Source organism: Apis laboriosa, unplaced genomic scaffold (assembly GCF_014066325.1).
Source record: "Apis laboriosa isolate Shangri-la unplaced genomic scaffold, ASM1406632v1 scaffold40_cov151, whole genome shotgun sequence".
NCBI lineage: Eukaryota > Metazoa > Arthropoda > Insecta > Hymenoptera > Apidae > Apis > Apis laboriosa.
The window spans coordinates 5049348-5193526 of record NW_025223180.1 but is presented as its reverse complement, the minus strand read 5'-3'; the positions used below and the strand labels follow the sequence as shown (position 1 = coordinate 5193526).

Genomic DNA, 144179 nt, shown 5'->3' with positions numbered 1-144179 from the left:
ATCGCGAGCGGATGCGGGGGCAAATGACGGCCCTGCCTGCATTTGAAACTCTGTTAACTCTCCGAATATTAGCTCGTCGAGCGAGATTAACCCCATTGTACCCCGTTGAAAATGATGACATCACCATTAAACTCCCGTCGGCTTACGGAAATTGATTAAACTATCAAATTAGCTCTACTAATATCAACACATCAACACGGAATACCGTGTGTCTGGCTACAGGAGGTTTAAATCCGTCGTCGCCGGCGACGATGACGTGAATTTACGTGTCCAACGATCGGTTCGACGTTCGCATTCATCGAATCTGATTATATTTCCTAAGAGGTCCCCAATCACGAGTCTGTTGCATGCACGTTGGATTTCGAAGGAGCGAGCTTAATACCAATAACCAAAATCGAGGGGTGTGTAACGATCTGACGAGTTGAACGAACGAATAAAACAAAAGGGGAATAATAATTTAAGAGGGTCCAGGATCCTTCGAGAATGATTTATAACTCTTTTAATTCTCATCTATTCGTACAATTTTTATTATAGACGTCCCTTCCATCCCCTTTCCATAAAATTCTTACATGCTCGGCCTCGAGTAATCCTCCGTTTCTTCCATTCGAAAAATCATCAAACGATAATTGTGCATCAAAGACTTCCCGGCTAAGTCCAGTGATTTATTATCCCGTTTCAACACACCGACCCACCCTGACAAGCGTTTCCAGAAACAATTGTACCGAAGGGTTTGTATTAGACAAATGCGGTTTCTAATCCATTTACCTCATTTTGTAATTCTCTAACCTCGTAAACCGGTTTACAAGCATGACTCGTATACAACGTTTCCAGGAACGGTTGCGCTTTCATGTTTCCTTCCTATTAAATTTTCAGATTAGAAATCCGATTATAACAAACGCTGCGCGGCCATCCAATATATAGTATAAAGTGTAATCCTCCGAATTTGAATTTATATCACTATTATTCCCTTTGTTTTGCTTATTATATTCTTGTTCCTTCTTTGACAGTGACAAACTGTCTGTCACTCCCTTTATCGCGTTTTTAACAACCGATAATTATCCCTGTTCTTCCCTATTGTTCCACCCGTATTTCGATATTTCATTATTTCAAATCTTCTTCCTCGGATCAGAGAGATCCGTTCGAAATGAAATCTCGCAACGAGACGGAGTAACTTAACTCTCTCGTCTCTTTTTCTTTCTCTCGAATAAACGGTTACACGGTTACATTACGCGATTTATAACGAGCAACAATTCGATCGTGCAACAGCATAGGGAAACGCGTCGGTGTGTCGAAGCAAGGCATCCCTTTGCATCTGGTATCCAGGAACTACGGAGCGTTAGATGTACTGTCAAGGGAAGTGTGAACAATTTCGTGCATTGTCGAGACTATAATATGGATGGCTGGCAGGATAATTATTGGAGGCCGTTTGAATCTAACTGTTTCCTTCATTAGCAGTCTCAGTTCGCTCGGCTGTCTCCTTCACCCCTACCCCTCCTCGCCCCCTTCCCTCGCCCCACCCCAACCCTATCTCTATCACTTCTTCTCGCGTTCCCTCCCTCTATCTGAATTTTGTGCAGAATTACCCACCATTATCATAATTGCGCTATTACCGATAATATCTGCGACTCAGCTTCGAAACTGTACCTCGATGCTCTTAATCCATTTTCTATTTGGACAGCGGGCTTTCGGTGGACGAGAAGTCGCAAATTCCGTTGCGTAATTTCCGCCCCATTGAGCGTCTCTCTTAGGTATGGAATTATGTGTTTCGCCTATGGACGGTGTAACACCGATTGCCAACGCGGAGAACGAACCTTTGACGGCGTTTCGTGACAGCGCGTCGATTAAATAAGAGAGAGATGGGATAAAGAAAATACTCGCCTAGCCTGCGACCGTTGTCACTTTTCAAACGCGATAAATGACCAATGGGATTATGTCTCGATAGGAAAGTTAAAGTTAAAGACCTTTTAGACGATTGAAAGGTGAAAAATAACGAACGCGTTAGGATCATCAGGATCATCTTCGACGTATCGATCGATTTTGTATGCCTCGTTGGCAATTAGAAGGGACAGCGGGCGGTAAGCTGAACGTGACAGTTTTTAGTAGGGTTGGAAGAACGGAGGGCTACCTCAATACCGCAAATAAATCCCGACTCCATTATTGTTTAGTAACGAGGTCGGTCAGGGAACACACCGAGTGAAACCGGTGCGCCTCCGTAACATTTGCCTAATGTTCCTTGGTTTGCGCCCGTGTTCCTGCTAATCGTGTATTCCATCACGGACACGACCAGTTTATCAGCTCGTTCAAATATATTTAAATATATACATACACGATAAGATCGAGATGATTATATAAAACGTAACAACAAAATTTAATCTTAACGATATCATCAAAAAATTCGTTTAACCGAAAATTTGTGTACGTAAAGGATAATGGAACGAAGCATGCATTTTTTTTCCACCGGGAAATCTTTTCGAAAAATCGAAATCACGTGAATTTTCTTTCTTCTGCAAAAAACTGCAGAAAAACTTTTTTCATCCTCCGCTAGTAGACAAGTATCGTGTCGTATTGTATTCGTCGTAAAAAATAAAAATAAGTCTCGAAAGGATGAAAATCTTTTTTCCAACGGTTAATCGAATCGAAGAAATTTACGTACACCTCCGCGTAATCTTTCTTCCTTGTCTATCCACCTCTCACCCGCTCGTTATGAAGGAGGAAAGAGACGAAATGAAAGAGGAAGAGGAAGAGGAAGAAGAAGAAGAAAAAAAAGAAATTAATACCTTGCCGATGTCGTGATTGCAACTTATCTCGTTAAATTCCCGTTTCTTCGACGGGACTGGGAAAGTAAGCCGTGGAATACGTAGACGAAGCATTGGATAGAAAGCAACGAACGGGCTGAGAGGAGGTCTAGAAGTGGAGCGTAGGTGGGGATGTGGCATAATTACGAATATTAATTGCGTTTCCAACGAGCTGCTGGAACCGGGGGCTGCTGAGTGCAGATGTCAACCTATTATCATCCCTTACGTTACAATGGAATATCTCGCTTTCTGTGTGTTGCTTTATCCATCCCTCCCTTTCCCTCTGCTCGTCTTCCGGAACCTCCTTCCCCTTCCTTCCCTCCCTCCCTCTCTCTCTCGTCTTGCTTATCCTCCTATCCTTCCTCTCCCTCTCCCTCATCTTCCTCTTTCACCCCTCGGCTGACGGTATCACCCCGGCTTTATTGCAAAGTTAACAATGTTACTCGTTCTTGAATAGCTGCGGAGTATCATTATCAACGTGTCATCGGCAGGACGAGGATCGTCCGCTTTTATAAAGTAAGAAGATGGTATGGAAACAGGAAGGAAGGAAGGAAGGAAGGAAGGAAGGAAGGTGGATAGACACGCGGGTTAACGTACGATGATCACGCGAAGGTGTGTCCCGTTTCATTTCTTGCGGATTATTCCGAAATCGAAATCGTCCCCTATTAACCGGGGGCATAAGCGATAGGAGCGAAGAAACCTGTTGGATACCGACGAATCGGTCGATGAGCTCGCTTTGACGAGGGAGAGGGGAAGAGACGATAATACGTATAGAGTATTTTTCTCGTTCGAGCACCCACTCGGATTCGTCATCGATGTGACAACGAAAAGTATCCGTTGTTCTTCTTCGTTAACCGTTGAATCGACTTTCGAGTCCCGAATTCCGATTCTCATCGGCCGAACAACTCTCCGGCGAACAACAGAGAGAGGCTGGCTCAGGAACGGGCAGCCCCTATACAAGGGTATAATGAAATTTCCTGTCACTGATATTCCCGGTGACGATTACTAAAAAGCCTGATTAATCGTCGGAACTAATTATTTAAGCGATTACACCGGCAGACATATCGTTGTTATTCGCATCACGACAAACGAGGAGAGCCGGGTAATTACATTCTCGGCGATTGGCCACAGAATCGCGGCCTCCTCCTCGACCGGAAGGACAATGGAATAAAATAGTAGCAGAGGGCTTAATTTGCCGTGAGTGCCGGCTATACATCTCCGATCGACGCTGAAGTAAAAAAAGAAAGAAAGAAAAAAAAAAAAGAAAAAAAGAAAAAAAAAGAAGAAGAAGAAAAAAGAAGAAAGGAAAGGGAAGAGAGGGGTGCCAGTCGAGGAGGGGCGACGGAAAAGGGATGGAACGCGGAGGAGGGAAAAAGGTGGAAGGAGAAAGAGAGAGAGAGAGCCGTTTAATAAAAGTATGAATATCGCCAATAACTCGTCGCTCGTTCCCGAATAATTTCCACTCTATCGGAAAATAATTATACTTTATCGCGGCGGCCCTGTCTCCTCTTCTTTTCTTCTCCGCACCCCCGAACTCTCCTTCGCTCCTCTTCTTCGCCCTCCCTCGACGACGTCTCAAATCGCTCAATTATATTTCCTCTTCGTTCCTTCTGCCTATTGTCTCCTGAATCCTGCCACCGACCAATCCACCGTCGCCGTTACCCACCGCCGGAGAAATCCTTTCGGCGACGATCATTTCCTCGTTCTTCGTACGCCCGTCGATTTTCAGCCTCCTCCTCGAGCTCGGCTATCCCTCTATCCGGCCGCCTCTTCAACGGCTAATCGGCGTCTCGTTCTCCTCCACTCTATCCGACCGATGCTACCCGTTAATTCGATCATTCTTCTTCGTTCTGACGGTGTACCGAGTAAGTATCAAGTGCTCGTAAACGAGTCGCGTGTATTGGATGGCGAAGATTCAGATGATCACAGCGACCTCGACACGCTCCAATCGTCGCCAATATACACCTTACCATTTGGAGGCGCGTGGATGTGTTTAAAACATTTACTCGCTCGATTTCTTTTTTTCCCTATTTCCGGACACGAATACGGATCGTATCCTTGGAACGATGTTTCGACGCGAAAATAAAGAAAAAAAGAAGAAGAAAAGTAAGAGAAACAGAGAGGATAGAGAGAATCGATGCGAACCAATCGTTCTTCTTCAACTAATCGTTCATTCCCTCCTCCCCATTCGTTTCAACGACTACGTCCAACGCGTAGGCAACGCGCACACGTCGCGAACAAAGTGCCGCTCCTCTTTCAGCTCCTTTCAACGAGCGATTAACGCGCGATAATCGGGAGAGCGCGCGGTGCGCGTCCAAGTTAATTGACTAAGATAATTCCCGATCGGCCCTCGAGGCCGACGTTAAAAGCTGCTAGGTCTGAAAATAAAAAAAAAAAAAAAAAGGGGAAGAGGAAGGGGGATCGGTCACCCTGGACCGGTCGTATGGCGCTACGACGATGACGACGTCCCCGTGATGGTCGCGTCGAGGGCTTGATCGTTTGCCGGGTTACCAGTGGGGTGCGGAAAGAGATCGGCCGTGAGGGGGACGGGGAAGAAGAAGGAAGCGGGCCGATGAAGAAGGACGCCGCGAGGAGGGGTGGAAGGGGAGGGCGAGATGGGGCGAGATATAGAGTCCTTAACGTGCGTAGGGGGATGGATCGTTCGTGGATGGCACGCGTGAATGCGCCTTTATAAAGAGCAGTCGGTGAATTGATATAAGTGAGCGGTTATTTCGCGATCATTTGGAATTCCCCGTGAATACAGGGTGGAGGACGAGGACTTTGGTGGTGGTGAGGGTGTCTTCTGGGATCGGTGGTGGGACTCGTGGGGAGTATTCAGCCACGTGTAGCCACGGTTACGCTACGTAACGGATCAAAGCCAATGGCCCTGATCGGACTTCCGAATGTTCCGCCGCTGTTCCTCGAACATCCACGAATCCCTTCTATCCAATCCCGCTCACCCACGTACCACGTGCACACAGATGCGACACAGGGATGCGCCTTTGCGCGCGCGATTCGCCTCGTTTATACCCAGCTCGTCGATTCTCACCTCTTAATATCATACCTTCGTTACAGGCTTTCGATCGCGTCTGCCTGCGTTAACCGTAATTGGCATCCCTGATACCGAAATTTTCTCTAATTTATTCGATCGATGAGAGACCCGCCCTTTGAGCTTTGATTAAATGTTTGAAAAAAAAAAAGAAAAAAAAAAAAGAGAAAAAAGAAAAGAGGAGGAGGAATTTTAAGTGATCCGAATTGGGAACGTATCGAAGTGAATAATTCAGTTCGTTGAAAGATCGCGTCGAAGTAATTAGGGAACGGGAATTAATTGTGATTGTTGGATCGTTTAAAAAAGAATACGCGGAAGACGCGTAATTTTTTGAAAAGTACAATTTTCACGGAGTTAATTAAGATACGGATACTTTCCCGAGCGATGGTTTTTAAAGAAGAGGCAATAGAGATATAAAGACGGACGATAGAGAGGGTGGGATAGAGGTTAAAGTTTATGGCGCGGCAAGGAGAGATTGAGGGGGTGACGAGGGCACGGGCCAACGAAGAAATAAACCGGGCACAAACACAATAATTACTGTCTCTTTATTTGGCTGTTTGTCGGAGACGAGGTCTCGGCCTTCTCTGTCCCTGTCTGGTTTGGACGGAACGTGGTGCGCGTCGTCGTTGTGCAGAAGTTAATAAAATCCCGACAGCCGCGTCGGGGTGCGCAGTAACCACCCTCTCTGCCTCCACCGATCCTTCCCTCCGCCCCCTCGGGGGTTAGTTTATTTAGCAGAGGCGTAGTCAGCATCTCCTTGCCTCTATCCTTCCTTTTTGTCGATCTATCCATCTATGCGGTTAGTAAGTACATTTTAATCTCGCCCACTGTCTCGTCAACACTTTTCGTTTCTTTCCAATCGCGCAACTTATGAGTTACGCTCGCAGCATTGTTGCGTCGTAATTTTTTGCCGCGCCTCAATTTGACTATCATTTAATTAAACGCATAATAATTCATTATTGTCACGTTAAATATATTCATAAAGTAATCTACTCGTGATATTTCTTTTTCGTGTAATAAGGTTAATTGGGTATGTAAATAAGACATTCGTATACCGTAAAAAAAAAAAAAAAAAAAAAAAAAAAAAAAAAAGAAAAAAAGGAAGGAATATGTGCAGAGAAAACTGTGACACGATAAGGTCGGTAGCTGGGTAATCCACCCTTTACCTCTTTCTTCGCCACTCTTTCATTTGTAGACAGCGTGTACAAATCTACTTCGTTGTGTATACGTACGTAAAGGATCGTTGGTGGTGGTACACGTCCACAGAAACGTAAAGGGGTAGTCTTTACCCCGTTTATCCCATAAAAGTCAGCGGTTCTTCGGTCTCGGTTTATCCGGTGTGCGGCGTGCCACCCGACAAAGCCTGGTGGCGCCTCAGGGGCCAATAACGCGACGCCCCTGATATACAACCACGAAAGAGCGTCCACCCCCGACCACCTACCTCTTCGTGGCTGCTCGACCGCGTTGTTATCGCTTGAAAAGGATCCGAGCGTTAAACAAAAAAAAAAAAAAAAAAAAAAAGAAAAATGAGGAAAGAAAAAAAAATAAAGGAAAGGAGAAAAGGGCGGGGTAATTTTGGGAAAGGATACAGGTTGTTTCGCTTTTCAATTTTTTCTTATCCTCGTTCGAGTCTTCTTAATGTTTAATAAAACGATTGATAAAGTAAACGCGCGAGTATCTTATTTTAATATCTACTTATTTATCGAAGATGAAACGTTAAAAAATGATTTCTCCTATCTTTTTCTATCCGATAAAAATAAAATGTTCGTCTGAAAGAAGAGAAAAAAGGATTTTGAGTAGTTTACTTTAAAAAAAAAAAAAAAAAAAAAAAGAAAGTTTTGTAATCTATAAGCATCGAAGAGAGTTTATCAGCGAACGGATGAAGCAGATAGGAATGGGAAGAGTGGCACGATAATTGTAAGATTAAACGTTCGAAACCGCCGATTATTTCCTGCTCTCTCTCTCTCTCTCTCTCTCTCTCTCTCTCTCTCTCTCTCTCTCTCTCTCGTCTGGCTTCAATTCGATTCGAGCCACGTCGATTGCTTAAACATGCAGTCTTCGCCTCGTTTGTCTCGTAAAATTCAATGGTTCTCTCCGGTTCATTCGATGGTAACAATACGCGCGTGCCCCCGGGGGATAATAACTACGTCCTTGATACCGTGACTTCCCTTACAGAATCCACGTTAAACTCGTTCTCTCTCCCTCCCTCCCTCCCTCCCTCCACCCTCCCATCCCCTTCCCCCTCTTTCCTTAAAAAGAAAGGACGCGGGCCAATTTGAGGCTCGTATTATCTCGTTGTTTTTACACGCTCCAATAAGCCGGACTACGACACGATGCATAGATAAACGATTTTATACCCCTTGGCTACCATCGTTTTTTTTTTTTTTTTTTCACGATGAAAGGAAGCAGATATTCATTCATTCGTCGTAATTCCCCGATGCCTTTTAACATTGATTTAATATATACCCCTCTCCGCCTCCCTCGTTCGTTATCTTCTTTGTCATTAGCATCGATATCATTTCCCTGTTACGCGATATTAACGCGTTTAACTACCGCCTCCGTCGTCGTCCACCCGCTATCGTTACGATTCCGGTGCTTAATGAATTACATCGAGATTAATTTAGATTATCGACGATATAATAATTTCTATCTTGATATTATTCGATATTTCCCAAAGGAAACTATTTTCCACTCCAGAAGTGTCAAATTCCTTCTTCCCTTCTCGTACACGTACATCTTTTGATTCGATCGTTCGATCGCGTGATTTTCTTTTCGATTATCGATTCGATATGGTATACAAAAGCGTATAAAGGCGTATAAAGAGCGTATAAAGAGAGAGAGAGAGAGAGAGAGAGAGAGAAACGAGATGTAAAATGCGAAAATAGAAAACAGGACGAGGAAAAAAAAAAAAAGAAATGAAGGTAGGCAGGAAAACAAGGAAATGAACGAACGAATCTCTTTTATATTCGTTCGAATTAAACTAGNCCCCCCCCCCCCTTCTCCCCGCTCCCCCATTATTCGTCACAACGCTAATGAAATACAATGCTACCGCAGCGTGAAGCTGATAGACAGGGAAGATTCGGCGATAAAAATTTTTTCTTTTTCCACCCTGTTTCTTTTTCCTCTTTTTCCTTTCTTTTTCCCCCGTCCTCCGCGTTCGTTTCGCTCGCGATCGAGTTATCCTCGCGTATCCTCGCCGTCGTCCGGCAAATACGCGAAGGGGGGAGAGGGAGGGGGAGGCGATGCCACGACCGAACTTTCGACACCCGAAGACGCGCGCCGGTTATATAGGCGCGTCGGTAGTTCTTGGCAAGGGGCTTGCGTTTGATCTTCGAGCCGGTTCGTCGGCTCTATTGTGAATTGTATCTGCTTCCTTTACGCCCGATTCCATCCCACCCCTTCCCCCCTCCCCGCGTCCCCCAACCCCCGTCACGCGTTACCGTCGCGCGCGCGGCACTGAATCTCCTCTCTTTTGCAGATTTAATGTTGCCTATTGTAGAATCTCGCCTCGCATGCCTTCCTTTCCTGTCCCTTTCCCTCCTCCTCCTCCTCCTCCTCCTCGCTCCTTCTTTATTCATCCAACCTCTCCCCTCCCCCCTTTCGATCCGTGATATAACAATTACACCCACGAGTTATCAGCTCCTATCCTCTCCAATCCCCTCCATCTCGATCGGATCAAAGGAACACCTTCTCCTCTCCGCTCCGCTTTCTTCTTCTTTTTTTTTTTTTTATTCGATCGTTTCGCGAGAAACGAAAACTATCGACGAGAGAACAAGAGAATTGGTGGAAACTGTCCGTTTCACGGTTTCGTTTCGTTTTTTCTTCATCGATTTTTGTTCGTATATCGATGATGACGAAGTCGGTTAATCGGCGTGGCCGGATTCCTTTTGATTTTGCGAGAAATTTTAATTCGTTTCTACTTCAAGCTCGGAATATGTCGAAGCTTCTTCATTCTTTAAGGTATGTCTGTTAATGTAATCTAAAGAAACGATATAAGTTGTGAATAATTTCTGCTTGTTAGATATATGTATAAGTGAATGCGATTTATTCATTAAAGGCAAAGATTATCTATATGTTAGATAGGAGGAGAGTTTTCAAAGATAGTTCTAGGTTGAAAATAGATTCAAGGGTAAAGGATAATTAGTTTCGTGGAAATTTATCTGATTGTCAATCTCTTGTTAATTAGATGACAGTGTTCGCATAACGTCATTTCATCGGGGCATTCATCGGTTATTATGTTACCGATCGTGGATCTGCTTGTTGAAAATTTATTGAAAAATTGTTCGCTCATCACTTTTTCGATATCTCATTCGATATCGTGGCCCTCTCTATTTAATTTTTTACAATTCCATATATGAGCATTGCAAACAAATAAAAAACAAAAGCGGTGTCGGTCGAAATGAATTCGGAAAAAAATTCTGCTTGTTTTTACCTATAGTTTTTACCCGGACCCTTTTGTACGATAATTTATTAACTAATAATATCAATAAATTGACAATTCAACATGTCATACATGTTTTTAAATTTTATAATTTAACGTCAATATGGAATAATTAAATGATTTGCAGTTTCTAATATTTACTCAGAAAATTTTATTTGTTCCGTTAACAAATTTGTTATTGCGAATAATTTGCAAAATATCTCGTTATTTGTAAATTTATTTGCAAATTGTCATTATATAAATGTACAATAGTATCGCTTTAATAAATAATTAAAATAATTAAAAACTTGGCACAAAGTTAGTAAGTTAACAAGCGAATTCGTAAAATAATTTGCGAAATAATTAATAATTTATTAAATCAGAAAATGAATAACTCGATAATCTTGCTAAATGTTAAGATTATCGAATTATGTTCGAAATCGGAATCTCTAATTACCTTCCTAATTTCTTTCTACACATCTGGAATCATCAACGATTACGGTAAGAAGAGTTAAACATCTGTATGGAATTAACCGTTCAAGTATCTACTTGCGGAGGATCATCCTTTCACATCGTTTCTTGGATACGAGCGAGGACACTTTGACACATTGTCGTTCTATTATATCCTTCCTCCTCAACTTTGAACAAATACTTCACTCGATTAAAATATATACGATATCTATTCGTCTGTCCATTACATCGAGTATAATAATCATTTCGCAAAATATCGTTTCATAAAAAAATCATCGTTCTCTGATCGATTTTTAACCCGCGCGATACATTTTACGCGCGCAAGATCAATTTTCTATTTTTTTTTTTTTTTTTTTTTTTTTTTTTTTTTTTTTTTTAATATAGCGTTCATATGCATCGTCCATCCCCTCCCTCCCTGCACCGAATAATCTGCTTTCGTATGTATGTAAAACCATGACGTCGTTTCTCGTCGACAAAGCGTTCTGTTTCCAAAATCATTCGTGTAAGAGATATTTTTTTTTTTCCCCGGCGATACGGTACCGCGATATTCCCAAAAATCTGGTTTGTAGCGTGACGAAACGCGGAGCCAGTGACCCAGGCCCAACCCCCTTTTCCTGTCCCCTCTGCCACGGTTTATTTGCATTATAAAGTCCACTATACAAAAGGGGAGGGATGGGACACGACACACTGTACACCCACACCTTTACGTGATTGACGGAAGATACTCCGTTTGGTTAAATAAATCCCGGAAATTTAATATTCGATCGACGAACAGGCTTGTAACGATCAAATTTTTCCCGATTATACGTATGAAATTTAACCGTTTAATTGCGCGACTTTGTTAAACGTACAAGCCTGTTAAATTCGTTTAAACGGTTGCGTCGTTCACGTTGGCGTATTTTGTAAAATTACACGCAAACGCGCCGGAGACAAACATTAAATTAAGAGGAACGAACTATTTCGCTCTTGGGCGTGAAAGATATCCGAATAATCGATGTTTAAACTCGTTTATTGGCCGATAACGATTTACGACCGCCATCTTTATCGCGTTACCTTCTAACGCGATCTAACGTTACGTTTTCGAACAATGTACAAAATTATTAAAATTCCTTAAAATCAAATAATTATTGTCGAATATAGAATTATTATTAAAATGGTCAAATTGATTTCGAATTTTTTGTTTTTTTAAGAATTATTAAAAACGCGTGGATATCTAATTATTTAAAAAAAAAATATCCACATTGTGAATTGTAAAAAATATTATTCCATGTAATTTACGTTTAATCGGGAAACAATAGGCCGTCGCAATGGCCGAAATGACACGAAGCAGCGATTTTCGAAGGAACGGTTTGAAATTTTTGACAAAGATGCTTTGGATTAACAATGAGGGTCAGATTATTTCCGAAGGAGAAGAAGGAATGAAGTGTTGCAGAATGACACAGGAGCGTTTAAGATTTTGGGACCACAATTTTGTCTTTGTCCTTAACCGCATCTTAGAGATTAGACTACTGATTTCAAAACCAGGCCTCGCGTTGAGAAAGGCGTTGTCTTAGAATAAGTAAGGATAATCGTAAGTAAATTTTCGAAAAGTTTTTGAATGGACCGATCGACGACCTCGTTTCTCACAAATATATTCCGTGCCGCAGGATTTCAGTATTTGCCAGGTTTTACCTGAGGCTTCCGTTAGGTTCCGTTTAATTAGTCATAGGCAACCAGGTGTACGTTTTAAAAGATAAGCGAGTTGCCATGTGATAAAGATTTATGATAAAAATTTCAATTTCGAAAAATCGAATGACTAATATGAATAATTACGATGGAATAATAGTATAATGATATATCGTGCGAATTTTTTTTTTTTTTTTAGAAAGAAGGAGGAAGAAAAAGAGAGAAAGAGAGAGAGAGAGAAAGGAAAAAAGAAAAATCTCGAACGGTATGTTCTTGGTCAGATAAAATTATGAGAAGAAGAAAAAGAAGAAGAAGAAGAAGAAGAAGAAGAAAAGAAGAAGAGAAAAAAGAAGAGAAAGAAGAAGAAGAAGAAGAAAAGAAGAAGAGAAAGAAGAAGAGAAAGAAGAAGAAGAAGAAGAGGGAGGAAATTAATCGCGATCCAGAAGAATTGGCGTACATCTGAAGACGCGGTAAATAATCTCACATTTCGACGAGAGAAGAAGAAGAAACATCGCGTCGATGGATCGAATACGAATTGGTGGGAGCGAGAAAGATAGGGTAGGAAAGAGAGACAAAGGGACGGAAATACGGGACGAGGGCAGAAGGAACGAAGATGGGGATAGAGAGAAAGAGGATCGGATAGAAGAAGGAAGAACTCTGAGAAGTAGGAGGGGGTAGGAGAGGAGGTGGAAAAAAATCCGGGGATTTACGCGGAAAGGGCAAAATATTCCCCGCCCAGGTCTCATTCAACCCCCGAGTACGGGGTGGCTTTGGGTGAGAAGCGTGCGCCCTCATTGGCGGGGAGGCTAATATGGCGGTGTTAGGGGTTGCGAGGTGGGGCGGCTGTATGCGATATTAAGGGCTGCTTTCATGTCCGACGAGCCAGTTCGTGGTGCGCCGTCGATTGACGCATTTTCTTTTCGAAGTGAGAGAGTCACGCGTGGAACATCGACGCTCCGTCGTTCTCCTTCTCTTTTTTCCCTTTCTCCGTCTCATTATCCTTCGATTCGCGCTTCCGTTCATTCAGTTTTTCCTCACGCGTGTAATCAAATTATTTCGATATTCTACATACGTGTACATAACGTGTACGTTTATTTTCTTTTGCTCGCGCCAAAAGGACGTTCTTCCACGAAGCTCCATCTGTCCGCGGAAGGGACAGCGGGAAATACGATTTTCTCCATTCTCCGGGATATCCTAGACGGGAGAGTACCTCTCTTTTCAGTGAATTCTCGTGAATAAAACACCGTTTCCGATTATCTTTCGACGAAAGTTGCACACAAGTGATCTCACCTTCGTTAAATATGGCACAAACGTATAATCAAAAGAGGAACGTGTACAGCATCGACCAGATATTGGGACACGGGAAGGATGAAGGTAAGGCTGTTCTGTATTTCTCGCGTTCGTGTTATTTATATTTTTTATTTTTATTTTCATTTTTATTTCTATTTTTTATTTTTCTTCAATAATCGCGTGAAAGATCGCGTCGAATATCGTTTTCATTAAGTAATTAGAATTCGATTAATCGGATACGAGTAAGCGTCGCTATTTTTCCCGACTCGTTTAACGTAATTTTAATATACTTAAGAGGTAATTACCATTTTTAAAATGTCTGTGACATTCAGAAGCGTTCGTGGCTTGCTAGTTTCTATTTACTCGCCGCAAAATAGCCGCGCGCCGTGCCGCCAATAAACTCGGCGAGCAATATTGCATTATTATCTAATATCTAATATCGTTAAGTAAACTAAGGTCTCATTTACCAACATTTTATTGCTGTCGCATCGATCGGGCCGCGATTGCGATAAAAAATATAATTTTCCTTCTAACTAAAACAAAGTGGGTTATCTATCTTAACCCATCGAGACCACCGCATCAGATAGACCTTCGTAATTGTGTGGCAATTTAGCAAATGGAGTTCTACCGATTTTTAAAATCGTTAACATCGATCGGCCATCGATCGATCTGTTCCTTCCCATCCCTTCCCCTTACCCCGCTCACGCTTCATCGCTTCGCGCGTATGAAAACGCGAAAACAACGGCCACGTTAAAAATCACATTTTTTTCTAAGCTCCCGATTCGTTACGCGCGCATTACGTTAATTATCGTGAGCGTAAAAAAGGCTAATTAGGTCGAGGTTCGAATCTGTACCGACGATCAACGGTACGATGTAAATTTACGACGTGGCTTACGGCACGCGAGCTACTCACTCCGTGCGCCGCATGCGAACACTTGTTTGCGAGCTTATTTTCCACGCGAGTCGTACAAACGCACGAACACGCAATTATTTCATTAAAATATATGCAACAATGGATTTCTCAAGAAAACCATGATTACGCGTAATATCGCTAATTCCGCGCCACGTGCCGCTGTTTCGCGATAAATTATGGCGTTTCTATATACGAGATCCCCTTCCCCCTTCCCCCTTCTCCCCCTCCCTCCCTCCCACTTACTCACGCTTTTGCAATTGCACGACATCAAAAGACGGTTTAAAGTGCGACGTTAACGATTAACACGTTACAAAGAAGAAACGGCATTTTCCTTCCTTCAATTACAAGAATACGAAACGATTACGATACGAATATCTTTCTGTTTCTGTTTCTTTCTTTCTTTCTTTCTTTCTTTTTTTTTTTTTGATCAGTAGCCACGTGAATCGTGGTAAAAAAAGAAAAAAAAAATAGCCGCTGTTTCAGATACCTCGATATTCAGATACTTCATACTTTGATACGCCATAAAAGATTAATCAACCCGCGTAAAGCTACACTTATTAAATTTCCACCAAGATACGCCAGTTTTTTGCTCCGTAAAGGATTATCCGGACCAGTTTAGCGGTGAACGTATTACCCGTAAACCCTCTTAAGGATTTTATTAGATTTTCAACGTAAAGCCGGACCTTGTGTAATCCGTTCCACCGATATATATCTTGTCCAGGAAGAACTCGTTGTACCGTGTAGCGAATACAGCGGAAACAAAGGAAACTTTACCAAGGCATTTATAAATACGATTCTTCGTTTCGTTTCCTCACCTATCTCACCTTGTTAATTAACACCGTTACCACTACTTCGATCGAATTTTCATACGTAGCTCGACGAATTTGGTTTCTTGCTTATGCGAGTTCCGTGGTACACGGAATGGATACACAAGTAGGCATACACACATACACACACATATAGTCGGATGATCACTGTATACAGGTGGACCGATTATTGGCCCGTCCCGATTGTGGCGTGCAGAAATCAGGATGTGTTTGCGGATTTCGATCGTACAATCGTCTAACATAATTAATGCGTCTGACGATAGCCGTGCATCGAGTGTCCATTGATACGGTTTCCCGGGTTTCGCTTACAGATAGACACATTCGATTCGTCGTCGATCGCCAGTGTCTAGAGAAATCATCGAACGAATGGATATCAATCGAGATATTTTTGTTTCTTCAAATTGTGCTCGTTCGTATGAACTTTTCTTTTCTTCGCGATCCGCGCCATCTTCTTCTTTCTTCCCTTCTCTAAGTTAAGCCTGTTAAATCATTTTTTCGTCGAGAAGATTCGCCAAGAATTTATACGTGTTAAGACATTCTTTAATCGTACAAAATATCCACCGTCTGTTAATTAACGTCTGTTAACGATCGATTCGATCTCCTTCGATTTTCAAACGCAAGGCAATAAATAATATGGATGATAAATGTTCCAAGATTTTTCACGATTAATCGCTGTAATCATCATCGATAGGGTCAACACTCTTACATCACACAAAGAGAAAGGAAAAATTTCCAAATAAAAAATCAAAAATGCGCCATACCGCCAGGAGAGTTTAAAAAAATAATTTCAATCAAAGAAGAGAAATTAGCGTCTCGTGTCGTTCGGGCAAGCAAGCTTCGAGACATGTGGTCATCGGGCACGGTAAATAAATCTTTAATTTCGCGCCGCGAATTGCCTTTCCGGGCCACCCTCCCCGGCGCAACCCCTATCGGTGGGTCGTAGATTTAATAAAAAGCAGCGGAGAGTTAGGCATCAAGTGGGTGCCCCATTGTGCCCTAGCATGAAAACATAAAAATCTCTCTATTCATCGCGGATTATCCGTACGTTGTTTGCGTAAATGTTAGTGCGATTACGTGCACACACGTACACGCACGTATCCCGTCTTTCTCTTACTCCGTCTATGAACGCAGCCGGCATGCGTGCCAATTCTAATGATTCGCTTCATTCGCAATTTATCACAACTGCCGGTTAAAGCGGCACCGAAAAGTAGGATTAACGTTATTACGCACGAGTAGTGGATGCGTGTCTAATTAGTTCAAGCAAACGTGTGTAAGAGGATGATGGGGAATCGTGCGCGGGATACGAGAGAACCGATATTGAAACTTCCGTCGAAGTCGGCATCGTGGCCGATATAGATCCCTGTTGGCGAGATCAAAAGCGTCCCCAAAACTAATTAGACGATAATGTGAGATTAATCAAATTAGACGAGTAGTTCCTATCGAATGAACGATACGACATATCAAAATATTACTCACAGCGGAGCGGAAGATAGATTTTAGATTCGACGATGTACGAGCGAATTTGTGAAATTTTCACTCGATAAATTCCTTCTTCCCCTTCGTCGAAAAGATCTCACGATTTTAGACGAGCGATGAGAGTCCACGTGTAAAGAGTCGATTACGAGATACGTAATTTCCTTCGATCGCATTCCTTCGCATCTTATCGGTAATCCCTCCTTTCTCGCGAGTCGACCAATAGTATTATCAACACGTGCTTCTAAACCGTATTTATAAGAATCGTTTCGAAGTTGCAGATTAAAAAAAAAAAAAAAGAAAAAAGAACACTGCACTGTATTTTGCACGCGCAGTTTACTCTAATGAGCCGTTTAAACTCGGCCCGATGTCGATATTCATATAGGAAATACGAGACGAAGCGGATACAAAGAAAAATAGAAAGAGGGAGCGTTAAAAAAAAAGGGGGGGGAAGGAGGGGAGGGGGGTTCAATAAAAGAGGCAATAAAAGTTGGCGGGAGAAAGAAGGAAGGGTTGGAGAAACGAGAGCGTGTGCAAGGTTGGCTAGGTGCAAGGGTAGGTTGCATCGTGACATACACACACACACATACACACACAAGGGGAAGGGAGAGGTGGAGGCACACGGTGTACGTACATGCACTCGTGATATTTGCTAATCACTGACTGGCAACGGTTTTTAAGTACTATTGACCGTATGTACGTATAATGTATAGACTCGCATCGATGCGTTATATTTCGTATATAGGCGGATGTACAAAAAAATGAAGCGCCGGGTGAGGCTTAAAATTGGCAAATCCGCCGATCGGACATGATCGCCGTATATCGGGCGTATATCGGCGCCAGTCGTTGCACGGCTTAAAAATGAAATTGCACCCACACCGACCCCGCAGCATCTCCAACCCTTCCGCCCCGCACGCCCCCCCCCCTCCCGCCCCGGCTTTCCTCGCTGCTCCTCGCCCTCCCTCTGCCCCCTCTGCCTCCCCTGTATATATCAGCGGGACGTCAATTTCGTTTTGGCAGCGCGGACGATTTAGCTTAATCGCCCCGATCCTCTCTTTCGTTCAAGTATCGAAGGTCCACGCGATCGTTTGATACGCGTATTCTATTCGAGCTTCGATACGCGTCCCCAGCCTTTTAACACCATCCGTTCCGTTCCTGTTTTCCGCCGTCCTACGCGTTCTACGTGCGTCGGCGATACATCGAGGACGGTACATAGATATCGGTAACGGTACATCGTTAACAATCGTCGTTTCGTATGCCGTCTCGATCGACGCCTTCTTTACTCTTCCTATTCGATTTTCGAACTCGATCTCTCGAAGGGGAAAATGGTTGGTAAACGATTTTTGATAATGGTAAACGGATGGTGACGAATGGAAATGGTTGATGGAAGAGGGAAGGGGGAAGAAAAACACTCGAATCGATTCGAATTCGAGATCGAGGTGAATTACACTTCTTTGTTGTTCTCAGATCACGCGACGTCGTCCGATGCGATCGGTGATGCCGGGGACACGGAACTCGGCCACCTGAGCGACCATCAAATGAACGATTCCCTTCACGATCCTTTGAACCTGGGCGAGTCGGATCGATTGAATCTGGGAGAATCGGATCGGCCGCGCAAGGTTCGAAGATCCCGTACCACGTTCACCACGTACCAGCTGCACGAGCTCGAGAAGGCGTTCGGGAACACTCAGTATCCAGATGTGTTCACCAGGGAAGAGCTCGCGATGCGATTGGATTTGTCCGAGGCTAGGGTGCAGGTGAGTTCAATTAACCGATTGAAACGCATCGATACTTTTTCTTTCTTCGTTTAACGCTTAAGGATTTTTCTGAGATTATTATCGTTGATACGATGAATTTTATCGAGCATACGGGCAAAGAAAAATGTAAAAATGTTCAAGAAAATGAGACATCGTTACGTTTGATATACGTATTCGTGTGATCTAAAGAAATTGAAACGAAATATTCGAAATACGTATATAATTGTAAGATTATATTTATAACATTCGTCGTTGTAATTAAATACTTACGACGTTCCTTTCGAATAAATACCGCAATAAATTCGATATTTCCGTGCTGAGAATCTAGAACGAGATACGCGTATCGTTATCGTATCTTTTTAAATGTATTAACTAAAATACGATCGATTGTGAACACGATTGAAATCGTTTTCGTAAAGATGAACGAGATGCGGCGCGAGATTTTCAAGCGATGATATTCAAAGCGTAGAAAACCGTTGCCGAACGAGGCGCAACCTCAGCGTGGGCCTCTCAACTAATTACACACTATTGTACTGAAAATCTACCGCTCCTCTTCGACGTCTGTAATTTCGCGAAAGACGCGCCAGACCATACTCGTGCTACGGGGATTAATTTCATACGAGCCAGTCGAACGGTAAAGAGCGTACGGGGTCGTAATCTGCTTTGAAATTATTTTCCAGCCTCGCCTTTTAATGGTCGTGAGAGAGCATCAGCTGTATATATATTTTGACGTCAGTGAAGAGAGACAAAAAAAAAAAACCAAAAAAGAAAAATCACGAAGAGACGAAAAAAAAAGAAAAGTATTATAATTATAATCAGTTAATAGGGGAAATAGAAAAGGAAAGGGATGCATAATTTGCGAAATTGTAATTTTCGAACCGATAAACCGTTTGATCAGCTCTAAAGTTCAAAGGAAAACGCATCTCGACACGATATTTTAACGCGTTTCTTTATGGCTCGAACATTTCCCGTTAGGTCGATTAAACTTCGATTTAAAAAACGGTACGGGAAACGAAGTAGTCGATGTCGACGCATATTCGTTCATTTTTTTTTTTTCATCCCTTACGAATGCACTTTATCTTCCAAAAAAAAGAAAATTCTCCCGGTGGAAATGTTCTCACTCCTTTGATTCTATTATCGACCATCGATGAATATCAGCCTCGGGCTCCACCCCTCCATCCGAATTATCGCGTTGTTAATCATCCACGAAACGTAATACGGATTACGTGACGTGGAATCGGCACAACGACGACGACGACGACGACGACGACGACGGCGACGATGTCGAGGGTGTGAACCGCGGGGGTATTGGCCGCGCGCTCCCATAAATTATGACTTTTCCATGGATGGAAATCGGTTACTCGATTAGCGTAGGTAACCATCGTGTGACACCCTCGTGTGTGCGCGTGACGAGGAAACGAAGAACGGAACCGGCTGGATAGGGTAAATCGGAGCGAGACGGAAGAAGGGTTGATCGCGAAAGAGGGAGGAAGAGCAAGAAAGAGATGTATGTATATATATATATATGTATCTATATGTATCGATATATATATATATATATATAGATATACGAACATGTGTGCGAGTGTGTATGTAGAGTATAGAGAGAAGGGTCGCATGGATGGAGCCGGCGTCGAAGGGTGGCGTGGAGTTGAAAAGAGACAGAGAGCATTCCGATTGGCCCATTGTGGTACAGCCAAGCGACAATGCCGGCAATTGGCCGTCGCTCGACAAAACCGCTAAATGATCCGCCGCGGCGCAGTGGTGCCACGGCCACTTTATTTCAATCTAGGAAATCCTCCGCTACTCCTCCTCCCACGCCGCCCTCAATTCCAGATGCGAAATTACCCATTTTTCGGTATTAATGGCCGGCCGATGTATCGCGTTCGATCGTCGATCGGACCCGATGGTAATGGAATCGCGAATCGTTTCTGCCCCGTTTCCCATTTCCAGCGTAACAGACTTGTCGCGTCTGGCTTATATCTCGCTTTCGCTTTTTCGTCACGACGTTTGTTGTACATCGATTCTTATTCTCGCTTTTTATATCGCGTCGATCGAGAAAGAAAAGACGTTTCCATCGTTCGAAAATGATATTTTTTTTTTTTTTTTTACGTACATACGCTCGTACATACGTATTATTTTATCGGGGTAGATGGAAATCGTGGAATTCAAGATGGAAAAATGTTATGTGCTCGGTGCTTTCAACAAGTAAGAGAGAGCGTCGACAGGAAATTTGCGGTGGAGACGGTGGTGGAAACGTTACACCGAGATTGCACGGACCGAGACAGGGGGATTCAAACTTTCGGGTTCACGTTGGGTCGGTTAAACGACGCGCTGCAAGGTTTGCGAGCACTTAGGCGTTAGCGGGGTATTCAGGAGCGATTAAATAATTAACAGCAATTAGGCAATTGAATTTCCTGCCCCGGTCTCGCGACGTCCTCCTCTTTCCATTCCTCCTCCGTGCTCCTCCTCCGTTCAACCGAACGTTCCAAGTCATTTTCCCAACTTTTACAATCTCGACCAAGATATTCCTAATTTCTCTTTAAAAATATTTCGACCAAACCTCGTTACACTCGTCAATTACGATCTCTCTATTCTTTCTCCTCCGCCCTTCGCTTCGATAATAATTATTTATTACACAATATATAATACTGGTTCGTTCATTCTCGTTGACTGAGCTCGATCATTCCGAAATCAAACGAAAAAACGGGTGAAAATTTCGAGAGCGAGAAGGACGGAAAAGCATCGTGGAACGATCAACGCGTTATCGGATCGATCCGCAAACGGACGTTGTCTATTGGCTGAAAAGAGGGCTGGATTTTCCGCACAATAGAGGCAGGATGTAAAACGCAATCTCCCTCGTCCTCCGTCTGTTTCTCGCGGGGTCTGGCGGTGGCCACGAAAAATCAGAGCAGCCCAGGCGGAAAGCGAAAGCATTTATACCGGCAACGGGGCCAGCGGTGACGGTGCGCCAGGGGTTTTCGAAGGGGCGGCGAGGTGCGAGGGCAGGGGTTGCTTCCACTCGGGGGTACGGAGGAAATCAGGATAATTGTTAACAATTAGCTTAATCAACCTCGAGAGCAAGCTTTTGTTGGCTGGTTCTGATACGGCCGCTTGGGGTTCTCATGCGTCGCTCGCGCGTATTTTCTTCCAAGAAATAATTCGATCGTTTTGCGCGACGATTGTCATCCCCTCTCCCTCCCTTCCCTTCAGGGATAAAAGGGGATGGTGAAAATTGCGTCGGGACAGTTTTTCGAATGAAAATCACCCATTATCCGCTACCTCATTTCATTTCCTAATCTTTTTAACCAGTTTTATTTTTTTATTTGAGATCTAAATCCAAGGTTTCAACCGATTTACCGATTCTTTTTGTTTTATTCCGGTTTCAGGTCTGGTTTCAAAATCGACGCGCGAAATGGCGTAAGAAGGAAAAAGTGCTCGGAAGGGATACGAATTTCATGCACGTGGAGCAGAGTGGTAAGCTACTAACTAATATTCGTTTTTAGAATCTTCGATTTTCCGATTCAACTGCGAATCACGTGGCCTGTTTGATTAATACGCGAGAAGACGGGGAACTGCAAGGGAAGATGAAATCGACGCCAATTACATTTAATTTCAGTGTCGGGTATCGCGAACTTTGATCGTTTAATTTTTCATCGGATATTCGATCGTCGAGTTCCGTGAAACTCGTTCCATAATTAAATGAACAAGAGGTTTCGAATTTCCTTTCTAAAACCACTTTTTTAAATCGTCCTTTGACGAAACAATAAGATCTTACGTACGCCACGTAACACCACGAAAGATCGAAACCGAAGTATTTATCCAAAAAAGAAAAGAAAAGAAAAAAGTTTTTTTTTCTCTCTCCAAGTTCCATCGAATCGCTGTAAAACAAGGGACGCGGATCTCGATAAAACCGAGACGAGGGAGAGAACATGTCCATGATAGAACAAACACCACGGATCAGAGCCACTCCTCCTTTGATTCCCAACAGCCAATTGATTCTGGACAAACGATGGAAAAGACAAAGACGCAGTTGGATCGCGAAATGCTAATTCTCCCTTCGAAGCAGCAACCCCGTGGCGGGGTTCGAAAAAAAAAAAAGAAAAAAGAAAAAACTTCGAAACAACGAACTAAAAATCGGTGCAAAAACGGTGTGATTGCAGGTGTCAACGAGCTGTCCCTTCACGCCCGCCTGCTCCAAACCGCCGGCGGTGTGCCAGGTGCGGATCCATCGGGAGGACCAGCGGGTGCCTTTCCCTGGTTCATCCCGCCGGTGTTCCCACCGCCGTGGCCGGCCAGCGCGCCAAAGTTGCCCCCGTTGCACGCCATACTCTCGCAGTACATCGGCCTACCCCTTCCGCAGAACCTGGCCTCGCTGAGCACGGTCCTCCCGGTCGGACTCAACCCAGCCTCGACCCTCAACCACAACAACGTGAACGGGCACACGCTAGGGACGCACATACCTGGACACCCGTTGAACCTCGGTGTGCAGAACCTCCCGCAAAATTTGAGCTCGAAGCACGACAAGGAGGAAGACTCGGCCTCGTCCGACGACGAGATCAGGCGGCAGAGCGCGGAGGTGTTGAGAGTGAAGGCGGAGGAGGTTTTACGCAAGGTGGATAACTAACTGTGAAATATATGGAGAATTTATGGATAGCCTGATGTAAATAAACTTGCGGGTATGGTGGTATGGTAGATGAATGTTTTTTTTTCTCTTTTTTTTTTTTCCGAAGATGTCGGTGATTCACGGGATTTAGACGCCGATGCCTTGACTTCGTAGCGAAACAATAGGGAGGTGAAATCATGGATGATGGATAATAAGTGAGTGGAGAGTGGGGGGATACGAAGAACAGGAGAGAATTTGAATTCCCAAGAATTTCGTTCGTGCATTATTTGGATTGTTGTACGAAACGCAACAAACACTAGTCTGTCTGAGATTACTCTACGGATACTTTGAGTTTGGGTTACGAGAAGCGTGTTGTTGAAAACCGCTGGCGGTTTTTCGACGATTTTTAGGTTATCTTTTTCTTTTATTCTAAAATTACACCTTTTATCCTTACATTTTATTATTATTATCATCATTATTATTATTATTAATTTTTTTTTCCTTTCTTGGGTTGAGAATTCATATACACGAATATGTGCGTGAAAAAATGCAATATCGGAGGATTTAACGAATAATGTCGCGGACAATTACGTGGTTTCGAAAATTAAATTAGATTTTTGGTACCTTTCGCCACTCTTAAAGTGATAATCTTAAAGTAATAACGTGGTAATTTCGATTGAAAAACACAAGATTGTTCGCGATATTTTCTCGACTCGTGTCGACGAATGTGGTAATCGTAACGAATGTCTCAACACTGGACACTGGAAAATTTTTTTTAGAGAATCCGATTTTATAGAAACCAGCAACAACAAGAAGGAAAACGAACTATTATCGGACGAAGAAGAATTTTTGTAACATACATGTATCATACGCAAACGTGCATATATATATATATATTATATATAGATCACGTATAGTTTCTTTCATGTAAATATGTAGGTAATTAATTATCTCGAGAGAAATATATGACGCTACTAAGATTTATCACACTTGTCATTTATCCGATGAATTCCGTCGTCGAACCGTTCTTCGTCGAACCAACATTCCAAAAATCGATACGTCATCAACCGTAATCAAATAAATCCAGTTTCAATACAAAACGTGATACCAAATTTCTCTTCCATTCCGCCCGATTAGATGCCTCTCCCTTCCCTTCCCTTGCACAACGCAAGGAGCACGGGAATCGCGCGAATAATCGCGCTAATGAACGTGTTTTCGCCAAACCCTATTTCTAACCCTAATTTTCCTCTTGCGAGAGCGCGATTAACCACGGTTAACGCGGTTAACACGCGACGAAATCGCTTCCGCGTCATTAATCACGAAAAGAATTGGTATTCGGGGCAACGTGGCGGCGTCACGACGCCGATTTCCTGAATTCTAGATCGGCAGCTGGGCCTGCTGCGGTCTCCGCCCTCGTATGCGCAAACGGGGCGCTTCGATTCCCACGGACTCTTTTCCCGTAAACATCGGTGCGCCGTTTAATCGCGCCTACCGCGATTATTCCGCTCTCCTCGTCCGCTCGACTCGTCCCTTCCCACGTGCCCCTGGCCCGGCCACACCACCTCGTCCCGTCCTGGCGCATGACACGCACAACGGCAATTACAATCCAACCAATTTATACGGCTTATCAGAAATTTATCTTCGGTAAGGACGAAGCGCGTAGCGACGACACCACCGCGCGACAATTATCGTTATCGTTATTGAACGGAGCTGCGGCGACGCGGAGGGGTGGGACCCGAGGGAAGTAATTATTGCGCCACCTGCCCCGGGACGATCGTCATCGTTGCGACTCGATAAGATCGGGCAGATAATGCCACGAGTTTGCGGGAAATGTTGTGCTTTGTTTCCTGCCCGAGTTTTTCTGTTCTCTGATATTCCAACCTTCTTCCTCCTCCTCTCTTCCCTTTCTCTTCGTGAGAGTTTTTTTTTTTTTTATATTCGTGTTTCCTCCTTTTGCTTTTCAACTTTTCGACGAGTTAGGATCGAGTTTTCCACGCCGATTGATCGAAATCTTGATCGATACGAATTTTATTTATCTTTTGCGGGAGAATCTTTACGACGAGATATTTTTATAGATCTCGTGGAACGACAAACGGTGGATTTTGGAAGGAAATACTTAAGAATAATGGTAGTGAGCCTACACTTGAGATATTTCGCAGACATTTTATATTCGAAACATTAGAAAGAGAGCGTGCTTTGCGTGCTTTCGAAATTCCTCTCCCCTTGCATTTTAGCTCAATGACCGTGTCGCATAATGCTGTAAAGTTCCGCTAAATGGAACCTCTAGAAGGAGAAAGAAACGCTCTGGGTCCACTCTCGCCCCGCTTTCATTCACCGATGTCGATTCGTAAGCGTTTACACCTATACCTATTTCCATGCGATGCACTCAACTATCGATAATCGTCAAGGGTTAAGCTCGGCTACGAGAGATGAAAAATTGCATCGTACAATCGTGGAAAACAATTGTTCGTTTGAAAAATTTTCAAACTACAATATTTTCTTCGGCCACGTTCGAATCGCGGGATATAAAAATGGATGTAAAACGTGGAAACAAAGGGTGGTCGAAAAACTTCATTTTCGAGTGCAATGCACGATGGTCCGCGGTGCTTCGCGATACATTGACGGCGTGAAAAATTGCGAATTGCTCTCAGTCTCAGTACGGACTTGGAATATTCCGAATGTAATGAATTTTTAATAAAACGGTCCATTACAGGAATTTAATAAACGCGTTTATTATTCGTTGGAATTTAATTACCTCATTACAAGTTCACGCGGCGTTTTTCGAAAACTCCGTTCGCACGGAAGGAATCGGTCCGAAAACGAATGGAAAACGTTTGCTCATCTTCTCTTTCCTTTCTTTTTTCTTCTTTCTTCTTCTTCTCTTTTTCCCTCCCTTTTTTTTTTTTTCCCTCCTCGTATAATCATATGTTTTAAGGGGCTGGACTGGAGGGATCAGAGTTGAATACCACTGATCGCGATCGCGACGGCTACGAAGGACAATTAGATTAAAAGCAGCGCCTCTCGCGGCGGCTTGAGATCCATTAGTGCCCATTGTACCACCCCATTTGTACCCCTAACGTACCACCCCCGTGTGCCGTTACTTCAGCCCCTTCCACCTTCTCCCCCTGAGCACAGCCACCATCTCGAAGCCAGGTACTTATTCTCAATAGTAATATGCTCACTTCATACTTCCATCCCCTCCTACCCCCTCTTTTCCCGCCTTCGACACCCACGAACACGTCTACGTTGTCCTTCTCTTCCTCTCTTTCCCTCCGTCCGCACATACGTTTGGTTCCGTTATACCTTCTTTCCCTCCTCTCTCTCTCTCTCTCTCTCTCTCTCACCCTTTCTCTCACTTTCACCATTTCTCCGCTCTTCTTTTTTCGCGTTTTCCATCCCGTTTCCACCGTCTGTTCTTGAGAAGCGGAAAGTGGCACGGTCTGAAAAGATTTCTCCGCTTGTGAAAATCACTAGCTGCGCTGATACCAAGAACATTAATGATACCCTAAATGACATCAATTAGTCCATCTGCCGTGATAAACATCCATCGTCGAGATTACTATCCTCGACTTTCCCCTCTCCCTTCTTTTTTTCTTTCCCGGCAAGACACAATTCGAGAAAACGTTAAGTAACTGATTTTCAAATAATCGCGCTCCTGCTTTCTTTCTTCACGCAAAATCGTGGCGCATGAATGTTAACGGCGATAAACTTTATTCCATCGAGTCGGTTGTTCCCCATCCTCGTCTATTCTATCTCGTTTCGTTATTATCTAATGCTTTTCCCAGAGAATACCGCTTGCATTCAATACTCTCGTCCTAAATTCTCGAAACGACTCGAGTTTTTTCTACTTTGAAAATATCCATTTCTATATACGTTTATATACTTTTTTCTCTCCTTCTTTCATATCCCAAGATTCCCAGAAGGCAACAAAGGAAAGGATATATATATGATCTTGGAACCTCGGTCAAACCATTGAAACCAATCTTTTGGACAAAAAGCAAGAACAAGTGAATGCTTCGTCTCGATGATTTATTTTTAATCGCAATATATATATTCACGTTTTCTTCAACAACTTATAATTCACGAAAAATATATTGTCGTTTGTTCTCTCCTCGAAAGGTGCAACGATTTTTCCTCTCTTTCGTGACGCTTAAATCGTATCCACATTTGCAAGTCATTAGTCGAGTTTCATGCCACTCGAAAACAGGACTATAATATAATGGTGCGCTCACGCTGTACGAAAACGGTGTGCTTACGATGTGCAACGTGAAACCATCGTGATACGATTGCGCAGCTATTGTTTACCGCTTTATCTAGTGGGAAATCATTTTGAAAGATATTACGCTTCATCTCCGCGTATCCCGCCCGCGCCATTTTGTTCCAGAAATTTCTCCAACGGAGTTATTCCTTCGAAACAATTTCTAACGAATATTATCGACGCTATCCGCCATTACCATATATTCATACCATTTCTTATTCCTGTTAAATATTCCGAATTCCCAATGATCGAAATTCGTAGCGACAGATGGAGCACAATCGTACAAAATAACAAAAGCAAACGAGCAAGCGACAAATAATAAAAAAAAAAAAAGGAAAAAAGAAAAGAAGAAAGAGGAAGGAGGAAAAGAAGAGAGAGAGAGAGAGAGAGAGAGAGAGAAAGAGAAAAAAGCAGCCAATTACAGAGAAGTTTCTGGGCAAAGTATTCCTTAAACTTCAATGGAACGTTGGTGGACACCCGCGGCGTAAAAAATTCCGCGCGAAGACGCAGAAACGGGATCCGGCGACGCGGACGGTTTGAGAACCGCTCTCGTTCACACGTTGTGAAGCTGAGTGTACGATTATGCTTAAAAATTAGTGTCGTTGCGTTCTAACTCCATACACACGGTGCGTACACACTTCATTAAGGCCATTAGAAGGCATCTGGGCACAGCAAGGCGACGACCTGCAACCCCCGACGCAGATCTCTTTCGCCTTTTCAACCCCTCCAAGGGTGACCGACAATAATGGCTTTTACGCCGATAGGCTTAAGGCCAGATATCGTGAGCACCCTGAACCCTTCGAAATTGAGATACCTGCGCGATGCGTGATTATTTTCTTCCTCCCTCTCTTCCCTAATAAAAACTATTCCTCGCCGTTCTCCTTATTATTATTATTATTATTATCGCCGTTTCGAAGATAAGATAAAAACCTTGATCCTTTCGAGGGATTAGAGAGATCGATCGATATTGTAGGACGATTTGAAATATTCCGCGCGTTGCTTAATAAAATTGAAGGAGCTTGCTCTGTTTGCTCGACGTAACGTGGATTTCCTCTATGGATACGTAATAACTTTCGAAATCTCTACGATCGTGCGAGGTAATACTTTCAAGGACGATTCTCGCCGTAACAATCGCAATCATTCAACTTAGGTAATTATTGTGATTAAAGTTAACAGTACTCTACCCTTCGTTTCCACCATTTCGTTTCCAAAAATCTATTCTATTCCCTAATAAAACAAATGTCATTCCCAAAATGAGGTCAAATTAATGTCAAATGTTTCAACTAGGCATTATATATAACCGATTCAATTCTACATATACGTTCCTCTATAAAAATCGAGATCGATTAATTCGACTCGATTAACAGCGCGAAAAGTTATTACGATAAATTAAGACGCGTTAAAAGGTTGTACCTTGATCCAGTTTAAAAAAGATCGAGGTTGATTCTATCAGAGATACCTTTCATGGCAAGAAACGAGAGAGAGAGGGAGAGAGAGAAAAAGGAAGAAAAAAGAAGGGGGAGGGAGGGTCCGACCGATCGGATGCTCCAGCTCGTTGAAAAGATCAAAGCTCACGGCATTCTAATGGATCGTGGAACGAGGTCTTTCACACTCGATCAATTTTCTCGAATAAGGCGGTTTTCGCGGGATAAAAGGTGCATCAAACCATGCGCGTATACAGGACGCGCATCGGGGGTCCTCCATACGGGTCGAGAGGTGTCTAAAAAACGCTACGAGCTTCAGAGATCCGGACGACGAATTCGTATTGCCGTGTATCACGCGAGGGATCTCTCTCCTCGATCGGTTTATTAAACTTATTTCATCTCGTTACCGCAATATAGATATAACCTCTCTCCGCGTACACTCCCCCTTCAACATCAAAGTGAGTACACCGTAACGAAGGAGAAATCCAGAAAAAAATATCGCATCAATTTATAACGAGCATGTTGCACAATGCATAAGACTCTTTATCGTTCCGTCTCTGGCGAAAAGCATTGCGGGGAAAGCGCGACTTTTCGACGTATTTTACAATCATAAATTAATCGTACTATTAATTTCCCAGCCGGCGGCGTGCAATCTAATAAAGCGTGAGACACGAAAGGCTGCGGGTACACTTTGATAAACCATCCGTTTCCATCCGTCTCTCTCTCTCTCTCTCTCTCGCGGCTCTCCGCCTGTAATATTATATTACATTAAACTGATTATCTGCGCCGCGCGGTTGTACATACTTTTTTATCAGGTTGCCTTAGATCGCCCCGCAATTCGCTCCGTTTTTTTCAATGCTCGCTACCAACGCGGAAAAATCGGGTTACGCCCGGGCAAAAAGTCGCCAGTTTCACGGCTTGTTTGCGCCGCGCCGCGCCGCTCGATTTAACGAAGACCCATTCTGCACGTGGAAATATACGAAATTATACCGAAATGAAAAATTCCACGTATTTTGCCACGGTCTCTTAGCGTTGTTTATTACATGGTATTTAATCGAAGGCTTAACTCTCAATATCGGTAGTTTTACTATTTTATAAATGTTTTAAAATATTTTGCGAGAAGGAATCAAAATCACGAGTATTTACCATCGATTCGTGTATCCCAAGTTTTGGTAATTTTTAATTATCAATCGAAATCAGAAGTTGAAGGAAGATTTTTCGGCACTGACTTGGCGAGGGTTAAGCAACCCCATTCTTGACGGAAATGTTCAGGAGAGGGGGAGAAGGAGGGAATATCGCACACAGCCTCAACACAGATCCCTCCTTTCTTTCGCCGAATTATCGACCATCTCCTCCTCCTCCTCCTCGATGAAACTTATCTGGCTATTAAAAAATCGAAACGACGGTCCTAAGGCGACGTTTACGTCGTCGAAGAAACACAGCGGCCATCGATCTCTCGAGAGAAGAAATCAGCGTTTTTCATCTCTGAAGAAGGATCCTCGGCAAGAAGGCGAGTCGTCATTATCAAACTCGGTGTAGTCCTAGTCCGAAAAGCGGAGGTAAGGGAAGGGAGGGAAAGAAGAGATATCCGAGCAGAGAACCCGCTACGCTGTATCCGTTTAGCCCTAAAGTGCTTTTACGACCGTTTAAGGGGCGGGTTTAATGGCCGTTTAAGGGGATTTCGGTGGATAATTAGCGGTGCCGGATAAAAAAAGAAGCGTCGCCCGGGTATGTACGCGGCTCTCGGTGTGAAAAGCCGCGACAAAGGGGGTCGGTTACACGATTACACGGAGACAGGGGAGTACGGGTGGCGAGCGCTTGTAGGCGATTGGTGGACGCAGCGCGAGTTGGTCGCTCCTATTGGCGGTACAAAGGTGTTGCCGATCGTCCGGACTCGAAAGTACAACGGGCTCGTCCGCACGGAAGCGTGGAAGGAGATTTTTCGAGGGCCTTTCTCCTCAATAGGGTCCTATGACCGACCTCCTGCGGCGCCACGGCAGATGTGGACACCCGGTATATATGGATATACACCGTCTCCGGTGCGTACACCGCGCACCAAGGGCCGTATAATAATCTGGTAGCGGTGTGTTTGGCCACAGAAGTATCTTTTATTGTAATTTCAGTCGTCCCGAAAACGAGATCCGAAAAAGGGACCCCTTCGAGAGGTGTAAGCTTACAAGCTTCTCTACTACTATTTAGCTCATGCTAAATGTCTTCGAGAGAGAGAGAGAGAGACCAGTTTCGAGGAGCTGTCCTCTGATTGGGTTACCGTGGAAAATAGATACCGTTCCTATCTTTAAATCTCGTCTTTATGTTTCGCGTGTTTTAACGTTCGTTCCGATATAGATGCCGTTGCATCCAGTTTGACGATTTTCGCGATACGAACGTTAAAGTTACATGTAGATCTACGGATAAATAAATATTTCTTCCGCTTACACGATAACGCGACAAGGCTTTATTTAACCGGAGCATAAATTTTTATCGAAGATCTGATTATCTTCATGTAAACAGTTCGATAAACTTCTTGCAACGTAAATATCATTGGCGTTCGTTAATTTTTTTTCCTCCCTTTTTGTTTTTCTCCTTTTTTTTTTTCTTTCACACACACACACACACACACACACAGGTATCATCGTCAACCCGCTTTCACGTAAGAATCGACGTCGTTGAAAATCTTACTTAATACACTCGACCGGCCAGCCCTTAAACCCTTTTGTACTCGAGCGTGGCGCTTTGAACTTCGTCGAATTCATCGAAAGAGAAATCGAAAGTATTCCCGAGCTATCTACCTTCCTACCACCACCGTCACAACCGCCCCCTCTCCCCTCCGCCCGCCGTACCCCAACCCCCTGGCTCGCGGATCGGAGATCGTTTCAAGATTCGTGAACAGACAGAATGTAGGACGAGGCAAAATGCGGCAACCGGTCCGTGTTATTGATTTCATCTTAATCAGATCTCAATATCTCAATTACGTTTTGAGCCGGGCTTTCCCATTTGTTTGCCGGAGAGATTTTAAAGCCAGGGCCCATTGTCTGCACGCCACCCCTGAGCCTTCTGCACGGGCTTAACTTTTCATTCTCCTGTAAATTGCAGGTTCTGTATTATGGGTATGGAGCACGGGTGTAAATCGAATGAAACAATGGAGGCTGCCGTCTACTGCGATCCTCGAATCCTGATTATCCGCCTAACGTGTCGTCGAGAGAGGGAATTTAATTTTAGCTCGAATCAGCTGTCTGTCGTCAATTATTACTCCCACCTTCCGGTTTTTTTCGGTAAGGATGGGCTACTTATCTATCCTCATTCCGATCTCCACGAGTCTCCGCTCCGTGTTCCGGGATTCTGTTATTTTCATCCATTTCGTGGCGGGAGTACGGCCGATCGATGGAGATATAACCGGCATCGATAACGCGATTAGAGAATCATCGAACGATCAATGAAGATTAATTTCTTCGTCAAATCTCATTCGTGTATTTATAATTTCACCAACTTGTCTCATCTTTCACGATGGATTTCACTAAAAATTTACCTCTCAGACAGGAAGCGGGGAACGAATGTAAGATAATTCGGGAAAATCTCGTATTTAAAAAAAAAAGAAAAGAAAGAAAGAACCTCTCTTAAATGTTTCAAGACAATGAATATATCACACGAACTATCTATTATTGCACGTAATTGCGCGAATACATATAAAATCACCTTCGAGTGGAATATTATAGCAGTTAAAAATGTTACAAATCACGCTAAATGTTTCACTCAACCGTACATATCGTTTATTTAACAAAATTCTATAACTTATATATCCTCGTATAACTTATCGATATCGATCGATACCACGCGAGTTAATAAATTATAATATCAATCTTATCCTTGAACGCTTCGGCTTCGCATAAATCAACTCGGTATCGAATCTTTCGTTTCGAATCTTCATTTTCTCTTATTCCATGAATATAATATATTCCATATTCGAAAACATAGGGAAGACCGTAACGACCACCGACCACGATGAAACGGAGAACGCCGGAAGCGCGAACCACCGACGAAAGTAGGGAGTAATTAATGATCGCGGGATGGTTCAGGACGGATGGTCGCGTCTGCGGTCTCGACGCGGGATTAACGAGCGGCTATTGTTATTTAATTGATTCCCGAATCTGTCCACCGATCCCAAACTAATATATATCGCATTCCATGGACTAATAATACATTATAGGAACGGTTGGGACAGTCCTTTGGGGAAAGGCGTGCACACGTGCCGCCACGTGCCCCTGCGTTCCGCTCTGCAACATTCACCATCTCCTCTCCTTTTATTTAATTAGCGCAACTTCATGAAACGCGACGCGTTTCACGTTATCCACCGCTCCATTTCCTGCCAATTTAACGGATCAACGGCCGACCAACTATCTCCCCGTTAACCGTCCGCTAATAATAACAAAATTGATCGCCCTAGCGCGAACGCTTGTTAATATCTCTTTCATCCAACGTTTCCAAGCATTCGTAACATCTAAAATTCTTCCTTCGTATCGAAACTCGATTTAACGATAATAAATTTAATTCGTGTCTAGCCGAATGCCTCCTCTATTTACATTATCCATCACGACTCACCCGATATATCGTGAATAATCGATGCCCGCGAATTTCATCAAAACTGGCTCTAAAACTTCTCTAAAATTGGAATTACGAATTACAATCACGCGTTGAAACGGGATGGATAAGGGGAAAAACTTTCCACTTTCCTCCCTCCTCCCTCCCCTTGCACGGACCGCAATAACATTCCCCAGTAATCAGAGAATTTATACTTGACTCGATCTGGAACCACCACTACTACTACCACTACTACTACTACCTCGCTACGTTGATCTACCAAAACATCATCAGAAACCAATCCTTCGCTTCGAAAATCTCCTCTCGAAATAGCGGGGAAACCTCCCAAAGAACCGTGTTATTAAACTTTCCGTACCACCGATAGAGAGAGCACGAGGCAGCGATCGCCAAATGTAATAACTCGGTTCCGTGGATCCTCGCGGTGGCAATTCCTCGCGGTTCGTCTTCCGTCGACCGAGACCGAGGCTTTCGAGCAACCGACGCTTTCCGACCCAACCATTGAAAAATCGAAGGTGAAATCGATTCGAGTGGGGAGGGAGGGATACGAGGATACGACGCAAGGCCGCGTTCGTACCCGTTCGAATTTCCTTAAAATGCTGTATCAACGACACGCGGCCAAGTACCGCTCGGTTGACTTAGTGGGTGCGGCAGTTTCTCGCGGTAGGCAGGCAGGCAGTCAGGCAGTCAGGCACCTACCACTACCAGTTTCATCGACGAAGAACACAGGGGTAGCGCGAAGATAGAGACGGAGAACCGCACATAGGCGGACGCTGCTGCGACCGCGGCAAGTTCCATTCACGCATACACTCGCTCGCAAACAGATTCCCGGCTTGAGTCGAATATATTGAAATAATCTGGGCAAATACGACAAGTTCGGTTATGAAATTTGCCGAAGGGCTTGTGAGCTCTCTGCTTCTGTCTCTGCCTCCGTCCCGCCTGCCCGTCCCCCCGTCCCCCCGCCCCCTCTGTCCCGCTCGCACCCTTACCTCCTGGTCCCTTTACCACCCCCTCCAAGTCCCTTTTCAGCCTCCTCCTTCCCTCCCCCTCCCCCCTGCTCTTCCAGCAACCACCAACTACCCCGTCACTACGGAATCGCGAATCTCCCCGACCTGCTTCAAGTGATATTTGCTCAAAATCGGTTCAATAGCAACTTGGGTATTCGCCTGTTCCTCTTATACGTTTCGGGTACCCCTCCTCCCCTCCTCCCCTCCCCTCACATATAATGTCTACGTACGAATGTGTATACGTGTGCGTCTGTACGTACGTGTCTGGCGTGTGCGCCAGAACGTGGCGAAGCTCGTCAATGGATGGTGCACGAGGACGTTTCGTCATCGAAATTTCGTTGTCGAATCTAGTAACGAATTATCGATAATCATCTGAAGTGAAAACTATTACATCCACGGATTCGGATCTTCTCTTTTTAGGGTAAAGAAGATTGACGGTAGAAAGCGTTTCTTCTTTCCTTCTTTTTATATGTATATATATATATAGATATAAATATAATCGGAAGGAAATCCGAATGCTCGAAATCTGAACGTTACTTAATATTCATCGAGGGAATCTCATGGAATTTTTCATCGAAAGTACGAAAGGGAAATAAGGTCAGATCCGAAATAAAGAATTCCATTATACGATTTGGATCGGTTCAATGACACACGCGTGTGTTATTTTTGAACCGGAAATGGAAGATTAACAAGACCGATCTTACGTGTAACGATAATTAAGCACGGATCGCGCACAAACGTGCGAAACGACGAGCGTACGTGGATTTATAACGCGCGTAGTCAAGCAGAAATCGAAACCTTTGATACACGGGGTGGGACAATTAAACGCTAAACTACCCCTCGAGGGCACGGGCGCACCCCTAATGCGCTCTTTATGGCGACTTAATGCCCCTAATATTGCATGCGACCCTTGTTTATACCAGTTCAGCGCTTCCCATTTTCGTCCTGTTTTCACTTACGTACGTACATCCACACTCTCACGACGACTCACGCCCACACACGCATACACGTGTATCCGCGTATAAATCCGGGTTCTTCTTCCATAAATTCCGTGGCGAATGACCGGGCCCGCGGTACACGACGGTATCGTGCGGTTCGTTCCGCTCCGTCGAAAAGACTTTGCGTTTAATATCCGCTAATGAGCTTCAATGATAACAGTGTAAGCACGAGTAATTACAAGCAACGTGAAATTTGTATCGGGTAACTGGAGCCACGCTCGCGAATCGTATATCCATCTGCGCGAATTCAGCTTCAAGTAGGTTTAAAACGTTGCTCCAAGGAATATTCATTGAATATATTTGCACTGCGTGGCCCGACATCTTCCTATATATTTTGTCTAAATACGAAATTTTCCCATCCCGTAGGAGAATGGCAAGAAGAGGCAACCTCCATCGAACGGATTACAATTCGTTCAAAAGTTACATTTTAATTATTTGTTGTTTGTTCTTCTAAAAAAAAGAAATATCCATTTCACGAGGATTCGTGGATTTCACGGAAGAGAATCATCTTAATCGAGAATACAAAATCTCGTCGAATTATATATTTAATAGACGAAAAACCTCGACGAACCCCGTTCACGGATATAGAATAGAGCGGTCACGGGTCAGGCGAAATTCGATAAACATCCACGAGGAATCAATGATTTCTCGTATGCGTCACGTTTGTCCAGAGGGAAGATTCTCGCAAACACAGGGTTGACATCGAGAGACACCGACGGTGGGAAGGGTCCGCAATGAGAATTACCCCCGTGGCCGTCTCTCTGAGAACCCCTGCCGCGTGGAGGGAGGCTGCATGGGAAAAATTGATGTTGTGTTTGCCGTGGAGATCTACCAGCCGAATAATCTGTAACGTTTCCATTGAGTCGTAGCCTAATATATCTGTCATCGTGGATGTCGCGCGCCATTTCACGTGGCCTGCCTCTTCCTTAATTATACGATTAAATTTGTTGTAGCCGGCAAATCTGGTGGCAGCACGGGCTTACCGATTACAAGGTAAAAGAGGCGGAGGTATCCATCTCTTTCCGGTTGATCGATACCTCCCGAAGATGCATCCCATTCAACCCGTGGATTCTAGGTGGATCTTTCCGTGAAAATTAAACACGCCGCGCCGCTTAATTGGAAAGCGAGCAAGACCTTCCTCGGGCTAAGATGAAGCCGGCTAGAGAAGTATTTAAGGACTTTTCTTGGTTAGCGCTGATTAACTCGGACGCGCGTCTATATACGCCGTTGTTTCCCTGGCTCGAGGTCAGAGAGAAGAATGGGCTTTCTTTATTATCTCGAAACGGGGGAATTTTCCGGGGGATTCTTCGAGATCTTTCGTTGAATCGAATTGTGAAAAAAAGAAAAAAGAAAAAACTGACGAATTATTTGATAAGTTAAGAATCTACCATCGTCTTTTCGAGAGATTCTTTTATACTTCTTTTAATCAAGGAGCTTAATTATTTATCATATTTCATAATTTCATTCGTAAATATAGAAAATTGAAAATTTGATACATCGCCTATGCGATTATCATAGAAAGCATGTCTCGATAATATGTACGATCGTACATTCGTTTGAAATGGTTTCCTCGTCCTGTATTAAGTAGATTTGTTCTTCACCGTCGTTAATAATTAAATTAAAAGTGAATCAGACGGAGTGTTATAATTTTATATCTCTAAATTCTCCAAAGTCAAGAAATTGTTCAAAAACAATTTTTTTGTACACATGTATGTACATATATAATTGGCAGGAGGGGATTTAGGCTTTCCCTCGTTTTACAAAAAAAGTCAAGAGCGATATATCTTGATCGTAACATTCGTATAAATAAAGATTTATTAATTGTATGGTTGAAGGGAAAAATCGAGGTCTATATTAAATAGATAGAGATGAAATCGAGATCGTTTCGCGGAGAGGGAGTTTTCAAGGGGAGGGGTGGAAATGTTTGAGGATTTTTTGGTCGACCAGGGCGCGGCATCACTTTTACGTAACTCGCACTCGTTAAAACCGTCATACGAGGAAGCTTACAAAGCCGTCCGACCGGGTGCATTGATTTCCGGCTTAAAACTTAAGCTCCCCGGCTGGCAAAACTAATAACTGCTCGGCAAGGTCCTCTCTCCTTCTTTTTTCTTTTTTTTTTTTTCCCCTCTCCGGTGCTAGAAGATTTTTTAGATCGTAATTTTTTTTATCCTAGATCGGACCTCGCGAACCTCGGTGTCGTTTCCCTTCCCTTTCCCTCCGCTTCGTTTCGATCGATCGATCGATCGATCGATCGATGGAAATTGAGCGTATTGAATTATTCCGTCGGTTAATTGCGATCATCAGATCCCGCGTTTCCAATCTATTATTATTTTGATCATTTGAACGAACAACGCGAAATTTTATCTTTCTATTTCGTTTCATTTTATCCACGTACAGTTGGTCCCAAAAATATCCGGCCATGGATGGATGATAGATATAATTTGTGAAAAATTGCACATCAAATCAACGATTAGCGAACAATTTTTATAATTGGTTATATTTATTTATTGTTTCGTTCGAAGGAATGGCATCTAATTGTTTAAGAAGAGAATGGAAAGCGTGGCAGGAAAGTATAAACTTCCAATTTGCTAATTTGAAGTAACGTTTCTTGTGTATTTTTTATGAAGATTGAACCTATTCTAAGTCGTTTTTTCTTCTAAAAAAACCTGTAATTATATATTATATTATCGTAACAAATGCGCGATTTAATTAGAAACTAAATGTGAAACACACGGGAGAATACTCGTTGAAATCAGTTGTATATCACATTATTCATTTTTATGAATCTGAATCTGACAATACTGATCGCAAATTTTAATTTAAAATTTCACCTAGACTCGATGGAAATCTTTTCAAAATAAAGAATACATTAATTAAGAATTCTCGAGAATTATTCGAGAATGATGATCAGTAATATATATATATAAAAAAAAAAAAAAAAAAGATCGTAAGACGTTAATGGAGGGAACGTTAATTGCTGGCATACAGATGCCGGATGATCGATTTATTCAAATATTTTTGGGACCGACGCGAGATTACAATCGTCGGCCGGGTATCGCGTTTTCGATTGCATGCGCGTCATCGAATTTGCATCACAATTAATATTCCATGATTCCATCAACTTTTCGTTGAAACGCGTGGATGATTAATATATCGTTCGTTCACGCACCCGTACACAACGAAGAAGTCTGCTCATCATGCATTTTATGATTCGATACATTATAAATCACACGCGATGTTTTTCCGTTTCACTGACCCCCACGCGCTCGCGCTCTCTCCCGCGCGCACGTGATAAGGATCGTAATTACTCGTGCACGACGCTTCATCTAAAAAATATATATTTTCCTATATTTATTTTTTTTTTCGACGCATTCGAAATTGTTTGATCATCGTTATTACCATTTCCTGCTCGTGATAAGTGACGGGCTTGCATTTTCGATCACACACTTGCTTGGTAATTTGCGTTCACCGAACAAGGAACGTATTAAAACGGGAAAAAGAACAAAAAAAAAAAAAAAAAAAAAAGAAAAAGAAAATGAATTCTCTTCGAGAGATTTGATCTCTCGTGAAGAAGAAAAAAAATGTACGATAGCGAAAATGTTAATAAACGCGAAGCAATCTCGTTGAAACGGTCAGGCACGGTCTAAGTAACGATAAATTAATCGCTTTGCCATATGTCATACGTAGCAACCAATTAACAAAGTTCTAATCTCACGGCCAGTTTAATCGCATTACCCGTTAATTTACCCGAACTTCGGCACAACTATAACCGTGTCACCTGCTAGCAACTCGTTTCCGAAATTCGTATCGTCTGATCGATAATCATTCTAATCTACGCCGCGATCCATTTTCCCATCATTATACTTATCCATCCATATGTATTTGTTTCGCCAGTTGAAAAGAAGATAGAGGGAGGAGAGAAGGACACGGGTGTTAAGTAATGTCAAGATCCATCGAATGGATCTTTCCCTTTTTTTTTTTTCTTTTGCCGATTCTCCATTCTCGCATTTCTCACGATGGCAAACCGACAAACGAGCACGTTCGCAGACACACAAGTGCATCACGAGGAAGAAGGTGCGTGTCAAGTGGTGGCTGGTCCACCCCTGGCTGGCTGGCTGGCTGGCTGGCTTGCTGGCTCCCGAGGCACTCGTCGGTAAACTTCAACGTTCTTTGCCACGATTTATCTCGCGTCTCCGCGCGTCTATCTCCATGCTTCGGTCGATCTTCTCTCCCGCTCTTCACCCCCTCCCCCTCCCTTCTTCACCCGCCGTCGTTTCACTCGTTCACTCGCTCGCTCACTCTATTTCGAGAGGGTCTCATTTCTCTTTTAAGCCGCATACAATGCGGCAAATGAACCGAATTTGCGAAACTCGGGGATCCGGATTCGGCGGATAGCCCTCCACAACGGTCTTAGTGGCCTGGCCGGGCCCTGATCTACAGGCGTTAGAACTAACACCATTCAAGGTGTCAAAGAAAAAAAAAAAAAAGAAAGAAAGAAAGAAAGAAAGAAAGAAAGAAAGAATGAATGAATGAGAAAAAAAAAGAGGTTGCGGGCCGCAGGTACTTACGAAAAATCCCTCGAGATCCTGAAGAGTTCATTACCGGTACCTGGCTGTGCGCGGGTGTTTCTCCGTGTCGAGGGGATATCCTTCCAGAGATGCCTCTGAATCGGACGCCACCGCGGACCCTTTTCTCACGGTAATTCCTCCTTAAACGCGTTTCAACCATCTCCTTCCCATTATCGTTTCGCGTTGACTTCGATATTCCTGGAGGACCAACGTTTCTTTTTTTTTTTCGAAACGGATACTTTTAAAAGGTTCGATGAAATCGTGCGAATAATTAATCTGCCGCCAATTCTCTTATTATTATTAGCGAGAGGAAGAGAAGAATGAAGAAAAATGGGGATCGCGCGTAAAATTTCGGGCATGATGAGTGGAAATGCGAGTGTACTTTTGCAAGAGGTGGAAGGTATCGACGATTGATGAGAAATCGGCGGGGAAAGAAAGAGAGGCGCCGCGGTATTTTCGCCATTAGAGAGCGGCCGGGAACCAATTCAATGGTGCGTTTACGCGGCACGAAATTGTTGGGCCAGTATTTGCGAGATTAATGAGTTTCATAACGTGCTAACGACATTCACGGTCAAAACGAAAAGTAGATTACGCGGCTGAATTGGAGGAGGGAAGGATGTGACGCGGGCTGAAAATGGTGCGGGGTGGAGCGGGAGGAGCAGGAGGAGGAGGGGAGGGAGGGTAGAGGCAGCGGCGGTGGTGATCCCCCCTCCCCTGCCGGCGAGGGAAGGAGGGTTGGACGCGTTACGTTTAGCCATCTGCGAGTTTTGGTGACGATGATTTTACTTGATGAGGCCGCTGCTACTATTGTCAAACCGTTCCCCTGGGTGGTACTCGAAATTTTCGAATCGTTCCGTCACGATTTAAACCACCGCCCACCGCCAGTTTGCACGCGATCGTTATAACGTGAACGATGGATCGAGCGTAAGCCGATCTTCGAGACCGATCCGAATTCTCTCTCCCTTTCTCTCTCTTTCGCCTCGACAGACGGATCGATCAATTTTTCGGGATTAAATTGTTACAAAAATTTCCAAGATATTTGAATATTGATGCGTTTTAAATTTAAAAAGGAAAGAAAAAAAAAGAGAGAGAGAGAGAAAAAGAAAGATTCTTTCGTTCGAAAGGCGAAAGAAGGAAACACAAGGGCGACGCGGGATAAAAGGATAATTTCGATAAAATGGAACGAGGCGAGTCGAGAAGAAGGACGAAACGGTTTCCTGCGAAAAAAGATGCCTGGGATTTTTTTCCACGTTGCAGCGAGACGCGTCGAAACAAAAATCGCTCGGCGTGCCCATCGCCCCTCGATCTCCCTCCTCCCGAAAAAAATCAGAGTGCAGAGAATATAGAGAAAAAGCACGGAACCGGTCGGAAAAACGTGTCGCGTACAGGTCAGAACCGCCTATGAACGGCGACGTCAGCGTTATTCGCGTTCTCCTTCTTCCCCCTGCACCGGTCCCCGATCCTCCCGTCTCTGTCATCGGGCGGCGCACAGAGAGGACACACAGAGGCGCGCAACACGCGCGCATTTTTTTCTCTAATCTAATCTATCGACAATTTGACGGGCGAAAAACTCGCCGCCATTTTTGCAGCACCCACCGCCTCCCTCTTTCCTCCTCTTCTACTACCCTCCACCCTACTACCAGCTCGCGCCCACGAGCCTGCACCCTCCAGCCACCCCCGTGGCCTCTCCTACCACCCCCACGTGGCGCGGCGTAAAGCTATTAAAATTCATAACCCCGGACATACGCCGAGGGGTTAAAACGCGTAGCGTTCTACGCGAACGGGGGGAGGGGGTGAAGGAGGAGGAGGAGGAGGAGGAGGAGGGGGAGGAGGTGGTTGCGGAGGAGGAACGGCGACGGCAGAGGAGGTGAAAGGTAAAAGGAGGTGGGGTCGGGCGGTGGGCCAAAAGGGGTGGTGGTCGGGTGGTCAGGGCTCAAAATGAAGTAACCGAATTTGCGGACTCGTGCTCCATGCCTGTAGCAAAACAAGAGACTCCGTTGCCCTGGCAAGCCGCCCGCGGCTGGATTTTGAATATGCATTGCTTCCCAGTGCAGTGTCGCATCCATATACATGGGAACACGTCTTTGTGCCCGTGTTCCTATGGATATGGTGGTGTGGTGGCGGAGAACCGAGCGGGAAGAGAGCGTGGAAGGGAAGGAGATAGAGGCAAGCAGCAACGAAGGGGGTTGGTTATGTCCGTAGAACGGGCAGACAATGGGGCCCTATTGGATTATACCGACCTCTTTGGCCCGGCCGGCCGGTGCAAATCTCTATTAAAAACTTCGAATTGCAGGTTCTGCCCCGGTTCGTCGTCGTGTCGTCACGCGCGATGCCGATTTGAGGCCAACGCGTATGATGACCCTTATACGTTCGATGACTCCGTATACGTTCGTTTCGTTCGGACGAAGGGAACGATTTCGTCGAGATCGTTTGATAGGAAGTGAGCAATAGTGGTTAACGTGGGATCTCAGGATTATAGTATATGTATTCGTTTCGTGTATTGCCTTGATATTGATCCTTCATCGGTTACGGAAAGGGTTTAAAGATACGTGAAAGGAACGATTGATTTTTTTTTAGATCACTCTATCCTCCAATTACCATCTATTTTTCATCCGTTGGAAAAATGGAGATGTTGATTTTGTTTTTCGATTCGCGCAAACTCGAAATATTTTTTGTTGAGAAATAATTAAAAAAAATTATGCGATGGAAGAAGCATTGAATCGGAGGATTTTTTTTTTTTTAAGTTTCATGCATGCAGGAGGTGGAGATTGATTGAATTTATTCGAGATAGAAATATCTGTGAATATGCAAGGTATTCGGAATGTTGGAGGTGTCCAATGGAGAGCCGTCAAATATTTGCCAAACGGAACGTGGATCGCGCAAAGCCGCTTGTATATACATTTTCTAATAATTGGTACAAATCCGACCACCGGTTACGTTCTATGGTTCGATGAGTGGCTAACCGTTGGCTTAATGAAATTCTATACAAATTCGCGAGCCTCTCTCACGTATACGGGACTGGAAATCATGGCGAATTAATGTTACTAATTGTAAACAGCGCGATTATGGTGGATGTAGAGAGGGAGAACGGGAGGCGTTTCATTAGAACCGTTTTAACGAGTGGGATCGGAACTACCCGCGTGTCAATAGGATTAATTTCTATACGGATAATTTCGAATAATTGGAGGCATGGACATTTGATGTAATAACGAATATACGGCGACACGAAATTTTCACAAACAATGCGTTTTAATGTCCTTATAACGCACTTACGTATTCGTTCGTCATATTCTTCTTATTCTAATTTCAATCAGTTTGATTCTATTTTTTGAGATACGTGTTAAAGTTTTGTGATGAATTGCGCGACGCGCGAATAGAAATCATCGAAAACGAAGGAAATTTTGAGCAAATTCTGTTTAAAATTTTGAAGAACGTATTCCGATCGTTATCGACGACTTTTTTATCGACGAAACTTTTATCGGTAAAGTATGCACTCTATATTATCCGATGTCAATACAAAGTTATCATCGGTGGTAAAATTTTGCCGACGTTTTATCGATCCTTCACCGAATGGAACAGTTTGTTCGAGTTCTTGCTGTTGCGCGTCACCACCTGTCTTGACGATCTTTTAAAAAGAAGGGGATGAAATTTGAGTCCTCTTGATTCATCTCGCGTATCATTTTTCGTCTTTTCTTTCTCGTTCCTCTTTTTTATTTTTATTTTCATTTTTATATTTAGAAAAAAGTAATTACTTTCTATAAAATAAAAAATGAATTTTAACAATTTAGAAAAAAAAAAATATATGATTTTTATGATTTATTTTTGCGTTAGAAATACATGTTTTTCCATTCATTTGATGGAACAAAGGTTTCACAGAAATGCAATGCTTTGTTCCAATAACCAGTTTCATTGCACATAATTCCAAGTAACCGCTTCTCAATGCTTGGAGGTTTCGATACCGGTGTCTGCCAGTGCACCGTTATAATTACGGAGTAGCAATCAATTAGTACACCAATCATGCGTTGATTAAGGGGTCGATTGGAATGTAATGGGACTGTAGGTGGTCAGTGATAATTAACGTTCGTGGAAACCACCCGACGCGTACTGCGTAAAATCAAATACTGTACGGCCACCCTGCGACGTAGGAAACGAAATATTCGTTCTGCGGGGATTGTGATTTCAAATCTCACCCCCGTGCTCGTCCTTCTCATCTATCCTTTCGAGTCCTCGCGCGTTAAATTTGATCACCAGTTAACAAACGTAACACCGTTTGCGAAACGTAATGATCGATCATTTAAAAATATTTTATCCTCGAAATAAAATAAAAATAAAAAAAATATATTTTCCACTTATCAATATATCTGTTCATCATAAATAAAATAAATCTCTTCGCTCCATCCATTCCTGATTATTATCCAATATCTTTCAATTTAACTTATAATAGACTTCAATTTCCTCAAAATCCTCCCCCGAGCGAAATCGAACGTAACGCCGATCGTTCGAAGGCACCACCTAAAACCACGAATCCTCGAGTCGACGAAACGGTCGGGAAACTCGGGGCGGGAGGGAGGGGAGGAGGAGGAGGGAGGGGGGGGAGGGAGAGGGAGATGGCAGGGGAGGGGGCATCATATTCGCGAATATAATCGCGGCGTTCGACCGAATCGGGCGATAGGTGGGCGGAAAAAGCGCGAATCGACGTTGTTCCATCGACGGCTTTAATCCGGCACGAGTTTTATGCAATTTGTCGTTCGCAAGCGGCCCCGGCCACGAGTGTGCGTGAATGTACGTAGGATCGGGAAGATACACGTATCGGTCACGCACACAACTCCGCACGCCGCCGCCAGTCAACTTTTAACGGGGCGCATTTTATTTTTATGCCGGACTACCTTTGAAATGCAAATCGATTGTTGGCCGAGCCCCTGCAAAAAACCGAGCAATTAGCGGCAGAAACAATCCTGGCGTATTTGCACGGGTACTCATTTCGGAACTTCTCCACCGATCCAACCCCTCCCCCCTCCCGCACACACGTACACCACCCACACCCACCCTATCCACCCTATCCACCACCACCCTGTACCACCGCCAATCGGAACCCCCCTCCCCCCTTGTCCCCGCGCTTGGTGCACATCCTCCGTCACCCAACCTCTCATGTGCCCGTGACCAAACCCCTGCCCAATAGCCGTGATCCGTGGCCGGAAGTCGCCCTTCGATACCGATACCCGGTTCCGCGGACTTTTTTCCAATTACCAACGGCCATCCACCTGGCGAAATTGTTTAATTAAAGCGCCGATGCGACGCTACCTCCGCGGACTTTATTATCCTTTTATTATGCTACGTCGCAATTTATGACGTTCGACGAGCAGCGAAATTGAAGAGGCAACGCTGCTGGCTGTTGCCGCAATAGCGGCTGAGCGGTGTGTGTGTGCGTGTGTGCGTGTGTGCGCGCGCCCCGCTGATGGGTGTGTGGCCCGTGCCACGGGGAAAAATTACACCGATGCGAGACACACAACCGTGCTACGACAACGGTTTTAACGGATTTATCATTCGGTAGTATTATAATAATAAATTCGTTGCAAATGTAGATTTTGATTTTGATCGAATGGCTGGCAAGCGAGATTATATTTACGCCGATATATATTTCTCGTTCCAAGAATTTGTTGCGGCTGGTCGCGAAAAAAGCGCGTGCGACATTTTCAAAGTTGGATCGAAACGAACGCCAAGATGATTTTTGCATTCCTCGCGTATATCGTCGTGTTACGAGATCAGAATTCCGTTCGCAATCGTTCGTGCAAATCGGACGTTCGCATCGGTATTTATTTATTTCGTTCTGATTTCGAAAACGTAGATCGGATCGAATCGATCTATTTTCATCGTCCGGATGGAACAATTAGAACAACGATATTATCAATTAATTAAAAACGTGATATCTCCGGGCAGAAGGAAGGAAAAACGCAAAGCGAACAAGAAGGAAAAGATGGATACTGGATGGTAGCCGGGAAATAAATCATCCTCGTTTAAATTGAAACCTGATAAAGGGTTCCCCTCTTCTCTGCCGCGCTGTGGCAAAACTCGTTTTAACTTCTCGCTTAGAGAGTTCTGCGTGGAAAATTTGCTGCGAGAACTCGAGCCTCAATACGGTTCCTTCAGACGCAGATTCGCGCGCGGCTACCTTTTTAATCCGCCATGCGGGGAAAATTTATTTTCAGTCGCCCGCGATGGAAGGGCACGAGGTCGTCGACGACGGTGCTCGCGTTGTTCCAACGGTGGAGGACGCGGTGTGGTGGTGCAGGTGGTGGTGAAGCTGGAGAATCAAAGGCGAGCGGAGAATGACCAATTAGCGTGGCCAGCAGCGGCAGCAACAACGTCGGGTATTACATTAATCAGGGTGAAAAAACGAAATTTTCCCTGAGCGTATTTTCGCGTTAAGGGGGTAACCGCGACTTTCATTTAAGTTACCTAGTGGTAGCCAAACTACCCCCGTAACTCGTTCCCCCCACTCTCAGCCACTCGCTTCGCCCCTTCCAACCACCCTTCTTCTCCTTCTGCTGTTGTCTTCGTTTCGCTAAATAACGACGGGGAGAGAAAACGGAGGAAAAGTGGAGACGCGCGTAGGGAAAAGAGAGTGAGAGGGAGAAGAAAGGGCAGAGAGGATGGGGTGACTGGCTGGGTGGTTCACTTTGTTCATCCCCTCCTTTTGTCATTTTATTCTTTTCGCCTGTTCCTCTTTTCGTTCATTTATCTATCTCTGTCGCTCCTTTTTTGGTCGCTGCCACGACCTAGGTAGGTAGGTGGGTAGGCTGCGCGAGGGTGGAGGAAGGGCGAAAAGGAAAGGAAAGGTTATTTTAATGAGAATCCAACCCGTTTGCGGCGCCATCTCGTGCCCTCTGCCACGTCTAATGAACGCCCGTGCAAATATTATTTCGGCTTATGTACTTGCCAACTTAGAATGACTTTGGCTCTAATTAATAACGCTAAATGGTTGGGATTCCGAAACTGAAGAGCTGAAATAATCTCTTCGCCCGTGTTCCTTAATCAATACTTCTCTTCTTGATCTAATTAAACGTATGAGAGGGTTGTTTTGTCTCAATGATTATTGAGAATAATTCAATCGATAGAGCTTATTCGTTATGATATTTCAATATTTTTGTGTCATCATTATTATATATATATATATCTCAGAAAAATATTTAAATACTTTAAACGTCATTTTAACTCTTATTATTCATTTACCTCGATATATTATCTCATAATTGTAATTTTCACTTCGCAGGGAAATAAAATCAAAAAAAAAAAAAAAAGAAAAAGAAAAAAAGAATGAAAATCAAAACGAAATACTATTATTATCTTAGAGAATTGTTGGCAAATTGACGTATAGCAATCTCAAAATTAGATTTGCAATCTTCGATCTCGTCTCACGAATTGAGCCATCATTCCCGATACGGTATGGTATCCATTTCCATCGTAGCCACCGAATTGTCTTCGGGGATTGTTTGAGCATTCCGCTCCGTTGGTTTGGTGTTTCATTGATCTGCTTGGCCCTAAACTGGTCTTATTCGGTTCCCTTGTCGGTTCTTTACTTTGTCGAGGCAATAAGGTTAGGCAGGCCAGGCATCGAGCGATATTAGACAGACGAGGATGGAATCTTCTGGCTCGGCCAGAATCTAGGTCCTCCTCACCAGCCCACTCTTTCAACCGCTATCTCCTTCCCTCCCCCCACCCCCTTACCTGTCCCTAAACAAATTTAATAAAGCCACGATTTCCGTGCCAATTTCAGCCCTTAAGAGATTGCCGTGGAGACCAGTCGCCTTCAATCTCGATGATGTCTCTTAACGCGATATATATATACGCGTTATTGCTGACCGATGAATTCGGCGTGAAACAATTACGACAACCAAGATTTCCAACCTAATCATCGTGCAAACAGATGGCAAATTAATTAGAAAGTAATCGTTTTAGAAAGTAACCCTTTTAGAAAGTAATCGTTTTACGAAATTTAGAATATCTAAATTAGAATAACTATCCAAATTAAACTCTGTTTCTCGTGGTCGTATCCTATTATCCCGAATCACCGCCAATTGTTGATAGCTAATCGAGAAAAGTTTCCTGTTTTTTTATTTTTTTTTTTTTTTTTTCAACATGATCGAGCTCCCCCCACTCGATCCATCCACGCACGATACGAAAACGCATAAACGGCCATCCATAAAAGATGGATGGACTTCCAAGAGTCGCGAAGATTATCGGCGTAACACAAGCGTTTTCACGATCTTCGTCCTTTCGTACAACTATATCACTGTCGGTAGCTCACTTCTCGGCCCCGAGAGTATTATTAGTCTTTGGAGTTAGGGAGTACGCATGGACTCGAATCTCCAGGCTCGCTCGCATGGTTAACTTCTGCAAACAGGAATTACCATTTTATTGGGCGAGTTCTGCCACCCTCTTACCGCCGGCCCCTTCCCAGCCCCTTTCTCTCTCTCTGCCGCACTTCACAGCGACCCCTAACGCGACGATTGGAATACCTAATCGTTTCAGGGACCATTCAGCACCATTGTTCCAGCGAGCCGGCGTTGTTGGCGCTGTTAACGTCGAATCCTTTCACGCCCCGTCACCGCGCCCGCCCCCGCTTTTTTTTCCCGCCACCCCCGAAAAAGATAACCAGCCGGAGCGCGTCTCCTCCCCTCCCTCTCCCTTTCCCTCCTTTTCCCTTGATTTATGCAGTTTTGCAGATTTTCGCTTTCACTTTTTTTTCGTTCTTCCCTATTTTTCCTTTCCCCTCCCCCTCTCTCCTCGTTTTCAAGGGCTGGCGAGAGACCCTTTGTACGGCACGGTGGATGAATTACGGGGGTGGTAGACGAGTTTTTCGATTATGATTCTATCTCGACCTCGGTGGTTCGAGGCTATTGTCGAGATCGTGGTTTTTTTTGATTTTTTTTTTTTGAAAGGGGCGACGACGAGTGCCGTTTGTCAATTTATCAATCGGAAACGTTAAAAAGATTGAAATTTTGTTTTTTATATAAATAAAAAAAAAAATGTTTCTTTTTTAGTCCCGATATTTTTACCTTCGTTTCACACCATTTTTTAATCGGCAAATTGCACACGAACGAGTGTACGATCAAAAGTTTTGAAATTAGTCGAACACTTTGGAACACATCAAAACAAAAAAAAAAAAAAAAAGAAATAGAAAAATGGAAAAACATTTAACTGTCAACCTCCATTAAATATAACAACCACGCAAATCGAAACATTCGTCCCGGTGATCTTTAATAATTCTCTCGTTTTTCACCCCCCTTAACCCTCCCCTTCCCATCTCCTCCCCACTCCCTCCTCTTCCACCGACTCTTTCGACTGGCAGAATTCATTCTTCGATTTCAATTAAGTCGAAAGTAAGGCGAACAACGAGCGAGGCGCGCCTCAACTTGGCTCCTACGTTCTCCGCGAAATTAATTAAGCCTTAATTGAAATCGTTCTTTGAAATGCTAATTCTTTAACAAATACGCCGCGGCCTCGCGCGGAAACAATTAAAAATCCGTGGGACCTTTGGGTCCTCCTCCTCCTCCCTTTTCTCCTTTTTCTCCACTCGATTCTCTCTCTCTCTCTCTCTTCCCCCCTCTCCTCCTCATCCTTTTTTTTTTATCGTGCTTTATTAACGCGTCGCCATCGAACGAAACGATCGATCGGAACAGAGAGAGAGAGAGAGAGAGAGAGAGAGAGAGAGAGAGAGAGAGCGGTCCCTTCGGAGGAAGAAAATGGGGAAAAGCGGAAAAAACGGGGGAACGAAACGATCGATCGGCTTGCTCAAGGTGAAAAAAAAAGGAAAAGTGGCGAGATACAGATAGCGGGGAGACAGATAGGGAGATATTTCATTAGAGGATCTTCGCAAAAAAACAAGTTGCAATTTCATCGTGTTTCGAAAGCTCGAGTTTCCTCGATTCTTCCGAAACCACCGATTCTTTTTTTTTTTTCTTTTTCTCTCTTTTTTTTTTTCTTTTTTTCCCACGCGAGGATGGAACGATCCTGTTCAAAACGAACGTGTGGTATGATTAAATATGTACATCAAATTTTATTTCATCACGAGCAGGTATATATACAAATAGACATCCGGGGGTGGGTAACTGTCTACGTTCTTTCTTTCACCCTCTACTTAGAGCTCCTTGCCGCCGCTTTCTCTGGAAACTGGAAACTGCCAGAGGAATCGAACAGTTTGATGGACTTGAAGAAACTTAAGAAGGTACTTAATCCTTGAAGAATATTTACGAAATTGCGCAAGGCGATCAAGAAATCGTGCAAGTGATAAAGAGACGCAACATTGTATAGAACATGATACGGATGATCGTAACTTGTCACATCCAAGGATGGTTGATCATAATTTGACAGGGTTTATATTATAAAATTTGTACTATTCGAAGAACGTAAAATTCATGGTTACATTAAGACACGTTTTCATTCTTCGATCAAACTCTTGGATTCCAAAGAACATCTAGCCAGTCCCCCTTCCTTCTCAAGCGGCGGTATCCGCATATCGTGATCGTTTATTACGTAACTTTATGCACAATTCTTTGTCTTAACGTATTAATACTGCAGAATATTGTTTATGTCAAAATGTGTCTCATCATTCTCTCTCTCTCTCTCTCTCTCTCTCTCTCTCTCTCTCTCTCTCTCTCTTTCTCTCTCACTTCGAACCTCTATGCTACAAGAAATATTGATCTAGTCTCTGAGAGTTCATCGCACAGCTCGATCTTTTCCTGATCGAGCGACTCGCTAAACAAATTCTGGAAGAATTTCGCCTCGTTAAAATTTGTGGATTCACGCTCGACGCTCGACGTTCATTCGATGATTAATCGAATAATCGTTCGCTGGTCAATTATTCTTCGTTAATCCATTTTCGTGCCTCGTCCGCGTCTACGTTTGAAAAAAAAAAAAAAAAAGAAGAAAAAAAAGAAAAAGAAAAAAAAAGTAAGTGACAAATGTCGGCCGCAAAATAGCAAATATTCCGCTCGTTTCGTTCGTTCTATCCGAGGTACATGATTATCAAACAATTATGCTAATCGTATTTCGGATACAAGACCGTTAGTTTACACGGAGGTGGAAAACGATCGCCTCGGCCGGGCCACTGACCCCTTCGCGGTTTGTACCAATTCATTTCGTCGGTATACAGCCACTTTGCATATTTGAACGCCCACCGATCAACTCTAACTGTCATTCCGTTATATCCGTGACTCGTTCCGATAATTCCACGATTCCGTGGAGAAAATTTGGAAATTTTTCTCTTCCTTTTTCTCTCTCGATATCTCAATGACAGCGTCGTTGATCGTGTTAAGAGTGTGACAGAAATTGAAAGGATTTTAAATATTTCGGATCGACTCGTTTCCCCTCGACTTTAACTTTTCACTCGCAACGTTCAAGGCAACTCGATTGAAAAATTATGACGATCGAGAAGACGTTTGTCGTCTCGTTTCGATTCTTTCGATTCGAATTCTTCGTTCGTTAAATTTAGAACACGAATATCGTTAACGATATAGTTAAAAATCGTGTTCCGAATTTGAAGACCGTCCGTTTCGATTTCGAAGTCGAAAGCACACCGTGCACTCTTAACGCGACTCGTGTGGCTCTTAACGAAAAATTCACACGTCGCACGAAAACTCTGTGGCCGAGTCGTTTGAACATTTCCGGGTCGCCGCTCGCTTCTTCGCCGATATATACGCGCAAAATAAAAATCTTTATCCGTATAATAACAGGATTTCGACGGGACGTCGGTTTTCGCGAAACCTTTAAAACCTTTTTGTTTAAAACTATACGTAATATATTACTTACTGAGCTGTATCGTTCAGGAAGTTATGGAGTTATCCTTCGCAGTTCTAACCGGAAAGAATCGTCTTTGGATCTTACAGCTACTCCTCCGTCCGTACGAACGCACTACGAAAAAATGTCTCTGTCCCCCTTCCTCTTTCTCGTTTATTGCACTATTGTTATCCTGAACTAGTTCGACCGGAAAAAACTGACCACCCAAAAACCGAAACTGGGATTACTCTCGATTTTTTTCCACCGAGGGGCGAATTTCAAATTTCTCTTCTTTCTTTCCGTCTCTTCCGTCACAAGAGAACGAACGCAACACGCTTCCCTTCATCCCTTCGTCAACCAACGATACAACAAAATTTGATCTAGTCAATCAGTTAAACCAACGACTAAACCTCTCCTCTCCTTCTCCATTATTATCTCCACTGGGAATTAATAATCGAACGCGTAATAATCGTCCCTTTCCAGATCCCGTCCTCGTACTCTTCGTCGCGTTGTGTTCGATTACCGATAAAACGGTGCTTCCAACGGTGGGATGGAAACGTTCGGTTCACCAGTCGTTTCACCAGAAACGCCGCGGAAACAGGGACGAGGAAACGTGTTTGTCGATCCGTCTGCCCGTTACAGCGTTTTCTCCAGTTTCTCGAAGGATCTAGTTGTTCTAGGGGAGAGTGGTAGTTTTCGCTTCTCGTCACGCCCGCGGTGTTAAGAGCGTGGCCACGATTTGGCCGTAGTCGGGTTGATACTGCCTTCCTGGGTCGTACGTTAAACTTCAGACCATTTGCAATCCTTTGGTGATGCTCTCGACGTGCTCCTTGGCCCGCATTCTCAGAGCCTGGATGCTCGTTGTGCGCGGGTCGTGACCAGGCGGACTCGGTGGCGCCGCCGGGACGTGCCCTCCGCTCCCTATGCTCGTCATCCCTGCGCTCAGCCCACCTGAAAAACAATTTCGTACATCTTTATATTTTTACTTGCGTCCGCAACTAACGATACTTTGTGCAATCTAACGAGCAACGCCTCACGATTCGGCAGAGTTCGTTCGTGACAATTTTGGGGATAATTTTAAATCGATCATTCGAGTACGGTCTCAGGAGAGTCTCACCTGGTACCGCGCTTCCAACAGCCCCAACGTTGGGCGGCGACGGCAATCGTCTCGGGGACGTTAGATAACTGGGATATCCCGTGTGAGGTGCAGCGAGAAAGCCGGGAAGAGCGCTCAACAGACCAGGAGGAGTGAGCCAAGGATCTCCAGGCAGACCAAGAGCCGGCCCGGCCACGTTTCTGCAAAACGTGAAAATCATATCGTATCGATCGTCACAATTATCCTCGCGCAATGGACGTACAATTTATAGGAGTTGTTCGTAGGAGATTCGTTATTATTATTACCTCATATTGCCGGGATGATGATACTCGCTGAGGCCGAGTCTCGCTGCTTCCATCTTCTCCTGTCTGCGCCATTTTGCCCGCCTATTCTGAAACCACACCTGGAAACACAAAACGGTAGAAGAATGGGTTATATGTCGGCGACGCGGATTGCAACGGATTCAATTCAACTTTCAACCCCCGTGCAAAACTTCAAAAACGTCGATCAAAACGAAGGTTGCTGGGGCGGGAGCGTGGTTACATTCCTCGTTCATGCAACTTTCGACCTCGAAAATCATGCATTTCGAATGGTTTAACAAATTTACCATTGGAAACGGAACGGCTACATCTACGGATATACTCGTTCGTGGGAAAGTGAACGGTTCGAAAAATTCTTCCCGAGAGCGAGAAATCGAATAGAAGTTTTGCAGAGAGACAAGGGAAAGACAAGGGCCGAGCAAGTAAGAAAATGGAGTTCCTTTGGCTACACTCGCGATACCGTGCAGGCGAGAAAAGTGGCTGCCAAAGCCCTCTTATCCCTTTCCCTCCTCCCTTTCTCGAATTCCCATTCTCCTCTCCCTTGCAAAACTCCCTCTCCTCGTCTTACTTCTAATCTTCTCTCCCTGCCTCATTCATCCTCTCTCGAACCCATTGCGTTCAGTTCGTTCGAGGTTGGCCGTGTTGCTGCTCCCTCGGCGACGAGAAAGGGGGGTTGCGGAGAGAAATGTCTCTGGGCGGGGCGGTCCACCCCTGGAGGCAGCACGGGCCAAGAAAAGGAGGTAAGAAGGGATCTCGTAGGGTGAGGAGAGTCCGCGCGGGGACCACCCTTCCTCGAGATCAAGAGGGTAACGAGGGTAACTGCGGGGCGAAATCGAAAGTGAGCGACGTGACGGCGCTCTCTCTCTCTCTCTCTCCTGTTCCAAGATGGACCGAAGGAAGTACAGGAGCGAGAGAGAGAGGGAGAGAGGACGGGATTCAACGATATCCAAGGAGGGACGAAAAGGACGGTCGGCCATGTTGATTTCTTTATTGTAACATGGCTGCTGTTGGCAGCCCGCTAAAGTCTATCGCGATAAGTATCGGCTGCTGGCTTCTCGCCTTATGAATTATTCAGTGCCGCAGTGACACGCCGATAGGCCCTATTCCGTTTAGTCCGTGATGAGTGTACGGGCAGGAGCGAGAAAGAGAGCAAATGGGATGGGGGAAGAAGGAGAGGCGCGAAGGAGGGTTCCGTCGATGCGAACGATCGGCCGGTTCGGTGGACATCCTTTTTTGGCCCTGCTCTGTGAATCGTTAACGTGGATTGGCAGTCACGGTTCGCGCGGTTGTAAATAAATAAAACAATTCTTGAATTTACTTTTTAAATTTTAAGACAAATTTGTTCTGATGAAAATTTGTGAAAGATAGTTGGAGAAATCTTCTCGATCTCGTTTTTCTTTTTTAACGACACCATCCATTGGATGGTTAGGATATACAACCGATAATAAACCAATCGGATTCGCGCGGGGGTGTACAGCTGCTGAAATCGGATTTCCCAACAAGACTTCCGTTGCAACGAATATCCTGCCCGTCTCCGGCGAGCCGTGACGGAACGCGCGTGCGTCAAACAAACAAACTCTCTATATCCCTCGTCTCCTCTCGTCCTACGCCGCCACCTAGACGACACCGTACCATTTCTCTCGACCTCGTTTTATTATGTAATCCACTCCATAATTTCCCGTTTAACTCCCTCTTAAATCCCCTCCTCGCCCCCTTACCATCTTTTTTCTTCCGCTTTCTCACCCCGCTCCATCCAGCTTCGGCGCCGCGACAACGAGTGTCGCGTTCGAACAATAAATAACCGACAAATTGAATGTCCCCGTCGTCGTCGTTCTCCTCGCCTTGGTCGACGTAATCGACGATGGAAGAACGGCCAAAAATACGGGAAGGAAAACGAAAACATCCGCGTTAGCTGGATAACTGTCTGGTAAGGCAGCAATGTTAAGAAGCGGAGGGGAACGGATATCGAGGCATTCCCGAGCTCATCAGAGCGATATTCCTCTCTCGACGACGAGAAGCAATTTTCTTTCCTGGCTCCGTGGATGAGGAAAGGCCATGGACAAGATGCCACGTCGAAATGATGGGAAAATAAGCGAATTTCCCTTCGTATCTCTTATATATCCACTTCTTCCCGTCTTTCATCCTTCCACCGTCTTTTTGTCTCTTTCTGTATCCATCTCTCTCTCAGGTCTCCTCCACCCCCTCGACTAACGACGCCTGTCGCGTATACAAGGACCGTATCCTCCTTCTTTCTCTCTTCTCTTTCCTCCTCGGAAGAAAGGTGAGTTGTTCGTTGGTGGCTCGAGTCTCTCTCTCTCTCTCTCTCTCTCTCTCTCTCTCTCTCTCTCTCTTTCTCCCTCTCTGCTTTCCGCTCTCTCTTCCTCTTCCTTTCCTCTCTCGCGGAAATATAAAGAACAGGGCTAACGCTGCTTAACCATTTTAGGTCGTAAATTTATTAGAGTAGGTACTTCCACCTTCTCCATCTCCGACCCATCTTTCCCCGCCCACCTTCTACGTTTCGTTCCTCATCCTTCGGCTTTCTTCTTTCTCGGCCAACCATCCATCCATCCATCCATCCATCCATCCATCCATCCATGCGCCCACTCACCCCCAAGGCTTCCCCATCTCGATGCGGCACAACGCTCCTCGGCAATGATATTGCGAAGGTAAACTCGCTTAGACGGTTTAAATGCAAGAAAATTGGAATAAAATGGAAGTAATTCCGGGATTAAAATTGCACGTTCCGTTTGTTTGGCCACGGAACGCCACTCCCTTTCGCGCTTGAAATAGATGAAAATTTCAACGTAGAAAAAATGATTTCCTTGAGATTTTCCGGATTATTTTTTCCTCCAGTGTTTTGAAATATTCGATATAGCGAATACCTGTTTCTTTCTTTTTCTTTTTTAAATGATAGAATCTTATTATTCCTAAGTAAAACGTTGCTGTTGCGCTTCGGCGAATTCCCTCGATGAATAATCGATGAAAAAATAAAAATAAAAAAAAAAAAAAAAGGTACACGCGTACCCGAAATATCTAATTCACGACGATGGAGGCAAAGAGGCGACGGATGCACGATTTTCGTTAATCTTTTTTTCCCTTCCATTTGGCGCGCGGACTACGCTCGAAACGCGTTCGAAATCGCGTTCACGCCAAGCCCCGTTACTTTCGACAGAAAACCACTTTGCGTGGCGGTGCGCTTTGCAGTCGGACCCGGAAAATCTCGGCCCCGGGTTTAGGGGAACACCGGCTAACAGAGTGGTCGTTTACAGGGAAATATCGACGTTAACGTCGTTCAGGCGGCCGCGTAACAGCTTTCGTCGATCACCATCGGCCGTACATTGACGAGGAGCACGGCGAAATCTCGCGTATCGCGGCAAAAATCACTTTCTTTCTTTTTTTTTTTCCTCCCTCCCCTTCCCTTTTCCATAGATTGTTGCCATTTCTTTCTCCCCTCCCTCCCTCCCTCCCCATATTCCCAATCATCTTCCCTGCTCGAGAGCGCATCGTTCCGGGACGATGATCGCTTTATCCTCGCCGACGACCGGCGAATTCGGATTAGCGCCGGTAAAAAGGTATTCGAGAGCCGCTCACGCCACGTCGAACTCATTGTCGTCCGTGCCGGTATTAACAGATTTCGGCTATTGTCCGACGACCAGGGTGGCCCTCTCGTTTCGTGAAAGAGTTGCAAAAAGAGAGAGAGAGAGAGAAAAGTGTCGCGCGTTTGCGGTTCTCTGCGACTCTTCCTGTCTTTCCTCTACTTTCCGTCTCACCTTCCAATCCTTTTATCATCTTTCTTCTAATTTTACGCGATTGGATAATATCCTTTCCTTTCTCTTTCAATCAAAAACTATCTATAATTGTACGAGTTACAGGGACGTTCCTTTTGAAATTCGGTCAGATGCTGACGTTCGATCTGATCGCGTACAAAAGCTTTCGATCTAATTTAATAATAAACTCTTTACATTCTTTAATAGCGTGTACAGTGTCGATGTTACTTTCGTAACATCTGGCGTATATTTAGTACCAGAGAAATGAATTCGAGGAAGATGATCCCATTCTCCTATTCTCGACGATCCAATAGATCGCGTATCGTCGTTTCCGGAAGGGGAAAGAAAGGGATGGACGGACAAGCAGAGTTATACTCTTCCTCGAGGTATATTACAAGTTTATCAAAGCTCTGTCGTGGATGTGAGCGTGGGGCAGAGAGGGGGGGAAGGTACGTTTCGAACGTATAAGGCTAGATTCCGGTCCAGGGCACCGTGGCCGTGGTATGCATAGAGAAGGGAGATGTTTGGAGAGGGTTGGAGTCTATTATTCACCGTGCTTTTTATACACCCCTCCTCCTTCTCTCTCTCTCTCTCTCTTTCTCTCCAGCAACCACTCTCCTTCCCTACCCTAGCCCTATATACTATTTCCCCCTTCCACCTCCAGGGCCCTGTCAAACTGTCGTGCAAATTCAATTCTATGCAGTCGTTCTCATTTCGACTTTCACGAAGGAGAAGCGTGCGGCCGCGGAAAGGAAAGGCCGCCGCCAACCGACAACGCCACCGCCACCCGCAGCAGCAACAGCAACAGCAGAAGCAAACCGATCTAGTCGCTTGTGCATCCGCACTGCGGATACGGTTCGAGGATAATTGACGATGCGGCGTGACTCGTGCACCGTGCGAGTTAAATCAATTCCAAACGGAGGGCGGTGGGTGGTCGGTTTCTGGTTGAACCTCCGGGACGCGACCTCGCTCGGCCAACTTTCCTAAACAATTTTCATTTTCGATCACGCGTCGTCCACGCGCTCGAGTGTTTTCTGTTTTCGGAATTTTTCCATTTTTAATCCGTGGACTTTTGCGAACGTATGAAATATTTGATACAGGTGGGGTGTATGGTATAGAGATAAATTGTAGATAGGGAAATGGAAGAGAGGAATGGAAAGAATTGGAAGGATGAGAAAAATTCGTGACCATGGCGGATGAGCGCCACTGGCAAACTCCTCCAATAAAGCCACCCCTGTCGTTGCGTGTAATCACCCTTAAACACTCCAACGCCCCGGTCTAACCCCGGTGTACTGCGATACAATACTAATGTGCTACAAATAACATCCCAAACACGAGGCGATTTCACTTTTACAATGAGGCTAAACGGGTCCGTGTACGGCAACGACGGATACGAACATCGGATCGTTCTCTCGTCGAGAGGATCCTTGTACACCCGTGTTGCGCCGAACAATGAGCCTTGTTTTCTTTTCATGGCGGAGAATCATTCGAGAATCATTCGAGAATCGTTTTCTATCAAAGAAAGTCAGTCGACGATCAAATAGCGACGCTGTAATTCCTCGACGGAATAATAACGAATTCGCGAAATTGAAAAGAAATAATTGATAAAGAGATTGATAAAGATGGATGGACGAGAATGAAAAAATTTTGCAACAATCTCATTGGTTACACGTACTTTTTTTTATCGAAGAATCGCGATTGTTTTCGTTGAGTTTATTTCATCTGTTTAAGCTCGTAAATAAATATACGAATATTCGACGGCTATTTATGATCCATTGGAAAGAGAGGAACTTAAATATCAAAAACGATGTTTCACGAACCGATATTAATCACGGCTAAACATTCGCTTAAAATTATCCCACTATGCTTTCCTATCTTATTTGTGATCGTTCCGCGCCATTTGTGCCAACGGCACAATTTTCCTCTATCCTTTTAATGGCGAGCCAAGTACCGAGAATAAATGTTATTAATACGGCCCGAGAGGACGCGATCTTTTCAGATAACAAAGGATTATTAGATTGCAGTTAATCTAAAGATAGACGGACGGAAAGTGAAGGCAAAGCTGGTAATTCTGAGGAAAGAGGAAACCGTGCCAGTGAGAATAATATACTGGCAATTACGTGCAAGCAGCCTTAATATCTTCTTTTTCCTTCTTTACTTATTTTTTCTCTTTTTTCTTCCCTCCTTTCTCTCTCTCTCTCTCTCTTTCTTTCTTTTTTTTTGTTATAGAAGGATTATGGACGATCGACTTTCTCAATGATCGGAGAAACACGGAAGTGTCAAGAACACGATTCGTGCCCTGAAATTCGATCCTTCTTATTAAGACCCTGTCGACGTCGAAGGAAAGAGGGGTTTAAATCGAACGCAGGATGCTGGGGGCTGGCCGTTACCGAGCAAAAATATAATTCAGCAAACTTATGAAAATCCTGCAGCTTTTCTGCTTAAGGAAACACGCCGATCGATTCTGGCAATGATATGATCAAGCATATGTGCCTACGTTATTTAGCAGTGGAATCTGTCGATTTGTAATGTGTATCTAAATGTATTACACGTCGATGGTTATAATTAAAGCGATATGATGAGAGTAAATAGTCGATAATGAATAATTTATAGCTCCACTTCGATAAAAGTTAATATTAATTTTATCAAAAATATTTGTGTGTGCGTGTGTGTATGCTTTTAATAAATGCAAGAATGAAAATTCTGAAAGCTGTCGTTTTTTTTAAAAATGGACGATCAATTAAAGACATTTTATAAAAATTTATCGATATCTTAAATGTTAATAATCTCCGTAATACGATTATTATAAAATTGATCGCTTATGAAAAGCTAAAAGCGTATAATTTTCTGATTTCAAATAGAATTTTAAAAATTTCGAATCTTGCATCGTAGAGAAGAGATTTTCTTTAATAATTTTTTAAATATTAAGAGGAATATTCGATGTGAAATTATTGTCGTTACATCTATCGTTTAATCTATTCATAACACAAAAGATCCCGACCGATCCGATATATAAATTAAAACTTTAATTTATATATACATACTCTCAACATTACCCAATCACGAATATAACCGCGATATCGTATTTTCCTCACCTATCTTCGAACAAAACACGGCAAAGATACGGGATAACGAAGTATCGTTTTTCAAAATCTTAAATTCCATCCGAGCGAATCCCTTATTAGAAATCGTTTTCCACGCTTCTCGCTCGCAGATCGATATTTTAAAAATATCCGAGATTCGGAGGCAACAACACAGCTATTAAGCTTCCCGTTATTAATTAACCCCATCGACCCGCGCTGTCCCGCACGTTTCGTATCGCGGTCAAAATCGCGGCAAGAATCAAAGCCGAGCATCCTTTATCCGTCGGCTCCGGTTGTCATCAGCCTCGTGGTCCCGCTTTAAAAAAAAAAAGTTGGTCACACAATGCGAGGCCGTTCCGGGCCTAATCACGAGGGCGTATCGCGTGAATGAGCCGAGCAGAAATTCGGCAAATTAGCCTTATGGCCCTCGTATTTTGACACCGCGTGTTCATTGTCCTTCGCGGACTCCCTTTCTCGCTCGGCAGCCGCGGAATCGGATTCGACTCAATGCACCCTTTGTCCGCGGACCTATTTACCAAGCAATATGCTCCCAACCCAGCACGGGAACGACTTCTCCGCTCCCTTTCCGCGTGGATACACGGAAATCTCGCGGATCTCGACCATTTCGCGCGTCGAGAAGACGCTTCTCGACTCTCGATTCTTCCTTTCCCGTTTTAATTCGACCACCCAGCTACTCTTTTGTACATCCAGTTTAAAGGAAAGCCCGTTCGAAAAGGGGTAATAATATTGGAATCTTTGGAAGCAGGGATGGCGATGGTTTATGGCGAAACAGTGGAAGGGAGGGGGCGATCGTTGACGCGAAAGTTGGTGAAAAATATCGGTGTTAACGCGAGTACAAAGGAAATTAACGGTTACCAACAGGCGAACCACCCCCGATTACGATAATTGGAAGCGGAGAACGGGGCAAAAAAGGTGGAAAAACCGCGAGAACGGGGCGGATAAAGGAACGCGTGCAGCCGGTTGCAGCGACGTGGCTGCACGTGAAAATCCGTCGCCGATGTAATAACTCTAATAACTCGTAATAAAGCCCGGCTGGAGTCATATTAGCGTCAGGAGCACGCGTGGGCGCACAAAGGGCGGCCGCCCTCGACAAACACTGTGACTTTTGATGATTATTAACTTCACGGGCCAGCCACGTCGACCAGGAGATGGGTAACGGAGGGAAAAGGTGAAGGGGAGAGGTATCCGTAGGCCGTGCACAGTAATCTGTTGCCCCGTAGGCTTTTCCACCCCTCCCCTCCTCTCTTTCTCTCTCTCTCTATGTTCCACCCTGGAAGAGCCTCGACCACCCCTCCTATCACCGCCTGGGAACCAAATTAATAGTTAGTTCTGTTGGATATATCTCGAATTCGGTGTATTCCCCGGCGAATGACCCACCCTTCCTTCCCTTTCCTTCCTTCTTGTCTCTGGCTGCGTTTGACATCGGTTACTCGTTAAAGGGCCGTGCGATATCTCGATCAAACGAACCTCTTGCGGCCCTCCAATGGGGTTAATTGAACGGGATCGCGGAATTGATAATTTACGGTACCCTTTGCACCGGCCAGTTCGTTTTCGGGATAAATGGGGGGTAGGAGGAGGGGTAGAAGAGGAGTTTGAATCGATCACGGTTACGATCATCAACGGTATCCCCGCACAAATTTTCACAGCGCAACTTCGTTCCTCGGATTGGATGTCAGGTTTTCCATCCTTGGTAAAAAGAAATTAATCCATCTAGCTCGTCCATCTCGAGATGCGAGATGTTTTTTAATTTTTCTTTATCCCAATAATATTCCAAAAATTTAGCACGAACTCTGAGATCTGAGGTTCGCGTCCCAAGGAAGTTTGCTTCGTTTACGAGAAATCGGTAGGATCGTTTATCTCCAGTTTCGTGGATGCGAGGCGGATCACGGGACAGTTTAGTGTTACTAATCCTTGGGAGGGAGGGGGGAGGGGCGCGATTTTCAGGTTGCGCATTCATCGTTCCGGCACGGAGTTTGTTACCTGGCCGAGAAATCTCGAACTCTTGAAACGGATATATTTTCACGAAGTGACATTCATCCCCGTCGGGGAGAGTGGCTCGGTTCTGCCTTTGTAAAGGATCCCCTCACGGTTGCATTTTGCATCTATGCGCCGGCTCAAGACCGACCCCGGAGAGAGTGAGAGAGAGAGCGCATGCAGCGGCAAGAAATTCGATCTTAAACCACTCCGGGAAAAAAACGGAGACGAGCCAATGAAGGCGAGGAAAGGAGGGGGCTAGAAACGAAGGGGGAGGCTAAGGGGAGAGGAGGGGGGGGAGGAGGAGGAGGAGGAGGAGGAGCAGCAGCAGAAACCAGTGGAATTGAATACGTTTGTACCTGAGCACCGACAATGGGCTTCGTAATTCGATTACAAGGACCGCCAGCTAATTGTTAATTGCTGGCCTCAGGACCATATGCCGACAAAGGTTTCATAACATTATATGGAATATTAAAACGAGCAGGCACATGCGTGGATTTTCTATGCGTGTGCCCTACATGAAGGCCCTTTGCTGGCCTCGTAACGCGGTTAGACAAACCACCACCGCCACTGGATCCATCCAGGATCCAGTTGCTTCGTGGGAAAACCCTTCTTTCCTTCCTCCCCTCCCCCTGTTTCTCTCGTTAAATACACCGACTTCTAATTCTGTTCGACTCCACGCTCCCTATCCCCGATCCTCCAATCTTTCTTCTCTTCAGAATAATTTATATATATATATATATATATACACGCGTAGAATTCCACGGATACGGAGATTTTTTTCTTTTAGGATTAACCCTGTTGGTTAAGTTGATTAGACGATCGAAGAGTTTCCAGAGTGGCCTGTTATCGAGGGGATAACTTTTGGGATAAGTTTAGAGCGCGATAGTCTTCGAGAAAACAAAAGAACGCAGTGATACGACTAACTTTCCTCTCGTCCGCAATTAGCGAGATTTTATCGTGCTCGCGTGTCACGCGGTATATATATATATATATATATATCGTTAGAGGTCTCGAGTTGTACGCATGCAATATCCTTATCGTCTCCTTCGCATCGAACTCTGAACAAGGAGTCCTCTTTCCGAACTCGTTAACCAACTCGAGGACCGAGTTCGCCGCAATTAATTATCCCCGTAATTGCATCTGTAATTTACGGTGAACGGCGCCGAGGTGACGGGAGCGGTCTTTTTCCAGCCGCTCCTCTCCATCTCTACTCGCGGCTCATCCCCGCTTAAACCCGCCCCCGCGCCGCACCCACCCTTGGTGTTTAACGGCTAATCTGCCAAATGAAGTGTTTTTGTGTTTGAGCACAACACTTCGTCTCAATAGAGGAGCAAAACCGCCCTCGGGAAAAGGGTTGCTCCGACATGATTGATGCTCGAGGGGGCAGAGCAAGGGTCCGCCAACCCTTTTTAGCCAAGCGCTAAACGGAGTGCTTAATTGAGCCACAGACCTCAGAACCTCGGACAACTAATCTTCCGAGCGTATTTACGGAAAACGATGGACCTTACGTCCCTCTCACGCGTCACGTTCGCGTGCCACGTTTCTTTTTCCTTCATTCCTCTTTCCAACGAGTTTTCTTTCTTTTCCTTCTTTTTTCTTCTTTTTCTCATTCTCCAGAGCCGCCACGTTTTCACGTTTAACTTTCTACGAACCACGCAATAAGGTATGCGCTTTAAACGGTTCATCAATGGTTTTATCAATGTCATCGTCGAGTGATAACACTTTCGACGAAAGTGTGGTGAAGATAATGTCGAAAATGTCGAAAAAACGAGATAAAGAGATCTCGATCGGTAGAGCGATAAAAGTATCCCCCTCCCCTCCTAAAATTAAGTTTCTCTTTCCTAACCTAAAAATTCTTCCGGTCACTTACGGAGCGGAAAACGATACCGGTCGAGAGTTAAACGCGTTATCTTTACGCGTTCCTTAACGTCATAAAGTTTCCTTAGTTTTCCCTCAAATTGACACCGTCCTCCGGGATATACGATGAAAATGGCGCGCGCGCGCGCGCACATCCCCGATACGCGTACATGTGTACGCGCGCGCGCACCAACGAAAGGACGAACACTGGCCCGTAATGGAGTTTCCAAATATTCGGGGAGCCCTCGCTCAATTTCGAACAATTTGCATTTAGGGTGAAGTGCAATTAATAGAAGCGGGGTGTTGTCCCGCGCCATTCCACGCCTATTAACACTATATTCCGCGGGAGTTTAGCATATCGAGGGGGCAATATTGAGTTACGCGACAGTAATTATAATACTCGTTAGACGGCGCTGCAAGAGTTTACCCACTTCGCATGCTCTCGCGAGCCGCAGGATCGAAGGATGTGTTTCTGCGCTGACTCGAGCAACGTCTTCGACAACGTCTGTTGACGATGAAAACGTCCAACCACCGTTCTCAGCCTCGATCCGATCGTTTAAATTGAAAGCGAAGAGAAAAAAAGGGATGGAAGCATCAACGAATCGAAGGAATCGAGGAATGTTTGAGCAGCGGGGAAATTGTTTTCTCGACATGAAACGCGACATCTCTTATCTTGTAATTGTTTCGCGAGTTTCAAAAAGTTTATTATTTCTTCGCAAGTTTAGGGTTAGGGTTTAACCCGATAACCCGCCTCGTTTCGTGTAGCATCGATTAAAAAAAAAGGGAGGGGATCGATCTTTCCGAGAAATCTAAAGAGCTCGTTCACGCAACTACAACTTCTGCCTTGCCTTTTCGAAAGGGTGAATTAAAGGTAATCATCTCGATGCGATCGCTAAGGAGGTGTTGCGAAAAGCATAACCGAGCGGTGATAAGAAACGTTCCTTGGAAATGGATGATAGATCATCAATGGAAACCGAGCTTGTTTGTTTTCGCGAATACCATAATCAATTCCCGTCGATCAATTCGTTTCCACGGTTTTTTAATTCTCGCAGAATTACGCGATATTTCGAAAACATAAGAAAAGGTTAACCGACAATCCTATAATCTTTAACAAACCGCGTTTTAAAAACAAATCGATCGAAACGTATTTTTCATCCGATCGTAAAACGCTTATTATCCCCATAAAATTTCCTCCAATCCTCCAATTACGCCGAGTTCCATATATTGGAACTCGGTCTCTCGGGCGGATTCGTCTGACTTATTACGTCCGTTACCACTTGACACCCAATCGACCTGGCGCGCGTGGACTCTGCCCCTCCTCCACCTTTTTCCGTTTCCCTTCGTCCGATCAGAGGAGGAGGCAGACGAGCGGTCTCACCGACGCGATCCATCGCGTTTATTTTTTCTTTTTTTTCTTCTTCCTCTTCCTTCGTGACGACGGCCTCCGTCGCGCGGCAGGTGTCCCGCTCCCACGATCTTCGCTATTTCCCGCCACCCTATTTTCTCTCTTCTCCGGGTGTCGGGAGGGGAGGGGCCGCTCTCGCGCCTAGCACGAGGCCATTATCTTATTTTCCGCCTGGAAACACCGCACCCACAAGAAAAACGATCTGGATGGGGAGGGGGAGAAGAAGGCCGGCTGAGAGAGCCCATTGGCTGTTCACGCGGAAGATCAGAGGTGCTTGCGTGTAATAACATTTGTATCCGAGATCGTCTTCCTTTCTTCCTTGCTGATCGAGCAAGCCTCCCCGACGAGACGCGCTTCCCTGTATTACGATCGGATGGATAGCCTCGACTATTATTATTAACACACCACGTCGAATAACCACGATTTTAGGATGATGTTATTGACAACGGGATGGGAGAAAAAAATGTGAGAGATGAATAATGTCAGTTCAGGATGAGAGAAAGATCCATCGACGATGACTCGAAGGATTGTTAATGTTAGGTTTCTTCTATAATAGCTTATGGAATGGCTCTAGTGTCGTGAGATAGATTTAAGAGATTTTCTCTTTCAATTATCGTTGGAAAGATCGTTTAGAATAATCAATATATAATTTAAGTAATCGTGATGTTTCCCTTTTCCGAAGGGACGCAAATGCACTGTATATTCTCCGCATTCTAAGCTTAGAAATAATAGGTAGAAAGGCGCCACTTTATCAAGACATTATTTTGATTTATGCTTGCAAACGACCAACTCGCGCGAATACCATTAGTCGAGCGTAACCTGGTGCAAGAATTCTCACTGCCCTTCGTTGAACAGCTTTACGCTGCCACACATGGATATTAATATCACGACGAAGCGAAGCTTATGGTTCTCGGTCTAGTGACCACGAGGGTACGAACTTGCTCGATTGAAACCGGGGAAAACAATATACGTATATCCGTTTCGTAATATCGAGCAATAGATATATAATTTACCACGAGACCCATAAAATAACGATATTTCATTCTAATTTAAACCATTAACAGATTCCATCAAATTCTTAATATAAGAGCTAGTTTAAGTATTGTGCTCGCCTAGCTTTAAATTAACAGTAACATTTCACGCGACAATATTAATATCACTCTCTCTACACTCGATTCATCGTAACGGCGTAAAAAAAACAAAGAGAAAAAGGAATTGAATTAAACAAACGAATGAAAAAAAAAACGCGCCCTGATTGAAACCTTGGAACACCTCGAAATGATCGTTACGATAAAATAAAGGGAGAAAGAGAGAGAGAGAGAAAGAGAAAACGTTTCTAATTTCCGAAAAATGGCGCGGCGGTCGCGCATGAGCTCGTTAATTTTCTGCACGCTTTTTCCGCATTGCGTGCGCAATTGCGTCGGAAAGCGGCGCGGAGTCGTCGCGCGGAGAAATTCGCGGCAGTATCCATGGTTACGGGCGTTGATCGCCGGCCCGCTAGGCGGAGGCGGCGTGCGTGACTAATTTGACACCCCGTAGATATAGGTGCGCCTAACCCAGACAGTCACCTGCGATTCGTGCCGGCCTCGTGTCGGCGCTAACGATCACGATTTGGCCCCCTAATAAAACCGAATTAAACGCGCCGCCATGGAACAACCAGGCAGCAACGAGGATGGCTTTCCCTTCATCCGATAGCGCGCGATCTTGCTAGTAATAGTATAGTCGAATCTTCGATGATACATGTATCATTTTAATAATCGTCGAAATGACGATTGGCTGTTGTTGCGTTCGCGTTAGAATCGATCTAATTGCTAATCGTTCCATTCAGTGACTATTTTGTGATTTTTTTCTCGAATCGTGAACACGAGAAATCTTCCACGAACGAACGGTTTCTACAATGTTAAAGATCAAACGATCCCTTTCTTGACTCGTTCGCGCGACGAGTTATCGTTCGAAACGAGGAGGGGAAGGATTAGACTATCGTACTAAACGTGGCATACGAGAAAATAGTTGTAGAACGACGCGTCTCTTGTCTTTGAACCCGGGTTTCCATGCCTACGTGACGGTAAATAACGTCAAGCACCGTGGAAGCCCCTTTTATTTCGTACACACGTTCTTCTTGCTTCCTGGTAAAGATGATTTTCTTGCTTCTTGCAACTAACCCGTTTTCACCCTCCTCCTCTTTTCTTGCGTCAACAATTTCGCGTACGTGGATTCCAGCAATTTCGGTGTATCGCCGATACGAAGCCCGCGAATTACTTCCGCATGATCGTGGAAAATATTTTTCGAGCGTAGACGCGTGGCGTGGGTTCCGATTTTCTTTGTAAATGGAACGAAAACAGGGAAGATCGGTTTTAAATTGCGCTCTCAAAAGCTTTCAGAAACGATTGCAGCCTCGATATTAGTTTCACGTCCCTCCGCCCAGCCCCGCTGCGCCTCCACCCCCTTGCTACCCACGCCCACCTATCGCGCTCGACGAATGTATTTCTCGTCGTAGGCGAGACCGGTTTCAAATTCTTCCGCGGTTCGGTGTGTGCGAGCGGACGAAAAAAATTGTAATCGAATTGGAGTATTTTTCCAATTGGCAATCGTCGAACGGCCGAGCGCGTCCAACGATCGACCATTCGGCCGCGGTGAATTCTTTCTCTCTTTTTTGCTCCCTCCCTCTTTCTCTCTCTCTCCAAATTAGTTGGCCTACCGCGAAAAATCAATCTGCCCGCTTTTTTCCGCCCGTCTCTTCGTGCCTTTTCCACGACGATTGTCGATTCCATTCTCTCTCTCTCTCTCTCTTTGTTTGCTCGCTTCGTGAAAATACGCCGGCCATCGATTCGAGTTCCCCGCGGCGAAATGTCACAGCTCCGCCTCGTCGCGATTTCCTCGCGCGCAACGTTTTCTTAGATAATGAATTTCCGTGGATAGATCCTTTTTACTTCCCCTAACTTCATCTCGATATAATTTTTCTTCGATGATACGCAATAGTCGAACGGACGAAGACATGGAATGTGACACGGAACGTTTACACTACAAAAGCGAATTGCGCTTTTTAAAATATTCGCTTATCCTCCGTGATTGTACACCGATCAGCAGGTGTTTTGCTGCAAAGTTAATTTCGACGAGTGGTTTCAAGCTCGCCCTTATATCGATTTCAGTTCTCAGCAAATCGTCGCGTTATACCACGTTTCTTTTTTTTAGACGAACTTACGATCGCGTGACGGCAAACGCGCGTCGACGATGCGCTTAATGGTATAATGGTACTATGGTGAAATTTCGTTATTCCCTGGTTAAGTACGCGAAAGAGGATAAATTATCACGCGGCGAGTTGTGAAAGTGTGTTTCGATCGAAGGGAGAAGTGCCGTTTTCGCCTTCCGGTTCATCCGATTTCGATATCGAATTTTTTATCCATTCGTTTCCCGCACACGTTTTTTCATTTACATCATCTAGCATCTATTTGAAAATTTATTCCTTTTTTTTTTTTTTGAAAATTCCATTCCCTTCGTTCTTTCATTCCCTTCTTTCTTTCTTTCGCAGGATTCGATTCGATTTCGAACGTTAACGCATCCATTCTTTTAAATTAACCAAGTTTCGAGAACTCGGTACAGGGGAATCGAGATGTGATCGAAGAACCGGAAACATAGATATTAAAGAATATAAGTAATTACAATCCACGTAACGTTCCACAAACGAGCCTCGACGATTCTTTTCCTTTCGCAAATCGATTAACGAACACGGTGCATTGAAAACGATGCGTAAACCTGAATTACAATAACGAGCTTAACAAGCAATTCGACGTTTCGATATCGGCCGAGGCGGTGCTGTATATCCAATAAAATCTCCGCACTCCGAGGACGATAATTATCGCGAGAAAACAGTGTTAATCCCCGCAATCAATCTGCCTGTGCGCGTACGTGTATCTACACGCATAGACGCGTATAATATCCATAGACGAGCGTTTGTGTGTATATTTTGCGCCGCGCGTACGTGTGTGTGTGTGTGTGCATATACTCGAGGCAGAGGATGCATGAAAATCTGGAAAACGCGTTTTCCCGGGTCACACAATCGGGCTACGGTGACCACCGACCGGACCCCTACCACCGAAACAACCCGGTTTGTCCAATAAAAGCTCCGTTTCCCTTCGCTATCATCCCCTTCCACTCCTCCGCAAAACCATCTCGTCGAGCGGCCTAATAAATCCGACAGATAGGATTGGCGTGCGCTATCAATTAAAAATGATGAAACCGAACGTGCGTCCGCCTCTTCGTTGCGCCTACCACCGAGCAACCACCGCCGTTCCTCTCCCTTCCTCCTATCCTCCCATCCTTCTCCTTCGCCCCCCTCGACTCGCAGCCTCGCGGCTCATTCCTTCGCCTTGTCTGCTCGCGTAATAAGCTTAAGCGATTAGGTGTACCTTAGGGGCGAGCTGGCATTTCCCTTCTTCCATCCTTCTTCTCCTCCGTTTCCTCCTCTTTCCGCTCGGGAGAAGTAGCGAAAGGGGCGGCGGAGAAGATGGAAGGAGAGAGAGAGAGAGAGAGAGAGAGAGAGAGAGAGAGAGAGAGAGAGAAGGGAGAAGGATGGAAGGAGAAAGGTCGGCGAAATTCTTTTGGAGAAAATTGAAAAAAGTGGCATGGTGGCGTGCATGGCAAGTTTTAAACGCAATTTAAATTTTTAATTGCGACTCTTTCTCTCTTCTAAGCTCCCGTCATCGCGTTATCCTTGTCATATTCTTTATTCCCTCCGCACCTATCCCATCGCATCCTCCCTCGGATCCCTTTTCTCTTCGTTTCGCTACTCGCTGTTAATTTAAGATGATTTCGCCGTCGATTGAAATGGAGATGTCGCTACTTATTCCACTCTCGATGATTGTTTATATACAATTTCTCTTTTTATATGTGTCCATCAATAATGATTATAATTCGATAACGATTAACGACGAGTTTAAATTGATGTTAAAAACATTTCGAAAGGAAAAGAAGTTAAAATCGAAATGTCATCAATGCCGAAAATTTGTACGTGTTTCGATTTTTTCTCTCTCAAGTGTTTTGGGAACGAAACGAAATCATCGTCGATCGATCGAAAATCGTGGGAAAAATCGATGCCGATCGATTGAAACGATTGAAAGAAGCAGGTGCGTTTGGAAATGCGGCGTGCTGGCAGCTTATTATCCAACAAACTGCGCGCTACGTGTTCGTGTACGGGGTTTCGTAGGTGGCACGGTCGGAAAGCTTGCCCCCGGGAGCCTAATCGATGCGTCGTCGCATGCGACTGCGTGCTTTTATCGCTGTCACGCACATAATTAATTTAATTTAGTTTAATACGTCGGGGCCAGCGTCAGCCGGCGATTGCTGTTCCGATTGTTTGCACGGAAACGCTGCCATTAAACTCGGCCCGCTCGCTGGTCGCGCGCACGACACTCGTATCCGCTTCGTTCCAATGAAACAGAGGAAGGGAGGGGAATAATAAATCGGCAAATTCTCGATCGTTAGTTCCCCGATATAAGTCAATCGAGAACCCTAATTTTCTCGGATTAACGTCTTATTCTTATGTTTTTTATTTTTACATCCCTTATCTTACATCCCGTTTAATTTCTTTAACTTTTTCGATAAAATCTTTTGTTTCTGCCGTTTTTCTTTTTTTTCGAAGCCGTTTTTTCCTTCCCAATTTTTTCCGAGCGACGCATTTTTGTCAAAAGGGTGCGAAGGTGGAGAGAGAAACGTTGGATCGAATCGTTGTTTTTTTCCTTTCGGCTTTGATTTTCGCACGGAGAGCGAGGCAACGAGAGATGCCGGTTGTTCAATAAACATCGTTCGTACGTTATGGCACGGCCACGACACGTACCCTTCCATTTTTCCACTTTTCCGTTTATTCACCCCCTCCTTCCTTTTTCGCGAAATCGTTAAGGTAACAGGATCGCGCACCGGTGTCGTGAGGGTTAACGAGTTAATACCTCGTTAGTCGCGTGACTCCGTGCTCGGGTGATTATTTAAAAATGTATGAATATTTTTCGTTTTATCTCGCGAGAAAACGATCTCTCTTGGCCGATTAACAACGCGATTCCCAGACAATTATTCTTTCTAATCGTCGATCCATCGACCGAGATCTTCGATCGCGAAACCGAGTTCCTCTGTTTACGTTATCCCTCCAAATTATACGTCCATTTAATATGAAATTAACGAAAACACGTGATTTCACACATACATATAGATATAAAGTTAAACCAGATCAAGAAAAATCCTTCTAACAATCTCTTCAACCTTTCGTTTGATCTTTGACTCGAAACAAACGCCTCGATCTTCTGTCTCGATTCGAAACGAGTTTAATCAATCGTTATCCAACTCACCTGGACGCGCACTTCCGGAAGATTGACTTTCATAGCGAGCTCCTCCCTGGAGTACACGTCCGGATAATGAGACTTCTCGAAGGCTCTCTCGAGCTCGTGCAGCTGGTAAGTGGTGAAGGTCGTCCTGTTTCGGCGATGCTTCTTCTTCCCGCTGTTCCCGTTCAAATCGTCCCCGCAGCCTGCCCCGAGTTCCTCGTCGCTGCCACCGCCGGTGGAGTTGCAGCTGTTCTCACCTGGAACCCACGGGAGTGGTCAGGTCTCCTCGGAAACGATCGTTACGGTTAATAGGTACGGTAATGGTGATCGATTTATCCCAGTCCCGGCTATTACCTCTATTATACGCGTATAATGCTACCTATTACAAGTGTTGCAACGCTCATCACTCCTCCGGGTATCGATGCATCTCACCAGTTCGCGTCCAGTTTCGACATTCCCATTTATACCAATTTCGTTTCGCTTTAAGGCTATCTCCTTATTGCGATTCTTTTTTATCTTACGAGACGGATCGTGCAAGATGGAACAATTTTCGAAGTTCATTTGACTCTGTTCACATCTTTGTCCACGTACGTAAATTATATTTCTACGTGTAAAATTATTTTTTCGATTTAGAAATCTTCGTTTCAATAAATTCGGATATGGAAATGTATCGAGGAAAGAATGGAAGAAGAAGGGATAGAAACAAGATAGAGATCGATCGAATAGAAGGAAAATTTACGAGGGTATAAATTTTTTAAGAAAATTCGAAACTCTTCTGACTGAACGATTATGCTATAAAATTAGTTTATCGTTGAAAAAAAAATCAGTCGGAGTTGATTTAATCATTTACCTTACGGTATAATCGTTCGTTTATACACGTACTTTTTATCGATTTAATGACACGTCAAGTTTTTATACGAATACACGTAAAACGTATTACCATGCGGAAAGTCGCGTGAGCCGAATCGTTCGAGGCCCTTTACCAATTCCCCTTTTTCGCTTCGTTATTATTTAATCTCACCCCCTATAGCCGATTATTGATTAATACGAATTTGTAATTATTAACGGACGATTACAATATCTGTAACGGATCCAAAGCGAGCGTGCGCCAAATTGCAATTGTTGTATTTCCTCGAATCTTACTCGACTGATTAATTATCCGTTCCAATATTTACGAGGCCGTAATGAGTTTACTAAACGAGCAATTTCGAATCTGTCCGCCGTTCGAAAGTGCCGCTAATCGAATGTTGAAACGGTGGAAACCGAAACGGATGGAGGGGCACGATTATTCTTCTTTTCGATATTCGAGGGAGGTTCAACGGACGAGACAAGATTTCCACGAGAATCCGTCGCACCTTGCACGGAAAGATTGTTATTTCCGCGAATATTGTAAGTACGCGCCACGTACACGTATACACATGTTTACCGGATGTCAGAATAAAAATTGCAACATAGAGATCGCAATCTTCAAGACAGGATGCGTTAAATAATGAAAAGTTTATCTGTTTGTATATATACGAATACGTATATTATACTGCAACGTGAAAAGAGAAACCGGGGAAAGAAAAAGAGAATTTACGAGTTACGATACCTCAACTTATCGCGATAATTACATTCGTTAGAAACGTTATTTTTAATGTATAACGAATATTAACTTAGAGTCGTATCCGCGGTTAAATTACAATCTATACAATTTTGACGAAACCGATGGATTTTTATGAGGTTACAATTGATCGATTACGAGGCTCATTATCGAATGTATCGAGCAATCGAAAACGGTGCTTCGACACAGAGATACACGAGGATACGCGTGTCGATAAATTCCGTGACGCACAATCCGGCAATTTATCGTAGAAATCAACGCTTCGGTGCAATTTGCTCGATGCGATGTTCAACGCAGCGCGGCGGAAATTGAGGGGCCAGCTGTGAAAAGGGAAAAACCAGATTTTCGTTGTTTTGTAAGCTCTTTGACAATTGTCCGCCGTATTTCGATCAAAAAAAAAAGAAGAAGAAGAATCGAACGCGAAAAAAGCAACGTTGCAATGTTGCGTTCTCAACTTTCGAAATACCGATGAATAGATCCTATACAATTCCGCGTAAAGTTTTAATCATCGATGAAAATCCAAAAAGGTGTTTCTCGTGTAATTGGCTACATTTCTGATTAATAACCCTCTTCTTTTCGTCAAATTATCATTTCTCCACTTTATTACGATACAATTCCGCGTTTTAAAGTTTTAATTATCGATGATAATCCAAAAAGATGAACCCTTCTCAATTACGAAGCGCGAAGTATTTGCAATGCTGCTCGTGTAACTGGCTATTTCTGATTAAACCTCTTAACCCTCTTCTTTTCGTCAAATTATCGTCATTTCTCCACTTTATTACGATACACTTCCGCGTAAAGTTTTAATCGTCGATGAAAATCCAAAAAAGGTGAACCCTTCTCAATTGCGAAGCGCGAAGTATTTATAATGCTGCTCGTGTAACTGGCTACATTTCTGATTAATAACCGTCTTCTTTTCGTCAAATTATCGCCATTTCTCCACTTCGTTACTATACGAAACGAACGTTATCGTTATCGAGGAAGAAATTGAAGCGCGCCAACTCGTTCGAACGAGTGTTCCCGCGGCCACTCCGTTTTCGTCCGATCACACCTATCACGCCATCTACGCGGCTACCGTACAACGATCACCACGCTCTCGTACATCACCATGCTCGTTTCATATGCATATTTATACCTATCCGCTTTTGTGCGCGTACATACAAAACGCGTATACGCCGATTTCATATCAATTTCGGGACAATCAAAAAGCACCCGGGGTTTCCCGGCTGTGCCAGCGTTTAAACACAACCTCGAACGTTCTAACGCGATTAATTTAAAACGGGAAGGGAATGGAGGACTGTTTTCCGGCGTTCTTCGACCATAACCAAATTCAACAATCGAGCCATGGTATGGCCGTCCAAATGATCCTCTTTTCGCCACGGCCATCCCGACACCCCGTCGGGTATATATATTCAGCCTCTCATTAACTGCATAATTAACCCTCTCTCGCATCGCAGCGTAGCGCATTAGATCGAATTGTGGGGGGTAATCGGGTGGGCTAGTGCACACGGCTACACGGACACCTGTGCGCGACCTACACACACGCGCGCGTCTCGCGTGATGGCGTGGATCGGTATGGCAGTGTGTGCGTGAGTGTGTATACGTGCGCCATCGGCCCGGTGCTAACCAACAGCCTAATAACCTCGCCTTGCCTCGTGATTGACGCGCCTGTACCGGCTAATTATCAACAACAATCAATAATGGCCCCCGAGAGTGCCAACACCATCGTCCTCCTTCGCCCCCGGGACCTCCTTCGCCCACCCACCCTTTCTTCCGTCCATGCTACCAGACAGAGCAGCGCGCCCTTCTTCCTCCAGGCTCTGGATCGTGGAGAGCCGGTCTAAACGGAGGAGAGCAACTTCTGTTTTAGGACGCGGGACTTGTCGTGGAGAGGAGAGCGATGAAAGGGGATAGGATGGAGATAGAGGTGTTAAATGATGACGTTGCTAAGAGATGGAATGTACTTGGATCTTCGCGTCGCGCGGTTTCTACGAATTTCTTTAGTTTATTTTATTTTTAAAATATTATTTTAAAAAATTAATTAATATTTCTCTTTTTAGGCACGGTCTTATTTCCAACTATACACAGAGGACGAATAATATTCGTAGAATATTAGTACGATAGAAATCCAACGATTCTCTCGCCTATACGTGATGATAATAAATATACGTGATCTAACGTTTCAATGAAGCGAATTCGGTCAATCGACCGCTAATTAAAATTGCGCTTCGATAAACGGCGTTCGAATAATCGCCTCGTAATCCGAGATATTTTCGATTCGACGAATTGAATCGGGGAAAATCGCAAAGTCGACGAACGTTAAACGAATTATCACGTGTGTCTACTAGTTAGTAACGGAGTGACAGAGTCGGTGGTCGGACATTTTGGGGGCGGCAAACGCGGGAATCGCATGCGTTCGGAGGGAAATTAATGCGGGTTACATTATATCCATACAGGGGGAGGGAGTGGGGAGGGAGGAGATACGGAGAGATTTATATAGGTGCGTAGAGAAGGTCCGCGTAACTAGGCGGTGTAAGCTCGTGTGTGTTGGTACGTCTGCGCAATAATTGGTTTCGGCCAGACAGAGTAACCATCGTGATTAAATTCTGCGAGGTGCAGGTGCAGTGAGTCGCCGCCTTCGACTGCGGTGTTACCGCACCGTTGAGCCGTTATATCGAGAGCACCCGTTATACACCGTTTCAAGTGGCTGGAATTTTAGCGGATTAAGGGCGACATCGCGTCGCGGATCGAAAGTTTTCCCTGTCTAATTTCGAAATCAAAATTGATACCGCTATTTCGAGCAAAGTTTCACTTTTGGTTATAGATCGCTCCGTTTACTTTGGAATCGATTTCGTTTGCTTTCGATTTTCACCACACGTTTCTACGTAATTTTCCGTTAATCGAAAGCATAAGCTTTTTTCCATACTTAAATTGTTCAAGAAGATATGTTTGAAATTTTGAAATCATTGGTTTAAACTTTGCTTAATTAATTTAATTCAAGATACTCGAAGGCTGATATTCGCGAAGAAAAAGATGTCTACGTCGTCATATACATCCGTAACAGTGTGAACAAACACATTAATGCGATTTTTACCGATCTCTCTCTTTCTCCATGGATCCCCGGAGTCCCGGCAGAGGTGGCCCGTGGCATTTTGAAATTTATCAACGATCAGTGTTGGCCCATTAGAGCCGGTGCTCGATTCAGGAGGAGGTTACGATTCCTCGACCGCCTCGTCCATTATACTATCTTCTCGTGTCAATCTCTTAAGTAGCTGGAATGGGCCAGAACCGTTTTACACCGATCCGATACGATCTTGTTTCTCCCACGAACTTGGAATACCAACGCGAGTACGTCGCTTACGTTTTCTTTTCTTTTCCTCTCGCAATCTCAATTATCAATAATATTATATCAAGACACAATCGCCGGGAAAGCAAAATTTCAGTCGATCAGAATTTCAAAGCGACGAGAGTATCCACGATCATCAGAGTATTTCGAATAAATATTATTCGCGAGAGTTCGATTATCTCGAATTACTCCCTCTCGAATTTTGACTCGACGGAAAGAAGTTCAATCGAATTCGCTCAAGAATCGTTCGTGCGAAATTTTAATACACCGAAGAACTCCAATCCCTTTCTCCTCTCCCATTTCAATTCTCGCCTCTCAATGGTTAATTAAATATTACTTATCGTCGGTTACCTGTCAACCATCAAATAGAATAAAATTGATCTCACCGCCATGGGACAACGATTCTAGCCTCCCTTCGAAGCGAAAAAGACGATACCTCCTCTCCTGTTCCTTCCCCTCCCCTCCCGTGAATTCCTGTTTCCTCCTCGTTCGACGTTGTTCGATGTCTCCTCGTCGTTTATACTTAAGCACGGCTGTCGATTCGAAATCTAATTTCCTTGATCGGCGTGGGAGGACAGGGGTGAGACAAGGAAAAGCAAAACGAGAGGAGGAAATAAGAGAAAGAAGATGGTATGCCGTCACACAGAGGGCTTAGCTCGCCGACCAAAGAGGATTACAGAATTTGTCTTCTCGTGGACCGTCACCGGTGCCCTCTTCTTCTCTTCTCCCCCCTCTCTTTCTCTCTCTCTCTCTCTCTCTCTCTCTCTCTCTCTCTCTTCTTCCCCCTCTGTTTCGCTCGTTTTCTCTGATCTTTATTTTCTCCCGTCCCCTCCCCCTCCCCCTTCTGCCGGCCGCTCTTCTCGCTCCACCGTTTTTTATCTCCGGAACGAAACGCAATGGCCACTTTGCGCGGCACAAAGTTTCGACGGAAATTTCTTCGTAAAAGCCACTGTCACCTGTCGCGTACTTTAATCCGACGCACGGTATCGATCCACGAAAATCGTTTACGCCCTCATAAAGTTATCTTGTTTTTCCGCCCATAGGTCCACGAATAGATGGTGTACAACTTTTGACATCCTCGATAGGATAGGATTATTAAGGGGCATTATTGCCCCTTCGTTCGATGATCGCGTTTACATATTTTACAAAGAAGGTGAAACGATCGATATGTCATTGCCTCGATAAAAAGAAAATGTTCTTTCGATGTTAGAACGGATTAAAGCGATGATCGTATTAATACGTAAATTTTTCTCTCTCCCTCTGACGAGTTCTAATTGATGATAGTTAATTTTTAGTAGACTACGTAATCATTACGAATAAGTTATATAACGAGTACGTGATTTCCAACTGAATCGTAGAGAAGATTGAGAATGGAAACTTCGACTCGATCCCCTGTAATTACATTAACGATTCGATAATCAGATTAGATACATCTGTTGTAAAATTAAAAAATTAATAACACGTTTTCCAACGATCGAATTATTAGACTGCTGCTACCAGAGTCGAAGTCATTAATTTCTGCAGTTTCACGGAGAAACCTGGTTACGCGGTGACTCGGTTACCTGAGTAAAAGTCAAGCCTGATCGGATAATCATTTTTTTCTGATCGACTCTTTTTAGAGGGGGATGAATTTTATCATGGGAGGGGAGGCGAGAGGGACGAAGAAAAGTGCGGAGGGAGGGGAGCGGAAGAGGGATAAGGATAAGGAGAAACGCGCAGAACGCGATCTCTCGATCCTCTCGATTGGCAAGAGGATAGTATCGGGTTCGTCGATTATTCGCGTACCGGTATCGAATTATTAAATTGTCAAAGTGGTGGCGAACCGTCGTTGAAGGAGAAAGAGAGGAAAGAGAAGAAGAGGGAGAGAGGAGAGCGCGCAAGGAGCGCGTCTTAAGAACGGTCGGCGAAAGGCTCTTAAGCTGTCATCAAGTTCTTGCAACAGGGATAAAATTTCCATCTAAACGGGTCAACGAACTGGTAATCATCTCGAGGCGCGTTAATTGAAACGATACCGGAGTTAGAAATTGTTTAATTGATTCGGGGGAGAGAGAGAGAGAGAGAGAGAGAGAAAGAGAGACTTTATGCGAGCCTAATTGGACGCCATCTTGCGGCGAAATTTGGTTCGAATCTCGAATCAATGGAAGGAATTGGATTGGCTCGTTTCTACGAACCGATTTGTCAAATGTTTCAAATGGTGAAATTAATTTTTAGAGAATCGAGCGAATTTTTCGTCCAAATTCTTCCTTTCCTTTTCTTTTGCTCCTTGATTAAATTTTCCGTAACTTAATATTTTTTTTTAATTAAATTCCATCGAGATTAATTTATTTAGTTTCTGAAAAATCAAATTAAAATTTTGTTATTGAAATTGAAAATTTTTCAAAAACTGTGAGAAAAAAATGTATTTCGATGTATTTTTGTTCAAGAATCAATTTTCTGTGTACGCATTTAAGTCGCGCGTTTCGAAAAATCTTTCGTTAATCGATCGTCGGCCGCAAGGGCGGAAGAAAGCAAGTTCCCCATTGTTCCATTTAGTCTTACGTCCGTGCATATCGATATTTTACGAATCGAAATCCGTTTATCTTTACGAGATAAACATGGAAGAATTTGTAGAATAATGTAACACGGTTAGAAATTTATTCAAAAATAACATCACTTTCGACTCACTTTAATATTTAATAAACTTACTTTCTGAGAATAACCGATAAAATATTAAAACGACATTAAAATGAAATAATTTAACGAGTTTATCAACTAAATAAATCGCAATTATGAAAAATTTATTTCTTTAATATTTCACCGACTACATCGATGTCGAGCCACGAATAAACAATTAATATTAAAAGTTCACTCGCGTTCCGTGTTACGATACACTCGTTTCTACATCTAAGACTTTTTAAATGCAATGGAAGGGGAGGAGAAAAAAAAAAAAAATAACACGGCGATCAAATCGTAAGATATTTCCCTGCGAGCGAACGCCTTCATTGCAATGGTAATCAACGCAAGGCCGGCCCTTGCTATCGTTACTACTTAATAATTTAATTGTTCGTTGGCGTGCAATTATTATTCGGATATCTCTCGCTGGATCGTGCGACGTTCAATTCCTACAATGCTACAGTTCGTGAACTCTTTGTTTTCGCAAACGCGACTCGAAAAGATTTCGCGATCAAATTAAAAACACGAAAAAGAATTTCTTGTTTCGCGAGTCGAGAGAATCGGTAGCTCGATTAATTCCAAACAGTTTAAAATTCGAACGGGAAGCGTTCGAAAGGGGAGAAATGAAATTCTCTCGAAAAGTTGTTTCGAAAGAATACGTTTTTAATCGTTCATAACTGTAACGATATCGCGGTGTGGATATAAGCGAATGTCCCGTGATGGTCGCGAGCAAGACGGAACTAGAATGCGGCATGCAATAAAACACCCCGTCGTGCACAATGTACCTACTAATAATTTAATTGTTCCCCGGCATGCGAGCCTTATTACAATCTCTCCATCGACGTCGTTCAGCCACGAATACGAATTCTCGCGCACGTACGCGCGCTCCCGAACGAATCGACCCGAAGCCACCCCACCTTACGTATACCGCCTCGAAACGGATAAGAATCTCAAGAATGAGATAATTGCATTGATTACTTGCGTTATAACTTTACAACTAACTTCACATATTTTTTTTCCATTCTCAAATTGAATTAAATCTTGGAAAATTGCATCATGGCTTTCAACCATTAGCTCGATACGATAAATTTGTAGATTTCTAACCAACGCACCCTAAGTATATAAATTACTCGTTTAAATTATTTTCATAAATTTATCTCTAATCGTAGTCCAATGGTAACGATGTGTTTCGTTGCAACATATATACACGCATACATACACACGAGTACGTACAGGATGGTAATCGTTCCTAATCGTTGATCAGCGCACGAATCACGGGTATATCCTGCGACGAGCGTCTCCGCTTCCTTTGTTTCCGTCACCCTGTCGACTCGTTCCCTCCATCAACCCCTCTGCCTGTCTCTGTATCGTGGCTCGTGACGATGTGTCGTCTCATTGGATTCGTCTAGGTGGTACCCATCGCTCGTCTGCCTATCGATCACGAAACGTTTCGGTATCCGTGCGATATAGCTTCCACCGACGGCCGGTGTACGATTGATCGACGACACCTGTGCGCCAATTACTACTCGCAAGCTTTGATCCAACGGTAATTCGGTTAAATCAGCGCGTCTCTCGCTCGCTCGTTCCCGCGAGATCACCTTCGACCGGTCTACTACGTCCGCCCGTCGCACGAGATCGATAAACAAACGGAAAAAGAAGACAATTTCGCGGAAATCGGATATGGACGCGGTTTCGCCTCTATCGGCGACGATAGAGGGATCGTTGGAACTCGAAAATTTAAAGATTTGAGGTGTTTAAGCGGCGAGAGATATTGAATTTTGCGAAAAAACATTTTATATTTTTTTATTTTCAGATTTTCGTTTTAAATTGAACATTTAAATTTGAAAATTAATTATTTTAAAGAAAGAAGGAATTACACTCGAAACAGATGGACATAAATATTGCAAAATAAATATCGTTAAATTCTATATTCCAAAGAAGAATAAAAAAAGGGCCGCTGAAATAATTACGCTGAAACGGTTACCTTCGAACCGTTTATGTCCTCCCCGATTTCTATCTCGTTAAAAATCGATATCACCGTTGATCATTAGTCACTCGAGCTTGACGCTATTTTGTTCCGCACTCGTTTAACGAGCGGGTTAATATCACGAACACGCGACACCGTTTTATTCGACAAGGTAGGATCGATTAATCCGACGTTTCGTTTCGAGTTCCAACCCGATCCAAGACCGATCGCCGATGGTGAGACTCGAGAAGCAGTCGAAAAACGACCTCTCCCGGCCAATAAATGGGTATGAAATTACACGTAATTGCCCGTGCCTCCTTCCTCCCCCTCCCTCCCAACGTTATATTGCCCTTGTCACGCGATCGAAATTACTCCCCTCCCTCCCCCTCCTAACAAAGCACTTTTACCTGCGGCGTTCCAGAACGCCGTTACCTCCTCTGTCCAGGGACCGCTTTAATTCCGACCTTCCTCTCAATGGGAACATTTTCTCCCTATTAATCGTTCGTCATTCACTCGTTGTATTTACATTTGCCACTTCGATCGCGTACAACGTACTCTTCTCGTTAATGGTAAACGAAAAAAAAAGAAAAATCTTTGCCTTGCGTTGGTAGCGAAAGAGGTAGCGCGTGGAAAAACGCGTTATAAGAATATCAAACATATTTGCGAACATCTACGTTAATATTAATCTTTTTAATCTTCGAGGAAATCGATTACACGATTCGATCGTTTCCACGATATCTTGAATATATACTTCTACGTGATAATTTGTTCGTGATTAACAGAATGAGAATCATTATTACAATCTTTTCGAAATTCTCGAATATTTCCTATCAATCTCGATGGAAACGCTGCAATTTCAAATTCGTGAAGCTGCTCATCGAAAGATCTCACACCTTTGCATCTACTATGTCATTGCCGAGTATAAATATAATCTTCGAATCGAAGGAAACACGATAATAATCCTTAATTGAATCCTTATCGAAATTGAAATATTCTTCAGACAAACCGTTCGAGTCGCAACTTTATACCCTCCTCCATAAAAATTTCGATGAAAAAATCGTTCGATTATATCCGAGATCGGTGCAACAAAGTATGTTACCATCTTGGAAGCAGAAAGAGAGAGAGAGAGAGAGAGAGAGAAAGTCAAAGACTCGATCGTTTGGGAAAGCTCGTTCTCGGATCTCCCACAAAGACACCCGATTAATTGTTCTGATTCGTAGCAACGACATACTTTAATTACGCGGGGAGATTCGTGGAGGCCGCGCGTGATTAATTGGAAGCGTGCTCTCGAGCAGTTAGCTCGGTGCCGGGCGGAAAATCAGAAAGGATAATTGTGCGAATTACCAAGGAATTGATGCAATTACGGTGCGGAGTCTCGACGGCATTATCGCGGCGTTAAGGAAAGTTATTCGTTCGCCCTGCGGCTCATTATGCAGCGAAGAATTAATGAAATTTGAAAGTGCATTAATCTTCCAGCGCGCGCGTACAAGGTAAGATTGATTGCGCCACACTTAACGCTCCTCCCGCCTTTTCCTTTTCGTTCATTTTTTCCTCCCCCCCTCCCATCTTTATCTTCCTCCTCCTTTCTCACCTCCGCCCCCGCCCCTTAATTCATCCATCGAAATCGATTTATCTCAACAACCCGTCACTTCGAATTATATCCCTCGGCGCGGAAAAACTTGTCGAGCACGCCTCCTAACTAGATTGGTAGTAGGTAATATTTCTTACATTAACATAAGTAGTCGAATTCATTAGCACGACTAAGGAATAAGGCTCAAAGGAATAATATAATCGATGATCCCGGAGAGGAGGAAAGAGAGACAGAGAGAGGGAGAGGGAGGGAAGGAGAGAAAAAGGAAGAGAAAAGAGGGCACGGCAAACCGGATGAGATACGAATGATTAATCTCTCGTCTAACTGAAAATATTAACGATCGGTCCGCACACGTCCGGAGGATTGATCCAGCGCGAGAGATTCGTTTCATTAAACGCACGACCGAGGGGAAATTAAAACGGGCGACAGGCAAGCAAAATGTCGCGTTATATGAAAATGCGAGCAAAACGTTTCCCGCTTAACCGTCCTTCCGCTTTGCTTTTTTCCACGAATGATTGTATTATGCGGCACGTTTGTGCGAAAAGATAATCGTTGAAAAATATCACGGAGGGAAAAATATGGACGGATCGTATATAATCTGCAGTTTTGGTATCAATGTAGGGATAGAATACAATTTGAAAAGACGATCGTCAGGATTGTTAAGATATTATCGAAATGGAGACGTTCTTTTTTTTTTTTTAATATCTTTAACTTTAAGAAATCTTCAAGAATTGGCTACGAAACGTCCATTCTAATTAAAACGTAGTGGAAATTCTGGATCTCTCAGGAACCTATCGGAATCCGCTCGATGATTGGAGAGAGACGCGCAGAATCCACTCGACGAAGATAACAGATCTGTTTTAAAGCTGCGAAAATAGCCGCATCTGTAATAGTAGCGGTATACGAAGAAGAAGAAGAAGAAGAAGAAGAAGAAGAAGAAGAAGAAGAAGAAGAAGAAGAAAAGGCAAACAAGATGGAAAGAAGAAGACGACGAAAAAGAGATTGAGGAAGAAAGTAAGATGGGGCAGGCGCGATCCATTAGTAGACACGTCAATTCAGCTCTTAAGAAGCGACTGACTTAAAGCCGCTTCCATCTATCTTTTTTTGCTCTTTCTCTCTCTCTCTCTCTCTCTCTTAGTTATCTCTCTTCTATTCTCCTTTCCCTCTCTCCTACTTATTAGCGAGGACCGACCTCTCCCTTCTATCTTTTCTTCTTTCTCTCATACGGTATCATAATTAATGATAATTCGATTAGTAGAACAAAACTTGAACCCTAGCTAAGCAGCCTCCGTTCTTTCCCTCCTCCTTCTTCCTTTTTTTTTTAATATTCCCTGTCCGCCCCGTCCGCAACACTCCACCTCCATTCTTTCAATTTTCTCGCCACAAATTGGAAAAAAAGCTTCCGCGAATCGTTCCGCAATGCCACGATATAAACGACTCGATTATTGTTAATCCTCGCGGAAAAAATTACGAATAAATCTTTTACAGTTTTACAGTTTTGAAAATTATCCGCGGAATTTCACCTTTCACGGAAGAGGCATCGCTTTTTTTTTTTTAGAAATAAGATCGCTTTTCAATCCCACACTTTCGTTAACCAATTGCGTATCCATTACTCAAACTCTTTCATCAATTATACCTATACAAAATAGTCTTCGATTCGATTCACTTCCGATCTCGAATTCGACGACGTCCCATCTCTTTGTCCGCCTCTCTTCACGCCGCGGATCCAACTTAATACAATCAAATAAAGATAAATCGAGGGCTACTTATGCACTCCGGCTACCAAACGCCAGCGATTGATGGACGCTCGAACAATCTCTCGCTATCGGGGCACATTAATCGGCGAAGAAGAAGAAGAAGAAGAAGAAGAAGAGGAGGAGGAGGAGGAGGAGGAGGAGGAGGAGTCAAAACCGCGTGGCAAATAAATCAGAAAGTCATCCACGATGACTTTCTTTCCTTCCATACCACTACCATCACCCCCCCCCTCCCCCTCCCCGTATCGATCTGTCCCGAGTCCAAAGAGATTGCAACCAACCGATCCTACCAAAGACGGTGACAAACGACAAGTGCATTATGCAAAAGCGTTTCGGTTATCGATTACCGTAATCCAGTCGCGGCCAACGAGATTACACGAAGCTTAGCCAATACAACAAACGGAATATCGACCGGAAGAGGATGGAATCAACGGTTAATTCCCCTCCGTCGAAACGGTTGCGGATTCTCGTATCACTCGTGTACGTATCATCGATTGATACTACTACTCTTTCTCTCCCCATCCCTGTTCAAAGCGTAATTTTTTTCGTTAACGGTGGCTTTCGATGACGCAGATCACAGGAGGAGGAAAAAAGAGAAAAGAGAGAGAGAGAGGAAAAAAAGAAGGAACGAGGCCCGTCGCCCGTACAAAATTGTTTTGTCGATTTTGACCCTTCCGGCGAGAGTGTCGCGTCGATAGCTGTGCGAACCGCGTGCAGCCGATACAGAGGCGAGTGACATTATAAAGGACAGTCGGTGGCTAGAAACGTTTTCGCAACGACAACGATCAAGAGGACGACGGTTCTGTTCTCGAAATTGGAATTATCGGATATACGTTGGGTGTATAGAGGCCGAGCCAGTGGCGCACCACCGGTTTCGAAACCCGGACGACTAATTAGCCGCGTGCACACAGCCCGCGTGTCCCTCCCCCTCCCCTGCCACGGGCAACCAGATCGTCGCGATACTAACGATTTTTCAATTACGCCACCGTTGCACTTCGCCGCGAATAATTCGTTGACCGTCGAATTTTGGGAAGATGCGAGGAGGGGAGGGAGGGAGGGAGGGAGGGAGGGAGGGAGGGAGGGAGGGAGGGAGGAGGGATCGATGCGATCTTAATTTCGAGGGTTGTTATCGTCGAGGGGGTGGTATCGTCGTTCAAGTTGAAGGGAGGGAGGAGGATGGAGGCGAGTGCAAGCGGTTCGTTTATGAATGGGCAATCGTATCGTGAATGGGAAGATTAATATTTGAGCGAGGGATGAAAGAGTTGGTGAAACGATTATTGAAAATCGGGAAGAATTTATAATGCACACCGATTTACGTAATGGGATTTGTTGTTACCGGATCGTGAAGTAAATTTGTCGAATGTGCTTTAGCTTTAGGATTGGATTAACCGCATTTTGTCCCCGTGTAGGTGTTCTATTTGATAAGTATTACTCAATGATATTAACGTCGGATGCGAAAGGGAATCTTCGATTTAGTCGATTTCAAATTGAGCTGAGATAACACGGTACAAAGGTATACGATTGAAGCAATAACGAGATGTATAATTGGACGTAATAAACAATCTCGGAGTCAACGAGTTAATTAATTCTCTCGATTCGTCGTTGATGAGGCTAGCTGACCACGTACGCGCTACATTTTGATAATTAGCGTCGCAGGGAAAAAAAAGTATAAGATGTATCGTATCGATGCTTTCGTAGGGTAAAATTATCGCGAGCGTCATCTCAATTTGCCTAACTAACGTATCATTAACCGAGCCGTTACGAAGAATACTGTGTCACGCACACGGTACGGCAATTTATTTGTCCTGTTAATCGCGACACACAACGTATCGAAGCAACTAGGCTAGTATATACACTATGGACATCGACTCCGTTAATTTCTCTGCATACTTGCCAAAAAAATTGAAACGTAATCGTTAATTATATATAATAAATTTTCGATGATAATGATAATTCTCTAACGTGCGTATCGTGCGATCTTTGAGAATTTTATCCCACGTAAAATTCTATTCTCGGGGAACATCGTGAGAATTTACTTGATCATTCTCGACTGATCATGTTTCTCGTTGATGATACGATGATTAAATCAAAATCTCGATTCGAAAGCAGTAATTGGATGAAATGATCGATCGAATCTGCTTTATTAATAAGTCTCCAAGGGTAACTTGAGCCGTTTTGGGATTTGCCAGTTCTGGATCCGATACTCTGGGGCGGCTCGCTCCACTCGATCTCTCGTGACTCTCTCGTACCAATCCGACGGAAGAGACCATGGACGTTTTATATTAATTACGTCTTATCAACCGTTTAATTTGCAGTAATTTTAATAAACGGATCACGTCGAAACAGATAAAAATTAATTATACGCATATATTTTGTTCCTAATTCCTGTTTTAAAGAAATTATTTCGTTAATCAAACATGATTGACAATAACTCGTTCTCTCTCTCTCTCTCTCTCTCTCTCTCACTCTCTCTCGTAACTTAAAAGTTGAATTAAAACACTAATTGATTTAAAAACCAATTCAGAAAATTGCATAATTGAATTTCCACTTAGTCGTTACTTACGTTCAAACATCTAAAAATTGAAATTCAAAAACGTATATTCGTTATGCAATCTTCGCTTTAACCTCTTATCACTTATTTCATGAATCAAGGAATGAGAATAAAACATATATCTGTGTTACCTGTGTTTTCCTGCGCGTCTCGACCGTTATCCTCCATTTCCTGATGACTCCTTTTATTGTTTGCCAGTCCAAGGATCGCGTCGATGCTGTGCCTAGGCGTACTACTCGCTGGTTTCGGCAGGACGATGTCCTGGCTGTTCTGCGACGCAGTGTCGACGAGCTGTTGGGAATCCATTGTGTGGGAAAAAATCCAAAAGTGTGATTAAGGTTATCGTGTTTATTTTTATCGCCTATCCTTTCCAACGAAAGGATCTCTCTCGAAACAACGGCGATCCTTTCAAAACACACTACCGCTTAATCGATACACGAAACGATCGTCCAATACACGTGAATTTCGAAATACATTTTGAAGGCAGACCGTCGTTCCACCACGTATCGTATCTTCTATCTCCGTTGCAAAACGTTCTTATCAATGTACACTTGGATTACTAAGAATTATATCATCCAACACCATCTCAACAGTTTTCGTACACGTAGCTTTACTCGTCGAGTAAGATCGAGTCTGTTTATTTACTGGGTTACAATGTCCGCACGATGGTACACATAACTCTACGACGATACCATTGGTTTGCTACTACACCTCTCATGACTCGTCCTTGCCGCACAACGACACATATTTTAGTTAAAAATTTCTTTCGCTCGTCTCCAATTTCTTCCACACTCCACAATTTCCTCCTCCTCCCCTTCTATCCCGTCCAACGATTCGGCGATGGAATTCTCGATAACATCACGCGAGGCTGTTCTGCACCGACTCTTCCTTCCCCCGATCCTAGATCTGCGTCTCGAACAATTGCAGCTCGCCTGTCCGTCCGATCTAAAAACCGCTCCAAAAATCCGTGCCCCGTCCTATTTTCAGCCGTTGAATTCAGGAAAGAATGGACGGAACGAAGAAAGATCGAAGAAACGGTATGTGGATTCGTTAACTCGTGGAGGAAGCGGCGGCGGGTCAGAGGTGGAATAAAATTGCGGCCGGTTAAGGTCGAAGTTGTTGAGCGTGCGTCGTGCCAACGAGGACTAGTCGGTTGGCCGAGCAGCGGGGTGGCCTTTGTTGTGTAGCGCACAACTACTAAGTAACCGAGTACGAGGTTGGATGGGAAGAGGTGGTCCAGGAGTTGGCGTACGAGGCGTGGCCTGGCTCCACGAATCCCCGTCGCTGTTCGCGGAATTTCGAGCCAATCCGGGTTTGGATCCGAGAACATGGCGAGGCAGTGGTGCTCAACCGCCACTGGAAACGCGTCACCCTCTCCCCCTTGCAGGGTTTTAGGTGGGGTTAATTCGCAGGGGGGAAGAGGAGGTGGACTCTCGGAGTCGGGCTTCTGTGACACCGTACGTCCACCACGTCGACCGTCCTCCCGTGTGCGCGTGTACGTGGCTGGCTCGAGTGTGTATCGGCTCGAGGGATGGATACAACGAGTGATTGAGCGCGCGCACACGCGCGACACAGAGGGGTTGCTCGCGTAAACGGACGCCATACAACACGTTTGCACGAGGGGGGGGGGGGGGCGCGCACGTACACACGTACGCGAGGCCGGTGCGGCTTGATTCTTGCGGCGGATTCTGGCATCCCCAGTAATTGCCAGAAATGAGGTAAAGCTTACCGCTTACGCCAAACCTCCTACGCTTCGTGCTAGATGCTCGTACCGTTGGTGGCGACTTGCCGCGCGCGTTACGCGATAGGGTAACCCGCGTATTACGCGTGCACCAGACGCCCGCAATTTTTCCAAGACTGTAAGGAGTTAAGCCGAGTTTAAACTCCCTCCCTCTCTCTCTCTCTCTCTCTCTCTCTCTCTTCCTCTTTCCTCTATCCTATCCGAAGGAGGAACCGCGTCCGGTAGGGGGATGATGACGTTTCAGCGTCGTAATTGCTTCGTTTCGATCCTACTCTGCCCCCGTTGTTGGATAATCTCGTTTGTTCTTTGACGACGAGAGTTTGCATTCTCTCTTGATACACAATACCCGCGCGATGCATGATAATTAATTGTGAACAATTTTTTTTTCTCCCCCTCCTCCCCTTCCGTCTTTTGTTTCTCGATTACGAGACCTTTCGACTAATATTTAATTTCGCTCACGAGCTAATATTAATCCTTTCAACTTGAAAAAAAATTTCATTCGTCGCGTGGTTCTCCGCACACGAGATGCGCGTGCGGACGGTGGATATCGGTGGATAAATATTTGCGGGCCATTTTCCAAACGTTATACGAATATATATAGCAAACTTGCATCTTTTCGTGGGCGGATGATGGAAAAACGCTGCGTATAGAGGAACATTCGAACAGATTTTTATCTCGATTTTCTTCCACAGAGTTTCACAGAGTTAGCTTTGTAACAAGGAGAACGGGGACGACGTTCGTTTTCGTCCTCTCTGTAACTACTCTCTGTATCCATGGATTGTTTCTTTTTTCCCGTTCGCCGTACCCGAAAAACCAGAGAGCACAAAACAAATCCCCGTTTCCCATTCCGCATTCGATTCCGCGTATCGTTGTTACCATTTGGCGTTTTAGCCCAGGGGGAAGTGTACGCCCACAAAACCGCGGCACAAAAGATATCCGCCTGTAGCGAAACAGTAGCTGCTCAAAATCGATCCGCCGAAAATCGAGGCAAATTATACGGTTGCGGACCCGATTCACGGCCCTAACGTTATAGAAAATCCCACCCTCCTGTCCACGCGTCCCAGATTATAATTGCGCCCCAGAAATAATGCGTCAACGTCGCGCACCACGATAAACGATCCGTGTTACGAGTAATTGAACTTGGAAACTTGGAGCCGATCGAGTATCGTTTATACGATTCCAATTTGGGGGGTTCAAATTTATACGATTTATGCGATTTCTGGTAAAAGAAATGGAAGGGAGTTAAACGTAATAAAAAATTCATACATCCTAATAATGATAATGATAATAATAACAACAACATATCGTATTGGATCATGGATATTTGCACGTTTAAGGAACGTGGACGATACGTGGTCCTCCGAGAATCTATGATCCGGAGAAGCATTGTAGCTAAAAATTATTCGAAGAATATTCACTCTCAACGAGGATTTATTAGAATTTAGAATTTCCAGAATTTTTTAAAAAACGCTTCCTTATATATCGAAAATAACAAATTTCCCTAAGTGCAAATAAAAATTTAGTAATTCAATAATCGCGTCCCTCGCGTATACAATGTTAGATTGTTTCGTTTTATCGCGAAACAAAACGTCGCTGATGGCTGATTTCAAGGATAAAACAAATCCTCCAAGTTAACTTAACAAAAATTTAACCAAGATTGATGACATTTTCAATAATTGTCTGTAAACTAACGGATAAAATTCGATCGACCCTTCCATTCATTTTACTTTCCGCGACAAAACGCATGAAAACGGAACAAAGTATCACGATCCACATCGATCCTCTCGAAGAGATCCTTTCGTACGCGTAGTTCCCACGTGCCGTTTGCATCGCGTTTACACGCGTTAACAGGCGACGCCGTTTTCCACGCCGGCAATCTCGGTCACGAATCTGGCTACCCGGCACGAGTAAGTGGAAAGTGCTTTTAGCCTGTGCAGAAATCAGATCGCAAGTTGCATTTAACCGGATCCCATTTAACGCGATAAATATCTGTCGGAGGGAGCCGGGGTAAAACGTTACTAGATCGACGCGTTTATTTCGTGGCAGGCCCGGTTCCGGAGCACTTAGCTCCAGTTTTAGCTAATTTCTCGAACGTTGATCCTTCTTGGGCTCAAGGGATTCCAAACGCCGTATCCGGCAGGATTGCTCTCCAAGAGCTCAGGTAGACCCGGTTAAACGTTTCAACCTGTGTTCGAGAAGCAGCTCGTATCGTCGAACCGATTTTCCCAGATAACGGAAATCCTCCTCCCTAATTCCACGTAATTTTCTGTCGTTGTAACGAAAAAAAAATAACTGTATACTTTTGAAACTGAGAAATGGAAAGATCGCGATGAATTGTGATTATAAACGTTTAACGTATTAAAGTATCTATTAAAGTAGGATAAATACTTGATCCTTTTGAAATTTTTATCGAATTATCCAAGCAAAGGTCACGAAGCTTCAGAAGTGGAAAGCAAGCCTGTTTGTACGCTCATTACATAAAATTAGAAATAAATATAAAGCCCCATAAAATTATTAGCCCACTTTTCAGGGACGATCTTCCACGATACATCTCAATATAACCTCCCTGTAAAATTTCGTACAATATCCAAAATGCGTTACAAGATCTCCCATTGATCCTCCAATAAAAGGGAACAAGATCGAGTCTCGTTCGAAATTGCCGAGAAATGCCGCATAGAGAAACTACAGCCTCCATCGAAATCCTCATTGTCATACCGTCTTAAGGATCGGCGATCAGGAGCGATCGGGCGTGATTCACAATGGCGCGTGTCCGACGCCAAAAGGACGTCGAAAGGAGCAACCGTGTTCCCTGATGGACGAGAATGAACCGTTCGTGCAAATCGGGAGAGGACGCGAGTCCTCGAAAACGAGGCATAATAAAGGAAAAACTGGGCCGGTCTATTCACGTGGACGTGGATCCTCCCGGCAGCTGCGTGGCGGCCCCCGATCACCGAGATAAGTCTAATTTCGTTGTATCCGGCCATTGAGACCGTTTGCACGCCGACGAAAATCCGCTCCAATTTTTCCCTGAAGCGATTCCCTCGGTGGCCGGTAATTCGGTCATTGCGAACGAGGATCGCGCGAGGTGCGAAACGGAGAGAGAGGGAAGGAAGGAAGGAGGGAGGATGAAAGGAACCCAAAGCGATCCGCGTGGCGGGCGTGGATCGCGGAACCGAATGTTTTCCGCGTTGTGAATCGTGGAAGAAAAGGTTGTTTGGGCTACGGTAGCCACGGGTGGTGGTGTCGCGCGGGAGGCGTCGGTATTGTTGGGAGGATTTCGCGACAGGTTTTGGGAAAACTCTCAGCGGGGGTGAAGAAGGATCTTCAGATTTCTGACGTTTAATCCGTCATGCGCCACTGTGAGTTTCTCCAGGGTAATCTGGGGGAGGGTGGTATTGGAATTGTACGAGGGATTTCCGCGGTTTCTCTCTCTCTCTCTCTCTCTCTCTCTCTCTCTCTCTCTCTCTCTCTCTCTCTCCGTCCGTGTAAACCAATCTATTATTTTTCTTTTTTTCTTTCTTTTTTTTCTTTTCTACGGGAGATAAAATTCGTGGATGGGAGAGAAACTCGAAAGGACGGGCACGTTATTTCGCGAGATCGATCGTCGGGGAGGCAAAGAGAGTTGTCGCGTTGCGGCGAACGCCGCGAATTTAGGTTTCATTTATGGCTTTTTCGGCGGTTTCGATTCGCTCTCTCGTTCGACGTGTACCAGCCCCCAGTGGCGACTAACTAAAAACCAGAAGCGGAATGAAAATCATAGACCGAGTGGAATGCAATGGTTGCCGAGATTAAAAGAACAATATCTATCGGTAGCGGGGAAACAGGTGGACGGAGGATTAGGTCAGAGAATCGAGTTAGAAAAGATCGAGGGGATGTGTACGCAACGCGTACACAGGGCACAATGCGTATTTCGAACAATCCCGAAAGCGTTCGTTGTATCGGGTTTTTAATTCGCGTTCCGCGCCGATAACCGGCCCTCCATCGTCTGCAAGAATTCCTGCACTGCGGTGGGAAACGCAATTTCGCGTTCGCAATTTCTTTCCACATTGCGCGACAATCGGCGCAATAATCGACGCTGTGGGAAAAAATGCGCCAACGGTTTTTTACCGGCCGATAGAAAAAAAAAAACAACCGTCGATCGAACCAGTTTCCCGTTTGTTTACGCTCGTAATATCGGCAAGCAAAAGAGGGAGGAGAGAGGGGGAGAGGGGACTACCGTGACGAAGCATCGTGGCGAAATACCGGTCGATCGGCAAAGGATTTCTCCCTCTCTCTCTCCCTTCCTCTCTCTCTCTCTCTCTCTCTCTCTCTCTTCAACGGAGAGAATTCTCCTTCGAGTAAAGGAGCAAACGAAATTTCGAAATCACGGAGCGAGGGAAGAAGGATCGACGAGGCGCGGCCTGGAATCACGCGAGTACGAGCCACGAGCCCGTGTGAGAACCACTGAGACTGCATATCCAGAGAGCAAATTACCTTTGCAGCCCACAGGACAAAATCGTTCGTCCTTGTCTCGCTCGCGTCGGCGGGAGCACGTTTGCCTTCGCTCTCTCGCCCTTTCTCTTTCGCTCGCTCTCCCTCCCTCTCTCTCTCTCTCTCTCTCTCTCCTCCTCCCTCGCTCTCCAGGCACACCTCTCTGTCTGCCATTCCACCGATCTCTCCCGCCTCTCTACACCCGCGCTTCACCGTCCTCCGTGGTACTCCGGCTTAATTAACTGTGTATACACTGCAGTCAACTCCTACCGTTGTCTTGCTCCCGCCAATTGGAGCTCGAGCCGAGGTCCTCCTGCTCCACACGCCGGCGACGACGACGACGACGACGACGACGACGACGACACACGCCACGGGTATCCCCCGGTTTAATTCTCGCGGCATGATTTCATCAAGTCAACCATCTCCGAGTTGCGTCCCGCTCGCACCGACCGCTGTTTTCCTTTCGCTTCCTCGCTCGCTCTTTCCCCGTCCCGCGTCCTCGTTTCCGCGAACTTTGTCCGTTTCTCGTACTCCTCGTTCGAGACGTCGCGAATTAATTAACCATCTGCCGATATCCTTGCGTTTGCCGAGAGTGAGAAATAAATCTCTCGCGAAATTCAAAGGTGGAGATATTCTCGTTCGACGGTGCTCGGTTTCGCGAAATTTTTATCCACGCGTCGGGAAAAAAATTCGCCGAGGCGGTTCGTTGTGAGAGGAGAAAAGGAAAAAAAGAAACGCTCGTCCTTTCATAGAAATCACGAGACACGAGGATGCGTGATTCGGCGACACTCGTCGATCCCTCGAAACGGTGTCGCGGGTGAAATCGCGGCGAAATCTCCTCGACGCCTGCGTTATCGCGCCCCCGTCCGATCGCCGGTAAGCACCGGCACGAGGGCAAGAGACAGAGAAGAACGGTGGTGGGCGCGCGCGAAAGGGAAGCGGAGAGAAGTGGCGGAGAAGTGGGAGAGACGACGATTTGGCGTGTACAAAAAGCACAAAATTTAATTTCGGCCCCCTCGCGCACGCAATATACGAGGCTTGGTATATTCGGGCCGGGAAGGGACGCGAGGTCCTCTCCAATAGCGTTTAGCGGTACGTTAACTATCATTCGGTCTCGCCCTGGGGCCAATTCGCTAACCCGTGTTTACCGATGCCCAGGGCGCTGTTAAATAAACTACGGGGACGACGAGAATCCGGGGTCGGACAGTCGTATATGCGCGATTAAAAGCGTAACCGGGGACCCACTTGGAGGAGTCGCGGACGATTCGTTTCCCTTCTTCGAACCTGTGAACCGATCATGTCCATCGATCATCGTAATTATCCTCGTGGATAAAGTATGTAAACTTGAAAATAAGGAAAAGATATGGAAAGTTGTTTCTTCGCGATGAAATGTTGAAATGAATCGATGATAAAATCTATTACGACGAATTCATTCAACCGTCTTATCTGTGCAATTAAATCGCTATGCCCTTCTTTATTATCTTTTCTTGGAGATCGAACGAGGGTAGCACGAGGGTAATAATTTCATCAGAAATGGGTGAATCGAGGAAGAACGAGATGAATCGTACGAGATAAGGGTACGCGTTCTCACACGCGTGTGCGTACGATGTTTGGGCGACGTTATCAAATTTGAAATCGATTACACGGGCTTTGTCGCAAGTTCGGATCGCTGCAGATGGACCAACCTTGCTTCCTGCTGCGTGCATATGTGCCAAGACACGCGGTGGAAAGGCGCGAGGCGTGCGCTCCAAGTTGCGACGTATTTATCCCTGTTGGATACCTTTGTAGCCGGTTTCGAGAGGTACCCTTTCGGGCCATGTGTTCCGTTTACTAAGTCTCTTTTTGCTCTCTCTCTCTCTCTCTCTCTCTCTCTCTCTCGCTTTCTCTTACTCTCCGTCGCTCATTTCGATCGTTTCGATCCTCTCCCTTTCGCCATTATTACTCGTTACCAACCCATGATCCCGTGCTCGCAATAATCGCAATGGGATTTTTGTCAACGCGTATCATTACTGGATCGTCGAGCAGGATAACTTTGTAACCCGCAGAGTCGTGAGCACGTTCATCCTTGGTGTTTGCGCGACGAAATACTTTTTTTAAAAGTAGTTTATACTTTTAAAAAATTCTCTTCTCCTTATTAGATCCGAATTAGCCACCGAGAATACGTAAAATTACGTGTATATATACGTGTTATCTGTAGCCAGTTTTGAATGGAAGATTGCGGCGAACGAGAACGGAAGCGAAGCGACAGCCAGAATTCGCGAAAGTGAAGCGAAGACCGAGAAGTAACGAGATCAAGGTAACGGAGTTCATCCGGCTCGTTTATCGAGCTTCCTCTCGCCTGGATCAAGATCCAGGAATGCGTACGACCGAGCACGATACCGAGACAATTTTCCTTCGCTTTACCCCTTTCTTCTCGCCTCCTTCTCCTCTCCTTCTCATCCGCCTTCTCATCGGACCGCACTCGATCGAAGCTGTGTGCGCCACGCTGTACACCGGTGGCCTCGCTCGTTTATGCGAACGGAATTTACGCGTCTACGGCACACGGTGCACGGGTGACTCGGCTTTATAAATCCGATGTTCGTCGGCGTTGTGTGTCGGGATTCGGCGGTGGCGAGGCGAGGCAAGACGAGGCGAGACGAGCGCCCTCCGCCAGCCATGTTTGCGGGTTTATAAATTGGGTTCGGCGCTGGGGATTTTTCTATTAGGACAAAATTGGTTCTTTCAACCGCCACCAGGGCGGTCGGTCCTTCCCTCTCCCTCCCCCAGGCCTCGTCGTTTCAGAACCGACGGCGTTCCACGCTCACCCGAACTCGTCGATCCTCTCTCCGTGTGTACGTGTCCCTCCTCGTCCTCTCTCTCGCTCTCCCTCCTCTCCCCTTTCCCGCCCAAAACCTCTCTCCTTTCAATCCTCCGCCTCTCTCTCTCTCTCTCTCTCTCTCTCTCTCTCTCTCTCTCTCCATTCCTGTCTACCCCTCTTACTCCCCGTCGTAGCTTCTCATCCGGCTGTCCTCGTCGCGAGCGAGAGAACGAGAGGTCCGCTGTGATGGGGTGATTTGCCAGGGGCTGATGTGCCTCCCCGGTAAGGGGAGGGGATGCTCGTGGCAGCTCTCAAAAGTCGATATTTCCGTCACCGGTGTTATCGGTGTTTCCTACATTCTGTGTCCAGCGTCACCATAAACGAGGTTACCGATCAAAGTGCCGCCGCCGCCGCCGTCGTCGTCGTCGTCGTTGTCGTCGCCGCCGCCGTTCTCCCGCACCGTCCTCTCCGACTTCCCGCGGATCCAATCCGCGTCTATTCGCCACCGATCGTTTTCCATCTTTCCAATCGGTTTCTCAAACCGATAATGGACATCGCTACCTTCCTCTCTAACTTTATTCTCGAGTCCTCGAGGAAAAATATTTTATCTCGATATCATGCGGTAACGAATCCTATAATTTGATCCGTTGTAACGACGATCGTGACGAGACAGATTTCTTTCATTTCGTATTTCCTACTTTTCCCTCGATTTTCGGTAACGTTTAGCACGATGATTTTCGTTGCGAAGGCCATGAATACGACGTCCTATCATCTCGGCCAGGCTAATTAGACGATTTTCAGCGCCAGAAACGGCGAAATTGCGAGGTAAGGTTAAACGTGCCACTTGAGACCGTGTTTCCAAGCGTGCCGATCGAACTATACCCGTGACACACTCGCGAAACACTTTCGAAATCGGTCCTTATTAGTTTCCCTGTTCGACGATTTACTTCATACTTGACACGGGAGAATCTAATTGGTCCCGTTGGAAAATTAATTTTATTCGCGTCGCACGATTAAGAAGCCGATTGTTCGCGATTTATCCGACTTTAAGTGGCGTCGTTTTCTCTTTTCTGCTCCCCGCCTCTCGCTTCTCGCCCCTCTTCATTTTTTTTCTTTATTTTTTTTTTTTTTTCCCCCTCGATTTTCGCTTCGTCGTCGGTGATTCCAGCTAATTAGCCGCCGCCATTTTTCCATGGGGCAACCTATTATCGGCCATTGAGGCAAGAACCGGCTAGCCGGAATAGAAGTTTAATGAGGTTTACCGCGGCGATTTCGCGAATATCCCCGTAAACGGGGCTGATTTAAAACGCTAAAAACGATCGATTTAAAAATCGACGATCTTTTTTCAAGTGACTCTCTCTCTCTCTCTCTCCCTCCCTCTCTCTTCTTCTTCATACGACAAATTCGTTTCCAAATAATCGAGACTATTAAAAACGACGAATTAAACGTTTTATATGTATACATATATTTTATATACATATATATTCGTTCATTTTTAATCCTTTAATGGCCAATAACAATAACGTTCTTTAAACCTGCACTTCGTCGTACTGGCTAAACGACATTGTCACAACGGACCATTCCTCGGACGAGAAAACGTTTCTGTAAGCGCGCAAGGGTGACGGGGGCTAGTCGCTGCAAATATAATAAAGGAAGATAATGGAACCGGCTTCCGTAACGAGCAACAATCAAATCGTGCTGTCTCTCGATTCCTTCGCTCGACGTGTCTCTCTTTCTTCTCCCCCTCCTCCCCTCCCTCCCCTTCGTCACCGTGAAACGAACAATAACGCAAGTTATATACGCGATAGGCCAGAGACCGGCTAAACGGGAAGAGACCGTCGTCCCGTTCCGTTCGGGGACGAAAATTATTCGATTTGCCCCGCCGTGCAAACTCGAAAGTTATCGAAAGTCCCTCGAGGGGGAGGGTGACGAGGGAAGGTCGAGCCGCGAGAGGGTGAGCCCTTGGTCATTTGGCTTGACTTCATAAGTCATTAGAATCAGAAGCTTGAATCGAGTCGTTTGCCGCGGAAACACCCGGTGTGCACGCGCGGCCGAAACGGCGGGGACAGCGGTGGCGTCGGCAAACGGTGTATAAACGGTTACCACCGCGGGGGTTGCGGAGCCCGCGAGAGCGGAACGAAGAAGGACGACGCGGCGGAGGGGGTTGGGCGCCTAACCAAATTACATCAATCCCATTTCACATCGTTTTGACATGGCAATTGAGTTGAGTTCCGCGCAACTGTTGTGTTTTTGCTCCGTGTTCAGGAGCGAGAGGAATCCGCTCCTCGCCAAAACGGGACGGAGGGGGAGGGAGGGAGGGAGAAGGGAGAATGGAGGAAAGAGGAGAGGAAGCGAGCGAAGGAAAGGAGGAAGCAAGCCCAGAGTAGTCGTCGACGTCCTCGTCGTCCTCGTCGCCCTTGTCGTCGTTGATCCTCGCGTTCGTGAAACTACCCCTGGCGGGGGTAGAGGAACGTTTCAAGTTTTCACCCTTCCGTTTTCGAGCGGGAGAGGGCTCGAGCGCTAGCTGGATGCGATGGTGGCGAGGGGGCAAGTGCCTTAACTTTTCCTTATCGAAAATAAGTCGTTAGCCGGCCTTTCATCTTTAAACGAGTTTTCGCGGTGCGCTGAGTTTTTACCCTCCGAGTTTCTCCCTCCCAACTCTCTTTTTTTCTCTTCCTCCTTCTCGCTCGTCCCTTCCCTCTATCTAACCCTCCCCCTCCCCCCGTGCAGCCACTTTTGCTCGCATTACCTCGGTTTAAGGGATTTTTCAATTTCATCGTGAGAAGCTAATTTAATTTCTTCGCGGTACCGATGCCGCGCAAAGGACCGATTATCCGCTGACACTCGTCCGCGAGGACTTGACGCGAGGAGTTCCCTTCGCGATGAGTCGAAATCTTGTGAATCATATCGTAGATCGGTACAGCTGAGAGCGGTATAGCTTACCGTTTCACTCGTGCGAGATGTTGTTGCACCCTAATTGCCCCTGCTGCCGCTCGAACTGCAATCCAACTAGACTACGACGAGTTGGAGCGAATTCGTTACAACCTGTTTCTCGCTTTATTTTTCTAACGAGCTATTAAATATTCAGCAGCCGTAATAGCTTGGAGTTTAATTAAAGCGACACTGTAGCGGCAACCTGCTTACAAACATCTTTCACGGTGTCCGTGTATATATAGTGTTAGAACTCCATCAAACTTTTTTCCTCTTCCCTCTCCTCTCTCCTCCCCTCCCACTACATCATTGTGTAGTAGGGTGATCTTTAATTAACGCCACTGTGCTTTAAGAATATCGAAATCGGACGGTCCTTAATTTATCGTCAAATGCGCAAAAGTTCGAAACGGCACACACTTGATCCGAATTTTAAATTGGCTATTCATTTTCCAGATTATCTCTATTATTAGTTATTCGAAAAGAAGCGAATTACTTCTAATACGAAAAATCGTGTAAGGGATGCTCGTCGATTGTTTCTGTAATACCGCGAAAAAAGGGAAATTATTTTTTAAGGATATCCGTTAATTGACCATTTTGAATACCAACGAGATAACGAAGATTTCTGGAATCTTCGATGAAGAGAAATAATTGCGCGATTCGTTTCCTCAATTAAGGGGGACAATTAAGTAATTAACAATTAAAGATTTAAATTTCGAATTAATCGTTTTGCGAGAATCCGGGACGGAAAAAAGAATTATTATCCAAAGGTTAAACAGAGACTTTTAAGAGCTGCTTTTATCGTTGCATTTATCGTTACTAGACGATCTCTTTTTACGGATGAAGAGAAAATAATTTCGTATCCTTTCGGTGGAACGGAGAAATAGAATCAAACAGGGACGAAGAGGAGAAAGTTGGAAACGTGTTGCCTCATTGTCGCTCGACGGGGGGAAGCAACGGTCCCCTTCCTCTTTCAGCCTCGTGGCTTAGAAGAGTACAATACTGTAAAACCGCCACCAATCCGCTTACCAAGTGACATCTTTACGCAATTACCAATAATTGGTGGTTGGTCGAGGCGCAAAGCCTCGTAAACCTAATTAGGATAAAGAATGCAATCGGAGACGTTGCACGAGGGGTGGCTCGACGTTCCACTCGCCGATAATACGAAACTACTCTCTTCTCCGTATATTTAAAATGAGATATAATCCTTTCGTTTATTCCTTTTTTAAGGCTTAATTTACAAATCTTCTTTTAATTTTTCTTTCAATTTCCATACCATTTCGATGAAACGATACGAAAGAAGTCGAAACGTAACGTTAAGCGAGCTAATTACCTTAGTATGTACAAATTAAAGATACACAGAGTTGGTTAGTAGTGGAACAAGATTTAAAACTAGTGGTGCGTTCAGACGTATTTTCAAAAGCGAGTTAATCTTAATTGGATTCGTTGATATTATTTCATCGTAATCGCGTTAACGATTGATGGTAAACGAAGGTAATTTATACCGTTGGGTTAATCGTTGTTCCGTTCTTTCGTTCGGGAAGAAAATTCGAATCGAATCGTGGGATCGAAGGTGATGAAATTCGTCTCAAAAATCAAAAATCCGGTTACAAATGCATGACGTTTCTCTAATTAATCTCGAATTAATCTAGGACGGCGAGCGGCCACGTTCAACGTTCCTCGTTCGTGGAACGAATGAAAACAGCAATCGTGGCGCGCCGTATGTTTCCACGTGTGTTCGCGGCTCATTAACATTATCATTTGCCGGCCACCGTTTCAACCGTGACTCGATCTCCCTCTGAAACGAGACGCGGGCCCGTAATCGATTCACGTAGACGCGAACGTGATAATCGCATTATCGAAATCGAGTAATAATCGAATGAAAGCATTTCGCCCCGACCCAGATGAGCGTCTTAACGAAGTTCCACCGAATTATCAGCAATTATCGGTCCTTCGGTGTAATTCCGTTAGCGACGTTGGAAGTTGGAAAAGGCGGCAACTAAAAGCTCGCTCTATCAAAAGGTCAAATCGGATTTCAGCCTGGAGAAACTTCAGATGGGAATCCTCTCGATTAAATCACAATTTTCCCGCCTTCCTCCATTCTCGCAATCACGCCAACAATACGCGGAAGAAAGCGGACTCCATTTTTCAAACGAATTTCCTTTCTTTCCCGTGGCAAAGTGAAATTTCTATCGATATCAAAATATATTCGGAGAGAAGGAGAGAGGAGGAGAGGGACGGAAACGGAACGATCGAAGGGAATTCTCAGCTCTTCTCGCTCCGCGACGAGGTGCGCGTAATCGATACGTTTGTAAAGGAAAACCGAGATCCGCTCGTTCCACCATCCTCGGGCACGATAAAATTTCCCTTTATTCCTCCCTGAAACTCCCTGTTCGCGGAACATACACCACCCTCGAGATACACTCTCGTTACGTATACACTCGAACCTGTAGTTACGAGTGTACGAGGAAATGAAGAAGAATCGGGGAAGAAAGAAGAAAGAAGAAAGAAAGGAAAAAAGGAAAGATGAATCAGGATGAAAGAACGAATGGGGAAAAAGCGTGGAAAACGCGATAAAGGATGATGGTTGGACGAGGATGGAAGGGCAAAGGGGTGGAGGGAGAAGGTACGTAAACACACGTCGTTACAGTTGGGAAAGCACTTCTGTTGGAGTGGGTTCTCTTTCTGAAACGGCTTATACCGTGGCGGACAAGGCGAAGAAAACGTCTCCCACTTCTCGAAACGACGTGTGGCGACAATTCTATTGTGCATTTCATTCGGTCGGTCGCTTTGAGATACAAGCACGCATACTTCTTTGTCCCAAACGAGGAGCGGAAGGTCAGGCTGCGGGGTTACAAGAGGGGAGATGTATAGGTGCACAGGAGGATTACGAAAGGTAGAGAGAGGTATTTTGACACCCCGTATAATGGCTCGACCGCGGGGTGCACCCAATTAGGTAACGTTGGGGCGTGAAGAGCCCAGTTTGCGCCCGAAATAAGATACAAAACTATCTCGTAAGCGTAGAACCGACTGAATGCGCGGAAACATTCGACCCTATTCACGAGATCGTTTAGGATTTTTTCTTAGCGGCAGAATGGAGATGTTTAGAGACATTGTGACGCGTTAGACAATGCGTCTGCTACAATTCAGGGGATAACTTCCTTCAGGACCGTTCCTTCTACGATAATATTGTGACAATTCTGGAATGGAATTTCACTACGTTGCTTTCGAATTTTGCTTAGAGAAGAAAGGAAAAAAAAAAAGAAGAAGAACTATCGAATCGAATTTCTTTATAACTCTCGTATAGTCTTCGATTCTTCGAGTCTTCGACCTCGATAGTTCGATGTGCGAACGATAGAATGAACATCCTATCGCTGAACTATTAAAAAAGAAAAGAAAAAAAGGAAAGAAAAAAAGAAATTTATCTCATATTCACGTACGTAGGTTGGATCGAGTCAAAGTTCACGGGGTGACACGGGATTCTTTCCAATAATCCAACGCCCGTGGAAGGAAATTTGCCCGCGCCGCGGAGTGGAAGCCGAACGAGCGCCTCCTCCCGATGAATCCTCGACGATCGACCAATACGGGCGAGGCGACACCGTTTCCAGCGGGAAAATAATGAAATTTGCAGCATAATCGGTAGGCAATTCATAGCCGCTGAGTGGTTTCTATTAAGGCTAACGACAGCCGGCACCGAAGGGGCTACGAGGCACTCGAAGGAAGACAATCTCCCGTGAGGAGATGGGCCTTTTTTTTCATCCCCCTTTCGCGCGACTCAGCCTCAGCCTCAGCCTCCTGATCCTCGTCTCGTTCTACCGCCAATCGTGAGGATCTATTTCCTATCGGCGGACCTATCGTCTCCTTTCTTTTTCACCTCTTTGCCTCGAGAACTGCGACGCGATTTCTCCTGCTCCGCCTCCTTTTCTACCCTTCCCGCGCTTATTTCTCCCTCTTTATTTCGCCATCCTCGGATCTTCGTCGTTCCTATATTCGGCTTCGGCTTCGGCTTCGACCTCGCTCGCCTATCCGCTCCACGGCCAAGCTCTTTCCATCTCACCTGTGGAGCTCGCTCCGTGGGGAAGGGGGAGGGGATAGGTTCAGGTGGGAAGCAAGCGTAAGCGGAATCGTCGGAGAGTTGATTTTAGGTCGGCTAATGTCGTTTCGCTTTTAATGAACTTCTCCGTTCGTTAAGTACGTTTCTCCATCTCCGTCGCCTGCCAATCCGCGGACCAGTTTTCTTCTCCCTCCAAGGACCCCCTCGATCGGATTCCTTCCTTTTTTTCTTTTTTTCTTTTCCTTTTTCTTTCTTTTTCTTCCATTTCTATCGTGATCGGTCACTAACCACCACTAGATTTCGGGCATATTTTGCGGTAAACGATTTTTTCCCTCTCCCGTTGATGAAATCTCGTTCATTAAAGTTCGTCGAAATAAATTTTGCAAGTCCTCGTTGCAAGTTTCGAGGAAGCGTGCTACGTATGCCGATTTCGTAGTTTCACTTTTGTATTAATTATAATTCGTCAAGTGAGATGTCGCTACTATGAGAATGGACTCTGTTCCGTAATTTGAAGAACGATCGAGAAGGGCGTCTCTCGCAATGCTACATCGCATACACACATATACACACATATATATATATATATTTATTCCTTTATCGATTTTCGGGAAACAGCTTGACCTACGAGATGATGACAGGATTTCTCGAAAAGGAGAGATTAAAAAATATCGCGAGAAACGACAAGGAATAAGTTCGATAATAACGCATCACGTACAATTACGTATGCATTCTATGCTTGTTTACTACTGTTCTGTCAAATAAAATACGATTGTTGCATCATGCAACGTTGGAAAAATAAATTGCTTCGCGAAGATTCAAAGAAGAAAAATTCGATAATTGTTCGTACCGCGACGAATACCACTTATGCAATTTCTGAAAGTATCAGTTTATCTGACCTCGAGCTCTTCCTTATTTACAATGATAAACTGAAACATTTTTTCTTATTATCACAACTTATTATTTTTATCATTTTTTACTATTTTTATAAAAGTTTATGTCACGTCTAGCAAGTCATCTTATCGCGATTAATTTTTCACTTCAATTTTTGATGAATACGCGGATAACCTCTGGAGATCGGCTAATTAATGATTACTTTCGTGTTATTTTATAGTGCGATAATCAAATGAGGTATCGTAGCCTCGTGTTTTATCGGTGCGTTTTTTTTTTTAAATTCTATATAAATACTTTTCAAACTTTTTATATCATATTAGTATCATAAAAAAAATTTATTATTATTATTATTATTATTATTATTATGTATTAAAATGTTATCGAATTTTCTAAAAATATTTCTTCGAAATTGGAAACAAGTTGTTGTGTTGATGAATATATCACTTTTTTTGACACTTGTTATAAATGAATCGTGTCAAATTCGAGATCGATATTTATGAAACTTTTTACTCTTACTAATAATGTTAACAAATGATATAAGACGATAACCGAAGAAATATACGTACATTATTTCCATTGATAATAAACGCGATTGTTGCTCCATTACCATCTGCTTGATGCTTATTCGCAATTAACAATTAGATTTATCGACAAAGTTATTTAAACGATGACACACAATAATCGATTAATTTTGTTGTTTCAATTCTTTCGAATCACGATTTATTATAACGTCAATTATAATTCTCTAAAAATTCTAGTATAGAATTGATCGAGGGAAAATTGAAATCGAGAATAATAATAGTCGTTTCTCGTAATCGTATAAACGATATCGTATAAAAGGCAATGGATGTTAATTAAATTTGCGAGAAATAATAAAATCTTTCTTCTCCCAGTTTCCAAATTTGTCTAATCGTTTTAATTGTGACACGATCACGGACACGAGCTTTTTCACAACGTTACACAAATATACGTTTTCCCATGTATCACGCAATCAACGTTGAAAATATGGTAAATTTGTGGACGAAAGGAGATAAAGATGATGCTATCGAGGATTTTACATAATCAAAGTAGTCCGACATAATTCGATCACGTGTCTGAGAATGTGTGATTTCTTATACACACCTATATCTCTTCACAAACTGTTATGGATCCATTTCAAAAAAATTAAATTTCATTATAATGAATTGTTACATCAGATTATCCATTAAAAATCCATTTAAAAAAATTCCCATTGTTTTATTTGCATCGTTATTTCTTTGTTTTTATTTTTTTATTCAACACATCACCTTCCTTAAGATATCAGCATTAGTTTATTGCAAATCATCGAATAAATTTCAACTTTTATCCACTTTTATCCAAATTCATTACAACAAAAGATTTATCATCTCGGTTTATCCTTTGGATAAACCGTCTCCCCCTTTTCCTCTCTTTCTCTCTCTCCGTAACTTTCAATAACATTATTGCACGAGAAAGGAACGCAGCCAAGCAAACGTTCGGTATTTCTTGCATCAGAATAAACACTTACGAAATTCCATGTATATTAGATTAGCGGAGGAAAAAAAATAACAACTGGCGTGCTCCCGAGATTCTCTGGTGGGACTTGCTCGCTTCGTCAACCAATGCAAATACTTTTTACACGTGTATTATCCACATATACGTACATACGCGTATATACGGAATGACCGATATTAAGGGGTGAAGAAGAAGAAAAAAAAAAAAAAAAAAAAAAAANAAAAAAAAAAAAAAAAAAAAAATAACGAAATCGGCATCGATTAATCATTTTTCATTTCACGGCGTGTGCGTCACAGTTCGTCCCAGCGAACCCACGAATGCCCACGAATCATCCTTCTTGTTTATTGATCAACACAATTATTATTGGTGAACAATGATAAATCGGCTCGTGTCATTTCGACGTCACTTATCGACCTCGCGCCCGTTTCTCACGAACGAAATGTATCTCTGTTTTTTCTTTTTTTTTCTTTTTTTTTTTTTTTCGAATTTCTCCTCGATTCGATTCGAAAAGAGAGATAGAGGAAGGGAGGAGACGATAGAAAGGTTCACGAGCCACGTTCCGCGATAAAGACACACGCGCGCGCACCCCCTTTGACGGAGGGAGGAGGGAAGATCGAGACGAGAGAACGAGAGAATTTTTCCTACTTTAGAAAGATAAAGTAGTCCCTCCCCCCGAAGCTGGAACAGTAATTTCGTAACGTTACCAATTAATCTCGTCACGTCCCGCTTTGGACGATGTAATCGTTAGACATATAGAAAAAAGGTTTATATGAAACCCCCGGTGTTTTGTTCGATTTTACTTACGGCGATATTGGATTTTATCCCGATATTGGAGTTTTAGTAACAAATGGCTAGTTCGATTTGATTAGTCTCTTTTTTGTCCTAGAGTAATATAGTTTCAGTCCAATTTTTTTCCCCTTTCTCCCCTCCCCTCTTCCACGGTTCGATTGCAATCATGGTGTTACGAAGGGAGGGGGGGCAAGGATAATTGCACTTTTGGTATTGTTGATCCGCGTATTGGTAATTGCCTTGAGAACATTAACTGTTGCTGTTGATCCGGGAACCGGGTCAGTTTTACTGTCAGTTTTGCTGCCATCCGTTCACGCGTTTGATACACTGATCTTTATTACGTCAGATACGTGAACAGATATATCACGATTCTTTCATCAGAAAATGTGAAAATTCTGAAACATATAAATCCTTATATGATTATGTAAATAAAAATTAGAAAACGATTAACGATAATATAATCTTATTTTTATTCTACGTTACAATTTAATTTCATTCGTTTCCTACCACCTTTTCGTTCGTCCTTGATTCAAAAGAAATTTTTCATTATACGATCCTCTTCTATTCGATATATGTTGTGATATCGATATTCGTAAAAAAAATTGTTTCCTCCATACCTGAAAATAGACACGCGTATCAATTTATAATTAACCACAAAAAAAAAGAAATACTATTTATAGTATATAATCTAAATCGACCAATAATGGAAAAAATTATGCAATAATATTACTAATTTGTTCATTTTTGTTTATCAAATTCCATAGATTTCCTAGTTTTTTTTTTTAAATATTTTCGTTAACCTAAATGATAATTAATTATACTATTCCGATCTTAATAGTGGTGATGAATAGACAGCTATTAGTATCTAAATACAAGAACGGTGTGTTTCTTTTTGAATATGTTAATGCTTTCTGACGCAACCAAAGCTATCGCTAAATATAAAAGCTGGATAAACTGAAGCGCTTCTATCAGTGTTGTTAATATTACCGTTGCTGTTCCATGAAAAAGAATGTGTTGTTAAACGATTCATCTTTTTTTTTTTTTTTTCAAATTCCCACTCAATCGTTCTCTGTCCTCTTGCCAGGGGTGTGTTTACGAAATATATCGAGATTTTTCGCGAAAAAAATCATATTTTTTTCCATAGTTTCCCTTTTGCCGTTTTCTCTTCTGTTCCGTTCCGTTCTCGTCCGATTCGATATTTGAGCTCGCGTCAGTGAAATTGGAAGGTAAAAGTGAAGAACAGGAAGTCACATTTGATGTAAAGATGCATAATATCAAGGAAAAATTCGAGATCGATTATTCGTCGTTCAGGACCGAAGTCTCGAAACGTAGAAGATCGGCGACCACCAGAGAATTGAGTAAGGAGATTTTTTTTTTTTTTCTCAAAGATATTTGTCTTCTATAAACAATTGACGAAAGACAAAAAAAAGAAAGAAAGAGATAAAAGAACAGGAAGATGATCTTCTCTGACTAAAGAAATGTTGTTTCGCGCGTGTTCCAGCGAAAATAGCGTATTCCGCGCCGAAGAACGTGGTCTCGTTGGCTGAGGGTATGCCGAACGAAGAAACCTTCCCATTCACGGAGATCTCCATCAAACTTAACGATGGATCGTCTTTCACCCTTGACGACCGAGAATTGGGCGCAGCTTTGCAATATATTCCCACTCAGGGTTATCCGCCGCTTCTTCAGGTAACCGAAAATTGGATTTCACCGGAGCAATTTGTCCCGCGAGTTGAAATTACACGATTACCGACGGGGAAAATTTTGATTATACGCGAATGATTCGTCGCGTAAATATTTCCCTCCCCATTTCTCGTATAATTATAATTTATACACAAAGGATTTTCGCGGATATGAAAGAGAATGCAAGTTCGTTTAAGGAGGTTCGTTGAAATTTAATTGAAACGTAAATGAAAATGTTGGAAAATTTACATTAGACGTGCAAATTAATTCACGTGACTTTAGATTTATCTCTTTCTCATTTTAAATGGATATTTTTAAATTATAACAATTTTTAAGAAATCTCATCTATACAGTTCCCCTATATTCGTTTTGAGATTCACGCTCGTAAAAAGGGAAGTTAAGAGTGTTTAAATCGTTCTAAAATATCATATCGTTGTTATTGCGAAATTCGATCAAATCTACGCGACCAAGAACTCGAATAATACTCGAGATTAAATAATTATCTATATAAATCATCGGATGTTTGTGTAAAAATTTAAAACGTCTAATAAAAATCTATAAAAAATGAATACGCAAAAAAAAAAAAAAGGCAGAAAAATATTCGAAATATAATATATCGAATGTCTATTTAATACCTATTTAAACCGGTTCGTTCCCACTTTTTTCTCTGCTTTGAAATAATGCAATTGCCTTCAATATGTTTAACAACATTGGATATTAAATTGGTTTCAGACCCTGAGGGAGTTCCAGAGAAGGGCGCACGCACCTCCCTTATGGGAGAGCCGCGACATCATAATCGTCTCCGGATCTCAAGATGGATTAAGCAAAACTCTCGAGGCCATACTCGAACCTGGCGATCCACTCTTGGTGCACGATCCTTTCTATCCAGGCGTGGACATTGTGGTTAGTAACAACCAACTCTTTTCTTTTATCCTCCATCACGACTTATCTTTTACACGTTCATTCTTTTCTTTTCCGCATTCTAAATTTTCTGTTGATGTTCTTTCTGTCAAATAATCGTCGTAGAAAGTGAATGTATTTTATTCTATTGCACTTAATTAAAAGAATTTTCGTTTTATTCATCTTCTAATTTTTCTAAGAAGTTTTCTTCGTAGAACATTTTTTTTTTTTTTTTTTTTGTTAAAAGATCCATTTTAAAAATTCTATAAAAAATATGTTGTCATCATCTATTATATTTTGATTGAATTATTCAATTGTTTTTTTTTCTTATCTTTTCTTATTTTGATTGATAAATCAACTTCGTGATAAATAATTCTCGATGCTGTGCAACTGTACGTAAATAAATAACTAATGATTCTATATCATTGACAAATGATAAATAATAGATACAGTTTGAAATATATCCGTGGACAAGTTTACAATTTTATTTTTAAAGATTGGCAAAGTAGATTCGAGGAAAATCATTTTTCGATTTCAGGTCTCGCCGTATAAGATAGAGTTGATCCCGATCCCTCAGGATGAGCACGGTTTGATTCCAGATATTCTGAGGGAAACGTTGAGAAACAGAAAGCTGTCTGGAAAGAAAATGCCAAAAATAATGTACATAAATGCCACAGGAATGAATCCCACCGGTGTCGTTATTCCTTTGGAAAGACGAAAGGAGATCTATAGGATAGCTTGCGAGTACAACTTCTTGATCCTGGACGATGATCCTTACCACTTCTTGCACTTCGAGGAGGTGAATAAACATTTTTTATTCTTCTTATATCTTACTTTCTATTTCTTCATTTCCTATTTCTATCTCTTTAATCTTTTCACTCGTTTCCCTCATTTTTTATCTCACTTTTAAAAATATTTTTTGTGTCTTTTTTTAATAATAACTCGATGATACGTAACAATGATACGTACAAATGTCAAAATAATCATAAGATAGCGAGGAATGACATAATGCGCGCGCTTGTAATGAGCAGTGTTCAAGATTTTTATCAATATCCATACATATCGATAGAAATTTAAATGGCATCGTGAGATGTTAATACTAGAATAATAGAAATAATTAAATTTTATAAATATGTATAATATGTATGTATTTTACAATTATATCTTTTATCGATATAATAATTATACTTATAAAAATAATTATAATTGCAAATTTTTGATTTAGTATTTACTATTTTTTTGCAAAGATATTTAAAAATATTTTAAACATTTTAAAAGGAGTGATATATACAATTTCATGGAAAAAAAAAAAAATTATATTACGATGTTCATAAAATCTTCTAATTACCTTGACCGGTATAATTTCATAGAGCATTTCAATTTCACTCGGAATATTTGACGAAATAGTTAAAACCATAGAATCGTCGAATGAATATCAATCATCGTTCCGACCAATTACCCAAAATATCATTTAGTTTCTAAATTAATCATACCAAATGTTATTCCACGTTCGACTGGCTGAAATAACAGCGTGGACAATTTGCGCGCTGACCAATTTTTGATAGAATGTTGAGATCCATTGTCCGGATGCATAGGTGGAACCAAAATCGTTCTTATCCCTGGACACCGAAGGAAGGGTAATTAGGTTTGACTCCTTCTCTAAAGTGGTCAGTAGCGGTATCAGATTGGGGTTCATCACGGCGGCGGCTCCATTGATAGCCAGTATAGAGCTCCATTTGCAAAGCAGCCATCTACACGCCCCTACGTTATCCCAGGTTGGTAGAGTTGTTTTTCCATCCCTTTTAAGCTTCGATATTTTCCACTGTCGGTACAATACCCTTAAAGCAATTCGAAGCGAGAAATATTCTCTTATAGAGAATAAATTTCATCCTCCCAATTGTAATCTTATCGAAGCACGATAATATATGAAATAGATATTATGAAATTGATGAAATTTGATTTATTAAATAAATTTTCAATTCCCGATGTTTCATGATTATGGTTCTCTAAATTTAATTTCAATTTATTGCAACGATTATTTGTAACATATAAGGAAAGATTAATCGATATAATTAATTATATGGCTCTTTATCTGAATTATCATCTTATAAATTTGCGACTGTTCTTATTCTTATTATTGCACGATCCTTTCCAAAATTTTCAAAATTTTCGTTAAATTAATTCCTCGTTGCTTAATCGTTTTTAACGATTCTGTGAGTAAATATCTTGAATTTATAGATCATTATTTAATTGTTGTAATTATTCAATAATGAAAAAAATAGATATTATTCTAATCGTCAATAAAATTCATGTCACTGTACGCTTGTGAAGATATAGATATATGTAGACGTAAATATTATTCATCCAACATGATGAAATCGTGTGAGAAATATCGGGAACATTTTCACACACTTCACACAAATGAAGTGATGGCGCGTGTCGGCTTTTATCACAAATATAAACATAGATTAACAATTATCGTCGGTTACGAATGTAAAAGAGAGGTTATTATTTCTTTACGATTATCCACTGTTTCTAGGCGATACTGTACAGGCTGATGAAATTATGGGGATACGACGGGATGATAAACCATTTCAATTGGATAAGGCATTTCTATAAGAAACGGAGGGATATTATCGCTAGATTCGCTGAAAAACACTTGAATGGTTCGTATAAATTGTATACTTGTTTGTGCAAATAATGGATAATCGCTATCAAGCGGTGTAATGATTTCGTTGAAAAATATTTTCTTAACATTCGACTTGAATTGAATCATAAGAAATCGTAATGATAAATAAATAACAAAAAGATTGATATATTAATTAATTTTATACTTCATACATTTAATTAATAATCTTCCTTTCCTCTCTTCTTCTTTCTTCTACTTTAAAAATAATAGTTATTTAATGTTTATGTTAAAAAAATAAAAAAAATATAGAAGCATATATTTTAGGCTTAGCAGATTTTACCATTCCAAGTGGAGGTTTTTTCCTATGGATTAAAGTACGAGGTATTAAAGACACTTGGAAAATGCTTATGCAGCGAGGAATTACGGAAGGTGTGATAATGGCACCTGGTGCACCTTTCATGAAAGATTCTTCCAAACCCTGCAATGCCATCAGAGCTAGTTTTAGCAAAGCTTCTTACGAAGAAATGAATCTGGTAAATTTTAACGATTAAATTCAAATTTTATTGTCGAATTAAATTTATCGAAACATTTGAGATCAATGGAAACTTACCTGTATTCGATACATTTAAAAAGTTTTCTTAATTTTCAGGCAATGGAGAGGTTGGCAAATTTAATCAGATCCGAGTTAAGAAATAATTCATTTATAAATGGAAACTCGTTCATCAATTAGTACTTTTTGTGAAAAATTAATAATAAAAATATCATTATAAAACTTTTATCGGTGGAGGGATGTTCAGTTGAATATCTTATATAGGTATGGTATGTAGGTATGATATGTAGGTATGGTAGAAATTTTTGTACCGAATGATGAAAACTTACCAACTACTAATAACGTAGAAAAAACTATTGTGATTATTAAAAATTCTTTTAAAATTCGCATCTTATCTGCTAGAGGACTGTAAGATCAAACTTTTCGTTTAATATTTAATATTTAATACGCTTTAATATTTATGGCTTTGTGTATTAATTATATATTAATTTTTACGCCATTTGAAACGTTTCATTCAATCTATGATATTTTTACCTATTGATAATTAAAATAAAACAATTTTTTAAATAAATTTTATAAATATTGACCGTACTTAACTATTATAGGAATATCTAGACATATAAATTTAATAATTCGTGTATTTATTGTAAATCGGCAAAGTATTGTATAAATTTTAAATATCTTATATAAAAAATTATCATTTTGTAAATAAAGTAATTGAAACTAATTCTTCAACTAATTGAAACACATTTTTTTTTTTTTACATCTTTCACGCATTCGTCATAATTTTTTAAGCTCAAAATTAATAAATTTACACATAAATCTCTAGAAATTCATCGATTACTTAAAAGTTTGTTTAATATAAGAAATAAAATAAACAAAAAATATAAAAACATGATGATAAAAATCAAAGAAAGAGAAAGGGGAAAAGATTATAGAATCGAGGGATAAGGGTGGATAAAACTCTTTCAACGCTAAATATTTTAACTATCAATTAATTGAACAAAATTAATTTAATCTGTTGCAATATAAGCTGAAAAGGATTATCTTATGACCTGCATGTTTCCTCGATCAATCGAGTCCAATGTTCTTTGCTTTTCTAATATATTGCCAGATATATTTGCAAAATTTACTTTTTTAAAATAAAATCAAAAATAAACAATTCTAATTAATTTCTTTGACAAATGTGATGAATATTAGTCTACGTTTTTGTTAATCTATTTAGGAATTGATCAAAAATAACCAAGATATATAATGCGATTGTTTTAAACCGTTTATCAGCATAATATCGATTTCCTATATAAAGAATATTTTCGAATTAAGCAGCCGCAGTATCGTCAACGACACGGATCTTATTTTTTAATTGGACGATTTAAAAAATTCAATCGAAAGAGTTTGGTTCTCCAATATCTTATATTTGATCTTTGTATCTTTGTGGTTCGAATCGACTATTCTTGTCAAACAAAAAAATGTTTTCAAAATGAAATCTGCAGAGAAGAAATCTTTATTTAAGAATCGAAATCGATTACCAACCGAAAAAAACGAAGAAAGGGAACGAAGTTAATACACAAGTAATGACGGATTTAAGACGAGCAACTTGTATATTTTTTTTCTTTCTGGAAAAACGAAGGGAAATCCCCGGACCCTTCGAAGATATAGTGTATATTAAAAGACGTTTCTGGGAGCCGTTATAGGGGATGCACAGATACGGCCGATCATACGAATGGCCACATTTTCACGAGTGGGATTTCGGCGAGAAACCAGTTCACTTTCGTTTTCCGTCCCGGGATCATCGAGGTCAGTTCTACAACTTTACGATCATCGACAAGCATGCAAATGTATCGTACACATTGACGTCCTCATGAAACGCATTTCAAATAATATTGCCCGATACGGAAAAAATAGGGGACAACTTAAATATGAAATCCTTCTTTTCCACACTCGTTATATCTATTATCTAATTGTTCTCTTTTTCTAATTGTTTCTAATAATTATAAATATTTTAATTTCTTCGAGCGACGAAAAATAAAATACCCATTCATTTGTGATATTAAAAATACATATATATACATATATATAATATTAAAATATTCATCAAACTAAATCGATCGATCGAAACGTATCAACAATCCATCGATGAGCAATTCTATCGACTTCTCTCGATAATACCTTACCCACACTCCATATCCTCCCTGTCTCTCGCACAGCGTATAACATTATACACCCGAAACTTAGTCAACGCTAATGGGTTTTCGAGAATGCGGATTGCACGGGAGAAGGAACAAAGAGAGAGAAAGAGAGAAAAAAGGAGGAAGAAACATGAAGAAAGGAAGGAAAATCTGAGATTCGAGCGTTAGTCGCGGGCTCACGCTCGTATATAGCATGGTACGCTTTCTGTCGCTCTTCTATTCGCCGTTCCCGCTCCATATAGCACGAACGGTAAGGGGGTTATTCCCCAGGGATAGGTGAGATGCGGAGGCGGTAGAAGGTGGTGGAGGTGGTGGTGGTGGTGGTGGTGATGGTGGTGGTGGTCCGACGAAGGGAATAGTGGCATCGTAGGTAGGTAGCGAGCGAGAGGAGGAAAGAGGGAAGGGAAAGGGGATGGTGGCAGAAAGGGAGAGGAGGCACAGGAAAGGCGAGGAGAAGGCGAAACGAAAGATAGAGAGGAATTTCGTGGGGCGAAACGGGAAAGGTATAGAACGAATGGAGCGAGGAAGGAGAGAGGGTTGGCAAGGGTGTGCGAGGGGTAGTGCAGTTTCGTGTTGGCATTACTCTTGATTTCCGTGGTGACGTCGCTACCTCGGCTGCCCTTTCCCTCCTCCTACCGTTCTGCCTCTTCCTCCCGCCTTCTCCTTCCTTCGTGTCTTGCGTTTTGCCGTTTCTATGTGCGGGGCCTATACCCACCCCCCCCCTTCCCACCGCCTCGTCCTGATACGGAGAAAGAGCAGCAGCCACCCGGACTATCCGCCAGAGATAGATCCTTCCGCGCGCCCTACCTACTGTATATCGTTCCGACTACAACGCACTTCCACACACACACACACACACACACACACACATATATATATATATACATACATACATATATAGCTAGCATACGAATGCTTTTCGAGACTGGCAAGCCGCTCGTCGCACGGAAAAACCCTTTGCACCGGCCATTATATCACGGTAAACATCTCAGTCCCTCACTCCCAAAAGCGAGTTACACCGGGATAATAAAAAATTAAGGGGCCCTGGGATCGGCCAACTTTTCCCTTCGAAAGCATCCTCGCCTCGACCAGCTGACCAACTAAATGACCGATAATGAATCCGCCGGTTTCCCGTGGACAGTACACGTGGAAGAAAGTTTTACTCGTCTACGATTGATTGACGGAGTAGGTTGGAAGCGATACAGAGATAAACCAGTGGAGTTGAGAGATGTTTGGAGAATGTTTATCCCTCGGCTGATTGAATATTGTTTTGGGTAAAGATATTTTTAAAATTTTGGAAACGATGAATGCGATTGTTGTTGTCCATGCTTTTAGCCTTGTATTAATTTTAGCCAGTTCTTTTTCTTTGAATGGTCGATTCACTTTTTTTTTTCTTCCTTTCAAACGTCGTCGTTTTGTGGAGAAAAGGACGTTGCCTGAGACGTTGTATCGCGCGTAAAAATTCCTAGGTTCCAGGGGGAAGGGAGAAACAAACTCAAAGAGCGGTTGCTACCTGTTTTTCCTCGGAGGCGCTATCTCTTATCCAACCCCGTCGTTAGTTTTCCTAACGTCGACGTGAAAGGCGGCTGCGTGTTACGAAAGCCTCTTTATTTGCCCGGCGTGCCTTACGCTCTTTCTTTCTTCCTTTATATCTCCTCCTCTCGTGACTAATTTACCAGGAATCGTAGCGAATTTATCACGAGAATATCATCAAACTCTTCTCCAAAACTCGAAAAGTGGCACGGTTATTAAGCGAGCTCGATCTTTCTTTCGGTATCGAACTTCGTTGAGATAGATCTGTCTTCGGATTAAACGCTAAAATGCTTTCTCACCGTCGTCAATTAAAAGTCAATTTCAATCTCTTTCGTCGAATTTAAAACGAACAATTACACGAATTGTTACATTTTACATTCTTGGAGAAGAATTAATTTCTTAAGATAGAAATAGCAAGTTTAATATTAAACAATGAAATTTGGAATATATAGATTTAAATTAATATCAATAGATACACGATATTATCAATTATAAACACCTCTCCCCAAAGAATCATCATAATTCTCGAATATATACCCATCCACCAATAATAAAACCAATCCTCTACCTTCCAACCTACCAAACGGAACGGCTTCGTACGAGCTCCAACTTCAACCACACCGCCCCTACACTTCGATCGAGAAGCGGAGTTTCTACCTGTTAAAAATCCGTCCGCGAAACAAACAACAACGTTGTACAGCCGGGAGGCCTAATCGAAAAGCCGATCGGAAAAGGTCGAGCGCGAAATAACGTGGCGAAAGTCGGTGGCGAACGGGGAGGGCGGGGAGGCTCGAGGGAGGTTTGGATCGGCGTACAATATAGCCTCGCGATTGCCTAGTAAATATCGGGGCGAGGTTATAGCCGGCTCCGCGGCCCGTAAACCAAGACATTAAATTTTATAATATTGCGTCCCGTCTCGCTCCCGTCCCTCCTCGACATCGACCCCTCTCGTCGTCGCCCACCTACCCCTTCGCAGCTGAGCGCGGGCGCGAGCGAGTTGTTAGCGCGCACCGTGCTTTTATTGGCTATTTACAGAGGAAATGGCCTCTAAATTAACTGCAGACTGCCGGATTGCTACCTATATCGAGCAGCCTCGTATAACGCCTCGCTGCACTCGCCCGTTAAGATCAAAATCGAAATGACAGAGCGGCGACGATTAATTTCGCGCGCCAAAATAGCGAATGGTATCGCTCGCCTCTTCTCTCTTTCCTTCTCTCCCTCTCTTTCTCTCTCTGATGCGTACACGGTTACACGCGTGGACGCGTGTTGGCTTCGATGGCCACCACGCTCTGTCTTGTCATCTGGCGAGCGAAAGGTGATCGAAGGGAGAGGGAGATGTCGATGGAGCGTCAAGCTCCTTTTTTAATTTTAATTTACCGTGGATTTTTGATCGTTCGACCAAAAAGAAGGGAAGGGAATTTTTCGAGGCCCTTCGTCGGGGAGGCGTCCAAGGATCGACGCGAGGCGCAGGTTTTACGAGGAGTAGAACGAGCTTGATATTGTTATTTATCGAGCCTGCTCGATGGCGGTTTCCAAGGCAGAAGGGGAATTGTAAACTTGTTCCCCGTGGTGAGGAATATTCTTGTCAGGATTCATCGATGAAAATTCGCTGGATGATTTTTATGAATCTTATTCGATTAATTGGGGGAAACTTCAACGTTTCATCGTTTCTTTCTTTCTTTCTTTCTTTATTCGTTCGAAAATATTCCTTGAGAAATCGATTCCTCGTGGAGATTTCGTTTTAACGAGGAACGGAATTTTATATTTTGATAGAGATTAAAATAGAGAAAAAAATCTGACTCGTGATTAACCTGATCTCGTTTCGAAAAAATATTCGAAAATACATTTTTTTCTTTCCTTTACTGAAATAGAAATTTAAAAACATTCGTCGAATGCGATGCAACCTTTTTTTCTTTCGTCAGAAATATCGGATCTGACAACACGGTGCCAAATAAATTTCATATCTCAATTAGTTTTTCGGCCACGTGGCGGCACGTGGCGAACATTGGTCCCGCAGCTCGTCCCGTTTCCCCTTTCGCATCTTCGCCGCCGTAGGCAGGGGCGTAATTCAAACGCAAATATATTAAGTGTTTTCTACACCGTGGCGCCGCTCGGTACATCTATTTCGTTTAGCTCGATAAGCATCTCTTGCTTGAATTTGATTCTAAGCGACAAGATGAGCACAGATTACGAATACGCGTTACCTTCAATCAATTTGACGCTTGTCCAATACCTAATAATAATAATAATAATAATAATAATAATAATAATAATAATAACAATAATAATTCTTGTAACTCTTGCAATATTTTTATCCAAAATCGGATAAAAATATCGGATAACATTTTATACACATACTTGGCGTGTAAAATTTTTTTTTTTTGTTTAATTTTCGCATTAATCTCAACATTTCTTTATCATTTCTTTATTTTATTTTATCAAAATTAAGAAGTCAGATATCAGTTGAAATCAAATGAGCCGACCACAATCTCTGTATTCCCTACGCAAACACGATCAGAAGGAAAGACATATGTTTGAGCGGCGTAATATATACATAGTTCCCGCTCGGACACATCGTCCTACAACATATTAACAGCTTAGCCGGTAAGCCTTTTATATTACATTTTTCCCTCTATGGGGTCTCCTAATCCAATGGGGGTAGCTGGCCGCCCTATAATACGGCGACGCACATAGCGAATTCGAGCGGAATCGAAGTTTAACCTCGTACGCGTATCGAGGAACCGCAACTCCTAAGGATCTCCCCTAGATTGTCGCCGAAATGAGACAATTTATTCCCGTAATATTTATTCTCCGCTATATATATATTTATATTTCGAACGTTTCAAACGTGTCTCGAAACGTGTGAAAGAAGAGAAATCGCGTGTTGAAATCCAAATCGATCGCGAATGATCTCACGAGGATTTTACGTTTTGCGAAGATTTAAAATTTAATCTCGAAATTCACGGACAGATATTATTATATACGCCACCATTCCCAAACCCCCCTGCATGATTCTGCATCCAACACACTGTTTTTCCAGGCGCAGTCGTTTCCTCCGACTTGACTTTGCGAACGTTTCACACCCCGAAGCCCCAATTAACTAGAATGACTGACCCGTCTTAGACGTTGCGAATCTATTGACCCCCGATCGCTTCTGAAAATCGGTGGACAAACGTGGACGTAACTTTATCCGGTTGGCGCGTGTTTGCAGGGCGCACCCTGGCCGGGGTCGGCCCATTGTTTGCCCCGTGAAACGCACGCAACGCGGAATCATCCCTTCGACGCGTGACTTACACGGCTGCAAACAGAGCCAAACAGAGCCGGATGGATCGCGTATGAATACTTGGCGGGAGATTCACGCGACGATTGTAAACCCTACTGTGTTCGACCTACGAAAACCAGATCGCTTTTTGAACTAAGGAGGAGAGACACGGTTTAAAACGAATCTTTGCATCGTCGCCTCTACATTGTCGATTCTTCCTCTTTTGCGGATTCTTTCGCGGAACGGAAGAAGATCGCGTGCATTGCGTGGACTTGATTTTCGACTCGTCGAAACGTTATCCCTCGTTGTCGAGATGGAATAGATTCGGTGATGATTGCGATAACAGTGATCAAAATGCGGAGCATTGCATCGGTGTGCACAGCAGTAGCGAAGAATTCGAAGATACGAGAGGTTGGTAATAAATCTTTAGCGGGGGACTTAAGTTTCGGAGTAAATCTTGCCACGTTTTAGCAGTAAGTCCAGAGCTCACCGCGGAAAGGGATCAAGAATACCGACTTGCTGGATAACAGCTTGCACGGTCTCGGCGGCTGCGTAGTCCAGGAAAGGTGCTAAATCCACTTGTGACGAGTTTAAAATCGACTCCATCGCCCATACTGATGTGTCTCGCCCTTAATCCACCCCATCGAGGCACGCAATCCGCGCTTTCTAAAAGAACCGTGGAAACGCAACTCGTTAACGGGAATCTTGCGGGAAAAAAGAAAATTTTCTCGCCGAGAAAGGGAAAGATAAATAAAGGATAAAGGGTGGTTTCGGTTCGTTAAATCGAATCGAAACGGAAAAAAGGAAGAGCGAAAATTTGGAAAGAAAAGGTACTCGAGCAACGATATTTATCGAGATTGGTGAAAAGTTTGAATAGTTTCCTGTGTATTCGATTAGCCTATATAATTGGAAAGTTCCGGTTATCATGGTTAAAATTGGCTGATTATATTTTATAACAAATAGCCGGAACGAGTTTCGCAGTAAATCACAGTCAAATAAAACAAGATAATTCACATCGTTAAATTTGCATTAATATCGCGTTTCAGAGCGATATTGCATACCACAACTAGATCAATAATCACGTCATTTAGAATGTAATAAATTGTTTTTCAATCGTGCGGAGATCAACCAATTAAACAATTATTTCGATTTCGGAATAGAGAATTGGAGGGTCAAAAATGGTTGATGGAAATCCGTCTGGAACGTCGGGAACGTGATTATCGCGAAAGAAAATTGTCGGATAAAGAATTGCGAGGAGGCGATGGAGGGAGGGATAAAGTTTGGAGGGACTAGAAGAGAGAACAACGTGATTTAGATATCGTCTTCTTGCGGTAATCAATTTCCATTAACGAAGTGTTGGCTCGGTTGGACGGAAAGAGAAAGGACTAGGGCGTGGGTGAGGGAAACGGAGAACGGTGAAATGGAGATAAAGAAAAACCGAGATGCGGGAGACAAATCTAAAGAGGCTATGCGGTAATCGAGTTCTACAAAATTTTATCCCAACCAAGATAACGGATATTATACCAAAACTATTTCTTTCGCGTTATTCGAACAACGGAATTTTTAGAAATCGTTGAGAGAAAATAGATTGACTCATTTGTTGTATTTAAAATTTCTAAATTTTTCTTATTTACGCAAAATTTATGCAAAAAAGATAAAAATTATCGTTTTAAATTATTTTGAAACCAAATATCGCTTCTTCGATCAAAAGAAATCGATATGATAACGCGTTACCTATTAGAAATGTCGTTGGTAAAGTGGATCGTTTCTGAAAAAAGTTTCAGCTCATTCCTTTTCCCCTAAGATAACAATAAACAAATCTGAAATAACGAGAGAGAGAGAGAGAGAGAGAGAGAGAAAGAGAGAAAGGCGTCCCCGATCCTTTCCTGGAAATAGTCCGTGAAGTCGAGAAAATTGAAAAACTTCCCGGTAAAATTGTCCCGCCACTAGAACTTGCATCGAACTTAACTGTCCCTCCCCGTAGCTCAATACATTCTAAAAACTAATTAAACTTTGGACATACGCAAGAAGAGGTGGCCCGACCACAAGTTTCCGTCCAACGATTCTCAGGGGTGGATTAAGCAAGCCTTCAAGTTCTCGCTCGCAAAAATGCTTGCAGTTGAAGTGTTCGGGTCGCCCTGATATTGAAATAATCAACGCGTTTTCGATGATCTTAATTCTTACTTACGTGATTACTACTACTAAGGGGAAAAAAAAATAGTGAAAAGTTATGGCGAGAAGTTTTCGGCAACTTTTGAACATTCGATTTACGAGGGGAAGAGTTAATTGAAATCGCTTCCCCGTTCTCGTTCACATTTTTTAAATAAATGAAAACAATAAACGGATAAACTTTTACGCAAATAATTGCGCGCATTTTACAAAGTATTATAATTAACACATCGCGCGCAACAACAACGTACGTTCATACGTACGTACGTTATAAAATACTTTCGTTAATCGAATCAATTTATACACCAGACCATAATCAACCTTAAACTCTCTCCCGAATAAAAACTTTCGAAACGCAAATGTATGATACTCGAAAGTTTCACGCGCCGATGTTCACGAGGACGGTGTTCACGAGGTCGGGGTGTTGGGATCTGGTAAAACACCGGGTGTAAAAAAATCTTCTTAATGAAAATCTATAATATTCGACAAGTTTCGCTACGCGGAACTACACAGCCGCGTATAAACAAAATCGTTCATTCGGTCAATTTATCATTTTTCCCTTAAACAACAATCCACTGGATCAACGATCCGGCCACTCAATTAAATCTATACAAAATTCGCAATCGACGCGGATAGGATCAAACGCGAAAATTCAAATGGATATAGGAATATCCCCCCGTCCCCGGCCCCCTCCCCCTCCTCTCGCGGTGGCCGGGAGCCGGAAACCGGGCGGGATTCCTCCAGGACGGGCTCGGAGGAATGGACGGAGGAAGACGGAGGCTCGGTGTAAAAGCGCGGTGGCGTGGAACCCGGGGGCAGATTCGCCCCGGGGCAATTAAGCAAAAGCCCGGCCTCGTCGAGTGGGAAAATATTTGCAGAAACGTGGCATCGCCGTTTGGAAACTCGTTGCTAGCCGTAACTGGAATGTGAGATATGGCTGGAACTCGATCGACGTCCAAATGAAGCACGCTAGAGAATCGGCAAGTGCCTGGTCGGATATTATAGACCTGTGAACGAGGCAGAGGGGTGGTTTCCGCGTTAAATTGAAACGCTCGAAGGTAACGTCTAATGAAAGCATACGCGCGGAGCTAATATCCACCCCACTAGAATGTAATAATTTCGGAATGGTACTTGAGAGAGAGGCCGGGTACTTCTCTCTGCAACAAAGGTTTAAGCACGCGTGCAGCTATTCGAAATCGCGCGCTCTCTCGTACTCCCGTAGTCGCACGCTAGAATCCGCTCTCGCGACGCGTACGTACGTGCGTACGTGCGCGCATCTCGCCCTGGATATAGGTAGATTTATTAAAAACTACACTTCCACGATCTGTTGGAACCGTTTTGGAACGCGTTGATTTCGTTAACGGGCGAGCCTTGGTGGCGAGTGGCGCGAACATCGGATAGAAAAATCAAAATTTCCACTTCGATCCGATACGCTCGGTACCGGCGGTAATTGCGTTTATCATCGCGTTTCCGGAGTACCGCCTTCGTTTCCGTTCCCATTTCGGACAGATTGAAATAAAATTTCCATCATTTCGTAACGTATTCGTAACTGATCTGCGAAATGATTTATGAAATTACAAAAATGTGTGTCGACCCCTTGACACATGATTTCTCGAATGAAATTATTGTAAGAACTTTGTTATATTTCGTTGAGATAGTTATAATTCTAAACTGACGATGTAAGATTTGATTCATCTCGGATGAATGATACGTATCATCTTAACGTAACTTGTTTTTCAACAGCGTTGAAATTTAGTAAAAGGGATAAACGAAAAATCGCAATTGTTCCGAATAATAACGGGTTAGGAAGGATATCTGGTATCGCGTTGAACGAGGGAGGGGGTTGCACGAAAATCGAACGAATATTTTCCGTTGAAAAAAAGAAAAAAGAGAAAAAAAACGCGCCGAACAGCGCGTAACAAGTAGTCTTTCGAGTTGCGCGTGACGATAATATAATCGGGCATCGGTTTCATGAAAATCTATCGGGCGAAAGCTTTCAGCAATCAACTGTAATCGTGTATAGGCGGGCGGGCATTTCGGAAAGCCGGCGTTGAAAAGAGTTTTCAAGAGTTCCAACTGGAGAAGTACACGCGTAGAATGAATTTCGTTGGAGGACCATTTCACTGCGATTGTGTACGTGTACAGATATACTCCTTGTGTGTGTGTGTGTGTACGTGTGTGTATACATAGATGTGCGCGCGCGTTCGCACTCTCGTCCGAGGCACGGTGTTAAAGGGTGGGGGCACGAGAGCATGTGGGTGCTGTAAGCACAAATTGCCACAAATTGGAGAAAATTGAATGAAGCTTACGGCTTAACGAAGGCACTAAATCCTTGTGGAACGACCTATCTCAACATGCAGCCCATTTTCATGATAAGTGAGCAGATGTCGTGTGCGTTTAAAACACTCCATTGACAAATCGCGATTACACCTTCGCTCTTCGATTCCTCCAAGATCTCTCTCGAAGAGCGCGCCGATCGTTTTCCCATGAAATGTGAAAATGTAATTTCCATCCCCTTAACGATGATACGCGATATTCAGTGTATCCGTGTAATTAAAATTGCATCGCTCGTGCACCGTTTACCGAGATGTTCGATCCCTCCGTTCCAAATATTAAACAGAGACACGCTATTTCGCGAATAATATGCACAATTCGTTCCACTTTTCTCATTTCCCGTGTATCGACTATACGTCTTTTAATAAAGACGGAATTACTCAGACTTATTATACCCTATTGACGAAGGAACCGGTTACGGTAATCGGGTTTAAAGCGATTCGACGTTGTTGTGTGGACACTGGTGATTATTACACTCGGCCCCATAACGGACGCGCGACGCTAATATTTTAATAAAACGACCACCACTCGTAAGTGTTGAATCGCTGCCGGGCTCGGATCGAATCTAAAGTGGATGATAACATTCGCTCGAAAATCACTCGAGCGAACGTCTTCGAACTCCAATAGAAACTTTCTTCCCCTGTTCCCATGGTCGAAAACAGGGGTTTTTATCGAAGTGGATAACTCGTCTCGATCGTTAAACACGAGTTCGCGGGACGATCGAAATCGTGGGAGGAGGAGGGGAAGAGGAGGGTAGAAGGAGGATGGAACCGGGGGAGGATGACAGGAACGAGTCGCGGAGAGGGTGAAAGAGGGGGAAGGAGGAAGAGATAGACGCGGAACAGTTCCCTATTTGTAGGGAACAGGAGACACTGACGAGAGCCGGGGAGGCGTGCTAGACGTGGAATATGTCTGGCGTATGTGGAGAACCTCGTACACTCCCTCGGGATTGTTATGGGGGCATTCCGGCTTCTGGTATGTAATATCAGAAATTCCTGTCTACCTGTGTGTCGCCTGTTGCCCGTTGCACGTTGTTCCAATTCGAACAGGCGGGGCACACGGTGCGTCGCGAAAGTGGTATTACTTCTACAGGCGTGCAGGCCCAAGAGGGTGAGCTTCAACGCACGCCCTCTGATTCGTCCAATATTTGGAGGACGAAACTATACGACGGAAAAAAATTAACTAGACAGAGGGGCCGGAAGTGGACAGAGATTTCGTTTGACGGAATAAATCCGTTCATAAAACGGCAGTTTCTTTTATTTCTAATTTCCGTTTTACCGTTTTATTTCGCCGTTAAACATGATTGTTGCGAAGATGATTTTGAAAGGAAGGGAAAACTAATCTAATCTATCCGTGATCGAACATTCTGATTCAAGTATTCGTATATCGTTTTTTTTCTCAATAATGAAATATTTTTTTCGAAATATAATATCAAGTATGTTGTAATTATCGTTTTAAAGTTTGCTGATCGAATCGCTATCTTTGATCGAACGTAAGTAACGTGAAAAATATAGGAGAACGCGGAAAAGTTCCTGAAAACGGAATTCGCGTTACACCTAGAACGGACCTCGGTCTCGCAATGCGAAAGGGTAGTTTTAGCCAGAGGCATCGGTTGTCTGCATTCGACATATTGTCAATTTGCCGCTGCTCGTCTCGCCTGTTTAAAATCGATCGCGTACAGGCATATATGCCTCTGTGTGTTTCCACCGCCCAAGTGTTTCGTTGCCATTGTTGCCGTTCGTCTCTCTTAATATCGTTCCAAGAAAAAGCGAAAAAGGAAAAGACAAAAAAAAAAAAAAAAAAGAAAGAAACAAAAAAATACGAGCGTTCTTACTTGAATCTTAATCCAAAAATTAAACTGATCCGTTAAGTTACTCTAATTTTTGACTCGAGCTCGAAAATCAGTTCAAAAGATTTTGATCGAAACACCGTTCCCCGTTATAATGATTATCTTTTTTAACAATTTACATTTCAAATTTTCCCGCTAAAAGTGCATTGAACTCGGTTAATCGAGTTGTTGGAGTATTATACGATCGTAACGATAATTAAACATTAATTAAGTAGTCGCAAAAAGTGGATGCAGCTGGTCGTGGCCAAAGATAAAAATTACAAACGGGGAATATTTGAAATACGGTTGCATTGCAGCCGGAGGATTCCTGCGGTGCGCGTACGAATCGTGCCGTGCATTCTCTGGTTATGTTTGTTTCATTAAACCGGAGAATTCCAACGTATTTTTGGAAGCATAGGAACCGAGCGAAACCGCTGGTTACACCATTTTCCGTCGTGTGGAGCGTTCATTCGGCCGCGCATATCGCCACGCGACGTACTTCAAAATTTCTCGCCGCCATTCCCTCGCTCCATTCGATGATCGAATACTACGTACCAACCACGTTAATTATCTTTAATACGATTATCCATGTATTTGCATACTCTGACCCGAATATTTCCGTTTAAAGATCGCGGATAAATTGGTAAGATACACGGTCAAACTTAACGCGTGGAAGATTTCGAAAAATCGGGCATTATATATATATATATATAGATATAATTTTAGCGTCTAATTTCTGTCCGTGCGTAGAGGTCCGTCGAAGAGCCGCTTTGAAAGCAGTACGTCTCGAATATTAACTCCACTGTAACTCCGTTGTAAATTATTTTCATATTAATGCAAGAATGCCGAACAGTCGAACGATGGAAGCGTTCTCCCATGTTTATTAAATTTCTTTGACATCCGCGCCCCTTCTGAAGGCAATATGGATTCTTGGTATCTACGCGTGGCATTTCTGCAAAATTTCCTTCTCCTTTAAGAGATCGAAATTTTTCTTCTTCGAAATTCTTTTTCTTTTCTTTTCTTTTCTTTTCTTCTTTTTTTTTCCTAGCCGTAGCCTCGTTGTTTTTTCCTATTAATTGTTTTTCAGAAATTCAAAACCGTGTCGATAAGTCTCGCGTACAACAGAGGCAACGACGATTAACCGCATCGTTTCCGTGATAAAAACGAATTTCGGTTATTTGTCGACACGTAGTATTTCAACGTTTATTACGAACTTATTTCCACGGTGAAATAACCGTTCCCAGTGACGCACGCCGCTGGACAAGTATGAATTTTCGCTTCGACGTTCGGGAAATAAAGCGTTCCAACGTTTTTCTTTTCCTCTATTACTCTTTTTTTTTCCCCCTAGCTAACGTTTTCAACAAACCGTACAATTGAATATTTTTAATCGCGCATCGCGCAAATAAGATAAAGTAATAAAGTATCCAAAGTATAAATGCGAAATAAACAAAAACGAATTTTAATTAATCCGCGTCTGTGAATTTCTTTCATTTCAGTTCTTATTCTTTTTTATCTTGAATATATTATTATAATGAATGTAAATTATCTATGAAATTTTTTATAATAATATCTTATTAAAAGTATTACCTACAAATTCATGGAAAAATAATCATGTAAGAAAATACTAATAATCATAAATAAATTTACTCGATGAATCAAAGAAATTACCAATTCCATAGATAATGATAACGATATAATTCATTCGAAGAAATATTCACAGATATATACATATATATATATATATATATAGATCATATAGCATCGTGTCATGCTATACCAAGAAGATGTGCGAACATGCTAATTAATAACTTAAACGTATGGCGACGAAGTAGCATCAGACAACAATGATCCGGCACACACGTACCGGACCAGGAGTCAATCTACTTCCTTTTAACTCGCCTATAATCATTTCCTCGCGTGTTACGTCCTCGCGCGTAACAATATTCCTAAGATATTTTCCTAAAATACGACCAAGGAGTGATTTCCAAACGTTACGATAAATATCCCCTCCTCGTATGGGCACAAAGGGAAAAATTGGCCGGCCGTTCGAATTCGGGGAAAGAGAATATCAATCCTGGGAACAAGCTTACGTCGATAGGTAAACGAAGTTGATCTCTGGCATATCGTTGATGGGTGACGTTGTAAGCGACACGGCCGACTTCCGTCTTCGCTCGACATCCGCCACCTTATAAAAAGGGTAGCTATTGAATTAAAAGGACGTAGCGAATAAAGCGGCCGGGCTACGCGGCACCGTATACCCAGGCCAAAGAGGGAAGAAGCACGACAGAGAGAGAGAGAGAGAGAGGAGGAAAGGGATGAAATACACCGCTGTGGTGGGGAGGGTGGGTGCCGGTGTGGCGAAACGAGGATAGAGGAAACGTGGAAAAAAAGTTGGAGGAAACGAGAAGGAATCCTCTTCTCTTCTTCTCGTCCCGTCTGACCCCCCAAGCGCACCCCTGCAACCCCCTGCATCCACCGGACGCCGTGCTTACCAGCCATAAAAATAAAATTTCAATAAATCTCCGGCAGAGGGTGAGCTAGTGGGGCATCCAGAGGGCGGGCTACTCGCTCATTGGAGCTGCGTCTGTAGCGGTTACCGCCTACCGCAAAACAGAGACAGCTAGACTACAGTAACCTGGATAGAGTTTACCTCGGATATGGACAGCCCCGCCAACCACCGTAGTCCGTGAGCAAAACTCTGCCACTACCGCTTCTCGATTTCCTTCCGTCGTTTTTTTTTTTTTTTTTCTTTTTCTCTTTCCTTCTTTTTTTCCTCCTTCCTTCACTCCCTCCCCCCTTCCCTTCTTCACGACTCGAAGAACACTGTTCCTTCTTCTACTTTCCTTCCTCGTCTTCTTCCTCTTCTTCTCGGACATTCTTTTATCCTTTCTTGCTTCTATTTTCTTCCTTCTGCTTTTCGCCCTGCCAATCTGTGTCTATCGGTTCTCCGGTTCTCGCGTGCCATTTCCCGTAAAGTGCTACCGGAAGTGCGCCGATTTTATTATAGATTCGCTTCACTAACTCGTCGACCGATTTTTTACTTTACAAAAAGAAAAGGACGATTCTGCGACAAGAGCGTTGCTTCGACGATGCTATTATTATTCAACTTTCTTCTCAATATATATTTTTAGGTAACCGATTTATCAAAGAAATTTCTTCTGATCACAATCACATATTCCCAATCCTATCGATACGATAATCATGTATAGACAATCATTATTATCCCCATCTTCGTCACAAATCCACCCCTTCTCTTCTAAAATTCACTTTTCCAAACATCTTCCTCGTTCCTCGTCGGGAAAAAGAGGGGAAAAAAAACTCGGTGAATCGTGAACTCGCTGCTCGTCCAAAGGTATCGTTTCCAGGTTTCCGTTTCAGCTAGCTACGTTCCTGGCGGCGGCGGCGAGTCTGAAGCACGGGAGCGATTTAATATCACGCCCACAAGCCAGGCGCGGGAGTGAGAACGGGCTGGCGCGTGCAATGGGGGAGAAGAAGAGGCGCGCAAGAGGGTGTTTCGCGCGACAGAGAGAGAGACATTCGCGGCTGTCCTCGGCGGTGGGGGAGCTCGGATATGGCAGCTAGGCAGTCCGCTGTTTGCCTTGCTGGGGCACGGGCCGTTCCTCGAGCAAATCTTGTCGGTTGTATCGCTGCTTGTCGCGCTGTATTCACGACAAACTCGCAATATAATACCTTTTGTGGGATACACGGTAACGGAAAAAGTTACGAGGGTGGCTCGCGGTGACACGCGGATTTTTGGTAACCGCGTACTATCTGTGTCGGGGGTTGCATTCCCCGGGAACGGCATGCTCAACAACATCTCCGCCGGCGGTTCGGTACACGGTATTTCCGGTAAGTAAGGAGGAGAAGGTGCGACAATCTTTTGGCTCCTCGATGGATCCCGTGTGTTTTATTTGTCAAAATATTTTGAAGGGATTTTACGTGGCGTCTTCGAGGGTGGTTGTAGGGGGTTCGTGATGTTTCACAATTTTCCACGATGGCCCTTTGGATGATGTTTGGAAGGTTTGTTGCGATTAATTTTGTTGCTCGTTTATTCTGTGGTTGGTTGATTTTGTGAAAAGTGGAGAAGAACGTTTTTTTGTGCTGTGCAAGCGGTTGTTACCGGTAAATGACTTGGTAATCTTTTCATATTTTTGGCTCTTGGGTAAAGGTATCATGATATTTTGGTTTTTGTATTCTTTTTTGTAGTGATTAATCGTAGGATTGCGTTTAAATTTTATTATAAAAAATGGAGAATCGTAGGTTTATTGGCAAATTCTTTTCACTCACTGAACGTAGATATCGTTGATACGAAAAAATGATTTTTTTTTTTATTTTATTTGAATATTTAAAATTTGAATATTTATTCTAATATTTAAAATTAACTGAATATCGTTAAAGTATATATAGTATCTTTATTTTATTAAAACGTTAAGCGGTTATTAAAGTATTTTAGAGTTTTGTGGCAAATAATGAATTTTTGTGTCTTTTCTTTATTATTGTAATAATTTAATTTCTATTGTTTACTGAGTTGTAACTCGTTCACAAAAATTTCAATATAATTTATAAAATATTCTTTTATAAAAATAACACTTTTAAAAAATATTACACATTTCATGTTAAGAAATCGTTGATATTAAAGTTTTATAACTGTCTGTTATTTTTTTCTTGCATAAAAATTATTTTTTATTAATATTTAAAGAGTAAAATTAGTTGAAAACATGAAAATGTCAAAGTTAATATGGTCATTTACGTTTAAAAGGTTGTTAATTATGAAAGAACTATTCATATGATACTAACTAAAAATCTGTTAAAAAATAAACATTTCTCTGTTTCTGATAGCGAGTATCCTGAAACGCGCAATTGTTTTCACAGTTAAGCAATTATACTTTTGAATTATATTTTATTCGTTACTTTCTTTCGCGATAGACTATAAAATACTTATAAACTTTATGGACGATAACGTATTCATTTCATTTTTTTATCTCGAAATTTCATGGTACGCTCGACAAAACTCTGTCCGTCGGACATGTTTCTTTACTTGTATATTTGCCTACTACGCATTTATTTTGATCTTATAAAATTTATTCTTATTCGAATATTTTAAAAACAATAAATAATTGATTAATAATTGATTAATCGCTACAAATTTTTTTCTATTTATTTTATTTTATTTAAAAATAAAATAAATAGAAATTACGTGATACATTCAAACAATTCTATTCAGACACAAATTTCTTAAATATAAAATAAAAATTCTAAAATACAAATAAAATAAAAAAAAATCAATATCGTTCTAAAATATAAGTGAAAAACACTCTTCGATATTCCATTTCGTATTCAATCGTTTCAACATCAGTCAATGTCTATAGGTATATTTTTTTTTATAAAAACCTTCGAAATTTAAAAAAAACAAATCTAAAGACATATAGGAAATATTTCCAAAATAGAAAGCCATTCCCATTCATCCCCATCAATGGAATCATCTCGGAAATTTTATGTCGCGCTCAGTTTTCCTTGTCAAAAGTCACGCAAGCAAAATAGAAAGGAAAAGTTGGTCGAACGATAAAAAGAAAAACTTTGGCCCGATAACACGTGGCGGACGCTTGTTCCCGCCCAAGGAAACCGCTTCTCGAGTTTGATGACCTTAATTACTTCAACGCTGATTACATTAGGCGAGAAGTTAAGGAACGATTTAGAGTTGGGACTAGTAGTAGAAACCGAGCAAAAGCGCGACGTGTCAGTTCAATTAAAGAACAATTAACCGTCGATTTTTGTCGCTATGCACAATTCTCTTTCATCCAGAATTTATTCTTTGACTTTTTTTTTTTTTTTCCAATGCAAACATCGATCCCTCTTAACAATCTCGTTACAACTTGCAAAAATATTTTTCTTACATTCCTTCTTGAAGATCACGAACACGGTTTCGATATATATATAATTTTGCGAATTAATTTGCGACGAAGGAAAAGTGACGATTCTAACTTTATTAAAATCCTTAATTTAATTTGACAATAATTTGATACAATATCAAAGCATTGAGACAATGCACCTGTATACGACTCTTGACCTTTGAACGTATATGTCTGTCGACCCGTTTCCGGAATTCGATAATACGAATTATGAATTTATTAATCAGACGTTTGCAATCCGATTACTATCGATCACGAATTTTTTAAAAGATCATCGATACGTATATAGAGATGTCGACCATCCTTGTCAACAACGCGATACCGAGTTCAACGCCTTTTTGCCAATAAAAGAAGAAATAAGAGAGAGGGGGGGGAAAGAGCGAAATATAAAAAGAAAATAAGTGGATTCGTCGTCTTAAGGACAATCCTTTTAATTCGATTAAATAATCCGATAATCCGAACAGGTTTGATAGGATTAAACAATGATTCTTGGCGTTAATGAGAGGCAAACGGTTGCGAAGCAAACAAAAGGTTAGTAGCACTAATCCTCGAGCGGTGCGTTCGCACTAATCATACCTTGTTTGCCAATTTTTATCAAAACACGGCGAGCAATTAAGCGAATTGAATTTGCTAGCTCTCGTATTAATTTAATATTTATTTGTCCATCTTTGTTTCTCGTTTTAATACCCTTTTAAATTTAAAAGGATCGAAACTCGCGTTTATGATACTACATGTCAAAGGACGAACAGTTTCCGACTTTTGCGATACATACTGTGCCGTTCTTTATATAAAATACGCTTTTTTTTTTTTTTTTTTTTTCACCAATTTAAATTGATCTTGATCGAGACGAATTAAATTACACGGGTCATGGCGCGGATCACATAGTGACAATTCAATTCAACGCGCTCTTTTTTAGTGGAAGCTTCGCAACTGCGTGACAAAAATTGTTGGAAAATTCATGGAAGAATCCAGTATCGGCGTTCTCTCTTTCTCCCGTTCTTTTTACCCCTCTCTCTCTCTCTCTCTTTCTCTCTTTCTCTGTCGTCTCTCTTCCTCTCTTCGCCTCTCTTTTCGCAGAAACAAAAAAAACCACGATGAAGAGATCAAAGGAGCCTACCGAATTTTAGACGGGCGAGGCAGGCTTGCTCATAAATACCGGGTCTTGCCCGGTAAAATCGAAATAAAATCATCAACGGCCATAAAAGTAAAACGAAAATAAAGACCAGTCATAAAGTTCATTCATACCAAGTTTCCATTGAGTAAACGGTTGTTTGCACGTTGGTGGTCGTCGCCAAGCAGTCCTTTCGTCCAAGTAACCGCACTGTTCGACATCGAAAAGATATCTCTCTCTCTCTCTCCCTCTCAGGTGCTTTATGATCTTTTCGATTCCATTAATCGTGGATCAACTTCTTATTCCCTGATTTATTCGTCTATTATTTCACATTCATCCACGATGCGATTTTTCGGACGAGATCTAATTTTCGAATCGTTATCGGATTTTCGATAGTCTTGTCATTTCTTCTTCTTTCCCCTCCCCCTCCTTTTGGAGGAATATTGGAGAGTCTCGTCGGTCGAAAATAGTTTGACAAAAAAACGGGAACAAAAGAGTAATGGAGACAGAATTTCGGCGGTATCATGAATAATGCCCGCGATGGGGCAGAAGAAACTTCCAAAATTATCGCGGACGATTCATGGTGGAGCTGGCGACAGTCGATATATTCATCGGGTATAGCTACAAATTATATTAACGTGTGCACGATGTAGCGAATATCGGTGCGACGAAAACGATTGGATTTTCAGCCAGGCGTTTGCATAACTTAGCAAAAAGCGGCGACGATGTTCGATTTCTAGCGGAAATATGCCGCGTCGAAATTTTCCAACTATTTTCGCAGTGCTTTCGACGTCGTTCAAATTCCAGACTATTAACGTTATTATGCATGTGCGGTTGCATTAAGCATTTTGGATAGGTACGCGCGGATCCAGACTCACGGAATGAATCACTATTAGCAGACCGGATTATAAAATATCGATGCAAAACTGCCGGGACCGGTCACCATGTTTATGAAACCAATAAAATTCCTTGGTTACTATATTATCGTTTCGTTCTAAACGGGTGTGACTTCATAACGCTTGTGATGTACGATCCGACGATTAACGGTCTCCGAGATATCGAGAGAAATATACCGATTGGACGATCCTGATCATTCCACCAAAAAATATTTGCATATACATTGCATTACGTAATTTTCTAATTTAATTTTCCCACTTATTCATCGTTGAACGCGTGGTTGATTTTTAAAATTCTCTCTTAATTTCCCAATATTCATCATCCTCGTATCTCGTCCGAATTCGAATTCGATCCGCTTGACGAATCCTCGACTTCCGGTTCGGTTTCTTCGAATCCTCCGTTTCGAAAAAAATCCCTAGATCTTGCGGTTGGAGGAACTGGTAGGAAACTAGTTTAGTCGATTACGTAAGCAAATTTGACAAAGCGCAACGATGGCCGCGCGATCATCCATCGTGTTCCCCGTCGCGGCCGTTCCTCCTCCTACGCATTCTAGAAATTTTCTACGACCACGTAGCCGTGACTGGCTGCGCGCGCGCGCGCCAACACGTGTTCGTGCGTGCACGGAACCCGTGTGCGTGTGTGCGCGCGTGTGCGTGTGTTTGCTCGCCTAGAAGCCGGAGGCCGGTGACGATTCTCGCACCTTCGTGCTAAGTGGTCCGTGCTCCCCTCACCATCGGCCACTCAGCTTCTGCTCCTATACAAATTTAAACTACATAGAGCAGAAAAGGGAGTGAGCGCGAGGAGGAGAAGGAGGAGGAGAAGGAGGAGGAGGGGCCGGTGGCGGGCGCGGGGCTAACAGAAAACTGTAATGACTCGTTTTTTTTTTTCGCGTTTCGCGTTCGCAGGAGCGAAGGATCTTCATGCACAGGACCTGAAGAGGCACGAGAAGTTGGACGGCGTGCTGGGAGTGAATTTGGGCACCGGATTGTCTGCCGGCGGTGGCCTCACGCTACATCAGGAATTAATCATGACCATGCCTGGCACGGGTAAGCGTTTTACCGTGTTCCAACGTACTTATACTTTTTCACTATCGAGGCTCGCCTTTGCCTTAGACCCGATGATACCGTTTCGCTGTAGAATAAATTTCTAAATTTCGCTCTTTCGCGCGTGCGTCGGAAAGGTGCATCGGAATCATCGCGTAAGAGATCTTGTAAAAGATTAAATAAGAAAGTTGGGAAATTTGGTGACAAGGATTGTAAATTTAAAATAATTAATTATTAGTTGTCTTAATCGTCGAATTCGTTCGTTTTCGAATCGTTTATCTTGTTTTATTATCTGTTATTGAGAAGCAAATCTGTTGTTGTAGGGAACGCGGCAGCGATCGGGCAAGGCGATGACAAGCCTGCCAAGCAGAAACGGCACCGAACGAGGTTCACACCGGCCCAGCTGAACGAGCTCGAAAGGTGTTTCAATCGGACCCATTATCCGGACATCTTCCTCAGAGAGGAGATAGCTGTGAAAATCGGCCTCACGGAAAGTCGAGTCCAAGTAAGTCCTACTTCTCGTTCCAATAATCCTTGCGTCTCTTAGCCTTGACAAGCCTTCACTGTGATGCGCAATGTGTTTCGAATTGAATGAATTTCATCTTTGATTAAATTCTCTTTGACAATTCTGACATAATTTGTCACAATAATGAATTAAACGGGATGAAATTCTCTTGCTAGAACAATTCCACGCGATGTTTCAAACCAGAAATACCGTTTGCTTAAGTCCGTATCGCTGTTTGGACAACAAGAGTCACGTTTAATAGGCATAACTAGGTGTGGTACCGCTAGTGTCTCGAAATCAATTTCGCCGGCCTACCGCGGCTTTTCGGATTAAAGTGAAACTTGGAGTAGCGTTAAGCCTTCACCCTACGGGGTCTCGAATTTTGGTGGGCTCCGACTTGCTCTGGGCCAACCGCAAAACTTTCTGGAAACTTTCCCTTACCCGTGTTCGTACGTCAAAATTCAAAGATCACGGAAACAACCGCGACACATCCCATCTTTCGAATTTTCAATATCAATATTTTCGAATATCCCCCAACCAATTCGTAGTAACATTAACATATCTCAGAAATATTTAATAATATTATATATTTAATAATATATTTAATAATATTATTTAAATATATATCCTATTTTGTGAAAATTATCGATTCTTAAACGCGATATAAAATTAATAGTAAGCCTGAAAAATTGAATGAAACGCTAGAAGAGAAGAAGCGTTTCGTGGAAATTTCACTTCGTTCGCTATCAAAGAACGAAAGAAAATTCGGCGCATCGTTTGGAAAAACGGAAATTGATAAAATTGATATTGGAATTGTTGGCCAAACCCGCGCTCTTTCTTCCCCTCCGCCATCAAGCTTTTTTAAGTCTCCGGGGCACGTCTAGAAAAACGAAGCTAATAGAAATTCATGAAAATTTTATTCGCAACTCGGAAGCGTCAGTCAAGCCGGGCATCGCGCTGCATATCAAGCAGTTTTCGCTCGTCTTCTTCTCCCGTGTCGACACACACGTGGACGCCGCGTTTCCATTGGATTCCCTATATTCTTCATACACACGTGGACAGTTATGAGAAAAATTCGTCCCTCCGCCATTACGTTAATCTTCGCTCTTCTGTGACAACCTGATCGACCTGCTCCAAATATATACCATCGGCTCGCTCTTTCAAATTCGCAAACCGACTTTTACCTTACTTTCGTTTTCCCTCATTTTTCTCTCCTCCCGTCAACCGTTCATCCCCCTCGATCGCGTGCAATTTCTTTCGCTTCTTCGCTTCTCTATATACGTCTTCCTTATATATATATATATATATTCCTCGTCATCCCTTCGCTCGAGAAACGTTACGACGCTTTCAAGCGTAACGTTCGTCTTCCATCCTCGAACATCGAGCATAATTATTAAAGAACGAAGGAAATCACTAAACGAAGCAGGGAGGGGAGGAGGAACGTTCGTCGATGCGAACGAGAGCCCGTCGCGAGACCTCTCTTCGAGAAGCGGGGTATATATACGAGACTTGGAAAAGTATCGTGGACGAACGGGAAAAGGACGAAGAGAGACGGAATGAGAGGAAGAAAGAGAGAGGAAGAGAGAGAGGAAGAGAGAGAGAGAGTTGGAATGGTCGGTGCTCGGGGTGGCTGGGCGCCTAATTGAAAGAGGTTTTCCGTGGGCGAGGGTAGACATCAGAGCGAACGAAGCGTTTCCAAGGAAACCTGGCGGCGGGCTCTCGTGTGGAGAGGGCCTCAGGCACCAATGGGGCTGCTAGGGAAAGGCGCCGGCGCCCAGCGTCGCTATACTATCGAGCGTCGCTATCAAAGATTTCTTGACTCGCCATGGCCGACCCGCAGCTCAACGTTTTTACGAGGGCTGGGCCATCCCCGTCCATGTATCGGACGGTACCGCGTGCACACGTGGCTCCTGTGCACCCTGTGCATCGCGAGATGCCTTGCACCGCTCGCTCATTCTATTCTCGGCTTTATTAAAACGAATTTTAGTTAAATCTCTGTCGCGATATTGAAATGACAAACTTTTTCGACGAATCGTTGAGCTTAAATGTTACGAAAAGATGGTATAACTAGTATTGCTATATTCTATATTTTTAAATATTTATTGGAAAGATTAATGGAAATGTTTCAATTACAATTAATGATTAAGAAAAGAAAAAAAGAAAAAGGAAAATTGTATAATCTCATAAACTCGATTGGGAACAAACGAAAATATTTTGCAATTTGAATTGAATCAAAAATTGAATGGAATGCAAGAATTCCATTTCGTTAAAACGAAAGAATGTTTTATTAGTTACGAAAACTATAAAAAGAAAGAAAGAAAGAAAGAAAGAAGAACGATAATAAATTAAACAATTCGCGCGAAATTCGAGGAACGCGAAGACCTATTAAATTATGTTTTAAATTGGCGATACCAAGATCGGCAAAAGAATACTAGAAAGAAACTACGCTTATATAAAGTTTTGTAGAATTTTCCGCGCGAACAATCGAGACTTTTTAATCGGACGAAAAGAGTCCGGGGGTGGTGCGAAGGTAGCTGCGTGGCCACGCGGAACGGATCAGGAGAACGGTTGTTGTACGCAAGCTAAAAATTAACCAACGGCCAATTTTAATGCGATGATAGCGGAGAAGAGTGCCGCGGGAAGCATTTCTAATTACCAACAAAATACTTGAAATAGTGTAATGAAATATTACGATTTATCGATCTGTTGTAATTTATTACTACTTGAAAAGAGATGTAATTGCCGCTCCGTCTCTAATTGCTGTTAATTAACAACTATTATATTGCTTGCACGATAACGTCGGAACTGCTTTACAATCAACAATTACTTCGATGCGGCATCACGTACCCAATCCGGAATTATGCGCGCGAGGCATTCAATTACACTTTAATGTAATAACGTTTTCAATTGTAGTACTCGTTTAACTCGTGACCATGATCAGACGCGGCCGCCCCGCGTCTCAGATACAATATCGGCGTGCAATTTTTATCGCGGTAATCGGATATTTAATGAAGGTGGGGCAGGCTCGTATGAAAATCCTCACCTCAATCAGCCGAAATAAAATAATCAAAAACCCGCTAACTTTATCGTTAAAAAATTCACAGCGCCCTTCCACTGGCCTTTCACTCGGTTTAATTAGTAGTAATGGATATAATGAATTTCATATTAGACCAATTTTTATCATTTCGAATAAAATATAAATAACCTCTTTATTTATCCTTACTTACTCGCGCATATTTTATTTTTTTTCCATTCACGCGCTCATTTTATTTTCCTTTCGTACGTTTGCTCTTCTTCTCACGCAACGTTCCATAACACCGACGCTCTACCAACATGTTACATTTTCCACGTGAAAACGTAACGTGGGATGGAAAACAAAAGGGACACGAAGGATGGAAAAGAAAATGGCTATTTCTTTATTCATTTCGCCCTTTCGTTCTTCGTCAATTACCGTCGTCGCGGCCAATTTATCACTCTCTCTCTCTCCAAGTATTATTCGAAATAATAAAATTGTCGGTCGTTAGCGTGTGCGATCCGTGTAGCAAAAAAAAAAAAAAAAAAAAAAAAAAAAAAAGGAAAAAAAGAAAAAAAAATGTCGCATCGCCAACAAAAGTTGGACGATATTCGAAAATTATTCGTGGCAAAACGCCGATTCGACGGCCATAAATAATTTCGCGGTGCTCGTGGATGCGCGAAAAAAAATACCATCCACCGGGAACGTCCAAGGGCTTTTTTTTTTCATCCCTTCTCGAAACCTCCCCTGATTCGCGACCAGGGGTCAATGGCTCTCTTTTTTTTTTTGTACACTCTCTCTCGCGCGCGCGCGTGCATTTTCGCGTGATAGGGCTCACGTTTCGATGCCCAATTTTAGAAAGGTGTGCACAAACGCTTCGTTCCTTACCGTCAATCATATCTAGAATATTAATTAACCGATCTCGATGGTTCAAATAAAGCTCAATCATCCGCCGTTCCACCGACGAACGTATGTCCACCACATGGCGTGATCGTGTGTACACGCGCGCGCGCGCACGTATGCCCACATTCAGACAAAAAGCTTTTTTCAGCCGGACATTTATCGCGAAGCCGACAGTCTATTTTCGGGGACACGTATTGGCGCTTTACGGTTTTAATTACGCGTATTTTAATCCGCCCAGGAGACATTTTCTGTTTCCAGAGCGGCCGCCGCGGAACGAGCTTTATTAGACCTGCACATAGCCGATTTAAATTTAATCATAATGAAGAGGCGATTAAAATTGCAATCGTCCACGGAATAGAACCCATAGCGGCGAGCAGTTAACGTCTGCTAACAGGCATTTAACTTAACTGCCTCAGGTAACTGCTCGTTCCTAGGCTGAAGGGTCCTTTCGATTACTACTGCTCGGAAATTTTATGGGGGCACGATCTTCCGTCGATGGCCGCCGATCCGTACGAAAGCTTCGTACGCGGCGAAGAGGAAAAAAGGAAAAAAGGAAAGGAAAAGAAAAAGGGGAACGAGATAGGGCGCTGTCGAAACAACCCTCGGTCGCTCGGTTTTTTCAGCCCTTTCTCGCGGTCCGCAACTTTCTCTTCTTTTCGTCGCGCGAGTCTTTCGAGAACGTCGTATTTAAACGTCTTCACCGATGGGATCGATGCAATCTCGAATGAAAAGGAAACGACGCTCGAGTTTATGGACCAGAGAGCCACGATTTTTTACGATTTACGAACAGTGATAACGTTACGAGATTGCGTTACGAGATCCTAGAGAAGATTTCTTGCTTTGATTGATTCTTCCGCTCTTAGAAATCTCTTATTCGAGCAAACTTTCCAAGCGTTTCAATTTTCTAAGAATTTTTCTCTCTTATAGATATTCTCTTAATTGCGAATAATTTGTATTAATTTGTTTGTATTAATTCGTTCGATCATCGTGGAAAAGCGAATATCGTGGAATACGAGAGAATTATTCCAGCGGAGCTTCGTTGAGCTCTCATTCATTTTGGGGAATGATCGAAGTTTGAATCTATGTGTGCTTTCGCTAAAAGTCACATATGCCGCTCTGAGAGATGGTCCGCGGTGGCGGATGTTGGGTATTGCTTTCAAAGTATCCCACGGGAGGTGGACGAATGGCGGTGTCATTCGACCATCCTTTGGGACAAACAAGTGACGGCACCGGGGGTAAATGCAGTTCGTTATTGTCTTGTCCTGAGAAATGGGAAATAGTTTCAGCGTATATACACCCCGCAAGAATTGAAAAGCTGCTCGCTTCGCGATGAGATTGAACTTTCTTCTTCGATTCGATTATTAACGAAACTATTCCTATTAACGATGCTCGAGCAGAAAATCCATCTCGACGAATGAGAATTTTCAATCACTACATTCGATTAATTTCGCTTGACACGTGTTGGAGAAAGAAAAAAAAGGATTGCCGGGGGAAAAAAAAAAAAAAAATCGCGAAAAAAGCCAATATGGAATTATGACCTCGCATTGTCGGGCATTGAATCGAGTATCGAAAGCCGGCTATGATCGATATGCAATTTCCATCTGCAAAATTTCCTCCCGTAAACTATCACTGATCATTTACGTGGATGCGTCCACCGTATAACCAGACACGTGTACGCGGCAATCGAGTGTTTTACGATGGCGCATCGAACACGCGCGCGTCAAGTTTCGCCGCAACGCGAATCACTCTCGATCACGGTTCTGTCCCGTGTTAAATCACTGCCACATTGTTTCTCGCCCGTCTGTAACGTATGAACGTCATCGAACGAATATCGAATATGGCCCGCCGATGCGGCGGCTAGACGTGCCCGCGAAAATAAATCAACGTCGAATAAGAATACACGGGGACAACAGACATTAGTCTAACATTAGACTAATGTTAAGCGTGAAATATTTTCTGCTCTCGGTTCCAACATCTTTGTATACATATGTATATATATATATACATATTATACAAATATACATATTATACGGGGATACAGTTAAAAAATATACATCGTAGTCGAATTTTTTTAAAAAATTATAACCTTCCGCTTAGATTCACGATTCACGTAGGAAAATCTTCGCGATATCAACCAAGATGCAGAATCTTTATTACGTAAAACGTGGTAATCGTATCGTAATATAACATAAGAAATAGAATATAGGAAATAAGGAATATAGAAAAACCGTTCAAATATATTTAAGCAAGATATTTTGTGCAAATGAAATGGTAAAAGTTCAAAGAGGAACGAGAATACCGTCTAATATCAACTCCCAACATTTCAAGCTACGCGGCTCGGCGAAGATTCAGCGCGTCTGGTATGCAACAGCCTATGCATTTTAAGGGAGGGGTGATTTTTAATGCCGTATAAATATGCATAGACCGCGATATTAGCTCTTACGTGTCGTCGACCAAAAAATATCACGCCGGTGGTACCGCACGCATACACACACGCGAAAAACGCACACCACCGCGAACCGAACAACGTACGAAAGCACGAGGAGAGAAAAGCATCCCCGTGTACACACGCGGTGACTAGATATGGAGGAGAATTGGGGTTCTCAATGGATAAACTATGTCGCCGCGATGACCCTGGGGAGAATCATCTAACGCCCATTTTGTTATGACGTCTACCGGCCCTGAATAATTTCACACCCACGAAAATACACGACACGCTGGGGTGAAACCGATCGCCACCCCTCCGAATCTCGAGCGATTTTCGCGTTGGACTTTCTACCACGGAGGACGAACCATTACTAAATTCGATACGACTCGCTCTAAGTTTACATTCGTTCGATAATACGTTTAAGATATTATACGTTTAAGATAATAAGCGAACGTAAATACGTACGTTTGTAAATATTTTGAAATTTCGAAACGAAACGAAATTTTATTATATATTTATATCGAACAGACGAATACGGAAATTAAACACACGTGTAACCTCTATACGGAGATTCTTACGATCGCGCTTACTTCAAAAGATAAATCCAGTTTCACGAGCAATACGGGCTAATTTCACGACAGGCATCCTAAGCCGACTATATTGCATCCGCGAAATAATAATAAAGTATAAATGGATCAAGTTTACGGTTCACCGTGCATGCGAGACCCGCAAGTATGCACTTTATCGGTAGTTCCACGATCTTTATGAGGTTGCCCGCACTACGAGGAAGAATGTGCATCTCTTTACTTTAACCGTACTGCCAATATCTTGAAACTGATTTCAAGAGAATTTTGTGTTAAAAGAAAAAAAAAAAAAAAAAAAAAGATCGACGTCTTTTCGTTCGATACTCCTTTTTTTTTCGAGAACGATCCTTGAATTTTAATTTCGCGTGACGTTAGATCACGACGACCCACTAATGGCCCAACGAAAATGTCCCTCCTGACGGCATAACGCAACGTGAAACAGTAGGCGGTCCGGGTAATGCGTCTTGCCACCCTCGGACAGAAAAGCCCGACCACCGTCATCAATCAGGCTCGCATCGCGCCAACTTATGTAGTATTTATTTTCATTAAATATTAGTCACTCACGCTACCGAGCTACGTTTCTTTCTTTCCTCGTCGGCTCAAAGAATATTATATTTTCTCTCTCTTTGAAAATTAATCGGGAAGGATTAACAACGGGGCCGTAAATATCGACGAAATAAACAAATCGTATGTAATATTAAATAATAAATTCGATATTGATTGAAATCGAAATTCAATATTACCTTCGTGAAGATATATTACAATTTTTAATTAAGTTGAAATCTCGAAACAAGAATATCATATACCTATAACGAATATTCAAACTTCCTGACATACTTCTCTATAATAAATATAGAGAATACAAAAACATTTTCAATAATCAATTGTTATTTCGTTTTAACAGCTGCGTCTCGATTTCTAATTAATTTTCCATTGATTTTCAACTGATCTAGAGGAAAACTTAGATGGCAAACTTAAAATGATTTTGTTCTTAAAGATCTGTTCGTACCGTCTGACCACTGGTTATCCGTTTCTACTTGCCGCACGCGACACGGAGTCGGAAAATTCGTGATACAATTCTTATCGCGATCGAATGGAAAAGATTCATCACGAAACGTACGAGAGGACGCACGACGAATGATAAATTAAGTTTTCATCCGTGAAATCGGTTTATCCCTCGGACGGATCGTCTCAATAAGTCTCGAAAGAAAAACGTTATCTCGCTTCGAGGCGATTCCAAGCATTTTTCCGCGAAGCGAGTCGAACTATTCTTCAATGGCGTGCTGAAAGCTACTTCTATATATCTTAGAGTCTTGGGCAGATCCCGCCGCTTGCCTTGATGGCAAGCTCAATTTATATCAGCGTCCGTTGAAACCCCCTTTACGAGGTCTCGCCGCCTCTTCCACCTCTTAAACCTCACCCTAACCTCAGCTCACCCCTGACTCCCGGCCGGCCGAACCTTGCTCCTTGCCACCTTTGGAACCCCCCTGAGACCTCGAAAACTCTTTCCTCGGGTTAAACTAAGCTATTCGCGATCGTGAGTCGAAGAAATTCAAAAAAAAAAGGAAGAAAAGAAATCCCGCTTTCCAACGTTTAAAGATCTTTAATTAAAATATTCCTTTTTATCCGATGACGATATCATATTTGTATCAATAAAGATTCAATTTACGAGGGTCGACTTCTCCAACCAACTTTTCGCTTCGCTCGTGAATTCGCACAGTCTACACGATGAATCCCAAACAAGGGTAATCGTTTATGCAAATTCCTCTGTCAACTTGGTAGGCGGCCGGACTGTCGGATAGGGAAAAGGTAAATGTCCGTGGATAAAAAGCATAATTAACAACATATAGGAATATCGTAACGAATTTCGATGCTCGTTTCTTCAACCCACTTTCGTATATTCGAAAAATTCGAAACGAAAGAAAAATACGTAATGGAAATTGTCTCTGAATGCTGAAACGTGTACGATGATTTTGATCGAATCTTTTCAATCGTTCGTTCGATCTCGGCCATCATCAGCAATCGATGCTGGTTATTAGAAAGCGTTTACGTTCATTTTCTAACCTCGACGTGATTCCAGGTGTTTCCTTGTGAACAGCTGGCGTAGCGCACGCGCCTCCGCAACGGTGATGCGGTGATTGATCAATTTTTAAAAAGCAATGTTCTTAATTGGCCCACCGTCCCGTCTCGAACTGAGGCATTATGCTCACGAAAGATATGAGTGAAGCTTGTAAACCTTAGTCATCGAAAGGTGTGTTCTACGATTCGATCCATCCAGTTACCTTGTCGGAAGCAGACCCTTTGCCATTCGTCGCTCTCTCCATGCGTTTCAACAATC

General features: G+C 43.2%; 4 protein-coding genes across 4 annotated transcripts in view; 3 read left to right on the top strand and 1 right to left on the bottom strand.

Annotated features, from left to right (window-relative positions):
- The first annotated feature begins 13678 nt into the window (after positions 1-13678).
- Positions 13679-23287, top strand: LOC122715871 (paired box protein Pax-6). Its single transcript, XM_043938409.1, has 4 exons — positions 13679-13774; positions 18371-18660; positions 22050-22137; positions 22824-23287. The coding sequence occupies exons 1-4, from the start codon at positions 13702-13704 to the stop codon at positions 23285-23287; spliced, it is 915 nt and encodes a 304-aa protein (XP_043794344.1). The 5' UTR covers positions 13679-13701.
- A 29389-nt stretch (positions 23288-52676) lies between these two features.
- On the bottom strand, positions 52677-87495 carry LOC122715882 (retinal homeobox protein Rx1-like). The gene is made up of 5 exons (XM_043938420.1): positions 87321-87495; positions 71751-71983; positions 53291-53388; positions 53007-53185; positions 52677-52840 (listed from the first exon to the last, which is right to left on the bottom strand). The coding sequence occupies exons 1-5, from the start codon at positions 87493-87495 to the stop codon at positions 52677-52679; spliced, it is 849 nt and encodes a 282-aa protein (XP_043794355.1).
- Positions 87496-107381: 19886 nt separating this feature from the next.
- Positions 107382-112788, top strand: LOC122715819 (kynurenine/alpha-aminoadipate aminotransferase, mitochondrial-like). The gene is made up of 8 exons (XM_043938303.1): positions 107382-107729; positions 107873-108060; positions 108787-108957; positions 109493-109753; positions 110550-110729; positions 111494-111620; positions 111908-112116; positions 112233-112788. Exons 1-8 carry the CDS (start codon positions 107636-107638, stop codon positions 112311-112313), a joined length of 1311 nt encoding a protein of 436 aa, XP_043794238.1. The 5' UTR covers positions 107382-107635; the 3' UTR covers positions 112314-112788.
- Positions 112789-129079: 16291 nt separating this feature from the next.
- The window catches only part of LOC122715813 (homeobox protein orthopedia), a 23197-nt gene continuing 8097 nt past the window's right edge, over positions 129080-144179 (top strand). The window contains exons 1-3 of the mRNA XM_043938286.1: positions 129080-129297; positions 134271-134411; positions 134732-134913. Coding sequence (XP_043794221.1) covers positions 129252-129297; positions 134271-134411; positions 134732-134913 — 369 coding nt within the window. The 5' untranslated portion in view covers positions 129080-129251. The remainder of the gene's footprint in view (positions 129298-134270; positions 134412-134731; positions 134914-144179) is intronic.

What these genes read in the sequence shown, in the direction of transcription:
- LOC122715871 (XM_043938409.1), top strand. Translation starts at nt 13,702, where the DNA reads ATGGCACAAACGTATAATCAAAAGAGGAACGTGTACAGCATCGACCAG. An exon ending in GGGACACGGGAAGGATGAAG is followed by an intron (nt 13,775 to 18,370) that starts GTAAGGCTGTTC and finishes TGTTGTTCTCAG; the next exon opens with ATCACGCGACGTCGTCCGAT. An exon ending in TGTCCGAGGCTAGGGTGCAG is followed by an intron (nt 18,661 to 22,049) that starts GTGAGTTCAATT and finishes TTCCGGTTTCAG; the next exon opens with GTCTGGTTTCAAAATCGACG.
- LOC122715882 (XM_043938420.1), bottom strand. Translation starts at nt 87,495, where the DNA reads ATGGATTCCCAACAGCTCGTCGACACTGCGTCGCAGAACAGCCAGGAC. An exon ending in TTCCGGAAGTGCGCGTCCAG is followed by an intron (nt 53,389 to 71,750) that starts GTGAGTTGGATA and finishes TTGTGTTTCCAG; the next exon opens with GTGTGGTTTCAGAATAGGCG. An exon ending in TGTTGGAAGCGCGGTACCAG is followed by an intron (nt 52,841 to 53,006) that starts GTGAGACTCTCC and finishes ATTGTTTTTCAG; the next exon opens with GTGGGCTGAGCGCAGGGATG.
- LOC122715819 (XM_043938303.1), top strand. Translation starts at nt 107,636, where the DNA reads ATGCATAATATCAAGGAAAAATTCGAGATCGATTATTCGTCGTTCAGG. An exon ending in ATCCAGGCGTGGACATTGTG is followed by an intron (nt 108,958 to 109,492) that starts GTTAGTAACAAC and finishes TTTCGATTTCAG; the next exon opens with GTCTCGCCGTATAAGATAGA. An exon ending in ACTTCTTGCACTTCGAGGAG is followed by an intron (nt 109,754 to 110,549) that starts GTGAATAAACAT and finishes CCGGATGCATAG; the next exon opens with GTGGAACCAAAATCGTTCTT.